Source organism: Heloderma suspectum, chromosome 1 (assembly GCF_057233095.1).
Source record: "Heloderma suspectum isolate Gila_16-S chromosome 1, 16-S_ref, whole genome shotgun sequence".
Taxonomy (NCBI): Eukaryota; Metazoa; Chordata; class Lepidosauria; order Squamata; family Helodermatidae; genus Heloderma; species Heloderma suspectum.
The window spans coordinates 107,941,175-108,063,070 of record NC_139458.1 but is presented as its reverse complement, the minus strand read 5'-3'; the positions used below and the strand labels follow the sequence as shown (position 1 = coordinate 108,063,070).

Below are 121,896 nucleotides of genomic sequence, written 5' to 3'. Positions count from 1 at the left end.
CGGTCTGATCCAGCAGGGCTCGTCTTATATTCTAGGTACCGTTTATAATAGTTAGCATTTATATGACGCTTTAGAATGTTCAAAGTGCTTGCTGTTAATCCTGTACCTGGCTTGTAAGGTGCGTATTATTGACCCACGGGGAGGGGGGGGGGAGAGAGAGAGAGAGGCTTGCCTAAGGCCGCCCAGTCAAGGGTGAGATTCGAATCGGAGGCTTCCTGATTTGCAGCTCAACCGCTTAGCTGTCAGGTGAGTCACACCAGCTCCTTAATATCAAAGCCATACTTTAACAAGACCGGATCCGCTGAACCACCTGGCAGACCTCCAGAGGCTTCACTGAAGGCTGGATTTACCCCGAGGTACAGCGCGGTGAAATCCAGCAAGAGGCACTCGTGGAGGGCAGGTGGCCCTCTTAACGAATCGGAGGTGCAGAGGAACGGAGTGGAGAGTTGTTGTAGACACCTCTTAAAGCTGGACGCGTCCCGAGATCTTAGGCCACAGTCAGAGGCCGTGATTGTCCGTAATCCCGGTGGGCTGCGAGAAGGCGACTCGGCAGTCTCTCCAGAGCTACTCCTCCCCGCCCCCGGCGCCCTTCCACCAAGGGAATCCCCGCGCCACTTGCGGCACATTTCTCTGCTTGCCTGCCCTTCCCAGGCTGGCCCCCTGGAGTCAACCAGCCGGCTAATAATTTGCCTCGGCAGTCTCGAGCCTCTCGAGGGGGCGTTGGGAACGTGTTTCGGTTTGGCGGCTGACTTCACCAGGCGGCCGCGGCGGCTGAGGGAGGGCTTAGGTTTCCCGCTCCCTCACACCGCGGCCCTGGTCTTTCGCCTGAGAGCGAGCGCGTCCCGCGCCCGCCCCCACGCAGCCCGGGCTGCGCTCTCGGCGCTCGCGAAGGCTGTGTCGCTGAGGGAAGCGTGGGGGGGGGGGCGCTCTTGACTCCTCCTCCTCGCCCGCCTCACGCGGGTAGCTCCTCTCAATTAGCTGAGCTTTGGGGACTTGAGGTAAAGCCGCAGCTGAGGTAAGAAGTTCAAGGCGGCTCCTCGGCCGGTCGGCGAGCGGGTGCTCCCTCCCGCCCTCGCAGCTGGCAGTTCCCCGAGCCTCTCCGCCGCGCTCTCCGCCTCGCCTCGCCCTGCGCCTCTCCGCGCTCTGCTGTCCGGCGGGCCCAAGGGCGACCCTGGAGACCAACCTCGCGCTCTCGCTTTTGCCGGCTCCCGCAGCGCTGGAGCCGGGCACCTGCCTGCCCAACCCGGACCCGGCGTCCCCGAAAGGGCTGAGCTCGGCCGCCTGGTGCCTTCAGCCCGAGCCGGGCAGGAGCCAAAGCGCCTGGAACAAGTGCGCCGGCGCCGGCGGAGGCAGCGAGTGGTTCGGGGCGCCCCGGCGCAAAGTGTGCGGCGAGCCCATGGGCTCCGACGTGCGCGACCTCAACGCGCTGCTGCCCCCGTCGGCGCCGCCCCTGCCGGGTAACGGCAGCTGCCCCATGCCGGTGAGCGGCGCGGCGCAGTGGGCGCCGGTGCTGGACTTCCCGCCGGGCGCCTCCTACGGCTCGCTGGCCCCGCCGCACTCGGCCTTCATCAAGCAGGAGCCCAGCTGGAGCGCCACCGAGCCGCACGAGGAGCAGTGCCTCAGCGCCTTCACCGTCCACTTCTCGGGCCAGTTCACCGGCACCGCCGGCGCCTGCCGCTACGGCCCCTTCGCGCCGCCCCCGCCGCCCAGCCAGACGCCCTCCAGCCAAGCGCGGATGTTCCCCAACGGCCCTTACCTGCCCAACTGCTTGGAGAGCCAGCAAGCCATCCGCAATCAAGGTAGGGCCGGCAAAGGCGCGCGCGCCCGCGCGGGTGTGCATGCGTGCGCGAGAGAGTGAGCGATCGCTGGGCACCGCATTTGCCCGGGTCTCTGCCTTACATGGGTCCCCCCCCCCCTTTGCCTTGGGTAGAATCCAACAAAGGTGGACCCATTGAAATGAATGGCTGTCTTAAGCCCCATTCATTTCAATGGATCTACTCTCAGTAGGACTTTAGCTGGATTCTATTTCTATCCCTTGTCACCGCCGGAGCAACTGAACGCAATGCCTGGAACAGCTTCCCTTCGGACTGTGTCTTCACTAGACCACAAATCGCCCTGTGCAGGCTCCCAAGCCTTCCTTGGCACACATGGTCAGTGGCGGCATGCAAACCCCAATCAAAACAAGTCCTGCCACTCGATTCTAATCATCAATCTTTAGAGCTTTCTTTCTTTCTTTTAGCCACAGGCCATTGTAAATTGCTATATAAATGACTGGCATAAATATATTGGCGGAACCTTCAATGTTTGCACTGAAAGTAAATACCGTTCATTTCAAAGGGCTGCACTTCCAAGTGGGCAAGCATGCTCAGAGCTGCAGCCAAAAGCAATCGTACCTACACGTGCAGCAGCCGGAGGCTGTGGATGTTTACTTGAAAGAAAGTTCTGCTGAGTTCAATGGGTTCCGTGTGGATAGGACTGCAGCCTCACTCCCAAGTAAGTGTGTATAGGATTGCAATCATATTGGACTGTGAGTAAACCAGCAGTCCTATATAAGCCTACATGAAATCCATCGGTAGTTAATTTTTTAAATGCACATACATAGGTTTGCTAGAATGTAAAGTCAGACTACTCTAGAATTTTAAGATTCGAATTGCTGTTAAATCAACATATACCATATTAAGTAGGTTGGGGGTGAATGCTTCCAGATGGGCTCTGGATTAAGTGGATGTAGCAGGTTCACCAGTGACACCCACTTCACATGACTTACTGCTATACTGACTTATCTGTGAGTAAGCCCCATTGAACTTAATCGGACTTACTTCTGAATAGACATGGAAAAGATTGGGCTATTAAGAATTTTCTGGACATTTGAAGTGTTTAGGTCATATTGTTAATTTAGCCAGGCAAGTGGCTTGTGAATTATAATTTTATATTTAACATTCAGATAAATGTATGCCGATCAATGAAGCACTTTCACTGGGGACCCCAGATGAGGATACGGATACTTTGGAATAGGATTGAGGATCGCGGGTGCTTCTTATTCAGGTGCAATCCAGAGTCACTAGAGTCAGTGGAATATTTAGCATTGATTTCAGTGGGAAGTGAATTACAGTCAATATTTTATGGCAATTCCCATTTGTAGTATTACGCCTTCTGGTTTTTCAAAAACTGGATGAAGCACAAGCCCGTCCAACATTCTCTTTTCATAGTAGGTGGTTACATTTCCTGCTTTAGAGAGAAAAATCCAGAGATGTTTCAGGAAAGGAAAGAAAGAAAGAAAGAAGAAAGAAGAAAGAAGAAAAAAATAGTTTCCTGACACCAGGATCTAATCCTGAGTTAATGGGAAATTTATTTTAATAACTATATTTAGGGATGTCGTTGTGCATATTTTCTCAAAAGCAAGTTCCATTGAGTTCCATGGGATTAACACTGTAATTAATGTTTACTCAGAGTATGTTTACTCCCAAGTAAGTATGTGTAGGATTGCTGCCTATAACCACTTACCTGGGAGTAAGACCTACTGAATTCTTGAATCCTTACTGCATAGGATTGCGCTGTTGGTGAGTTTCCATGGAAATCAACCCTTAGAGTGTGTGGAGATTACTTTTAATAACTTACTGACATCAGTTTTCATGTCAGCTTGTGTTGATTTAGTTTTAATCCTGTGGAGCCTGGTGTTCGCCAATGTGTAGAATCCATGGGGTGAACACCCGCCCACTTCGTTCCTTTTTAGTGAACAGGTTGTAGTATTGCCTGTCCTTGAAGATATCCTGATAGATACATAAACACCTTAATGATCCTGTGAAATGTTTGGTTAATGTTATAGAAACCTAACCACGGGAATGACATTTATCCACAGGAATTTAGGACTAATTTTGGAACCAAATTCCAGAAACTACTGTGTGCAGCTGGCATACAAGAAACTGTGTCCGTAGAGTAGACATTGGTGGTGGTGAACTAATTATTAATATCTGCCCCCCCCCACAAAAAAAAACATAAAGCGGAAAAAAGATTGTGCTGGATCTGCTTATTTTAAGAAGCTACAACTGCACAGGGGGAATACTTAAAGTTGTGTTGTACCTAATGATTGTAATTTTTATTCCAGCAATGGTAATCTGAACAGGCATTACTTAACCCACACAATAGCTACAGAGGAGTATGTTAGAGATATTGGTTAAAAGAGGCAGTTATTTGAAGAACAAGTTACTAATTGGTGTTTGGCACCCCAATCCTGAACTTTATGTTTTTATTTATTTTTAATCCTTCCTCTAATAACAGGTCTCTGGGTGGACTACTAAACTAAAAGAATAGAATTACAATAGTATTTATATAGTAGTAATGTTGCAATCCTACACACACACACACACACACACACACACACCTGGGAGTAAGTTTCTCAAACTTAGTGGGGCTTATTTCTGAGCAGACATGTATAGGGTTGCACTGCTACTCCTTTGAAATCCCATTTTAAGGTCCATTTAAGCCAAAGTCCTTGGATTTCTATCATGGAACCTCTGAGTCCTGAACAAATTTACTTAGAAATATTAAGGTCCATTGATTTCGGGAGAAGTCGCATCCAAAGAAACATATGCAGACTGCAATCCTATACACATTTACTTGGGAGTAAGCCCAGTTGAGTACAGTGGGACTTACTTTTGAATAAATATGCCTACCACTATTCAAATCCCGTTGACTGCAGGCATTTTGGCTTAACTGGTCTGTGGATAGATGAAAGAGGGTGTTGTTGTTTTTTTGTCCACAGTACTCTCCTTTAGGCTGCTGTCCTTAGGAGTCAGAAGAGAAATGGAACTGGAAACAGCATGTAATAAGTCCTCAACTAAAATGCTAAACTAGTCTAATTTAAACTAGATTCCTATGTGTGAACGAGAAAGGAATGTTTCCTGTAAAATTAATGAAACCTTAGTACAATTGGACTAAACAAAAACAGTAAAAATGAAGAATGTATTCCTTGCAGGTTCCATTTTTTAAAGTAGGGCTTGTGCCGGACAACTTCCAGGTGGGTCATGCCCTAATTGATTTACTGTGGCATGAGTTTTCCTAGGCAATAGCCTACTTGAGTAGATGCATGAAGTGGAAGCACAATATAATTTACAATGACTTCCAGAAGACAATTACTTGTGAATTCCATAGTTACTCCTGCTTACTTTTGTAACTTGAGCTGTTGCAGTACACACTGACAGGTTCCACAGCGTTTTTGAGCAATTGCATCTTTGAAGGAAGCAAAGCAAGGAACCCTTTTGGTTGACTTAATACTAATAGGCCCTTGAAAATACTGTAGTTGAACAATGCAGAGCAGCAGCAAGCATTATTAATTTCCAATAGATATTCCTTTCATTGGGTTAACTCTTTAAACTGTAATCATGGCACACACATTCTTTTTCATTATTTAAAAAAGTTTTACCAAATGAGTCTTATACCTGATAATCCTTCTACTGATAATTGAAGAGGGAGAAAAACCCTTGTTGCACTTGGGCAGGAGGTTTCAACACCCTGAGTTGGGTTATGTTGTGTAAAACATTAGGTTATAGAGCCAATGCCTTTCATTATTTTGGGAAACTACTCCCTTTTATGAATAGGTGTTTTTCTGCCCCTAGTAGCTTCTTGCATCTGGGTTAATAGTAATTATTGAATTCCTACTGGAATTCTGACATTTGACTACTGGTTCCAATGATATCTGAAGCAATTTAGTGTCTTTAGTTAATTTCACACAATACCGCTGATGTGTGTGTGTGTATATATATGTACATATATAATAGTGTGTGTGTATGTATAGATATATATGGGGGGGGGTGTTGGTGTAAAGTGACACAACAGCAAAACAACAAGGAGGCTCTGGATCCACTGTGGATGCAGTCAGTCTTAAGGTAAAATATATAATATAGAAAGACTAACAACAGAGTATTCAAAAAATATATTTAAGTGAAATGTTTCGGCTTCTATCCTCATCAGTAGTTGTGCTGTTAAATAGGTATCAGGAGTGGCAGTTTGGAATGCCTGGAGGTGATCTATCTATCTATCTATCTATCTATCTATCTATCTATCTATCTATCTATCTATCAGTCATGTTTTGATGTTTACTGTGTGTGTGTTCTGATCAGTTTGGCTATCAGAACAGAAATGGGCAATTCCAACCTCCAACTGATTTTAATATGTCAAAATCTCAGGGTACTTTTCTCCCTATATTTATCAGATTGTCTGTGCATAACATTCTCTCTCTCTCTCTCTCTCTCTCTCTCTCTCTCTCTCTCTGTGTGTGTGTGTGTGTGTGTGTCTATCTATCTATCTGTCTATCTATCACTATCCTACTAAAATTCTCTCATATAGCTTTAGCTAGAACTCATTTGCATTATATCTCTTTGTCATTTATGGATTAAGAGTCACTTCTCCTGATACATTTCTTTTTCTGTGACAAAATATCTAACTGTAGTCCTTGATTATTTTCTAGTTGTTGATGAAAATATCTCTAAATTAGCTAAAGGGGATAGATATGCAAAAAGAAGCAAGCAGTTCTCATGACAGAATTATTCATTTATATTAACATTTATATGATAATATAAAAATAATGCTGAAAAATAAACACAATTTCTCCAAAACCAATGCTTTCCCCATAAAAACATTAATCAGCACCAACTTTTCTTATAAAAAATAAAATAAATCAAATTAGTGGTGTTCAAAACCACTAAATAAAAGACCCACTTTTGCCACAAGACAATTCCTTTCAGAATTACTGTTGGGGTCATGTATGTAGCCATAAGTTCTAAATCCGAGACAATTCTGCCCAGTGTTTGAAGTGATGTATTACATTAAATCAGAAGTTGGGAGAAATTTTCTTTGGTAGGTCAGGTATACTTGTAACTTAAGAATTTGAGTCTACCTAATCTTATATACATTCTGCACTTATTCTGGTATGAAGATAAAAGCCCATACTCTTGATTTAAAAAAGGATGACATGAGGAATCTGGGATGCATGGCAGTATTAACCCTGGTGCTGGTGTGACAGGTCCACCTTAGATTCACATTTAGATCCCGCTGCTTATATACTGGGAAGTAAGGAAGAAGAGTAATGCATTTGTTAATTTAAATTTCACGATTGCTGCAGAAGACTAACGGTGAGGAAGACATAAAAAAAAAAAACTCGCGATAAATGAAAATTTTATTATTCTAAAACGAAAACAAACGGCCAGGTTCTTCCTAGCTGAGACACGAACGAAAGGAAGGCGGGAGGGGGAGAGCGATTGCATGACACCAACGCTATCCCACCCCCTTCGGTGGCTGGGAAGAATTTGGGAAAGCTGACAAACAATGTTTGGGGGATGAATATAATGTTCTTGCTTTGAATCAGTCAAGGTTGAAGTTTAGGTTTTTAAGACGGGTTTTCCCACCGTGGGAAAGATGTTACCTTGGTGTTTCTGCCAAGTCTTGGACTGCTTTGAATTTTTTGCCTGCCGGCCTCTCGGCTCCCCTCGCCCCCTCCATTATTTCATGCAGCTGGGTTCCTCCAACAATTGGACCCCTTTCAGAAGATTTGCCTTCTTCACCAGATGTCCAAATTTCAATTATTTTCAGCAGGTTTTAATCAGCCCATCCTCCGATAAAGTACTAATTAAAGAGACCTCGCTATCAGGAGGCTGGTTCAGAACTCAGCCCCCTTATCGCATTCCTGAAGCTTTGGGTCAGGCAACACCGGAAAATGTGGCCAAAACATCATTCTGCCCCGAGCAGAATTTCGAAGGTCACCGAAGCGATTGCCTGTGCGCCAAGAGTAACTATAGATTTGAGGTGTCAATTGTTCCGAGAGAAAGTTGAAAAGCAAAGAGGAGGGATAAAGGGAGGAGGGGGAAGCCTTCGCTTTGTGGGTTAGGAGCTGAGAGAGATAAGGGAGCCCGGAACAGCTGGAGCATGCAAGTGCAAGGGTTGGGCACCAGCCTGTCATCGCTGTTCGTGAGCCGAGGAGACAGGGGACTTTGAGACCAGAACGCGCCAGGCGCACGCAGCAGCCTTGAAGAGGCACGTTCAGCCCCCGGTTCCACCGCTGGCCAGCTGGCTGCCGCCAGGGGAAGAGCCACGCGGTGTGCCTGTCTCCCCTTATGGAAGGAACTCTGCGTGGCTTTCAGGCCCAATGGTTTCTGCACCCAGGGAGTTGGGATAGATGGGGGCAAGGGGAAGAACGCTTCCCAAAGCCGTTTAGGAACCAAGAGACACTAAGGTTAGAAAGCAGCCCAATCCATAACGCGGTGAACCTCGATGCTGTGATTTAAGCCCATTTCCGTCCAGACTCTGGACGCCTTAGAGCCGCACTCCTGTAGACACTTAACTTGGGACCAAGCCCCATGGACCAAAGCGGGTCGCGATTTTCCAGGAAACGTCGCGGAAGGAGGATCGTGGAGAATGGAATCCTTCCAAGTACGGGGCGTTTAGACGCGCCTCAGGATAAATATATTTAGGATCAGCATTGGCTGCGAGTCCTGTTGGCTTCGTTGGAAGTCCTGCTGGCTAAATCCAAATACTTCGCTGTAAAATCTATTTCACTCAGAGGTGCTTCGAGGACTGGACCTCGGGGCTAAGGTCAGCGCTCCCCAAATTACCACCTAGAGAGTGGCAGGTGATCGAGGGAGCGGCAGAGAGGCCTGGCATCAGGAACTGGGGCAGCGTGGGCATTACCCCCCCCCCCCCAAAAAAAAAACCCTGTTATAGTCTGGCTAGTCGGGCATGTACATGGTTACAGAGAAGCATTTTATTTACATTTTTCTGTAACAAAGTGGTACTTATTCCCAGGTAAATGTATTTCGCATCAGGGCAGCAGACGCAAACATTTTATTCCTGTAGTCATGATGGTACTTTGATTTAAGTGAGTTTAAAATGCAAATCTGCACATGTTCGGAGTATTCCCTTAAAAAAAAAAAACTGGGTTAGTGAACAGGTGTTTATCTCTCTCTCTTTCTCTCTCCCCCCCCCCAACTGTTGTAAAACATGGAATGTCGGCTGGTTGTGGTGAAGTGTAATGTTAGTGGTGTGCTTCACAACTGAAGTAATACACAAGGCTAAAGGGGGACTCCATAAGACCATTAAAGCCCAGGATCTAAAAAAATTACCTAGCTGCACCTTTGACATAACTATAAGAGGATGGAATGTGATGATAAGAATAGGATCTACCACAGGCATCTAAAATTGGGTGTAGATACTTAACCCACTTTATGCTGACATCCTAAACCAATGAAACTACAGTACCTTGATCACTTTCTTCTGAAGAAGTGCCATTGGCGTTAATGCGAGACTTGAGTGGGGTCCGGAATCCAACATAACCTGCTCTTTAGGATAGCAGTTTAAAATTATGATCCAAGTATACTTACCTGAAAACAAGTTCCATTAAAATCAGTGGAACTTCTAAGCAAGTATACCCAGCTGCCCTTCAGGTAGTGGGTATTATTTTCACTGAAGCTTAACACCGCAGTTGCCTAATTTCGATCCAATTCAGTTGGCTTTATTTCCAAGCGATGTGCTGCGGATTCAATATGGGCAAAATTCATGAATACAGGTGGTTTATAGATTTCAGCCAATGGATTTCAATGGGTCTTACTTTTAAGGAAGGCTGCAGCAAGTAGACATACTTACTCGGGATTAAGTTTAGTACATGAATTGTGCGTCTGAGTAAACAGGTTTAGGATGTTTACTTCAAAATCAAGGATGGAATTGTAATTCAAGAAGGTACCCCCGCCGCCCGCAGGCCATCATTCAGCAGTAGCGCCCCTGCCAAGAGGTGAGCCAGGCAAACACAAAATAAAACACCGAGGAGAGATGGAGCGTGCTGCAATCTATTTAAAGGGCCTATCATCTATATGAAAATAAAATAAACTGAAAATTAATTTTCTAAACATTTCTAGTGCTTTTTCATAGCCCAGCACAAATACATATTAAATAACTGAGGCCCCGAGTTAATAACTAGGCTGGGTCAACCTCTAAAACAGCGAGGTATGCCGGCCCACCGTGAATTCCGCCCCTGTTCTGGGTACTGTAGATGAATTTAGGAGCAGAGGTCTAAATAGTCTTTTATAAAATTCTTCTGTTTTAAGTAGCTCGTGGATCGAGTTGCATGTGGGTTGTCAGTGAATCATTCACGTGAGTGGTCTGGAAAATTTCCCCTTTCTCTCTCAAGTATCAATTTTGTCATAGTCCGTCTAACATCCATCTTCATCTTCATAATCGGCGATCTACTGTCTATTGAAGAAGCAGCCCTTCCAGCAGTGAAAGTTTAGTCCACCTAATGCGTTCAGTGGAGTAGTAGGCTGTTGCCGTAGGCATGCTCTTGTCACAGCAGAAAAGGGTACTGCAAACGGCACTTTTCGACTTCTTCAGAGCTGTTACTTACGGGGCCCGTGTTGCACAATCTTCCGTGCGTCTGTTTTGCCAGTTCGGTGTTTGGAATGAACAAACCTGTTGTCTAAAGAACTGGCGGACTTACACCACGATCCTGTACAGTTTCTAGGGGGTAGCCGTGTTAGTCTATTGCAACAAAAATAAGGGGTCTTGTGGCACCTTAAAGACTAACCAATTTATTCTGGCAAAACCTTTCATGCCATTAAGTTTCCCCCCCCCCCTCTCCCCACGAAAGTTTATGCCAGAAGAAATTGTTAGGATGTAAGGTGCCACAACTCTTTGTTGCTTTAATCCTATACAGGTCTATTCAGAAGTAAGTCTTATTGAGCTCCATAGACTTATTCCCAGGTAAACCTGTATAGGAAAAGGAGGCAAAGGGATTAGAAATAACTCGCTTTTAAGTATAACTGAGAACTCTAGGAACAAAGCACGGCCTCCATTTATTTATTTATTTAAAATTAACATGTCATGTGTGATTGGGAAAGGCAGGGCAGATCTCATAAGGGCTACACTAAACATTCTTTGGTCTTGGGGTAAATGTTGATGAGCCGAGAAGCCTCAAAGATAATATTACTTCGTAATTACTTTTTAGCTGAAGTTGTTTAACTGGCTCCAAGTAATTAATGAAAGTTGGTGTCTAAACGTCTGATTTACGATTCGGTGTCACCTTGGGGTCACCAGCAGCGATTCTTTTCCATCTGAATTCGCTTCTTCTTCTTCTTCTTTTTTTAAAAATAGGCTGTTTATTATTATTTGAGGGAGCAATTTTCACTTAAAGTAGGAGGTTATTTTTCATTTAACTGCCTGCCATTTTTATTGCAGACTTTTCAGAAAGTTGATCTTATAAAAAAGTGAGAAACTAGAGAGAACGAAATTAAAGGGTAACTTTTACATGTGAAACTTCAGGCGAGTATGTTCAACAGATGGAGACCTTCTCTTAAATATGAGGAACAATTAATGAAAACATCGCTCACTGTGGGAAGTGGCCGGCCCGCCTTTTTCAGAAGCAACCCAAACTTCACACCAATTCCAGGATTCACGTCAGCCTTTGAGCCTCGCCATCCTAACAGCTTGACTGGCACCTTGATTCCTCAACACAAGTCATTTCCAAGTAAACATCCTTAGGATTTGGTTATGACTTGACAGGGAGTCCCACTGAAATTGACATGAAAAGTGCTTAGGCCTGTAGGTTCTCCCTCCGCCCACAGCTTCTGCCTGTGCCTGAGCGCTTCGCACTCTTCTCTTACTCCCAGAGAGAAGCAGTATTACGGTCACTTTACGAAAGGGGAATTGAGGCACAGCACAGATTAAGGGCGCAATCCTATGCGTGTTTAGACAGAAAAAAGTTCTACAACCCCCAGCATTCCCCAGCCAGCCATGCTGGCTGGGAATTGTAGGACTTTTTTTTTTTTTCCTGTCTAAACACACATAAGATAAACACGCATACGATTGCACCCTAAGTAATTTAACTCGTGCCTCAGCTTTGACTCGATCAGTGACACCACGTTGTCCTCTTAATGTGCGCTAGCCTGAGCGAGCGCGGTTTTATGACAAGAAAGAGTTGCCTTCCACCAGGCGCAGTTTGGATGCTGAAGGTAGAAGGGGGGCGGGGGGGAGGAACCGGGGAAAGTTACGCAAGCAGCCCCGAAAGACTGGGGCCGAACTAACACTGTTGCGGCCATAGACACAGAACGATCTATTTTGGTCTTTCCCTTCGGCGGGTTTGTCCGAGGTCATTGCACTGGCGTATCTGTTCTTCCAGAAAGGAGCCACCAGCCTCTCAAAAGGTTTTAGGCTTTTGACGCCTGCCTGCCTGACTGCCTGCCTGGAGACGGGATATACATATATATGCAGGAAGCCGCTCCATGAGAAAGTTCAAGGGCAGGCGCGATTCAACTCCTGACAATGTTGTTCTCTTGGCAGGTTACGGCACAGTGGCGTTTGACGGCACTCCAAGTTATGGCCATACTCCCTCTCACCACGCAGCGCAGTTTACAAACCACTCCTTCAAGCACGAGGACCCCATCGGCCAGCAGACGTCTCTAGGTAACAGCAAGCAGGTTAAGCAAGCAGCTCCTCTGTGCGAGCGAGCGAGCGAGCGAAGACCCCGGGTAGTATCCCATGTTATTCCCATGTAGTGTAGACCCCTTGAAATGAATGGGACTTAAGTCAGCCAATGCTAGGTTAACTCCCATTCATTCCAATGGGTCTCCTCTACGTAGAAATAACAGTGGATACTTACGGCCATCATTACTCGGGAGAGGAAGTGCTCGGCTCACCCAGGAAGAGAACCCCAGGCTAGTGTTGGGAGCATGTCCACAAAAAAGTCCCCAAGAGGAATGGCAGCTACTTGAGGCAAGAGGTTTGGAGTGTGTTTTTAAATGACGGTGGGATCACACGGTGGGATCATTAGGATTGGGTGGGGACCCAACGGAAGTGGTTTGGAGGCAGAAATCAGAAGGGAATAGGAACCATTAGTGGTGAAAATCGACGAAGGTGACACTGCTCTGTCCTTATGTGTACCTATGGTAACTGCACTCTCATTAAAAAAGAGAGAGACCTCCGAGCTTACGCCAATGATAACTAAGCACAAAATTTGAATTTCTGAGCATAACACTACATCTATAGACTGGTTTTTAAGCCAGTGTAGTTCAACTGAAGTTGAGACTTCAACAGCGCAACCCTAGGTATGTCTATTCAGAAGTGTCCCATTGAGTTTAATGGAATTTACTCCCCGGTAACCTATGTGTAAGCGAGTTTACCTGGGAGTAAATTTCACTTCTGAGTGAACGTACGATTGTGCGCTCAGTACGTAGCAATGGGAAAAGTACCATTTGAATCAGTGGGGCTGTTTCAGTGTTTCCACAAAAGCTCTTTGTATGATCGGCATTTTATCGACTAAACTCTAAGTGCTTTACCGCTAAATGTATTGTGCTGGAGTTATCAATTTATTGACTAAATGTTATTGACTAAATACTTAGGTCACAACCCAGCCAAAGTTTAAGCGCCACATTTAGATCCCATTGAAGCCAATTGTGATTAAACTGGAATGAGGTCTTAGCATTTACTTTACGTGGATGGTGGTTTTTGCATTATGGGTTGGATCCAGTCATCGTAAAGTAGACCCAGTGAAATCAATGCGACTCCATTGATTTCAATGGGTCTACTCTAAGTATGACGAAGTCTGGACCGAGCCTTATATAGAGAGAGGCTCAAAGAGTGGAACTAGCACTTAATACTTCCATCCATATTACGAATGGGAGGCTAAGAAATAAGGGCCGGGTCAGTTCGTAGTTGGGGTGAGATCTAAGTCGAGAACTTCTAGTCAGACAGTCCTAAAGCTACCTATATTGTGTAACTGCAAAACCAAGTATCCACCATTTTTTACATTAGATTTCTGTCAAGCAATTAACAGTTTTAAAGTAATGAGGGATTAGCCTTGTCCTCCCCACAGATGAAAATAACTGTCGAAAATGCAACAATTTATTGGTTCTGAAAGTACTGGGTTGCTCCCTGCCCTCATCGGCACTTTAAAGTTCAGCTCCAAGACGACTAGAGAAAGGCTCTTCCCCAGTTTTCACTAGCTATGACATTAATCTCTTTGGAAATGGAAAGCAGCCCTACTGTGGGATACTGAATTCTCTGTGGTTTGTCTGCAGGTGACCAGCAATATTCTGTGCCTCCCCCGGTCTATGGCTGCCACACTCCCACCGACAGTTGTACGGGCAGCCAGGCCCTGCTCTTAAGGAACCCTTACAACAGGTGCGAAGCCTTTATGGTAGTCTCCTCCTCCTCCTCATTCTCCAGTGTCCGTGTCCATTTTGCTTCTCAGTTATTAGGAAAACAGGGGTTTTGGGGGGTTTAAGTGTCTCTGAAATTGAATTGCTCTCTTTCCTTTTCTTCTTCCTTCTCTTCCTCCTGTACCCAACCTCACTTTGTTCATACAAAAATCCCATATTCACCCTCCAAGGACAGGAGGAATATTATGTCTTCTAGGAGGAGAATTAATGACAACTAGACATATAGGCATAAATTATATCTATATCTATATCTATATCTATATCGAGAGAAAATCAACTAGTTCTTAGATTATAATCTGCACTCCTTCTTGGGGGGGGACAGATGTGGTGAAGTTGTAGTAGTTGTTAATACATTTCTAGGCATTGTAGAATTAAAATGAAAGAGTACAGGGCCTGCCTGCAAGCTTATAACCTAATACAATCCAAGTTAATTTAATTTTCAGTATCTGTTAAAGGTATTACCATCACTACACTGACCTTCCTCACTCTAAAAAGCACCACTCTATTTCTAAAATGTATATACACAACTGCTCATTGGCTGAAAGACCTGACAGTAGTTCAAAAGTTTTTGTGATTTTGTAAGCTCTCCTCCTTTCTGTGCAATGGAGCCCCTCTTCATTAAGAAGAACGACCATTTTCAGAGGTGTTAGTCCAATGCAGCATAAACAACAAATAGACGTGTGGCATCTTAAAGACAAATACATTTATTATGGCAGTATGCTTTCATGTCACAACCAGTGCTCTTTGGTGTAAAGATTTGTCACTGGCATAAAATCAGTGTATTGAGCATTAATTTCGTCGGTGTACTTGGGTCCTTATGCACCTATAACTGGTGTATAATAACTGGTGCATAACTGGTGAATAACTGGTGCACCCGTTTACACAGTGCTTGTGTTCAGTGAGGACCCCGATCTTGTCTTCAGCTGGAACTATGTGAAGTTCCAAAGGAAACCTTGATGCCTTTCCTCACAGTCCAGCCTGCAGGATATGGAACACATTAAACCAAATTATTTGGAATTAAGCTCAGACTAGTCTCAAGGGAAGTTAATAATGAGACCAAATCTAGCCTAAAATAAAATTACTGGTCAGTTTATCCTGTGCTGGGGATCTGGTCTGCCAGTGAGATGGAAAATTAAGGATCAAATTAATTTCTTAATTATTAACCTAAGGATTGGACAAATGGGTTAGTTTAGTTCCTTAAATTTTGCCATTCTAGTTAATGGCAAAAGTCTATCTCACTGACAGATAGGGGAAAGGGAGTGACCGGGTGTGTTCCTTTATACCAACACAGAATGACAGGACAAAATAGGAACACTTGAAAATGTCAGGACGACTCTGAGATAGACAACATCCCGGAATTCTCGGGTTTTAAAATTAATCAAAGTAAATGGCCTCTTCCTGGAGATTTATACCAACTGTGAGAAAAAAACCAAACTGGGGTTTTTACTCTGTGTTTCACAGAATCAGATAGGATCATTCTCTTTTGTTTTCGTGGAATACGCAGAGTGGTTTTTAGAAAGTCCTCGTTTTTTTTTAGAAAGTCCTCGTTTGCCCGGATTAAAACAAATGTCGTTTATTTCAGTCGGATGGGGATGCATTCCCTTAAATCGTTCTCACCACAGGATATGTTGGTCATTAGTATTACCCCCCGCCCTTTCCTTTCCCTACCGACGGGGGAACCGAGGCTGAGAATGTGACTTGCTCAAGAAGCCATCCACAACGTGTGCGTGTGTTTTTTAAATCAGTCAAACAAAACTCAGTTCATTTCCATCGCGATTGAGCTTTGTGGTCCGGGCAAGTTAGGTTTCAAAACCAAAACATCTCTTAGTTTGGCTAGGGGCCGGTAGCTGTTGCTGTTTTCTTTGACGTGTTGGTGGAGCGGGCCTGGCAGGCGGAAGGGGGAGCACCTTTGAATTTATTTTGAGTTTGTTTAGGAGCCAGAACAAAATCCTCCTCCCTCTCCCCCACCTATTCTTCAACTTTTGGTGAACTTGGAACCAATCCCTCGTCTCAGGAGCTGCTAAGAAATGTGCACACACAGAAACATCGTACTTTTGCAAAGGGGAGCTATGCTGTTGATTAATCAGCGTTAATGGACAGCAAAAATATCGGGTTGTATCTAATGTTAGTCTAGTTTACGTCCCATTCAATTCAATAAGCCTCCTCTAAGTAGAACTAACATTGTTAGCCCAGTTCCAGAAGTCCCTTTCCTAGTGAACCTGCGCTGACATCAAGGGAAGGATAGATGCGGTACTAAAGGAAGGAAAGGAAGAAAGAACCATAACCCGACTGTGATAAAAGTTGCACTACAATAACCGTGGCGGATAAATCCTTCTTCTAGGATCAGGCGCCTTTGCCAGATATCTAGAAATGTGATTTTGACAGCGCGATATTGCGCCTGATTACTCGGCAGCACGTTCCACCGAATCCAATGGAGGTTTCTCCCGAGCAAGGGTGCATAGGATCGCAGCCTGAATCAGGCTTCAAAGTCTGGGCTAAGGGGAGACCTCTTGCGTCTCTTACAGATGAGAAGAGATAATCTATTAAAGTTATATAATGGGAGTCAAACAGGAGAGAGGCCGAACACCTGAGCAGAAAGCACTTCGGAGGTGTCCCTTTGCAGACTACCTCTCAAACACATCCAGGGCAGGGCCAGGCTTGCTTCATTAAGCTTAATTAGCGAGAGTCGAGACGTGGGGTGCCCGCCATTCCGTAGTGCAACCGAAAAGTATCCTTCAGGCTCCGCTTGTTGCTCACACAGCTCGGTGCCAAAAGCGATGCTGCCCGGAAGGGAGCGGAAAGAGACGCTATGCAGCCACGCGACTCCGGCTCTAGAACGCTGTTCTGTACTCTCTGACCGCTTCACTTTAGGCTGCAATCCTGGACCAACTTACCTGGGAGTAAGCCTCAGTGAACACAGCGGGACTTACCGCTGAGTAAACAGAGGGTTGCGTTCCTAGGGCCCTTCTTTAGTTCCCCAGTAATGCGGTTTACCTGGGGTTGTGTCTAATGTTAGTCCTACTTAAAGTAGACTCATTGAAATGAATGGGACTTAAGTCAGACCAACACTACATAGAGCCCATTGGATAGAACCCATACTTAGCAATGTTCACATATGGTGCGGTTTGCTACTTTGGATAGATCAGATCAAGAAGTTGCTGCCGACTGAAGGTTGCTGCCACTTAACGCCTCATTTGTAGACGTGCTTTTCTGTAAACTATTTTTCTAAGCAGCTAGCTTTGAGCTCTGATTGGTGTCTCACCCCCTGGCCCCCATGCCCATGATCTTATGAGTCAGAATCAAGTCAAATGGATATTTCCACCTAACTATGTTTATGATTATGAATTAACATGCCACTCTGCTGGCTTGTCAATTCATTGGATAATTTGGTTAGATCTCAGGAAGTTATGTAGATAAACAAATCTGGATTTCTATCTAAATACAACTGATTAGAATAAATTCACTGAAGAAGGTTCGGTGAAGCTCCATTGCCTATTAACAATCTAATAGTTGTTTTATCCCTCTTGTTTGCTTTGTGTGCTTGGATTGCAAAAGAAAATGTACTGTGCCATAAATGTCAGAGGTGTGTGTAAAGTTTAGTGGCCTCTTTTTCACAAGTAACACATAAACCAGTTGTGCATTTCTTGGGTCTGTAATTCAGATATAAATCCTCCTTGAGTGGTTTGCTGGGCTTAAAGCATTTCTTGCTTCAGTCCACTTTGTAATGGAAGTGTAAAGCCTCCATCTGGCCATTGTAACTTTAAAATAGTTCTGCTAGTAATCTATGACATTGTTTACAACACCCCCTATACGTCTTCATCTTAATCCTCTCCCTCTCATTAGTTATTCATAACAGATCACCAGTGGTAGGACTAATTCTGCCAAGCTGTAATGCCATGCACACTTATTAGGGAGTAAATCCCACTGAACTCACTGGGTTAAGTGTGGATAGGATTGGGCTACACATCTTTTTCCTAATCTGGTAAACTTCTCTGTCAATCCAAGTGAACAAGGAGCCTCATATGAAAGGAGGAGATGATGATTTCTAGTTTAGCAGCCTGCATCCTGCATCCTGCAAGTAGGCAGAAAGGTGCACTTGGTCCTGGCAGAAGATACTGGACTGATCCAGTTTGAGAGCGTTTGACAATGATTTCTTCCACAGGAGGTGACCAAGTGACAAAAGGAATCACATGAGCAAATGCAGAGGAAGGGCTATGAATTTTAGGGCTAAAAGCAAGGGCAGAGGAGGATCTGTGGTTCCTCACAGGGGCCTGGTGAGTGACTTGTCTTAAAAGATTGTGGAAGGGTAACTGTGCTAGACTGCTGTAGCAAAGTAACAAAGAGTTCTGTGATACCTTAAAGCTTGACAAATGTTCTGTGGCACAAATGTTTATAGGCTGCAAATTATGTTGCCTCCAGTTCTGTAGGTTTAACTTGGACACATGTGTCTCATAAATCTGGTTTACACATATAGTCATTTTAGTACTTGCACAGGTTCCCATTTATTTATTTATTTATTTATTTATTTTCTTGTTTGTTTGTTTTCTGCTCTGTCCCATGGGTTCTGAGCAACTTACAGCAGTTTGTCTAAATGTTAACAGTTCTGTCCCAGAAGGCTCACAATCTAACAGTCAAATCCTCTCACACAGAAGTATCTAATAAATTGTTGTCTTCTATCATCATCATCATCATCATCATCATCATCATCATCATATTAAAATAATAATCTTGGGAACAATTATAGCTCCAGAAAGCTGGGGTAGAAACCCAGTTGCCATACTGTCATACCTATGACAGTGGGAAAGCATGGGGGAACAAACTTGAGAAACTGAAGTGACTATATTCATGTTAGCTCCTCAAGGTCAGCATCTTTGGAAGAATAGTTAATAGTCTTTAATGGCTGGCTGGCTAGGCAGTTCATTCAGTGAGCACGATTCCTCCCAATGATTTCTAAGTCCAAAAGGGCTTGTTTTTCAAAATATTTTGTTCTGCTCCCATTATCTAATGACTGAACAATAGTTAGAATTTTGAGATGGCTTTTTGTTTGTTTGTTTGAGAGGTGGTAGTCATATGAATGAAGCAGGGTAGTAAGCTTTTTGAATTCCACAGAACCCCTATTGAGACAGAGGCAGCCCCTCATCTGGACATCATCCTGGATGTTATTGCCTTGTACAACATTTGAGCAAAATGCTTCAAAAAAGCAATGTGCCTCCATTAACTTACACTATTTCCTAACTCCAGTACTTCCATGGCTTCTGTTTTACAGATGATGGCATAACAGTTATGTGTATGTTTTTCTGAGGATCAGGGAATGGGGATGCCATAGAGTAGTTTGCTGCCTCTACCTCTTGCAGCCCATACCTCTCTTTGGAACAGTTTTTTAAAATCCCAACTCTCTTCAGCCTTTCCCAACTTTGGGTCCCCAGATGATGCTGGACTACAACTCCCATGATCACCAGAAAGCATGGCATCAGGGATCTTGGGAGTTACAGTCCAACAACATCTAGGAACCTAAAATTGGGAAAGAGTGCAAGTATTCCCTGCCCCAGCAGGTGTATGAGGAATCCCACATTTCAAGCCTTATTTATTTATTATATTTTTAATCTGCCCAGCCCAATACTGAAGGGATATTACTTCAGAGACCCCAAATATCTCTATGAATAGATGCAGAATTATTTGTTAGAACTCTCAAAATTTTGCAAGCAGAAAACCAATTTTCTGCAACTTTAATGTTGTTGAAGGACACTTTAATTTATAGCAATTTTTGTAGGGTCAGTGTGAGTGGGTGTGTGAAGTTCTAGGACTGAGGAGAAGGAGCTGTGCAAAATTCTGGTATCATTTTGGTTTCTGAGGTTTAAGATGATACTTCCAGTAACCTTCTTTGCAACTATGGACAAAATATTTTAATGACTATGTTCTGCTAATTCTGACAAAGCATTCAGATTATGTACTAAGCAAATACATTTTGCAGTTTATAGTAAGTAGAGCTATCCAAATCTGCATTTCTCAGTGTTCCTCCATTTTAATGACTTGATCCTTCCATGGCTAAAGAATTTTTTTTTAAAAGAAACAGTGTTATGTTAAAGTATCCAGAGGTAAATGACAAAAACTAGCTGTCCTCCAACATATACATACAAACAGGCCTCAGATGGTGTACTTTTCATTAACTGTTGAAAACCCATAATGCCTAGTCATAGTTAGTACTTCAATCACTAGTACATGATTTATGTTTACTCAATATAATCACTCAATTGATTCAAGCTTTCTGTAGCTATAAAATAAAATCTGTGGCCATTTGTAAATACATATGAACAGACACTGATTTATAAATCCAAATAAAAGGCAAGTCCACAGTCCTTGCTTACTTTGAAGGAAGCCCTACTGAGCTCAGGTATCTTAGTAAACTTGCAGAGGACTGGGCTGTGAGTCTCCAGTACTGCGAACTCTGGTTCTTTATTCCAACATCACCACGAGCACCACCACATACTCCCTTAAGAAAGATCCATGCTCCAGGTTCAGTTCCTCCAGCTGCTCCAGGTCCCATAAGTCAGAAGACCTTAAGCAGAAAAAGTTGCAAAAGAGGATGCCTTGGAACTACTTATCATCAAGGTCAACCTGATGTTCCATAGTTTGACCAGGGTATCAACTGAGTAGGTAGCAATGGGTATATTGGAAAAATATGGCCCTTACTCTCTGTCCCATTTGGCAAAAAAATTCTGGTCTATGCTCTGGTCATCTCTTGTCTACATTACTGCTCTCTGCCCTCTTCTGTTGTTTCACCTTGGTCACATTGTTGTTGTTGTTGTTGTTGTACCTCATGTCTATTCAGCACTCTGCTGCCAAAATCATTTGCCTCTCTTGTTCTTTGGATCACATGACACCCTTCCTTAAATCCCTTCATTGGTTTCCTGTCTTCTCCAGAATCCAGCACTTGTTCCTTGACCATACATTGAAGTGCTCCATGGCCTTGCTTCCCACCATCTCTTCCTGCCCATGATGTTTGCTCCTCCACCACCCTCCACTGCCTTTCTACCTTGCCACCCCATATGCTTGGAACTGTCTCCCAGAATACCTGCATGGTGCCACCTTTCTTTTTTCATTCAAATTCCTTCCTTTTCCTTGAAGTCTTTGGCACAATCCCCTAGTTCCCATGCCCTACTGTGGCTCAACCTGTAACTAAGCCTAACCACTTGCAACTGAAACAACCTCATATTGCTCCCTTGGTCACCTCTGCCTCCAGTTCCCTCCCCTTCCTCTGTTTCTCCTGTGTCAAATTCTAGATTGCAAGCTTTGGGTAGGAATTGTACTCTGTAACAGCTCCAGGCACACTGATGGAATGATGATGATGATGTAATCCAGATGGCTCAATGTGTCTTCTGAAGCAAGACTATTTTTAATAGGACAGGAGTGAGAAAGGGTACGTACCCTCAGGAGATATTGCCCTAACTTTATTTATTTATGTATTAATTTCATTTCATTTCTATAGTGCCCAATAGCCAAAGCTCTCTAGGTGGTTCACAAAAATTAAAACCACAGAGTACGGCATAAAACGATATAAAATATGAAAGCTTAAAACTGCAATATAATAGTGCAACCAGAAGAAAACCTAGCAGCAATGCAGAGATTTAAAATACAGATTTTGAACACCAGAGCTAAAAGATTAGGAAGGTAAAATGCTAAAATACAGGGAGAATAAAAAGGTCTTCACCTGGTGCCAGAAGGAGTACAACGTAGGTGCCAGGCGAACACCTCTAGGGAGCTCATTCCACAGCTGGAGTGCCACAATAGAACTCATCACCTCTAATAATTGGAATAGTCATTTCCCAGCTGTTCTGATTAAATGGGTGATTTGTTCTCTGGGATAAATTGATAGTTCACACAATGAGGTTATGAGCCAGTTCCAAAGAGGTGGCTTGTGGCATGTTGAAGTTACCAAAACAATAAGAATGAATGATCACAGCACCATCAGCAAAGTTCTAGACATCATCAGAGTCTAGAATTTGCTCTGAAGTCCAATGCCCTTTATGTCATGAACTTTTGCATCAAATTCCCAGCAGTTCTTAACAGTGCACTTGAAAATGAGTCCATATTCTATCTACATTATATTGATTTAAGTTAGGAACTTTTAAAACAATTCCTGTCTTAGGTAGGAAGTAGCTCTTCTGCAATAGGAAAGGAAGAATTGTGTTTGCTTTCAAGTGCTGATTTAATTGCAGTCTTAAAAGTCCCTTCCAATATTTTCTTAACTATTCATGCAGTTTCACTTCAAACTCATTTGAAAGTCAGCTCCTTTGAAGCCAATGGGATCTAAGTTTAAGTAAAGATATGTAGGATTGGGATATATGATACTGAAAGGAACAACAGGGAAACATATTTTCCCTCCTCTGTTTCTCTGAACTATAGGCTTCTTTGGTTTCTGCTTTTGAGTGTAGAGAAGAGTAATAATGTGGGAGAAATACAGTGGATGAATAGATGTTATTGCTAATTATTTTTTATTATGGAATGAGTGAGATTTCTTAACTCTCTGCTTCAAGTAAATGGCTTTCCTTGTTGCCAGAACAATTTCTTTGTTTCTTTTAATTTTTTTTTACCCCACTCCAGTTGTCAGGGTAGCCCCTGTATCTTTAAGGCTGCAATCCTAAATGCATACTGGGGTGTAACTCCCATTGAACTGAGTGGATCTGACTAAACATGCTTAGGAGTGTGCTGCATGAATTATATAGAATTATATAGAAGAGGAAATTACATCAGATGCACCTTCTCCTGTCATAGTAGAATTGTGAGGGGGAAAAGCTGGACTTGGTAAAATTCTTCTTTCTATATAACCCTTAAAGGACAGGACTACCTGAAGGACTTGAGATCCTAGCTGACTTGAATACCATAGTTGCAACACTCTGTCTGTCTGTCTGTCTGTCTGTCAAGAATATTATGTATGATGGCCAGGCATTTGTTCATTAATGTTCATTAGATGCCCAGCAGTTGAGATTCTATTAAAATGACATTGTGAACTTTTCTGCATCATGCAGTTTGATGTAGTAAACATGTTTAATGCTGAAAATTTACTATGAGTCACACTTACAAAGACTTTAAGAGTGGAGGAGTTGCAGCTCAGATTATAGCTCTTTCTGCACCAAGGTCAAGAACTCGTAGGCTGCAGTGCAGGCCAAAACAAATTCTCTATGATCTACTACTGGTTTCCTTTTAAGTCCCCCCTCTTTTTTGCTCAGAGTTAACTTCCTTTTATTTCACTCCAACTGACATTAATCCCAACTGTACAAATGTCTCCCCCTTCCCCCTCTTCATTTTAAAAACATCTCTGCAGGAAAGAATGACTTTTGTAGTGGTTTCTTTACAATGATTTGGGAGATTTAGTTAAAAATAATTAGAATCATCTTCTCTCCAATTTAGTTGAAATACATGCCTTAAAGCATGCGTTTCAGAATACAGCTGTTGGTTCCAAGAATACATCCTTTTGCACTGCGAGAGGTAGGCCAATTTAAATAACATTTGGATATGTTATATCATACAAAAGAGTTTATTTTTTTCTGAGAAACCATCATAAGGAGTCACAAGGAATCGTTTCCTGTTCCCTTATAAATTAAAAGGCACAGATCTCTGCTTTTTAAGGTTCTTATTATTGTCATTAATGATGAACAGACATAGAAATAGTATATTCACAGCATGATTCTATGCATGGCAACTTAGAACTAAGTCCCATTGACCTTAGTTGGACTTGGTTCTGAGAAAACTTGTGCATGTTTGCACTGTCAGGGACATATTCTGCCATCCACAGCACATATAATTCTGGTCAGACAAGCCTTTTTTTGAAGCAAAGTTCTTTTCTTGAAGTTGAAAATAAGGCTCTGTCCACACTACCAGATCAGTCATATTTCATTTCATTTTACTTTTGCGCATCAGTGTTCTTTTGCAATTGATTGTTGTGCATTTACCATACAAACACACCTCTTCCACCTCCTGGAATGGCATGCTCAGGGTTTTTTTAAATGCTGAGTTTGCACAACAACATTTTACTTCCAAACTAAAATTTGGATCTTAATGTGCACCCTCTCACATAAGATCCCAGTTAAGAAGATTTTAAAAGATTACTGTGGATTATATGGTTACACAGCCCCCACTTTCCTGAGCAGTGAGAAGTTTCAGGACCAGTTTCCTCTGGACAAGAGAGCACTGGAGAGTGACTTAGGGCGTAATCCTATGAAGATAGGCAGCTGCCTCTGAATTTGGAAGTGACCGCCTATCCAAAGCAATTGGGGGGGGGGAATCATTCCCTCCGCACCTCTCCCGCCCTGCTATTTTCTGCTAGACAGCCATTTTCGGCTGTCTAGCAATGGGAGGGCCAACTGGGAGAGGAGGCTGCTGTACAACACATTGGATGTGTTGTACATGCAGCTCCACTCTCCCCAGCCTGGAATGCCCCCAGCCCCGCCCCCTTTCAATCGCTCCATGCTCCTCTTTTGAGCATGGAGGATGGGGTTTTTCCGTGCTGCCTCTGAGCAGCATGGACATGGGTGGAGGTCAATTTTCCGGGAATTGACCTCGGAGCGTGGGCTCTGAGGTCGGTTCCAGGAAAAAAGCATATCCTATGGTCCTCTAGATGGTGTCTAGTGGCCCTAGGATTGCTCCCTCTGAGTGTCTTTTTAAAAATAAAATACAAGCATATGAAAGCAGAACATAAGTGGAGGCCAAAGGCATTCAAAGCTGCAGATCTGTGTGCCCACATCAGATACCTAGAGAGATACAGGAATCTGCAAGACACTTTGTCTCCAGGCAGCTCATAGTATTCTCACTGTCTGTCTCGCTCCCTCTTTTTATGCGTCTCTACTTGTCACAATTCCATGTCCTAATGGATATCACATTTAAACATACTGATATTCCCCACCAAACCAGAAACCATCTCTTAAACATTAGCCCCCATCAGGTGAACATTCTGGGGTATTAGCTGAATAAAGTGATAGTTAATCAGCAGCCCTAACAATATTTAATTTTTGATAGTCTTAGCTATATCTATAACACACTTCCCTCTGCTAGACACCTTTTCAAGCACTTTAAGAAGGTTTTTAGATTTGTGTTCCCTAGACAGGCTGTGAAATCTAAAGGCTAAAGTCTATAGGCAAAGTTAGTTAGTGGTATTTGTTTCAGTAAGTCCTAGGTGACTGTAGTTCTGTCAAATATAAGCAAATAGCTAGTAGGGAAGGTTTTAACTTCATACCTGTTTGCTTTTGTGCAATTTTGCACTGGGATATACTATGAGTAGTTCATTTTCTATTTTGAGCCTGATACAAAAGATACTTATAATGCAATCTTATGTATGTCTACCCAGAAGTAAGACCCATTGAGTTCAATGGGACTTACTCCCAGGTAACTGTATATAGGATTGCAGCCATAAGCAAGGGTGACTTTTTTCCACCCATAGTCAAGTGTTTACATTGCCACCATACTTCTGCTGGTCTCCTTCATTTCTACTTCTACCACTTAGTCAAGTTCATCCACCTTTCTTTGCACCTGGTTAGCCTTCTCTTCCAATAAGAGGGAAGCAATTTGAAGCTAGTGTTAGCTATTATGAACTGGCTGTCATGTACCCTGGTTCTGAGGGTCTGTATTACCCTAAGGAGGACTTGGATTCAGATGGATCCCAGGTCACTGCATTTCAGGAGGAAACATCAACATCCTCTTCTATACCACCCCAGGCTGAGAATGTAGCTCTCTCGTCATCTGACTCTGAGGGTGACTCCCCTGCAGCTTCTCCTGTCTCTCAGCGATGTAGGTGTATGAGACTGCAGAAACAGACACCGGCCCTTTAAGAACTGCAGTCAGCATCCAGCAGGGTGGAGCTACAGAAAGGCCAGGCTATGCTAGCCTTCTTAAGGCCTCAGTTGACTGCAATCCTTTGCTGGGACAATAGCTATGAGATAATACTCTAGATAGCACTTCCTGCAGTGCGCTATCCAAGGTCTTAACATGACTCAGAACAGACAGTGAGTGTTGTGTTACAGTCCCATTTCCTTGGGCCTCACAACTAGTCATGACACTGGTTTCCTAGAGTGGTTGAACATATGACGCTTCTACTGAGTCAGTCCATTGTCAGTATTTTCTAGTCTCTGACTGGCGGCGGCTCTTTAGGGTCTTGAGCAGAGGCCTTTCCCAGCATCTGCTAAAGGATACATTAGGAGATTCCAGGGATGGCATCTGTGACTTTCTGCATGCCAGGCAGAAGCTCTGCCCTTGAGCTATGGCCCTCCAGGTGATGCCTTATGTCAGGCAACTTGCAGCTGTCCAGATGTTTTGGCCTAAAACTCTTATCAGCCCTAGTCAGCATAGCCAATGATGATGGATGATGGGAACTGTAGGCCAAGGCATCTGGAAGCCACAAATTTCCCATCTCTGCTTTCACTGTGCACATTATGTGCAGGTTCAATCTTGAAAGCACTTCCTTCCTTTCACTGGATTAATGGGCAACAAAATGGCAAACAAGGTTTAATGTCAGTAAGTTTAAACAATGCACCTCGATGCAAAATATCCTAACTTCACATATATACCAATAAGAACTGGATTAGAATTTGGGATGAGGATAGAGAGCTCAATGAAAATGTGAACTTGGTGTGTGAAGCAAATACCATGCTAGGGATCATTACGAAAGGGACTGAGAATAAAACTGTCATTATTGTAATGCTGTTATACAATTCTATGATGTGGCCACATTTGGAGTACTGTGTATATTACTCACCACTGTATCTCAAAAAGGATTTTAGGATTCCCCCCCTTTTCTTTAAGAAAAAAAAATATGGTGCCTACAAATTCACCAATGCACCAAAACGTATGGACTTAGTTTTTGTCTGTGAAGTGCTGTACCTTAACTCATGAACACATACAGCAGCATACAATGCAACCAGCACTTCACATGCAAACACACACAGCAGAACATCTCATGCCAACACAGAGCAGTACATCACACAGAAACATACTCAAATTCACAATACTTCACAATATGCAAACACACACATCAACATTTCACATGGAAACACACAAAACAGCAGTTTTTTGTGTTATAGGAATATAACACACATGCAACGTACATATAGTTTTACATGTTAATAGCAATAGCATGTAAACGTATGTAGCACTGTTTTATATGCAAAACCATCCAGTAGCATAACTCATGAGAACATACATAGCTGCATGTCACATGCAAGTACAAATGCAGCATGTTGCACCCAAATACACACAGAAGCATGCCACGTGCAACCATATGCAAATACATGCAGCAGGACATCACATGGAAACAACTCACACGCATACAGCATTTCACACAAGAACACATGCAACACCATACTTCACATGCAAACACATGCAGTAGCATATCACACACAAATACACATGGACACACAGTGCTTCACACGTGGCAGCATAAGGCAGCACCTCACATTCAAACACACACAGAAGTACTTCATAAACATAGATGTAGCAGCTCCCCTCCCCCATCTCTTGTCTTCCATGGCTGCTGCCTGCTCACTCCAACAACTATTTTTCTTTTGGGAAACAGGCTCCACAAGGGAAGCTTCAGTCTGCCAAAACAACATGTGTCACATTCCTATCCTTAGTTAAATGATTAAAATAAAAAGTTTTAAACCTCATAACTTAAGTAATACACAATGGATTTTCATGAAGGCAGCAAAAGGCATACCCATGCAATATCTAAACTGTCAACAGGGTAAATTTAATATAAACATTTGGGTGGGAACAAAAAGGGTTGCAAACAGCGTGAAGGCTGTAATGCAAAGCCAACTTTTGGAATTCATATATAACTCAGCCATTCTTTATCATCAGGGTTCCCCCCCCCCCCTGAAATTTGGTCAGATTATACTAATAACCAGGTAGATTCTCCATGATGAATTTCATACTGACAGGATAACTTGTTTTGATGCTATGGTGAATGTGCTTTAAAATGCTAGAATACTAGAACATTTACGCACATTATAGAGTCACTGTCATGGATATATAAAATGGCAGAGCTGGGAAAGAAACAGAAAAGTACAACCAAAATGACCAGGGAGTTGAAGCAATTTCCTTATGAGGAAAGGCTAAAGCATTTCAGACCTTCTATTTTAGAAAAAAATACAACTAAGAAAGAATGTGATAAGGTTTCTAAAATTATGAACAGTGCGGTTAAAGTGAATAGAGATTTTCTTCCTCCCCCATTGAGTGACCCCATAGTAGAATTTGAGGTCACTTATGATACTGATTGGCAGCAGGTTGAGTACAAAATAAGTACTTCACAAATGCATAGTTAATTTTTGAATAAGCATATTTATTGTGGTCATTGACCGCTTCACAGAAACTAAAATACACAATATTTAACACTTTCTAGATAAACAGGCAGCTGTAACTAAAACAAATAAATCATCAACATGAAATTGAACTAGGACTGTAGCTAAAAAAAAAGTACATGTTAACTGAAGGTTGTATCCAACTGATGTCCCTCCACTGGTGGAAAGCAACTTGCCCTGGAGGGTGGCTTCCATCAATGGAACAGTGATGGAGGCAATTTTCAGCAATCCCCCTTTCCCCCTGCAGCCCCTGCCCTCATATGCTCCAGAGAGTTGGGGGACCCGTCAGAACAGCAGTGGAGATGATGTGGTGGGCTGGAAAGTGAATTGCCTCAAATCACCTCCCCCTGCCCTATTATGGCTGACAGAAACCTTTGCTGGATCAAACAGCCCTCCATCAATGGAGGGATAGAATCATAGAATCATAGAATAGTAGGGTTGGAAGGGGCCTACAAGGCCATCGAGTCCAACCCCCTGCTCAATGCAGGAATCCAAGTCAGAGCATCCCTGACAGATGGCTGTCCAGTCTCCTCCTGAACGCCTCCAGTGTGGGAGAGCCCACCACCTCCCTAGGGAATTGGTTCCATTGTCGTACTGCTCTAACAGTCAGGAAGTTTTTCCTGATGTTCAGCCAGAATCTGGCTTCCTGTAACTTGAGCCCATTATTCCGTGTCCTGCACTCTGGGATGATCAAGAAGAGATCCTGGCCTTCCTCTTTGTGACAACTTTCAAGTACTTGAAGAGCGCTATCGTATCTCCCCTCAGTCTTCTCAAGGCTAAACATGCCTAGTTCTTTCAGTCTCTCTTCATAGGGCTTTGTTTCCAGTCCCCTAATCATCTTTGTTGCCCTCGTCTGAACCCTCTCCAGTTTGTCTGCATCCTTCTTAAAGTGTGGTGCCCAGAACTGGACACAGTACTCCAGATGAGGCCTAACCAGTGATGAGTAGAGGGGAGCTAGTACTTCCCGTGATTTGGAAGCTATGATTCTATGAATGAAGCCCAAAAGAGCATTTGCCTTTTTTGCAGCCACATCACATTGTTGGCTCATATTCAGCTTGTGATCGACAACAATTCCAAGATCCTTCTCGCTTGTAGTGTGGTTGAGCCACGTATCCCCCATCTTGTAACTGTGCCTTTGGTTTCTTTTTCCTAGGTGCAGAACTTGGCATTTATCCCTATTAAATGTCATTCCGTTGTTTTCTTTTGTTTTCTGCCCAGCACTCCAGTCTATCCAGATCATTTTGAATTTTGTTTCTGTCTTCCAAAGTATTAGCTATCCCTCCCAATTTTGTGTCATCTGCAAATTTGATCAGCATTCCCTGCACCTCCTCCTCCAAGTCATTAATAAAAATGTTGAAGAGCACTGGCCCCAGGACTGAGCCCTGCGGTACCCCACTCGTTACCTCTCCCCAGTTTGAGAAGGTCCCATTGATAAGCACTCTTGGAGTCCAATTCTGTAGCCAACTGTGGATCCACCGGATCATTGTTTCATCTAGCCCACTTTGAGCTAGTTTGCTCATCAGGATATCATGCGGCACTTTGTCGAAAGCTTTGCTGAAGTTGAGGTATATGATGCCTACAGCATTCCCACAGTCCATAAGGGAGGTTGTTGTTGTTGTTCAGTCGTGTCCGACTCTTCGTGACCCCATGGACCATAGCACGCCAGGCCTTCCTGTCCTGTGCTCTCTCCTGGAGTGTGCTCAAGTTCATATTCATTGCATACAAGGGAGGTTACTTGATCAAAAAATGAGATCAGATTCATCTGGCAGGACTTGTTTTTGACAAATCCATGTTGGCTTCGAGTAATCATGGCATTGTTTTCAAGGTGCTTCCAGATGAATTGCTTTATCATCTGCTCCAGAATTTTCCCAGGGATTGATGTCAGACTGACTGGTCTGTAGTTCCCAGGTTCCTCCTTTTTACCCTTTTTGAAGATAGGGACAACATTAGCCCTCCTCCAGTCATCTGGTACTTCCCCCGTCCTCCATGATTTCTCAAAGAGAATAGACAGTGGTTCTGAGAGTTCTTCTGTCAGTTCCTTTATTACTCTAGGATGCAGTTCATCTGACCCTGGACATTTGAACTCATTCAAAGTCATTAGGTGTTCCTTGACGATATGCCTATCGATCTCAAGCTGCAATCCTGCCCGTTCAGCCTGTACTTCGCCTTTGCCAGGGGGGTCATAGACCCTCTTTTGGGAGAAGACTGAGCCAAAGTAGGAATTGAGCACCTCTGCCTTTTCTTTGTCATCTGTTATCGTTTTGCCATCCTTATTTAATAGCTGAACAACCATTTCTTTCCTCTGCCTTTTACTATGCACGTAGCTGAAGAAAGCCTTTTTGTTGTTTTTGGCATCCCTCGCTAACCTCAGCTCGTTCTCAGCTTTAGCCTACCTGACACCATCCCTGCAATTCTGTGCTACCTACCTGTACTCTTCCTTTGTCACTTGGCCTTCTTTCCACTTCCTATATGTGTCCTTTTTTGTTTTCAGGTCATCCCTAAGCTTTTTGTGAAGCCACATTGGCTTCTTCTGTTGTCTTCCACCTTTTCTTCTTATTGGAATTGTTTGTAATTGTGCCTTGAGAATTTCCTTTTTTAAAAGCTCCCACCCATCTTGGACTCCTTTTCTCATTAGAGTCGCTTGCCATGGGACCTTACTTATCATTTTTCTGAGTTTATTAAAATCAGCTTTCCTACAATCCAGGGTACGTGTTTGACTACACTTGGCTTTTGCTTCCCTTAGAACCAAGAACTCAGGTACAACATGGTCGCTTTCCCCCAGAGTTCCTGTAACTGCTACTTTATCCACTAAGTCATCTCTGTTGGTTAGGATCAAGTCAAGGATAGCCGATCCTCTAGTTCCTTCCTCTACTTTCTGTAGGAGGAAGTTATCCACCACACAAGTGAGTAATTTCCTGGCAGGGATATGTTTTGCAGAATTTGTCTCCCAACAAATATCGGGGAAATTGAAGTCCCCCATTACTACTACATCGTGCTTCCTCGATGGCTATTTGCTTTTCAAAAGTTTCATCTTTGTCTTCTCTTAGATTGGGTGGGTGGTAGTAGACTCCGACCACCAGGTTCCTTTTATTCTTTGCTCCATTTATTTTAATCAAGATGCTCTCGATGGGGCTATCAAGCTCATCTTCCTGTATTTCTGTGCAGAGATATGTATTTTTCACATACAGTGCAATCTCACCTCCCTTTCTGTTCCTCCTGTTCTTTTTGAATAAGTTATATCCTTCAATTGCTGTATTCCAGTCATGAGAGTCATCCCACCAAGTCTTAGTTATACCTATCAAGTCATAATTTCCCTCCTGTATTAAGAGTTCAAGTTCGTTGAACTTGTTTGTTTCCCATACTCTGGGCATTAGTATATAGATATCGAAGACCATGTGCTTCATAGTCTGCCTTTCTTCCTACATGTTTGTGAAGACTATTATTGGGCGCTATCAGAGCTGTTCTCTACATTGCAGTGCATGCGCCTACGACCATTGTTACCCCCAACATTACATCTCCCTTCCCTGTAGGATTCAGTTTAAAGCCCTCCTGATGAAGTTCTTCATGCTGTGGCCAAACACATTCTTCCCAGCCTTATTGAGGTGCAACCTGTCCCTTGCCAACAGCCCATCTTCCAGGAAATATAGCCCGTGGTCCCAGAATCCAAATCTCTCTCATCGGCACCACCTTCGTAGCCAGTCATTCACCCAGAGTATTTTTCGTTCCCTTTCTATCCCTCTTCTAACTACTGGAAGGATGGATGAGAAAACTCTCTGGGCCCCAAAATTCTTGAGTTTCCTTCCCAAAGCTTCAAAGTCTGACGTGATTTCTTCGTAGCTCCGCTTGGTGGTATCATTTGTTCCCACATGGATGAGAAGAAAGGGATACCTGTCAGTGGGCTTTATGAGTGCAGGCAACCTTTCAGTCACGTCTCTAATCCATCCTCCCGGGAGACAACATACCTGGCGAGTCCACAGGTCTTCGCGACATACTTGGGTCTCAATCCCACGCAGCGAGGAGCCTCTCACTACTACCACTCTTCTCTTCTTCTTGTTGTAGGCCTGGGTTTCATCACCTCTGTTTGACTGACCTTCAGCCTCTTGCTCACTCTCATGTAGGTTCCCCTGTGATTCTTCCTCTGCAGGCTGTCCTCCAGTCTCATCCTGAAGTATCTGGAATCGGTTCCACAGCTCCACTGCTTCCACTGGTGCAGAGTGGCATCTAGTTCTTCTTCTCCTAACTGTCACCCTTTTCCAAGGAATATCCTCTACTCCATTTTTCTTCACCTCAGCATTTCCCACTGCCTCATCTTGCTGTTGCTCTTCAAGCTTCTGGTCTGCCCTTTGCTGCTGTAGTTCCCCCATTCTGTCCAAGAACTCTTCGTGTTCTCTTATTCCCCGGAGGGTCGACAGTCGCTGCTCCAGTCCACTTACCTTTTCTTCCAGCGGCGTGATCAACTTGCACTTGTTGCAGGTGTAGGCCATGTTGTTCTCAGGCAAGAAAACAAACATTGCACACACCTTGCAGGTCACCACCACTGGAGAGTCTTGTCCTTCCATTGCCTCTTTTCCCTTTTTGTGTCTAGCTTTGTGATTGTTCTAGACTAGCCTGTGGCTGCTCCTCTACTCAGTAGAGGTTAAAAGCAGAGTCCCACTGGTGTAGAAGTTTGTGTTACAAGACAAATAAATGAAAAAAGTTAGTTAAAAAATAAATAAAATTAAATAAAAAAAATAAAAAATGTTAGGGCCTCCCCCTTGACCTCCCCTGCCGAGCTCCCCTGGCCAACTCCTGTTTGCTCCCCCTGTTTGCTCCCCCTGTTTGCTCGCTCTGGTCGCTCGCTCTCTGGGAGCTTGCTTGCTTCTGTAGTCCCTGGACCAGTAGCTTGCTCTGCTGTGCTCAGCTGGGAGGCAGGAAACAGACTGAAGCTTCCCGCCCACTCAGCTGCTGGGAGTACTCAGGCCAGCCCCCCCCCCCCAATTCAGTTGCCAAATGAATACAATCCTGAGCTCTTATCTTAACTGCATTGTGGAAAAGCTTTGCAATCTTCTCAGTAGCAGCAGAGATTTTATCAGTTAAACAGTAAAACACCTAGTTAAGTATGATATGTATCAGGGAACCCTGCAAGAAGAGGTGAAATGAATTATCTCCTACCACACTAAAAACAACATAGGTTCCAGGACATAGTCTGAAGGCACATGAGGCAGCAGATCTGCATCTGGTCAGTGCTTGGAAGGGAGACCACCTAGGAACCACAAGTAGCCACCTTGAGTTCCACAATGGAAGAAAGGTGGGATATAAATGAAATAAATAAATAATAATAAGCAAAACATAACAATACATATAACACAGTTTCTATGCCCCCAGACTAGTTAATTTATGGAATTTACTGCCACATGATGTGGTGATGACCATTAGCTTAGGTGGTTTTAAAAGGGGAGTATAACATACATGGAGGATATGTCTATCAATGGCTGTTAGAACCCCCATGTTCAGGAGCAGTCTGCCACTGCATATCAGCTGCTTGGGAGCAGGGATGGAGGAATCTGTCAATTTTTCTTTCTTTCAGTGTCTCATTTTTTTCAGTCTTAAGTTTGGTTCATCATGAACGTTGACAATTTTTTAAAAAAGTTTGCATGAAAATGCATATGCATTTTTGTGCACGTTTTTCCTGATTCATGCATTTTTGTATACACTGTTGCCTAATATACACAATTTTCATAATATAATCCATTTTAATGTTATTTCCCCTAATATACACATTTCTGTACACATGTTTTGATTGGAGAACTCCACTGAAGAATTCAGAGAAGTCTGTATTTTGAAGGATAACAGAGTTTTGGTTTGTATAGTGGCTCAAAAGTGTGAAATTAGGTAAGTTTGCATTAAAATGAGAACTGAATGAATTTCTCCTGCATCCCAACTTGAGATCAACAGTGAGAGAGTACTATTTCCTTCATGCCCTACTTGTGGGCTTCCCAAGGGGCATCTGGTTAGTCACTGTGGGAAACAGTGTGCTGGACTCGAAAGACCTTTCCTTTGATCCAGGGGTCTTAGATAGTACAACCAGTTCCTGAATTGAAAACTGCCCTGATTACTGATATATTCGTTTTAGCTATGGTGTTCCCCTGCCTCCCAGCTATATACGTAACAGTTGTTTTTGCATAGAAGGGGAAATTACACCAGGCGTGGTTTTGCCTGTTCCTACAGCACTGCACAAGGAAAAAGCTGCCTCCAGGAAAATTATCTATTCTATATAACTCTTAAAAGTTATAGGGAATCCTTTCAGGATCTGGTCCTGGCAACCTGAGTGGCTTCTTGATGGTGACAACATGAGTAAGTGTATTACTTGATGAAAAAGCAAATGAAGAGAAAAAAAGGGTATCTTGTGGAGGAGGCTCTTATAAATGAACTGTCAAATGAAATAAAGTTAAAGGGAAATCTCCTGCTGTAAATGCACAGGTCTGGCACTTCTAATAAAAATCAGGGCCCTGGAGGAATTAATTACACCAGCATTACAGGAAGAATTCATGGAATTGCAAAATGTAGTGGCACAGACCAGCACGAGCTGCTGTTGCAAAAGGGGAAACTGCAGGAGAGTCTTCACAATTTCTGAGTTGATATGCAGGACATTGTAGTCACATAATAGCAGTTCAGACACTCTAATGAATAATAGTATTCAGTGGTAATGACAAATGATATTACACATACTTTGCAACTGAAGTCATTCAACTTTATTTCTTCGGTTATGTGTGAGTGTGTGTTAAAAGTAGAATCTGATTTCTGTAGAGAAAATGATATAAAATATGTTTTAGTGAATTTTATTATAATTAAATATAGAAAAGAAGTTACATGATTTATAGTAATTAGGTTATTCATGCCCTCATGTATGATGGGATATGCAGGCTATCTCGACCACACACCTAGGCTTTTCTCACTAAAATGTCCTCTTAGAACAAAGAACATGGGAAAATTGATACAGGATAGCAGAGCAGGACTATGGGTAGGCTGGAAGAAATCCTTGGAGGCCCTGATGTAGTGATTTTACATTGCCTACCTCTGGTTAGGGATATGGGAGAAATTTGTTAGGTTTGCATTTTAATGTGAATTTACTTAATTTTGCACATATAACCCAATGTGCAAACTGAAATTCAGTTATCCTTAAAACATTCACACTTCTCCAAATTCTGCAATGGAGTTCTCTGAGCAAAAGATACATAGAAAATGTGCATAATAGTGAAAAATAAGATAAAATGCACTATATTAGGTAAATTACTTGCAAAAATGAGTATATTAAGCAATGTTACATAGAAAATGCATGGATTAGAAGAAGTGCATACCAAAATATGTACATATTTTCATGCAGACTTTAAAAAAAAAACCCTCATACGAAAGGAAAATTGAACTCAAGGCTGGAAATTCTCAAAGTTTGGGACAAAACAAATTAAAGATTGGAAAAATGAGAAATGGAGAGAACCCAAAACTGACAAATTCATCCATGCCTACCCCGATGCACACACACATGAGAATCCACTGAAGAAGATAGTGTTTTTCTTCAACAGGAGGGAGGTCTTCCTTTACTCACTTGTAAGTAAGCTGATCTTAGCTCTTTAGTGTACAACAGGACTTTCTTCCTAAAATCTCCAAAGAAATGGGGTATTTTCAGGTGTTAATTTGACCAGCCAAATGATTATAATGCATTCATACTGTGAGCATCTGCCTAGATAATCTGGGCACCGTATGTACCAATGTGGCTAAGATATATTTGTGACTGATGGACTTGTTCAGCTAGGGGTGGAGAAGAACAAGTCATATTTCTAACCTATTGTTATGGGGCAGAAGAATCCAAAAAAATCATGTAAATTGGTTTTGCAACTATTTTCTTCTTATTAAATAATTTTTGCCATTGTCTTAAAAGCAGATGCTACACTAATAAAATTAAGATTATGTTGCTTAAAATGTTTTAATAATAATAAAAAGTAAACAATGAAGAGCCATTTTCAGAAAACATTTGTGTTTGCAGAGTTCATAGCTTGTTCAGACATGGTTGAGCCCAGTGTATATTCAGGCTCTCTCTTTTTTTCTTTTCCTTTGTGTCAAGTTATTTTATGTTGCAACATTAAACACTTATCCCTATAGCTGTTTTAGTTAATTAACTATGTAATACAGACTTCATTAAGGACTTAAAAATCTTCCTCCCAAAGCAATAAGCTGCTGTTATAGGCCTTGAAATAATGAAATTATATATAATATTTTTTTCTCCTGTACAGAAATAATCTTAAGGTTGTATCCAATGTAACACTACTAGAAAAAGTACAAGAAGTGGCATTGTTCTACTAGCACTTGTGCAAGTGTTAGCAGTACAACTAGCACAAGCAACATCTAGTATAATATAATGAAGTCCAAATGACTTGTGAGTACTTGCACAAATGGCACACAATGGCTTGTACAATGGCTTGTGAAAGTGCTGGTATAAGCAGAATCAACATATTGGATTTAATAGTTGTGCAAGGATGAAAACAGGGCTTCCACAAGCAGTAGATGCTTGGACCTAGTGCAATGACATCATTGGATACAACCCTATAAGTGTAATATTTTCTGGACATTTTGAAAACTCTGGGGGGTACTATGTTATATTTTCCTCTATCATTTTCCTCCCTCCCCTTCCACTATTCCTTCTTTCTTAAATTCACCCTTACAAAAAGGTATATGGGTTAGCAAGTAAAAATTTACTTTGGACTGGTTTACATTTGTTTTTGAAATGTTTTTTTAAAAAAAACAAAATAAGAATATTGCTTCTCTATAAAACAAATTATTTGAATTGGGTCACATAACTTTAGTTCTAACTTTAAATATTTTCATAACAGTGACAATTTATACCAAATGACCTCACAACTTGAATGCATGACATGGAATCAAATGAACTTGGGATCCACACTTAAGGGGTAAGGTTTTTGTTTTTTTAAAACCTTTTCAATTTTATACTGTAGAGTTATGAAGTAGTTTATTTTTTTGATTACAGATGAAATAAGGAAGCTGTTATCAAAATATTAAGCTTCATAGCATGTCGATATTTGTCACTGAACATACTGGGCATTTTGAAAACTTAAAATAACACACTATCTGTGTCATATTTTGTAAATGCTCAATAAAGCCAAATTTTGCCCAATATTCTGAGCATTTTAAGCTATTAAAGGGCATAAGAGAGCAATATTTTCTAATTTGTTAGTATTTTTTCCCTTTAAAGTAGTGTATTTTGAGAGTGCAGTCTAAGTGTGGGTTGTATTATTTTTATGTCTGAACAAGCATGCTCTCTCATAAGCCCTTCTAACCATTCTACTTTCACTTACTTTGGTGCAGTCCTGTTGATTTCAAGTGGCCATTGACTTACACTGCAACCTTATGTTCTGAGAAGTAAGTTCAATTGAGATCAATGGAACTTACTCTCAGGTAAGAGTATTAGGATTGCAGCCTGATATTCCCACAAATGCCTTGGTAATGGCATAATTGAAGTTGATGGTGCACTGGTGACACAGTTAGGGTTGCCAACCTTCCAGAAAAACAATGGGACAGCCAATTTTGTGGGGGTGGCTTTCAGGACAGTTACTGGAAAAGAAAAGGGAACTATTCCACCTAACTCCTAGCCAGTTTTTTTTTTAAAGTTGCACATCTTAGGTAAATATACAGCTCTTGTACTGAACAAAAGGAGCAACAGAGGACAGATCAAAAGTTCTTGGTTCTAGCCACAGTGGCTCCAGACAGTGACAATGCTACAGCCTACACTTTTCCTTTTCTTCATCCCTTTCCACATTTCTTATTTTAATCTTCCTCTTATTTCTTTATACACTTTCCACTTCTCACATCCTTTTGTTACCTTGCATTCTCATAGGTCTTACATCCTTTGCCTTTGCTTTTCCGCTGTCCCTCCCATTTTCCTCAGCTTCCTCCCTGCAGACAGTTATTTTCTCCCACCTGTAGGGAGTAGACTTCAGAATGATCACTGCTTGTCCAGAAGTGGTTTCCTGTTACCCTGGAAGCAGGAAGTCCTTCTTGAAGAACTGCTTGCTACTAAAGTAAAGATATTTGATGAAGTTATAGACAGGATACGGGGGCTGTTCTGGACACTGTTCTCCTTTCTTTCCTGAAGCTTGGTCAGAGTGGGAAAATTAAAGTCATGACAACATGGATATCAGAGGAGAGCAAATAGAATGTAATACTGGCTAGCATCCTCAGATGGATCAGAACCTTAGGACTGTGTGAACTAAAATACATTTGTTTATACATAACTAGTTTATCAGTATCTTGTTTATTGATTTGCAGTCTCTCTGAGAGAAAATGCATTCGAAAAATATAAAGATAATCCACTCTGTTTTAAATCACCAACATTATAATTGCTTTTAACTTCTTTTTCCTGGCAAGACTTTTACTTACAACTTCTGAGAGCATAACTGGAGTAATTTGGCTTTTCAAAAATGGATCAATATTATTTGGAGGAATCTGGTATTAGCATGTTAAAAGCAGTTTGAAGAAGGGAAAATTTCCTGACTCTAACTTATGACAATATACAAATATATTTAGACTAAAACCTCACAGTTCAAACATCCAAACCACAACCCAAAGAGTTAGGCATGCTTACTCCTATTAAAACCAATTGTTTTAAGTGCGCACAACTAACTCTCAGTTGGAATTTGTGCCCTCTATCTGTTGTTGTCTTTCTCCATCCCCTCTCATTGAAGTGATCACGTTTTTGTTTATCCTGACTGTACTTTGTGCATTTGTTCAAATCTAGCCCTAACAGAATGACGAAGAAGCATTTGAGTGCTCCCTATCAATGCACATTAAATGATTGTCAGAGGTTCTTTAAAAAACAGTGAGATGGGAGACATTCTAAAGATGAAGAAAAACAAGCCTCAGTTGTTCCCAAATAATCCAGCATATGTAGACATAGGATGTACATGTTACACAAAAGCCCTGAGATGAGTTGGCCAAATACAGGTGATTAGGATTAAATAAAAATAGAATGTAAGTAATGTGAATTTAACATGAACCTAAATGGAATTGGATTAAACTCTAGTGGAAGAGATAACCTAACATATCCCTGGAAATCTTCACCAAAATACAGAATGTCTAATAATAGGTAGCATTATTACTAGATAGTACTTTTAGTGTTCAAAGTGACTCATATACTGTATGGCTTATAACCCCCCCGAAAAGGTACGTTAGTATTATTATCCCCATATTGCAGATAGAAAGTGGAAGAGAAATAACGGTTTGCTAAGGCCACTGAGGTTGTAATCCTATACTCGCTTACCTGAGAGTAAGTCCCATTGAACTCAATGGGACTTACATTTGAGCAAGCATGTATAGGATTGTACTCTTAGTGAATTCAAGGCTGTGGCGATAGTTGAACCAGAGGCTTCCTGATTCACAGCCGAGTCTTAGTGACTACATACAAATCTCCTGGATATGCATTTATTAAAATACTTCTATACCACCTTTCAGACAATGGCCCTCAAGGTGGTGTGCAATACAAAATTTAAAAACAGTCGTAACAATAAACTTAAAAGCAGAACAACAAAATATATGAAAGTGAGGCCAACAATTGGCTCCACATTGATTCACAGTTGCTGAGAAAAACATCTTCACACCTCACAGAAAGGCAAACAGTGAAGGAACTAGTCTGATCCCCCTAGGGAGGGAGTTCCATAAATGTGGTGCCATCAAAGAGAAAGCCCTGTCCTGTGTTCCCATTGATCTAGTAACACTTTGTGCTAGGATGAAGAGCAGAGACTCAGGTGATGATCAAGGTACAGACAGTCTCTTATGGAAGCAGGTAGTTTTCCAGATATCCTGGTCCAAAGGCATTTAGGGCTTTATAGGTATCAATCACCAGTTTGAACTGGGCCTGGAAACAAATTGGTAGCCAGCACAACTGTCACATGTCTGGTGTAATATAGTCCATATAATGCACACCAGGCAACAGCCTGGCTGCTGCATTTAGCACCAGCTGAATTTCAGAGCACTCTTCAAAGGCAGCCACACACAGAGTGATTGCAGCAGACTAACCAGGATGTGACTAGGGATGTACGAAAGTCACTTACCTTTTCGCAGCTTGGCTTCGCGGTGGGGGGGAGGCGCTTCGCTTCTCCCACCGAAGTTCAGGCGAGGGGGGAGAGGCGCCCCGCCCCGCCTCGCCCGGCCGAAATTCAGGCCGGGGAGAAGCGCCCCGTCTCCCCGGCCGCGAAACAAAAAGTAAAAAAAAAAAGACCCTGTGATAGGCTACGTGACGATTTACGTAGCCTATCACGGCTAGATTTCCAAAGTCAGCCGTGATAGGCTACGTAAATCGTCACATAGGCTATCACGGGTGACTTTGGGAAAAAAAAAAAGCGCGTACGCAAATGGTGGCGCCCATGGGGCGCCGCCATTTGCATTCCTTATTTTGGCACGTCTAGTCTACGTAAAGTTTTACGTAGACTATGGCGAAAATAAGGGCAACGCAAATAGCGTGGCCTTATTTTCGCCGTAGTCTATGTAAATCTTTACGTAGACTAGACGTGCCAAAATAAGGAACGCAAATGGCGCCCCATGGGTGCCGCCATTTGCATACGTGCTTTTTTTTTTTCCAAAGTCACCCGTGATAGGCTACATGATGATTTACATAGCCTATCATGACTGACTTTGGAAATCTAGCCGTGATAGGCTACGTAAATCATTACGTAGCCTATCACGGGTGTTTGTTGTTTTTTTTTACTTTAGTTTTTTTGTTTTGCAATGGCGGCGGCGGCACCCGGTCGGGAGACCGGCCGCTGCCCCCGCCCCCACCGAACTGCCGCCGAACTGCCGCTGGGACCCGCCGCCGAGAGGGACATTCGCCGAAGGTAAGTCCCATCCCGGGGGGGGGGGCGGGGGGGCGGTGGAGAATTTCCCAACCAACTTCGGGGGGCCGAATGCGTCGGCGCTTGGCCTCCCGAAGATTCGGGGAGAAATTCTCCGCCATCCCTAGATGTGACTAAGGCAAGCGTCACTGTGGCCAGACCTTCCTTTGCCAGGAAAGCTGTACCAGCTCTAGCTGGGTAAAGGTAGCCCTCCTGGCCACAGGCACCACTTGGCCATCCAGGAGCAATGCTGAGTCCAGAAGCATCCCCAGGCTGCCCACCTGTTCCTCAGAGAGAGTACAACGCAGAACAGGTGATATCACCAAACCTGGGTCAGATTGTCTACTGACCAACAGGACCTCTGTCTTGTCTGGATTGAGTCTTAACTTGTTAATCCACATCCAGTCCATTACATGTTCCCAGACACCCATGAACCCAGATACCTTCAAACAAAAACTTTAATTGAAGAATTTTTAATGCATATACTAGAGATTACTTTTTAAAATTATTTTTAAAAAGCCCTTTCTTTTTCAGTTCACCTTTCTTTTTAGGCAGAATAAAATTATATGCTTGGCAATAAATGTTATTGTGGTTGTTGTTGCTATTATTATTATTAATAATAATAATAATAAAGTGGCTAAACAAGTTCACAAGAGAACTGTATGGTATATGCACTGTTTATGCTGCTTTGGCAGGGCTGAGAAATTGTGTCAGTCATTAATTCAAAAACAAAAGTGGGACCAGCAACAAAGTGTGGTGTGAAGTCCTTCTGTTCACTTTTACTATCAGTCAGCCATGACCTCTTCTGGGATACTCCATTCCATCACTCCCTTTTTCCATTCCCCCCCAATGGCCATTCCGCATTCCATGTCCATTGAACACACTGAGTCTTCACTGGGCTGTTCTTGGGTCCCCCCACTTAGGTTCCCCCCCCAAGTTTTTTTTTTTTTAAGGATTTATATACTGCTCTATATCTGACAAGATTCCTGAGTGGTGAACAATAAAAATAAAACAACATATTTAAAACAGACAATGTTTTCTAAAACTGTGGCTGGTCAGTCAGGGAAGCGCTGTTATTCCATGTCTGCTGATACCACTCTCTTGTGCATGGATGGTTTCATTTTGGTTGGCTAAGCAATGGCACCTGAACATCAGAAATAGAAGGTATGATTACATATAAAGTCATGCTAAGATGACTGAAAATTGAAACACGTGGGTATTTCAGGAATGCATTTTGCAACACGGTAGCAATGAATAGAAGCTAATGGTGTTAATTAATACAGGTAGGTTTAAAGAACTTAAGTCCTATTCCTAGGATATAGCAGAATTTTATATTCTCTGTAGATTGAACACAGATGGGGATAAATAGCACATGCCTACAACAGATTCTAGGACTCTCAGGCTACTGTCTAGAGGAATGATGTGACGCATATAACATGTTTGCGGACTTGCTTTAGTACTCTTACACCTCAGTCAAACCACTGTGTCAGAATAAAGCACATGTTTAAAGGCCAGCAGTAAAATGGTAGTTAACTGAGTCCAACCTTTCAAGGGGTATGTTAGAAATCTGACATGGAACTCACAGGATAGGAGGAAAAAAAGAGGAAAGAATCAATTGTGTAACATGGTTTTGCTTTTTTTTTTCTTTTCTTCATTCAAATACCCCATGTTTTATCTTTGAGGCCATTTCCAACCTTATCCTTCATTGTCTGCAATTTCCTCTTCAAACTCAATCCTTTAAATATATCACCCATTGCAATATTAGACATTGTTTTGTCTCTTATGGAGAAAATAGCCTGCAAAATGAAGAAACATATAAACCTTGGCTGAGATCCAAGAAAGTAAAGCTAGGAAGAGGATATTCTTTAGGGATCTGAGTGAAGTGAGCCCCCCTCTTATTGGATTAAATAGAAATATTGAAAGGGGAATGAAGAAAATAAATGGTCTTTAATGTATCTTAAGTGCTGACTGTTAGCAGTGATGTGACCTGGGATGCTTTGGAGGAAAAAGAAAAGACAAGATGATATCGAGATGAACGATCTATGGTGAAGCAAATTTAAATGTTTTTGGTGTAGGCCAAGATTGTAGATTCTGTGGAAAATCAGAACTAGACATAGTCTCATCGCTGGTAATATGAGCCAAAATAGTTATCTGGCTGAGAGTTACAATACACAGTGCCTTCAGTTTCAGTTTCCATGGACATAAGCTACTCTTCCTAAGATTTACATCTTTAAAATACATGAACTGTTCATAAAGGATTCCCAGGAGTTTAGCATTTCAGATATTTTCCTTCTTCTTGAAATATTTAATGAACATTGGCATTTTGCTTTACCCTGAAATGTGTAGCTTCTTTATTTTTTCCCCAGAGTTGACAGCTTTTATATACTTGCTTTCTTCTTCCTCTGTGATTCAATTAAGATTTCCTTCCCATATTTTAAAGCATTTTTAAGAAGGCTTTCCAAACCGTAGAGATGTAGAATTATGAAGTGCCTTCACTGGTCCACCTAGGAGGCATGACAGCATGGAAATAGGCTTCAGAATGCATGTGGCTGGCCCACACCGATGGATGCTATGCACAAGAGTCCTCTTCCTAGTTAATTGCTGGGGCTGCAAACATATGGCCTTTTCAGAAAACTGGTGGTAGTACTGATCAGCTGCCCATGGTGGTGGATGGGGCTAGATTTAATCCCAGGTCCTGCCAAACAGCTGATTTGTGATTTTCTGGAAGGGTAGCCCCAGAGGCAGGCAACATGGTGCCTGTGTGCATGAATGACACCTTTTTTGGCACCCACCAAGACACCCCCAGACACCTTTTTTGGCACCCACCAAGGTGCCCAACCCCTCCCACTTTTTTTTTTTTTAAATTATCACATTTTCTTATTGGCAGCTATGAAATAGGTTTCTGTTGGTGCTGAAAATTGCGGATTCAAAGGAATTATTTAGTGTGTTGGGGTTTAGACTAGTTCTGCTTTGTACTCAGTCTTTTGGGCAGGTTAATTGTCCTTTGCCAAGCCTCCCATGGCAGCCATTTTCATTGGTTACCAGGACTGTTTCTCAAATTGCCAAAGGTACCCATGGCCCAAAAAGGTTGCCTTCTCTGGGGCTACACAGTTGCTGGGTGCACTTGCACACAGCTGGATCAGAGCCACTCTCTGTCTAAAAGTCCTTTTTACACTGAAGTAAGAACTGGTTCACACAATCAGCTCTGAGTCATCAAGTATTGAGTAAACATGAGCAGAGACTAAGTGACATACATGACATTCTGTAAAATGCTATGTAAATGATAAGAGCCTGTGACCCTAACATTAAATGGAAAATTAAACCAAACCATTAGTTACGTATTAAAAAAATGAATTTACTACTACTACTTTTACTGTATTGATAAAGTGCATATTATTCTAGGCATTATACAAATTAGAAAAACAAGCCCTTGCCAAAGACTTACATTCAATATCAAAGTCAGGTATTCATAAAATAGAAAAGATGAGGGATTAGCAGGCCCATTCAGCCATATGTCTCACACTCTTTCCAAATATGTTGAGTTGAAATATCACATGTTTGCATACCATTTTTCATTTTCTCTGATTTCACTGGCATGGAACTGCGTGCAGGGTTCTGTGTTCACAAAAGGGCTTCCTCATCTCCTTCTCATCCCATTGTAGCCTGTCATGGCCCTTGAAAAACTACTCCTGAGGATTTTTTTTAAAAAAATCCAAGTCAAAATGGAGCGGAATGTGATATCTATATAGCACTGCCAAATTAGATTTGATAATTATTACTACTTATGCATTAGATATACAGTCTAATTAATACAATTTGTCTGACTACTTTCCTTCATCTACTACTTTGTTCATGGTTACAGTGATTCCATTTGGAAAACTAACTTCTTGCAAATCAGTGTCACTGCAATACTACCACAGTTTAAATAATGTCTGAAAAAAACTTCACTATCCAGGATGATTTTTACTTCTTTGTGAGCTAAACTGATAATACTTAAAAAAAAAAAAAAAACATTTTCAGCTGACAGTCTTCAGAACTGGATTAACTGTTATGTTAGCTATGCTGTAGCAGATTACTGAAGGGATCAAACAATATGCCCTCTTTCCCACATTAGAGAGCCTGCTCCATGGCCAGTTGATAAAAAAAAGTGTTTTATCCACCTTCTCCTTACGAATCCTTTTAGGGATATTGTGTTAAAATACTGGACCGGAGCAAATGTCAGGTACCTGCCATAGTGATGTTTTCTGGGAGCTGCCTGGTGACTTTTCCAAGCTTGAACATAATTAGAGTTGTATTTTGGAACCAGACTCCTAAATTTAGTGCCAAAAATTAAAGACTGCTACAATAAACAATGGCTTGGATCCTAAGATGCATGAACAGAACATTGCTCATACAGTGGGGCTTTCCCTTCCTCCCCACTGCAGTCTTCTGCACCCCCAAAGTGCATCTTGTAAGTTGGGGACAGAATGGCACGGAGAGGGGATGGAATGTTGGAGTGGCGGCAGGAGGGGGAATGGAAGGAAGGGGGGGGCAACTTGCATGGGCAGACATGCCTTCGGCTTGTGCAGGATCACCTTTGGATCTAAGCTAATGCATAAAATGTCAGGCATGTTTAAGACTACTGAAATCAATGGGCTTAAGAGTACCTACCTAACCCTATTCTGAATTGTGGACAGCATCTGTAGCACTTAACTTGGCCAAGGAAAATGCCTCAAGAAATACTTCAACTGTTTAAAAATAAAGTTCAGACCTTCTTCATAATGTCTTTGCTTTATAGTAGCCTTATAGCTATAGCAACTGGTAGTGTAATTTTTTTAGTGTTCTGATAACTTTTTAAAAGAACTGGTCATATTAAACTTCCATTCAACTTACAAAAAATGAAAGTGGCATCTTTCATATTTTTGGCTGTCTGCATGCTAAAATTTCAGTTTTTTCCTTGAAATATTATTAAGTTATAGGTTAATGTGGTGTCTGCTCTGTATAATCTTCTCCCCATCCCAGTATAAAAAAAAACATTCAAGACTGATGATGATGAATCACTCAGTGTTCATATTTCATGCTGTTTGCTGACTTGTCTCTGTGTTCTGTAGAAAAAGCTTAGTACATCTTTATTAACTGGGGGTGATAGTTTATGAATCATATGAACGATGCCAATGTAACAAAATAAAAGATGGCGTAAGAAAGTAATTGAAGGTTTCATACTTGTCAGATTAGAATTTAATCATTCTATGAGATTTTCTTTAAACCCCATTGATAGGATTCCTCAGAGCTGTTCTGTTTTTCATCACACATTTTATTCTGTAAGATCTACATTTTACCAGTCTTATACAAACTACACAGAATTATGATTAATAATTTTAAGATATCTTCTGTCCAATTATTAAGGATTTCCTTGGCTTTCAGAAAGATAAATAGATCATGCTTGCTTAACATTTTTCAAGTATCAATTTGTGTTTCTTTGTGGTCTATGCATCTTTTCTAGGGCTTGGACACTAGGGTATCCAAGTTCTTTGAATTGTCTGTTCAAATTCCTCCACCATCAAACACCCTGCCTACTTACTTCCATTATTTTGCACTAAGGCATGTGGATGTTTTTGAACTTGGAAAAGGCAGTGAAATTCTTTTGGATAGATCTATACTTCTTTGTTTATTCTAAAAGGCTGACTAATGATGACAACATTGCTTTTCAGATCAGAGGTTGTCTCTTGTATTCATGCCTTTTCTCCTTCTCCATATTGTTGGTGACTTTGTGCTGGGCCTTCCAACCACATTATCACAATGCAATGGGACAATATAATATAAGATGTGATCTTTGGGGAGGGCTCCTTTGATCATATGATATTTGAAGATAATTTTTTTACAGTAAGAACTAAAGATCAGAATTGGATAGTCATTATACTAGGTACCATAAAAAGAAATTGTTTTAATGTGGGATGTAAATCATATTTTGCTTTTTTTCTATGGGTCTTTGATTATGAGTAAAGAAAAAATATTAACAGTTTAAAGTTTGTGACTAGTCACACTTATTTGAATGTACAATCCCTTAAAATCAGCAATATTTAGTTCCAAAAAGTATGTTTAAGATGGAGGTATTACACTGATTTTACAGCAAATCTGTTTGTGTGTCAAACGTTACTTTCCATGAAGGCATGCCTGACTTTGACCTTTTGCTCTGTCAGTAAGTACTACAGTTAAGAGTAAAGTGGGTTCGAATTTTAATTAATAAAAAGTGCCTCAGCTAGCAGAAGTTTGGGAAACACAGATTATATACAGGGGAAGTTACATATTGTGGAATATACATCAATGACATTCCCAGATTTCTAACCTTGAATTTAAAGCCCTAAGTACGTAAAAAAATTGGTTGGGTGGCATTCTTGCTGCACTGAGACTCAAAAAGACCATTGATTTCCACAGGGTAACGATTTCCCTGTTTGTTGATTTTACTAAAGGTTAATCTTCAGTACATCTTCCAAGCTGATATGTGGGTTAAATAGTTAGGACACTGATTTGTAATCCTATCCTGTGGCTGCACCACTGCTGTTCTTGTAAATGTCATCACTTTCTCAGCCCTATCTGGTTATATCTGAGTCATGAGGTGCTGACAAAACCCCACTGCACTTAATGTGAAACCTGAGGCATTTTGCTCATTCCAAAGATATTAGCAATAGCCAACTTGGCATTTAGCTGATAAATAACTTGCACGTATGCACAGCATTAACTTTTTTTGTTCCTCTGTGTTTTTCTCCATCTTCACTAATTTTCTTCTCTAATCACAACTAGACAAATCTTGTCTCCTTCCTTTGAATCTGGGTTTTAAACAGAACCAGGGTATCTTCCTCTACTATGTTTCACTGGATGTTTGGACTATAGCTGTTTTAGCACTGAATAAAGAAGCATTGCAAAGACTTTCCTGTAGACGTTTGTGAGCCAAGTATACTGAACTTCCAACCTTTGGCTTCTTTCTGTTTTCAGCCATGCAACAGGATATGAAAGTGATAACCATGCAGGCCCTATGTTATACAGCTGTGGGGCCCAATATAGAATACACACCCATGGAGTATTTAGAGGAATACAAGTGAGTATACTGGGAGAAATGTATAATTCTAAATTGATTACCTGGCTGATGTTAATCACTGCTGTTCTTAAGTGGCAGTAATAAATCTAAGTGAAGAACCATTTTATTCCATGGGAGAACAATATAAATTCACTATCATACACAGGGTAAAGAAAAGGAAATGAGAACCACAAATCCCTTTTCATTATATTATATTGAGACTAAATTGCTAACTAGCTACAAGTTTTCTTTAAATGGGAAACTCTAAGTGACCTTGCACATTCCCAGATTTTAATTCCCACAACTGTCACTTGAGGCACAGGTGAACTCAGTGGCACGGAACACCTTTTATTTATAAGCTACGCCCTCATCTGGTCAGAGATAGCCTAGCTACAGTTATCCATGCTCTGATAACTTCTTGTCTGGATTAGTGCAATGCGTTATACGTGGGGCTGCCTTTGAAAACAGTTCGGAAACTTCAGCTGGTCCAAAATAGGGCAGCAAGATTGTTAACAGGGACTGGCCGGTAAGCTCATATTATGCCAGTACTTTTTCAGCTGCACTGGCTGTCAGTCCATTTCCGGGCCTGATTCAAAGTGCTGGCATTAACATTTAAAGCCCTTAATGGCTTGGGGCCAGGTTACCTGAAGGATCGCCTCCTCCCATATGTGCCTGCCCAGACCTTAAGATCATCGTCAGCGGCCCTTCTCCATGAGCCCCTGCCAAAGGAAGTGAGGTGGGTGGCTACTAGGAGGAGGGCTTTTTCTGGTGTGGCACCCTGGCTCTGGAACGAGCTCCCTAGTGAGGTTCGCCTGGCACCTACATTGTATTCATTTCGGCACCAGGTGAAGACCTTTTTATTTTCCCAGGCATTTTAGCATTTTAGCTTTCTAGACTTTTAGCTCTGCTGATTCAAATCTGTATTTTAAACTCCTGCTGCTAGGTTTTATTGTGGTTGTATTGTTATATTGTGGTTTTAATGTTTTATATATTTTAAATTGTTTTATTGTGTGCTGTTTGGTTTTAATTTTTGTGAACTGCCCAGAGAGCTTCGGCTATTGGGTGGTATAGAAATGAAATTAACAAACAAACAAACCCTAGATCTTCAGATGACATGAGGTACCAACTGAAGGCCTGAGCACCTACTGTTGTGAAACGGCAATATATTGCAGATCATTCTGTGGAAGGCAAACATAAATAAATAAAAAGATCAGGATTTGTTACACTATATTTGGCGTGCGTGTGTGTGTGTAGTGGGGTTAAGGTAGCGTGAAAGTGGCAGTTCTTGCATGCACTACAATTCTTCCAGTTATCCAGTTGGTCAAATAATATATTTCATATTGCAAACCCATATTCATTATGCCACTATAGGATGTGCGGCGAGTGCCTGGAGTAGCTCCTACGATTGTTAGATCAGCCAGTGAGACAAATGAGAAACGGCCTTTCATGTGTGTATACCCTGGCTGCAACAAGCGATATTTTAAACTGTCTCATCTGCAGATGCACGGAAGAAAGCACACTGGTAAGTGTCTTCACTGACTGCAAAACTGTCTCTGCCTGATAGTCTGATTATATATCTTGGGGCCTTGCCCTTGTCCTGATAATGGAACCCTTTTGTAGTCCATCCATCATGAGGCATTCTGTGGGTTTTTGGAACGTGAGAGATCAATATACTCCTTCAGTGACCACATATAATAATTAGGATGTGGTGTGTGAGTATCTGTGTATGTTTGTTGGTGGACTGCTTTGCAAGGAGGGCACAACTGGTTGCCCGCTTTATTTTCAAGTCATATTCTCAGAGTTGATGTGGCTTTGTAGGGCTAAATCCAGTGTGATACAAATGGCCTTCTGTTTCCCTTCCCCTCCTCCTCCCTGCAGCCCCCTGTACCATGCCAAATCTACTCTGGAAGATCCCCCAGCTCTCTGGAGCAGATTTGGGGTGTCTGTGGGGGGCTGCAGAGGAGAGGGAAAACTTGATCTACCAGCGGTATCTGTTCTGCTGGCAGAGGTATATCTATAGGGACTAATTATCAGAGGGGTAGTGTGTTAGTCTGCTGCAGCAAAAGCAGAATAATCTTGTTCCTGCAAAAACAATGAAGACTACCAAGTTTATTGTGGCATAGGCTTTTGTGGACCAGAGTGAAGTGGACTGTAGTCCGCAACAGCTTTTCTCATTACATAGACACAGGCAACTGACTCATTACATTTCCTGCAAACTATTCTTTCAGATAGTGTTATTTATCTGTAGAGCTCTGATACACAAAACTGGAATTCATATCAGTGTTTATCAATGTTACAACACAGGTTTTGCTGACATCTCATGCCCACTGTGGTTGCCAGAATAAACTTCTTAGTCTTTAAGGTGCCACAAAATGCTTTGCTGGTTTTCTGTACTGAGTGCCTTCCTAGTGTTAACAATGCCATTACTGAAACAGATATAATCATAAAAGGATACTGTTGTCTAGGAGCATTCCGAAACTTATAAATATATGGGGGGGGGGAAAGTATTAACAATTCTGCAGATACTGTTGTGATAAGATTTGCTGAAGCTTCCATCTAACGTTAACAAGATCCAGCAACAATGATTCATATGTTTGAAGATTTTCTGGAACTTGGGGATTAGTTTTTTACCAGCAAAAAGTGATACTTTGTTCCAATGAAAGTTTTCTTCTCAACAAAACTGTAAACACACTCATCATACTGAACAAACAGTTCTTATAACAGGCTTTCTAGTTTGAAAATTAGAATTTCTTTCAGTGAAAAGATTTACTTTAATGAGTTCATTTGGGAAGTCATGACGCCTCCTCAAGGAAAGGGAAAAGAAGGGAAAATAATTAAAATTCTTCTCCAAAATGTCTTCATATATCACTGTCACAAACCTATTCATTGGAACCTGCTCACCCCGTTTATACAGGACAATGCTGATTCTGACTAGATTTTCCTTCTTCACTTTTTCAGGCAAGGCTGATTCACTGCCACCAATCCCTATAGACTATTTCTACTTGAAAGCAGGGATCACTTTTACAGGGTGTTTTTAGGAGAGTGATTTCAGGGTGCAGGTCTGTTATTCCCACCCTCTCTGAGTGTGCTGCCTTCCTAACTTCACCCAGTACCCATTCTTTTACAGATCACTAATGTTACTCAACACCTGTGGGTATATTAGTGAGCTTAAAGAACTTCACCACTTAAGAGGTATTTTTTATTGGTAAACAAAGGCAGCCTTGGGTCTCCAGATCTTGTTGGACTGCAACTCCCATCATCATATGTCAACATGGCCAGTGGTTGGGAATGATGGGAGTTATAGTCCAACAACATTTGAGAACTCAACAAGTGAGTTAAGTTTGGAACCACTGAGGGGCAAAAGCATCAATACCTACAAGGAGTTCTTGGAAAGGAACTAAACTACAAACCGGATGCTAACTTCTCTACTCTGGCTCTACATTGATGCAAACTGCTGAACTTGCCAAAGCCTTAACAATTTTCTAGGATAAAGTTCAGCATTTCAGTAATGACACCTTGATGTGGAACATGATGGATAGCATCTTCTCAGTATCAGTGATTTCTGTTTCCTTCCACCCCAGGAGGGAAAACCACATTTTCCAAAAAGACACTTTTGAAAGTGGAAGTTTGCTTTATGACTCCTTGCCACTCAGGACTGGGACTGGGGGTTTAGGGTAGCATCCAGTGTCATTCCTACATAAAGTAAACCCACTGAAATGAGTGGGAGTTAAGTGAGTCATGACTAATTTAAGTCTCATTCATTTCAAGGGTGCTATTCTACATAGGAATAGCATTGGATACCACCCTTAATGTCACTTTACATTTGGGACTAGACAATGGAGAGATTAGCTATGAAGCTGAACTTTTCAGGTGTTTTGATACTTACTAAAAGCAATGGAGGCAAGAAAGAACACTGGTGGTAAGGATGGGGATACCCTGGAAGCTTCACATAGCTGGGCACTTAGTCTGTGGCCTCTACAGGCTAGTATGAAGTACATTAGGTTTGAAGAGAAAATGAGTGGGAGACAGGCAGCTCCCTGGGGACGCATCTGTTTCCTGGAATGTATGCACTGAGGTTAATCTTGAGGCCAGTTTAAATTTATAGATTGCTTTTATATTAAAAAAAAAAAGTATCCAAAATGGGGTTTTCTACATAACTACAAAGCAATTAAACAAATAAACAAATACAGTTATTCTTTCTTCCTGTAGAAGTTTCATAGCTGGCTTGAAAGTCTTTCCACAAGTGTTCATTTCTTGCATTTTCAGTAGTAATAGTTTGAGATCTTCTTCCCCCTTTTGGAGTTGGGTGGCAAGAGCTTTGCTGATGTTCATGTCTTAAAAATGATCATGTTATAAGATGGCTCCTGTGCATGAGTGCACAATGGAAACAGTTTCCTGTAGGGGCATATGGTGATTCACCTTCATGAGTACAGACTTCAGTGGGTCAGATGTGACTTTGCTGCTCACCTAGCCCCCTCGCATACTCCTAAGTGAATGCTTTTTATGAGCTTAAAAATGTTGGACCGTGCTTCTAATTTAGGATGGTTTCTGGCATCTCAGTGACAAGCATGTGTCTGAACCAATCCTGATGCCCATTAAAATACATAGGTAATTTATGGGAGAAGCCATAGCACAGTGGTAGAGTACATGCTTTGCATGCTAAAGGTCCCATGCTCCTCCAGGTTGGGCTGGGAAAAACTCCTCTGTGAAACCGCAAAGAGCTGCAGCCAGTCAGTGTAAACAATATTGAGCTAAATGAACCAATGACCCGATTCGGTATGAGGCAGCTTCTTATGTTAATAACTCTTATCCTGGGACATATTTGACTGCAGGCATTAGATTCTAGTGTTGCGCAACTTTTTCTGCTCAGAGAGCCACATATGGTCCTGGTTGGTGGGTTAGGGGCTTCATGCATGTATCCAACACACATGCATCCAGATGTGCATGCATCCGCACACTTACGCACATGCATTCATAGACTCACATACATACAAACACGGACATCCACAGAGAAACACACTAGAACATGACCAGAAACACAGCACGATGCCCTGTGTCATTATTCAGCAAAATAACTCAGGCCTAGCACATTGTTTGCATTAAATTAATATTAAATACTAGTAGCAGTAGCTCAAGTAGAACACACAGAAACATTAACATCTATATGTTAAAAGCCATTCACATGTTACACAAGGCTTGTTATCAGGCATGCACTCTCTGACAATATATCTGTATGGCATCCATGTTTGCATTTTGGGGTGTACACTTGAGACCTCTTAGCTGTGCAAAGTATGTATGAAAAGGCCCTGTTATTGATCAGGTTCACATGATCATGGAGGGGGAAATAAGCCATGGTGGCTAATTTTCCCTGCCAGGCATGATGGTCACGTGCTGGAGCAATTTGCATTAATTTCACTGGCACAGCTTGCCATGTCATGCGAACCTTGTGAAGGATGTCTTTTTGCCGTGGTTAACAAGCCACCCAGAACTCATAGGCTGTTGTAGGGTTCTGGGGTGTCTTGTTAACGATGGCAACCAGCCACCCTTGCTGGGCATGACATAGCAAGCTGTGTAATTAGGCACAGTGGCTTATTTCCCCCTCTGTGATCATGCGAACAGGCCCATTGTAACATCCTTGATTCTAAAAATAGTTTCACATATGATTTAAATCAGGATCTGAATCAAGATCTGATCTGATTTTTCGTCTCCCTCAGTGACTAAGGTTTCTAATCAGGAATGCAGAGATGTGTGGAGACATTAGTGTTCTGAAGAGGGTAAATTACATTCTATTTGAACACATTCCAGTTTATATGAGTGACCGCAGCCTGAGTCTAGCAGATGGTAGCTCTACCTTGACTTGAGAAAGCCATAAAAATTCCAGCATGTCTAACAACAACAAAGGATCTTTGTTTGCAATATAAAAGCAGTGAGAAACATATCACACTATTCTGTTCAAATGCATATGCTTTAGCACTGTATTTTGCATTGCAGTTTGGAGGCTATCATTAGGTCAGTGCATTCTGTTCCACTAACACTCTCCCCTTTAAATCTGCCAAGGCTTAAGCCTTTTTCAGAATCAGTTTCAAGGCACAATCATTCCTGTGGGAGACCTTGTGGTCAGATTTGAAAGGAACCATTTTAAACACATGCGACAAATATAACTTTCTGGATAAATAAATTAAATTGAATAGACATGGAAATAACCCTTTTGGGGGTTTAAGAGCCAGTAAACTCCTTTGGGTGACTGCACAGGAAGTTATAAAGATTCTCTGACAGATATTCAATAGTTACTTTTAGGTTTTGATCTCATTGCACACAATGTATATTCAGAAGAACAGTTAATATTGCTGATACCACCTGCCTTTTGGAAAAGACTTACCAATATATCAAAGTTGTTACTTTATGCCATGTTAACAAGATAACATATTTGTATAAGAATTCAGCCAATTTTTATGACAGATATCTAAATATAATGACACAGAGCTCTCCCACCATAAGGCACAAGACTTATTTCACAGGTGTGGTAGCTACTTTTGCTAAACTCAAGAGGAGGAGGAAAAAGCACCCCAAACATTCAAATTAACTTCTTTAAGGTACTACAAGCAATTTATAAAACATATATTAATAACTAAAGGTGCAATCCTATGCATGTTTAGACAGGAAAAAGTGCTATAACTCCCAGCATTCCCCACCCAGCATGTCTGGCTGGGGAATGCTGGGAGTTGTTGGACTTTTTCCTATCTAAACATGCATAGGATTGTGTCCTAATTTATTTTGCAGATCTTATTTATGATTATTATGATTATTTATTTATTTTATTTGTACCCTGCCTTTCTACCAAAAAATGGCACTCAAGGCAACTCTGTATAGATCTTCTATATAATAGTCATTTTATTTTGATAAGATTCATAAGAATCAAAAGATTCATGCTCATATTTCCCAGGGACATCTTGCACAATCTCTGGTTATTAAATGTTCTGACTATTTTTACCATACCACCAACAGGTTAGTTAAACATAGTACTCTCAACCTGCTATATAAAAGGAAATCCAATTTAATGAGTATGTTCCTTTAAGAATGAATATTATATCCATTTAACAAAAACAGTGTGATATATGAACTGTAGCATGACATTTATTTTGTTATAAGTACATATATTGGGTAACTGCTATATGCATCAGCTGCCCTATCTCTGATACCGGTGACAAAATAAATTATTTTTCTATGCCTCATATGTGATTGTGTACACAGTATTTACTATTTTGAGATTTTCTTGAGAAAATGGCTTGTATAAGGTGTCCTTACCTCATTTATTTCTTACTGAAGCACAAGTTGTGTTGATTTTCCTGAGATGTATTGCCCTCTAATAAAATGTACATTTGACTCGTATATATAAGTGAGAATTGTTCTGAGATTTTAGTATGGGCTTCTTTTTTTAATGCCTTCCAACTTTATTTACCCCTTTCACCTCCCTAAGGTGAAAAACCATACCAGTGTGACTTTAAGGACTGTGAACGAAGATTCTCTCGTTCAGATCAGCTCAAACGACACCAAAGACGACATACAGGTTTGTCGTATGTCTTGGCTTTTGAAATATGTAGCTGTTTGCTGTTTCTCTTGCCTGGAGTGTGTGAGATGGAATTGTAACTTTTTGCTAGCCATTCAGGATTACGTGTGCATATGCCATCAAGTGTTTCGATATATTCAAAATTAAACTACCAAAAAAGCACTACTGAACGTATGTTGTGGTTATTTTTATGCCTCATAAAAATTATAGCATTGTTAGCACTGCTCAGTCATCCCTCATATGGGGACAAGCAAAGAGAATTGTGTCTCTGACACGCATAGTTAGATGCAGAACAATGTAAGTGTGTATAACTGTAGGCAGTGCATAGAACAAGTATGTTGTGCATTGATACAGGTGATCCTGATGAATAATCCTGCATTCTGAAACACTGGGGAGGAGCCCCTCTTCCCGTCCTCCATAAATAATGTCCCTGGAAAAAATAATTCACTATTGATTATACTTCTAATAGTTTAGAAAAGAGTTACCAAACAATGTGGCTGAAAAATATTTGCAAATTTACCTTATAAATTTCTTTTTTGCAAATTTACATGCCAAATTTATAATATACGATTAACACAAACACAATGAACTATATAACTGTGATATCATAGAATAGTAGGGTTGGAAGGGGCCTACAAGAATATCGAGTCCAACCCCCTGCTCAGTGCAGGAATCCAAGTCAGAGCATCCCTGACAGATGGCTATTCAGTCTCATCTTGAATGCCTCCAGTGTGGGAGAGCCCACTACCTCCCTAGGTCATTGGTCCCATTGCCGTATTGCTCGAACAGACAGGAAATTTTTCCTGATGTTCAGCTGGATTCTGGCTTCTTGTAACTTGAGCCCATTATTCCGTGTCCTGCATTCCTGGATGATGGAGAAGAGATGCTGGCCTTCCTCTCTGTGACAGCCTTTCAAGTACTTGAAGAGCGCTATCCTATCCCCCTCAGTCTTCTCTTCTCAAGGCTAAACATGCCTAGTTCTTTCAGTCTCTCTTCATAAGGCTTTGTTTCCAGTCCCCTGATCATCTTTGTTGCCCTCGTCTGAACCCTCTCCAGTTTGTCTGCATCCTTCTTAAAGCGTGTTGCCCAGAACTGGACACAGTGCTCCAGATGAGGCCTAACCAGTGCTGAGTAGAGGGGAACTAGTACTTCCTGGGATTTGGAAGCTGTGCTTCTATGAAGGCAGCCCAAAAGAGCATTTGCCTTTTTTGCAGCCACATCACATTGTTGGCTCATATTCAGCTTGTGATCGACAACAATTCCAAGATCCTTCTCGCTTGTCGTGTTGTTGAGCCACGTATCCCCCATCTTGTAACTGTGCCTTTGGTTTCTTTTTCCTAGGTGCAGAACTTGGCATGTATCCCTATTAAATGTCATTCTGTTGTTTTCTGCCCAGTGCTCCAGTCTATCCAGATCACTTTGAATTTTGTTTCTCTCTTCCAAGGTATTAGCTATCCTGCCCAATTTTGTGTCATCTGCAAATTTAATCAGCATTCCCTGCACCTCCTCCTCCAAGTCATTCATAAAAATGCTGAAGAGCACTGGGCCCAGGACTGAGCCCTGCCATACCCTGCTCATTACCTCTTCCCAGTTTGAGAAGATCCCACTGATAAGCTCTCTTGGAGTCCAATTCTGTAGCCAACTGTGGATCCACCAGATAGTTGTTTCATCTAGCCCACTTTGAGCTAGTTTGCTCATCAGGATATCATGGGGCACTTTGTCGAAAGCTTTGCTGAAGTCGAGGTATATTATGTCCACAGCATTCCCACAGTCTACAAGGGAGGTTACTTGATCAAAAAATGAGATCAGATTCGTCTGGCAGGATTTGTTCTTGACAAATTCATGTTGGCTTCGAGTAATCATGGCATTGTTTTCAAGGTGCTTCCAGATGGATTGCTTTATCATCTGCTCCAGAATTTTCCCAGGGATTGATGTCAGACTGACTGGTCTGTAGTTCCCAGGTTCCTCCTTTTTACCCTTTTTGAAGAGAGGGACAACATTAGCCCTCCTCCAGTCATCTGAAACCCGTCCTCCAGGATTTCTCAAAGAGAATTGACAGTGGTTCTGAGAGCTCTTCTGCCGTTTCCTTTATTGTTCTAGGATGCAGTTCATCTGGCTCTGGAGATTTGAACTCATTCAAAGTAATGAGGTGTTCCTTGACCATATGCCTATTGATCTCAAGCTGCAATCCTGCCCCTTCAGCCTGCACTTTGCCTTTGCCAGCGGGGTCATAGACCCTCTTTTGGGAGAAGACTGAACCAAAGTAGGAATTGAGCACCTCTGCCTTTTCTTTGTCATCTGTTATCATTTTGCCATCCTTATTTAATAGTTGAACCACCATTTCCTTCCTCTTTTACTATGCATGTATCTGAAGAAAGCCTTTTTGTTGCTTTTAGCATCCCTCGCTAACCTCAGCTCATTCTCAGCTTTAGCCTTCCTGACACCATCCCTGCAATTCTGTGCTACCTCCCTGTACTTTTCCTTTGTTACTTGGCCTTCCTTCCACCTTCCTATATGTGTCCTTTTTTGTTTCCAGGTCATCTCTAAGCTTTTTGTGAAGCCACATTAGCTTCTTCTGTTATCTTCCACCTTTTCTTCTTGTTGAAATTGTTTGTAATTGTGCCTTGAGAATTTCCTTTTTAAAAAGCTCCCACCCATCTTGGACTCCTTTTCTCATTAGAGTAGCTTGCAATGGGACCTCACTTATCATTCTTCTGAGTTTATTAAAATCGGCTTTCATAAAATCGAGGTTACGTGTTTGACTACACTTGGCTTTTGCTTCCTTTAGAATCAAGAACTCAAGTATAACATGGGGCCGACCTACAATTACTTTTTTTATGTTTCCAACGAGGTTTCACCCCCCATCTTTTACATTACGCCGTCCCCGCCTTGTATTGGAACCGCAATTTCCCGCTTCTCTGCTACCACTTTCAATACCCTGATATTCCGGTATTTCCCATTCATGTGCTCTGCTCTTCTGTGTTCATCACCATATAAGGTCATAGTCCCCTCCCATGCCTGCCCATATATGGCGGTGTTTGTATTTCCCTCCTGTCCAATCACACCTCTCAACGTCCCCATGCAGTCTTCCGGATACTGATTGCATAGCTTCCTCAGCACTCAGAGTTTCTTCATCAACCAGCAAAGGGCTGGATGTGTGCATGCTTGTCTGATCTCGGAAGCTCAGCAAGGTCAGCCCTGGTTGGTACTTGGATGGGTGACTGCCTGGGAATCAGGCTTCCTGCATTGAGCAGGGGGTTGTTCTCTCCTTTTAAATGACACTAAGTTTTACCTCCTTCTATCCCCTGCTTTGGCTTAAAAAAAAATAAAATAAGGCATTATCTTCAAATCTTCAATTCTTCGAAGAATTGTAGCTTCTCCAGCCTGATTTCTCTGCAAACTTGTCTGGGCAAGCCCAGGCAAGCATAATTTTTTTCACAGTCCCCAACATGCTCGCAGCACGGAAAGAAACACACACACAAATCTAGGCAGGCAGTCATCACTACTCATGGACTAACATCGATAAAAATGTCCGTGGACAATTTTAGCATCATCTCATGAGTGGCGGACAAACACAGGGCAGTCTTCGAAGCTTCAAAGCTTTGAAGACGCTGGCGGCCGCCCCCCCAAACCTGAATGCTGGGTGCTGCCCCTCTTCCTCCCGCCGGCTGTCAAGGGCTGGCACAGGGAATAGAACATTGGGAGACACCCCCCAGCCCCTCACCCTGGCCTCCAGCAGGTGGTGGTGGAGAAGAGGATAGGTGCGTCCTTCTTCCCTCCACCCCCACCTTCTACAGCGGCAGTGGCGAGGGACAAGCTGGTTGTTTCCCCTAAGGCCAGGAGAACTTACAGAGAATGACCAGCCTCTCCCATGCCACTGCCACTGTAGCAAAGATGGGGGGAGGATGAGAGGCGCTGCCTTCTTCCCCTTGTCTTGCTGAGGGAACTAGTGTCCGGGGGGGGGCGAAGTGACAACTTCTCACTGGGCTTTGAGCCCCAACAGGATGCTCGCACCATCCCTACACACACAGGGATAGAGGAAGAGAGGGATGGTGGGCGGGGGATCAGCTAAAACAGGAAGAGTTGCTGCTCCTCCAAGGAGAGCTGCCTTGCTGGAGAGCTAGAAAACAGTGCGGCCCAGAGTGTGAACTGTGCTTGTGCATTTGACGGAGTACTGGAACAGGGAAATGGGGTGAGTGTGGATAAACACATTTTAATGAGATTGCGTTTAACCCAACAGTACGCTGATTTCATTGCGATGGCGGGTGCAATATAGATCGGCCCATGGTTGCTTTCCCCCAGAGTTCCTGTAATTGCTGCTTTATCCACTAAGTCATCTCTGTTGGTTAGGATCAAGTCAAGGATAGCCAATCTTCTAGTTCCTTCCTTTACTTCCTGTAGGAGGAAGTTATCTGCCACACAAGTCAGGAATTTCTTGGAGGGGCCATGTTTTGCAGAATTTGTCTCCCAACAAATATTGGGGAAATTGAAGTCCCCCATTACTACTACATCATGATTCCTTGAAACATTGGCTATTTGCTTTTCAAAAGTTTCATCCTCGCCTTCTCCTTGATTTGGTGGCCGGTAGTTCCTTTTATTCTTTGCTCCATTTATTTTAACCCAGATGCTCTCAATGGGGAGCTCATCCTCCTGTATTTCTGTGCAGAGATGCGTATTTTTAACATATAGTCCACCTCCCTTTCTGTTCCTCCTGTTCTTTTTCAACAAGTTATATTCTTCAATTGCTGTATTTTAGTCATGAGAGCCATCCCTCCAAGTCTCAGTTACACCTATCAAGTCAATTTCCCTCCTGTATTAAGAGTTCAAGTTTGTTCTCTTTGTTTCCCATACTCTGGGCATTAGTATATAGACATCGAAGACCATGTGCTTCATGGTCTGGCTTTCTTCCTACATGTGTCTGAAGATTATTATTGGGCGCTATTAGAGCTGTTCTCTCCATTGCGGTGCATGAGCCTTTGTCCATTGTTACCCCCAACTTTATGTCTCCCTTCCACGTAGGATTCAGGTTAAAGCGCTCCTGATACAGTTCTTCATGCTGTTGTCAGACCCATTCTTCCCAGCCTTTGTGAGGCGCAACCCATCCCTTGCTAACAGTCCATCTTCCAGGAAGTATAGCCCATGGTCCCAGAATCCAAATCTCTCTCGTTGGCACCACCTTCATAGCCAGTCATTCACCCGGAGTATTTTTCTTTCCCTTTCTATCCCTCTTCTAACTACTGGAAGGATGGATGAGAAAACTATCTGGGCCCCAAAGTTCTTGAGTTTCCTTCCCAAAGCTTCAAAGTCTGATGTGATTTCTTCATAGCTCCGCTTGGCAGTATCATTTGTTCCCACATGGATGAGAGGAAAGAGATACCTGTCAGTGGGGTTTATGAGTGCAGGCAACCCTTCAGTCACATCTCTAATCTGTCCTCCCAGGAGACAGCATACCTGGTGAGTCCACGGGTCTTTGTGACATACTTCGTGATATCCATACATGATCTTTCCCTTACTAAATAAGAAATGCCACGCTCCCCCATTTGCATGGCAATTACCATAGTTTATTGATGGGAAAAAGAAATGCAGATGGGGTAGAGATAACGTGTGATTAGGTTACATTTCCTTTATGATATGGAGGCCTTTTTTACATCTACATCTTAGTGCAGCAAAGCTCTTGTGTCTGTTTTAAAAAAATATAAAATATTCCAAACATTCACATATTTTACTGAAATGGAAGTTCAGTAAAATTTCTGTTCTATGGAGCAGAAATCAGAAAAGTTGAAGAATGTGACTAACAGTGCAATCCTATACATGTCTACCCAAACATAAAAACCAGTGGATTAAATGGGGCATACTACCAGGTAAGTGGGTATAAGACTGTAGCCTTAGGGAGCACCTACCTTGTTTTGCAAAAAGTTGCTGTTCTTTTGCTGTTGCGCCACTGAATTTTGGCAGCAAATAGCCACCTTCCCGTGTTGCACTCGTTACATTGCACAAGCACTGGTTTGTACTAGTGCAACATCATTAATGCCAGTGCTGGGACAATGTTGGATACTACCCTTAGCTGGAAAGTAATCCTAACTATGTGTATATGTTTACTTTTTTTTTTTAATGTGTTAGTTATTAAGAAAGAATGAGAAAAACTTTGCTAACAAGTATGGTGTGTGGGCCTCTCCACAATACAAACCAACCCTTTGGGAATCTGTGGAGTTATAATACCTAAACTAGTAGCTTAATGCAAAACATTTTTGCATGCAATAAACCTTCTGTTGCCAGCCTTGAATTTTAGGCTTGGTAATGAAGTATGTGGAATACTGTGCTCCGTTTTATGGATGAGACTGGTTTTTAAAGACCTTTGCTGAGTATAGAGAGTAAATCTCCTAGGTGAAATAGTTCCTTAAGAATCACGTGATTTATAAACTAAAAAAACTAGGAAAATGTGTAGAACACTGAGCTAAAGTAATTTTCAAATTTAAATGTAACAATGCCTAAGATACTACACTGTAAATACAACAATCAGCATCACAGGGTGCTTCTCATTTGCAACTTTTCAAGTTTTGAATCCAATGGTGAGTTAATAGTTGCTTACTTTGCTTACTAAAGGCACTGTGAAAGCTCTAACTGGAGTTAAAGAGGAAAAGAGGGTTGTAAAAGGTTAGATAGCTGAGAAGCCAGATTAATGACCATTGGGATGTGTAGGAGTGTAGCTGGAAAAAGAACCACTATTAAACAACAACAAAAGTCCATAGTTTAGACCCTCAGAAGTAACCAATGTCCCTCACTTCTCTGAAAAGGTATTGGAATATGGGAATAGACTTATTTTATCTATTTAGGTGTGAAACCCTTCCAGTGTAAAACCTGTCAGAGAAAGTTCTCCAGATCTGATCACCTGAAGACCCACACCAGGACTCATACAGGTAAAACAAGTGCGTATACTTTTTTCCCATTTCTATTTTTTAATTTACTTTACCTAAACTGATTTTGCTTTGATGTAAATTCTTAGATTGTTTTATAGGAAATAGTGAATGTGTAACTGGCATCAATCTTTTTTTAGCTATAACACCAGAAAGTATTGCTTAGAGTGAAGGGAAGAGAGAGAGAGAGTTATCATCATCAGCGCTTGGTGGAAGAGTAAAGCTCAAGCAAGGGAGCATAGAAATATTCCCCAAATGTTCACAGCTTTTCTAGGTGATTGAAATCCCAGAACTTTTTCTTATATACATACTAGCCCTAGTTCAGCCCAGGGAAGGCTGGTAGCTCCAATGTCAGTGGGGCAGAGATTCCATTCTGGGTTTTAGTGAGAACCAGCCAGAAGGCTAAAGGAGCTATCCAAGGTGCTTGACCCATTTTGGGGATAGGGTTCAGCACCCTTAATAACTTCTTTAGATTTCTGGCTGGTTCTCACTAAAACCCAGAATGGAATCTCTGCCCCACTGAAATTGGAGCCATCAGTCTCCCCTCATTCAGGCCCTGTACTGTCAAATGTAATAGATGGATGGAAAGATAGCCAGACATGTTCCTTGTTTTAAAATAAAAAAGTGATTTAAAAGGGGACAAAGTGTTAGTTCATTGTATGTGAGACTTCACGTGGCTTCATCTGAACTTTAAATATCTAAAAATAGTGACCACTGAAGTTGGAGATTGTAGGACCATATTTTGATAAAAATATAAGAACCATCTAATGCTTTCATTAACGGATCATCTATGAAAATCCTCAGCAGTTTAGAGTAGCGTTCCTGCTGCACATAATCCATTATATTTTTTTCAGTCTCTCTCTCCCTGAGGGTCAAACAATATGTTACATTAAAGGCATGTTTGAATCCTGCACTTGGAATCCCCCACATCTCTTTCTTTATGAAAACAGCCACAGTGGTGGTGGGGTGGTAGTAATCTGGATCAGGACCACAGCTTGGTGGGAGAAGGGGTTCAGCTTTTCCCCCTGCACCATTTTCCCACTGAAACCTTCCCCCTCCAAAGCTGCTATTTGTCCACAAAGCTGCTATTCACTGCAAATAGCAGCTTCAGGGTTAAATAGCAGCTCCGGATTAGGGCACTTTTAATTAGGGGGTAGATGCTACTTCAACATGTTGTGGTTCTGAGCTGGATTGGGATCTTTGCAGCTTTTTTTTTTTAAGGAAAAGGCAAGGGGGAATCCGAAACATGACACACCTTTAATACAATATGTAGTTTGAGAACTGCAGTCCAGAAAGTACCTGTTTGTATGGCCCTGTCACTTTTGTGTTATCTCCCTTCTTGAGGTTGGTGTATCCTCTCTTTTCAGTGCTGTGATGTTATCATGCTGTGGTGCACCTTGCTGAAAGTGACAGGAATTAGGCAGGAAAAAATAGCTAATAATAGGTTGCCTTCCAGCGTGAAAGGGGCACTATAGCTGATTTAGTTAATAGAAGTTGCCTATCCCTGATTTAATATGATTAACACTGAGTGGCAACAAATATTATTGTTGATTTCATTGTTTTTACAACAATTTTCTGTAAGCAGTCTTGGTGGGGTATAAATCAACACACAAACAAAGTTCAGGCTAAAAGAAGAACAGCATTTCATAAGGCTCAAGAACAATAAAACAAGCTATCACCCAGAGAATTATCTGCTGAAGCCAACTAGGTCAGCCCCTGAGCACTACCTGGGTAGGAGATGCATTGGAAATGCTCTGAACTCTTCAGAGTAAGCATGATATGGTGCAAGCATAATTTTTTAAATAAAAAAATAATAGGAGCCAAGAGCGCCATCCATCTCCTATTGAAATCATTGGCTCGATTCCCATCACTTTAACAAAATACCATATATTCAAAGGTTAGGCACATGCTCCAGCTGAGTCTACATCAGTTTTCCCCAACCTGGCACCCTTCAGGGATTACAACTGCCATCATCCTCAGCCAGAAGGTCTATACTGGATGGGGATGATGGTACTTATACTCCAACACATCTAGAGGGTGCCAGGCTGGGGAAGACTTCCCTACATATTTGCTAAGCGTTCTCAGGGAGGGAACTGGATGATAAGGTTTCAGTCTATGCTAGTTTAATAATTTTGTGTTTTGTTGACAGGTGAAAAGCCATTCAGTTGTCGGTGGCCCAGTTGTCAAAAAAAATTTGCCCGGTCTGATGAATTGGTCCGTCATCATAATATGCACAACAGGAACATGACTAAACTGCAACTTACCCTTTAGATGTTTCACACTATCTGTATAAACCAGATGGGACCCTATGAACTACTGCAAATATTTCAACCATCATCTCTCAACTTTTAAGGAAATCTTCAGATGCCTTCACAATGCAGTTGAGACAAGTTAACTAAACTGTAGGATTCTGTTCAGTTCGGGCCTCTGCTTGGACTTTTGATTCTTCCTATTCAAAAACCTCAAATGGTTTCAATTTGTAAAATTATTATACCATTACAAGTTGAATATGTTATACTATAAATATTACTATAGACTCTAGTTATGTATATTTGTCCTTTTCTTCAGAAGTGTTTGTACTTTTTATTTTTTACTTGAAAATTGCAAGTGCAAGCTAATTACAATACTCAGTTATACTCATACATAATGATTTGTATGTGTGAAAGTCTGTTCATGTATATGATGTGCTTACTGCAAACACTGAGGTTTCCAAATACTGCAGTCCTGTACAAATATTGAGTCAATTTGGGTAACCTTTGTACTACCCAAGGAGGACAGTTTTATACTCTTCTGCTAATCTTCAGCATTGACCATTCCAAATACCTTGCTTGCATTCCTCAGAACTGTGGGTGCTCTGCTTTTCTTATAGGCATATGCAATTCATGGGATACACGTCCTGATATGCATCAGATCCATGCAGTCAGGGTTGGCCCTAACTTGTACTGTTCCCAGACTTTTATACACTGAAGACAGTGCATCTGATGCAACCCCCTTTCAGAAAATCAATGCATACCCCCCCTTGTCTCTCTATATGTGTGTCAATGTGATCATGCATGCTGTCCCCACTGTGATCTATGCATGCTGAATTAAAGGTCTGCAAAGACTACAGAGAATGCCACTATACATATGTAGGACTCTGTGGAATCAGGTCAAGAACTTTCTTTTTTCAGGATGCCTGTTCATGTGGAGAGAGCCCTATGCACATACAGTTGTACACTCCTATGCTATTTGCAGACCTTGAATGTGCTTTGGTCAAGAGTCAGGCTTGCCACCCTGATCCTGCTTTCCCACCATGTGTATTCAGTGAGAAAGGTCTGTAATTTGCCTGATAACAAGACTGGTATTGGAATAGTCATTGATACATTTGCTTCCTTTTCAAGAAATGCTTAATTGGGAGATGCTTCCTGTCCTCATAACCAACCAAATTGCCAAATCACTGTCCACCTATTTAGATGCCAGTGGTCACTGGGCATCTAGATTTTTGCACCCCTATATCTGTGCTTCTACATCTTTCCTGCTATTATGATACTCTGTTTCTCTTCCCTTTTCTCACTCTGATGAAGGGCAACAGAAGGATATGCTGGTGTACCCACAGTCTTTTAAGGAGGCTGACAGTGCAATCCTAAACAAGCACAATTTACTGGATGTAAGCTCAAAACAAGTCCTATTGAGCTCAAATGGGACTTACGCTGAGTAGATATGTATAGGATTGTGCTGTGAAACACTATGTTGCATAAAACCGATAGGTAAGTATGGGATGGAAACCCAAAGTTTCCATAGTTGATAAAGTTAGAGGAGCCAAGGCTTTTCTACACTGAAAATGAGAATCTTACATTGGAGTTGACTTGTTTTTATCAACAGCTTTCATGTAGAGAAACTGCATTTTTTCTGGTATTTTGAAACTGGTTTGAATTTATTCCACTTTGAGACACAGGTCCTTGCACAAAGTAATGTCCATATCAATGTAGATGTTTAACATGCAGCCATGCTGGTTATGTGGCTAGCAAGTTGTATAAAATAAAATTAAAGTTAAACTTAAGAAGAGGCTGGTCCAGAATTTCCATTAACATATAGCTCTTAAGCTAAATAGATGGCTCTTAAGTGACTTGAATGTCTCTCCATTTACAATTATATGTGCAAAAAGAGATGCCCAATGTGAGGAAATATATTATTTCAGGGTTTAGGGTTTATTATTTACTATTAATTGCTTGAAGTGATGTACATATAGCTATAAATATATATCTAATAATGTATTGCTCTTAAACAATTAAAATTAGAAAGTGAATAAACATTAGCTGCAAGCTATTGATGCCACAAAGACTGTAACCTGCATTTCTCACTGAGCTTTCAATTAAAGCCTATTTAAAGAGAAACAAATAAGAGTCCAACAGATGTCTTGTTTCATGGCTGGTATTAGGTTTCAAATTTCTTCTCCAATCGTGTTGACCTCTTTTTGTATATAAAGGTACCACCAGAATGGTTGACCACTAGTTAACCTGTCCAGGTCTTGACCACAATTTATCCTTCTCAGAGGGGAATTGTACTGACAACAGTATCAGATTTCATATTATGTTGTAGAGAGTTGTTTCACTCTGCTTTCTGGACACTTACAGCAGTTTTCCTTTAAGAGAATGACCCACAAGACACCCTTCCCCTGGTCTCGTTGTCTTCAATGAATTACCTCTCCTGCTTTGGAATAGATTCCACTGTCTTCAAATCAAACGTAATGTAGATACACCAGGATAAGGTATATTTTTTTCACTCCCTTTAATATCACAGCTTCACCCCACAATCCCAACATAACTGTGACTGTGTGCATGATTACTACTGCTATTATTAACCACTTTAAAAAAAATCTACACTTCCTCCAATGAGCTCATGATGGCAGGCATAGATGTAAGTTATCCCATTTTATCCTAACATCAATCTTGTGAGGTAGGCTAGTGTTAGATTGAGTGGCCCAAGGTTACCCAGTGAACTTCATGGATGAGCAGTAATCCGAACTACTCTGATTTCCATGAACAAAGACCAGCACTCTAGCTCAGCCTTCCCCAACCTGGTGTCTTTTAGATGAGGAGGTAATCTGTGATAGAACAGATAGGATTAAATTTACAGTTGTGGTGCACATTTCACAAGAGCTATTTCACACAGTACCAAGAAACAAACCATGGTCTGCCACCATGCATATGCTCAACCCGGAATTGCAGTAGTCATGGCTCTCTGATGAGTGTACCTGTATGACACATTCACTTGCAAACTGATATTTGAGGCAGACATTCTTAGATGTGCACTGAAATACTTTAGGAGTGTATCTAAAAATGTAATGTGTGAAGTGGCCTTTTCAACTGACTGAGCACTGCATAGCGAAGCATGAAAGTGAGCATTATCTTTGCAACACAGAGGTTTTTGCCATAGTGACTAATATGTATGCCCTTAATTTTTTTTAATCTTACAATTTCCCTGTATATATATTTTTCTTCAAAGTGTGACTATATCCTTTTATTTTCCCCTTGTTCATTTATATAACAAAATACACTAAATGGAAGTGTCTTATGTTTTCCTTCATTGAGTGCAGCTGCATCTTCTAGGATAACACAACAGTTAATTCTTCAAGTCATTTTACATGGGAATTGAATCACTCTAAATTTCAAGGGAACTGTGTCTCATTTGTGTCAGTCAGCTTTATCTTTTGCTGTCAGAAGATACCATGCCTCTGGTGAAACTCATAACAAGAGTAGCAAACAAAAAGATTTTGGAAAAAAGTGGTGTACCCACAGTGTATATAGTATAGATACACACACACTCTCACTGTGCATGTATACACACACACACACTACCCAGATTATATAACCTGATGATTCCAGTTTAAGATGTTCTCTTGAAGAGTTGAGACTTAATAAGAATGCATAGGTGCTCTTTTCAGCATGATGCAGACTGTTTTTATTTTTATCCCAAGAAGACACCCAGAGCTCAGTTATGCTACAAGCCATGCGATAAAATAGATAAATAAATATCACGAATAAAGTGCCCCTTTTGAAAATATTGTCATAAATACAGTTACAACAAGCTTAAAACTGTTTAAAATAAAAATTTGGGCTATCACCGAATTAAAGAAATCTTACACCATAATCCTATCCATCTCTATTCAAAGTTAAGTCCTATTGAATGCATTCAATGGAGCTTACTTCTGAGTAGACATGGCTAGATTGTACTGTTAATTCTATGAGGTTTAGGCTGCAGTCCTATGCACACTTATCTGGGAGCAAGACTCACTGATCTCAATGAGGTTTACTTCTGAGTAGACATGCATAGGATTGCTCTGTATATTTGCTTGAATATACAATAAATAAAAAAAGAATTCTGAAGAAAAGGCATGCTTTGTTATAAACAATATGTGAATGTGTCATGTAGGCGCTATGTTTGAAGCAGCATTCCCTAATGTCTAAAAGATGAGAAACTAAGGGAAGCAAAAGCCGAGTGTAGTCAAACGCGTACCCTGGATTTTAGGAAAGCTGATTTTAATAAACTCAGAACAATGATAAGTAAGGTCCCATGGCAAGCGACGCTAACGAGAAAAGGAGTCCAAGATGGGTGGGAGCTTTTAAAAAAGGAAATTCTCAAGGCACAATTACAAACAATTCCAATAAGAAGAAAAGGTGGAAGACAACAGAAGAAGCCAATGTGGCTTCACAAAAAGCTTCGGGATGACCTGAAAACAAAAAAGGACACATATAGGAAGTGGAAAGAAGGCCAAGTAACAAAGGAAGAGTACAGGCAGGTAGCACAGAATTGCAGGGATGGTGTCAGGAAGGCTCAAGCTGAGAACAATCTGAGGTTAGCAAGGGATGCTAAAAACAACAAAAAGGCTTTCTTCAGATACATGCATAGTAAAAGGCAGAGGAAAGAAATGGTTGTTCAGCTATTAAATAAGGATGGCAAAACGATAACAGATGACAAAGAAAAGGCAGAGGTGCTCAATTCCTACTTTGGCTCAGTCTTCTCCCAAAAGAGGGTCTATGACCCCCCTGGCAAAGGCGAAGTACAGGCTGAAGGGGCAGGATTGCAGCCTGAGATTGATAGGCATATGGTCAAGGAATACCTAATGACTTTGAATGAGTTCAAATCTCCAGGGCCAGATGAACTGCATCCTAGAGTAATAAAGGAACTGACAGAAGAACTCTCAGAACCACTGTCTATTCTCTTTGAGAAATCATGGAGGACGGGGGAAGTGCCAGATGACTGGAGGAGGGCTAATGCTGTCCCTCTCTTCAAAAAGGGTAAAAAGGAGGAACCTGGGAACTACAGACCAGTCAGTCTGACATCAATCCCTGGGAAAATTCTGGAGCAGATGATAAAGCAATCCATCTGGATGCACCTTGAAAACAATGCAGTGATTACTCGAAGCCAACATGGATTTGTCAAAAACAAATCCTGCCAGACAAATCTGATCTCATTTTTTGATCAAGTAACCTCCCTTGTAGACTGTGGGAATGCTGTGGACATAATATACCTCGACTTCAGCAAAGCTTTCGACAAAGTGCCCCATGATATCCTGATGAGCAAACTAGCTCAAAGTGGGCTAGATGAAACAACTATCAGGTGGATCCACAGTTGGCTACAGAATCGGACTCCAAGAGAGCTTATCAGTGGGACCTTCTCAAACTGGGAAGAGGTAACGAGTGGGGTACCGCAGGGCTCAGTCCTGGGCCCAGTGCTCTTCAACATTTTTATGAATGACTTGGAGGAGGAGTTGCAGGGAATGCTGATTAAATTTGCAGATGACACAAAATTGGGCGGGATAGCTAATACTTTGGAAGACAGAAACAAAATTCAAAGTGATCTGGATAGACTGGAGCGCTGGGCAGAAAACAACAGAATGACATTTAATAGGGATACATGCCAAGTTCTGCACCTAGGAAAAAGAAACCAAAGGCACAGTTACAAGATGGGGGATACGTGGCTCAACAACACGACAAGCGAGAAGGATCTTGGAATTGTTGTCGATCACAAGCTGAATATGAGCCAACAATGTGATGTGGCTGCAAAAAAGGCAAATGCTCTTTTGGGCTGCATTCATAGAAGCACAGCTTCCAAATCCCAGGAAGTACTAGTTCCCCTCTACTCAGCACTGGTTAGGCCTTATCTGGAGTTCTGTGTCCAGTTCTGGGCACCACACTTTAAGAAGGATGCAGACAAACTGGAGAGGGTTCAGATGAGGGCAACAAAGATGATCAGGGGACTGGAAACAAAGCCCTATGAAGAGAGACTGAAAGAACTGGGCATGTTTAGCCTTGAGAAGAGAAGACTGAGGAAAGATACGATAGCACTCTTCAAGTACTTGAAAGGTTGTCACAGAGAAGAAGGCCAGGATCTCTTCTTGATCATCCCAGAGTGCAGGACACGGAATAATGGGCTCAAGTTACAGGAAGCCAGATTCTGACTGAACATCAGGAAAAACTTCCTGACTGTTCAGCAAAACGACAATGGAACCAATTCCCTAGGGAGGTGGTGGGCTCTCCCACACTGGAGGCATTCAAGACGAGGCTGGACAGCCATCTGTCAGGGATGCTCTGACTTGGATTCCTGCATTGAGCAGGGGGTTGGACTCGATGGCTTTGTGGGCCCCTTCCAGCCCTACTATTCTATGATTCTATGAATCCCCTTTCCAAGACAGAGGACTCACTTGTTATTTTTGTACTAATGAAAAAAATCTGCAGGTTAATTAATGGGCAGGGGGGCATCTTTTTAATCAGTCTCACAGTTTTCAATTGATTAATCACAGTGATTAATCAAGGAAACACTGCAATCCCACTTCTTATTTTTATACTGCGACATTATTCTGTGGTTACTGCCTCTTCTCTCTCTGCTAAAGTAATTTAGTTAACCGGACTGGCAAAGCCAAATTACTGGCCACTTGAAGACACAAATTAGGAAATAATTATTGTAATTTAAGTGGAAATGCAATACATGTCACCATAGTGGAGAAGACAGTGGCCAGGTGACCTGTGTGCCTTGTTCAGTCTTCTGTCCATCTGCTAACAAGCATTGAAGGGCAATTTTAAGGCCCCTGCTGTCCCTCCCTAGGGTTTTAAAAATATTTAAACTGGACTTAAACCCAACAACTCCTCGAATAGAAGATGCCTTCAAAATAGAGGACTGACCTCGGTAAAGTAGGATACATGGCTACCCTACTGTCTGCCACTTCCTTTTTGGGTGAAAATGCTTTAAGCTTTATAAACCAGTCTCATCCTTGTTCATATGGGGCTGCATTCAATGGTGTCTGTCTGCTAGTGGAATGGATGCCACCCTGCTCTGTACCCACCACATGCCCACAACATCTATTCCAGAGAGTCAGGGGACTCTCAAGCACCCTTTTTGGGGGGGTTATATGGGGATACACTGGGGAAAAGAGGAAGGACAAGTCCCATTCCGCTAGAGGGAGTTGGCCTGTATGCCGTTGCATGGAGCCCATGCCCCACGGTCCTTACTGCATCAATGACCTCACAGGTAATACTGTGAATTCAGCAGTATTTTTACTCTTCCAACCTACTTTCTCAAGAATAAAAAGTATTAATGGAAATAAATTATCAATGTATACATTTCACATGATAATAAAATAAGCAATACTAAGTAATATAAACATTAATCTGCATGTAACAAGCGGCAGCTGTTTGTATTAGGCATACATAGCCTCATGACAATTTTTAAGTAATGTATGTTTTTTGTTTGATTTCTGTTCCATTACATTTTCCATTATGATTTTTCATTTCATTATGGTTTTTCACCCCATAGGTTTCTGCAAGACCTTTGTGTTGATGTGAAGTTTTCTTCTATTTAGTGGTTCTGTGCTTGTTCTATTGATATTCTGGCTGGATGATGTTACCAAAGACCAGTTCTTTCATTGTGCACACTGTGATATCTTTGCAAAAAATGGGCCTGAATGAGTTTTCTTTAAAGAGTGTTTGGCATAGTCCCAGGATAGTGATATAACCAGACTGAGTCTTCAGTCTGATTTGGTGATGTAAAATAGCAGAAAACCATTGAGGGGTGTGGTCTTTTAGCTCTATCCTTCTTTTAGCTATACCTATTAGCTGTACCCTAGCTGGTAAGTAGTGGGGCCAGCTGGGGTAGCCAGGTGTCATTTTTTACAGAGGACAGTCCACTGTTTGAAGGGTTGCTACAGAATTGTTGTCTATTGGATGACATCTTGTATTTGAAAGGCTATCTCATTCCATGCTGGTTTAAAGATAAAAACCATAAGAACTATTGCCCATCAACAGTGAGCACCTGCACAGCAGGCTGAACAGACAGGCACACAAGTAACCTGGTCACAGCCTTCTACATTATGCTGACATGTACTGCATTTCTAGTAAAATTAAAATAAGTATTTCTAAATCTGCATCTATCCATATAAATTAGCATAAGTAAATTTTATGCAAATTGGCAATCTCTTTTGTCCTTTTTCTTTGGTGATGCATTTCCTCTTTTTTGGCAATTCATAAGTGGCCACTAGGATGGCCTCTAGGATGGCCACTTACACATTGAAAAAAAGAAAAAAGAAAAGATATGCATCACCAAAAAAAAAGGACCCAAATGTGCATATGCTTACACACACACACACACACACACACACACAATATAATTTAAATAGAAATGCAATACTTAAAACAGATAACTCTTCTCCCATAGTGCAGAAAACTGACTAATGCTCTGTGTAGCTATCAGCCTCTGTCCCGGTGCTAAGTATTGATGGGCAACTTCAAGGCTCTTGCTCTTCTCTTTGTAGTTCTTTATCTTTAAACTGGACTTGGACTGGACAGCTCATCAAATAGACAACACCTTCTAATAGAGGACTGTCCCCTGACAGCTCTCCAAAATAGTGGACTGTCCTCTGTAAAGTAGGACACCTGGCCAGCCTAGCTGAGATGGGTGAGTGTTGAGCAGGAAAAAAGCTGGCCATGAAAGGATTTTGCAGCCCTGTTTGCCCATCTGCTGGATCTCTACTCACTCAAGGTTACAGTCTCAGCAATTTGTTTTTCATAGAAAAGAACAAAACAGTTGGGTGGAGAAGTACTCATGTCTGGACATCAATGCACTTTGGGCCTGCACATAGGGTGCATTTCTTTATCAGTGTAATTTGGACCAGTGCATAGGATGCATTTATTTATAGGTGTAAATAAAATACAGTGACAACAAACAGCAAAGAGGAAGAATGCCTGGCAGACTTGGTGGGCCAGCTGGTTTCACAGTCTGGGGAGTGCCTGCCATTTGCAAGGATTTTATAAAGTAGCCGAGAAGAAGGTGATGTGGCTTTCACCCTACATGTCAGCAAAGACATGTGAGGAGCAAAGTAAAATGTCCAAATGATCTGCATCAATGATGTGTCTGACAGATAAGCATCTGTACATTATCATCGACACTGTCCAATGCTGCCGCTTGTAAGGTTGCTAATGAGATGTCTGTGTTTCACTGGCATGAATGAGGAAGGATTCTGGAAAGAGCTCAAAGTGTGCCAAGGGTTAGAGTTGCGTCCCAAAAATCTCAAATCCCGTGGCCAGGAAAATGTAATTCTATAATTTGGAATGCTTCTGCAAATGATGAGTATCTGCATACATTTGTTTTGCATTCTCTTGTATTGACAGCTCCAATGTTCCCTCCTCCCACCCCACCAGTGCAGAATTTGGATTCTCTTCTGCTCTTTTTTGGGGTGCTTTTTACAGGGCTTCTAATCTCACCTGCAGGGCCCACGTGCATACAATTTGAAGAGGGCTAGAGTTTCTGGGCCGGCCCTGATTTGAAGTTTTATTTAGCTGTGAGAACATAGCATCCATATTATTTACATTTTAATTTAATATGGTATTAGTTAACTTGTGTTTGATTAAGTAGGTAAGTGCTGGTATGTTAAACTGGACAGTAAAATGGAACGAAGCCTATGCGTGCAAGGAGTCTTTCTTTGGCTTCATTCCACAAACCATTTTCTCCGTGTAGACCCTCTAAGCCATGAGTGCACAACCTTTTCGGTCCCATGGGCTGTATCGGTTGTCTGCTGGGGTGGTGGGCACCACATATGTGCACATGTGAACACATGTCCATGTCTGAGGATGACTAGTGCTGGGGAATATAGATATTTGCCTCATATATTTGAAAGCCCTAGCATGCATTTAATTTGTGAGAACCAATGCAATACATTCTGAGAATCTAGTGCTAGTATGTATCTTTCTCTAGATGGTGCACTGGATAAAATAAGAGGGATACATTTCTGAAATAATACTGAAACAAATCTTCCTAGTAGCATGTCATGTCCGGAACACAACAGCGTTCTCATTTGGACAGAAAGCTAAAAATGCCCACTTCTTTGATTCTTCATAAATTTCTGACAGTGTAATATTACAGCCATTAGACCAAAGTTGTAAGCATGACTAATTGAGTTACAGTTGCTATATGAAAAAAATAAAATACAGACACAAGACAATATAAGGGTATCAGGTGACATCAGCAACCCATGAAAGCCCCTCCCCTGCACAAAGGCAATTTCCAGGACAGGATAGGTCAAGCCATCATTTCACCAACTGCTTCCTGGTCTTGTCTTCTACTGCCAGGAATTTTGCTACTTCCAAAGGGAAGTCGCAAAACTTGCATCTAACTGAAGATGCAAGACACAAATTGAATACATGCATACATACCTCAGTCTTTCATTTCTGAAGTGCTTGTCCCTGTCAGCTACCTTGAGTTGCCTAATACTTGGGATTGCCAGGTCAACACTCAAAGACAGTTCTACACCTTTCCATGTTCAAGGCATTGAGCAAGGGTTCAGCAGCTGTGCCTTCCGCTCCATTTCTCCATGAGTCTTGTCACCCTGCCATTCCCTGCCTGCTATAAGTGGTACAGTTAGGTAATTTTGGATTCTGGACTTAATGGTCATAGGCCCCTTCCCCTATTTAGATGGCAGTGCGTATTACTTCACTTGCTTAAGAATAGGGTGACCACGAGTCCTACTTTACACAGGACAATCCTATGTTTGAAGGGCTGTCAGAGGACAGTCCTCTATTTGAAGGCATCCTCTGTTTGGAGGGCTATCCAGACAAAGAACCATCAGAAGGAACTGCAGGAAGGGGCCTTGAAATTGGCCATCAAGAGGTAGCAGACTGATCAGGCACACAGGTAACCTAGACACAGTCTTTTCCCACAATGGTGAGATGTAATTTCTATTTAAATTATAAGGTCTAAATTTGCATCTGTACATGTAAGTCAGCATGTGCAAATTGGATGCAAATCTGTGTACTCTTTTGTCCTCTATTTTGGTGATGCCTAAATGGCTGCCCCACGTCAACAGCTCTTAAGCTAGCCCTTGATCCATTTGTGGGCCCTCTTGCTTCTTCTGCTGAATGGACCCCTGGACCCCTGCCCTAAAGGCTTATGCTGACACCACCACTGCCTGCTATGACCAGCAAGACCCCCCCTGCCATCCCAGTGCACAGAATAGATAGGGAAGGAGAGTGAATAATGGGATTAATAGCAGAATAGTTTGAGCATTCCAGTGACAATAGCTTTCTTAATTTGTATAATGCTTTGTGTCTAGAAACTTTACTCATTAACTTAAACACACACACACAAGACAAATAACATCTTGGAGCATTTACAGGGAATGATCCAGTGGAGGCTGGTGCCTCTGATTTCGGTAGGGCTATGAATGCATTCTGGGTTTCAGTTAGAATCAGACAGACCTCTAAAGAAGCTATTCGAGGTTCTGAACGTGAGCCTCAAAATAGGTTCAGCACCTTGGATAGCACCTTTAGAGTTTTGGCTAGTTCTGACAGAAATGTAGAATGGATTCACAACCTCACTAGTTAGGTTGCGTAAGCATTGATTTGTGTGGGCAGCACTTAATTGGTTCTGAAAGTGAAGGGAAGAGAACAAATCAGACACACAGATATAGCTGGGACAATCAGTTAGCCACAGCTTTATTGACTTTCACTTGAATAGGCTTGGTGGTGGCATAGGGCATGGATCCTGTCATTGACTAGCCACCTGCTGTCCAGTTTCCCCTTCCTGGCCCACATGCCAGAAGTGCTGGTGGTGGATGGCAGGGCCAGGGGCACACCATTGCATGGACCAATAATGTGAACCACTTTCCACCTCCCTAGGTGGGTGGGGAAGCCAGTGACTGCAATCCTGCAGCCATGCGGGTGGCCTGCTTTTAGGGGCCTATGTTGCGCAAGCATTGGTTTTCATCAATAGCATGAGTGCTGTGACGCCATTGGATAGAATCATAGAATCATAGAATAGTAGGGTTGGAAGGGGCCTACAAGGCCATCGAGTCCAACCCCCTGCTCAATGCAGGAATCCAGGTCAGAGCATCCCTGACAGATGGCTGTCCAGCCTCATCTTGAATGCCTCCAGTGTGGGAGAGCCCACTACCTCCCTAGGTCATTGGTTCCATTGTCGTATTGCTCTAACAGGTCATTGGTTCCATTGTCGTATTGCTCTAACAGTCAGGAAGTTTTTCCTGATGTTCAGCCGGAAACTGGCTTCCTGTAACTTGAGCCCATTATTCCGTGTCCCACACTCGGGCATGATGGAGAAGGGATACTGGCCTTCCTCTCTGTGACAACCTTCCAAGTTCTTGAAGAGTGCTATCATATCTCCCCTCATTCTTCTCTCCTCAAGGCTAAACATGCCCAGTTCTTTCAGTCTCTCTTCAGAGGGCTTTGATTCCAGTCCTCTGATCATCTTAGTTGCCCTCCTCTGAACTCTCTCCAGTTTGTCTTCATCCTTCTTAAAGTGCTACCCCTTGTGTCTCTGTGCAAGGACACGGCAACACTTTTAGTAATAAAACTTGGCCTGTTGCAACCAACTCTTTAGGTTCGTAAGACCTACCAGTACTGGGGCCACTTGTGAATCACCAGGCAAGAGGGAATGCATCACCAGCAAAGAGGACAAAAGAGGTCACTGATGTGTATTAAATTTGCATACGCCAATTTATGAGCATAGATGCAAATTTAGAAATAATTCTAATACATCTGGAAATAATTATTTTAATTCTCACAGAAAGGTATCTCAGCATAGCATGACCTGGTGGTGACCAATATGCCTGCATGTTCAGTGCTGCTGCCCAGGTGCTAGCTGTTGATGACCAAGTTCTTACCAGTGGAGGCTGGTGGCACAGATTTTTGTGGGGCTGCAAATCCACTCTGGGTTTCAGTCAGAACCAGCCAGAAGTCTAAAGAAACTATCCAAAGTGCTGAACCCCAACCCCAAAATAAATCTAGCACCTTGATTTCTAAGCCAGAATTGAACATGGCAGACTTTCCAATAGAGGACACCATCAAACAGAGGATGATGTTTTAGCAGCCCTTCAAATAGAGGACAGTCCCCTGTAAAAGAGGAGACCTGGCCACCAGACTGGCCTGCATAAGCTGCTATGTAGAGCAAAGACATTAATACAAGTTTGCTTTGGATCCTTTTGAAGGACACTTTAATTCTGTATGGTCTGTGTGCTATTTTTCCGGCAGTGAAGTGAAAGGTTCTTTCAGACAGTGCTTGAATTACAAGGGGCCAAAGGGGGTTTGGCTTCTGTATGTTTTTTGATGCCCCCTTAGTGACTGTGTTTTTAGAGGACTACGGGGGGCAGCAATTGGCTAAAATGGGGAGGGGGAATTATGGAGCAGGGATTGTGGATTTCATTTAGGTTGCCCCTACCTTTCCTCTCCATCATTCAAACACTGCTTTCAGAAGAAACCACTTAATCCTGACTATGTGACAAAAGTAATTTCACACAATAAAGGCACAATCTTATGTATGTTTAGAAAGAAAAAAGTCCTACAACTCCCAGCATTCCCCAGCCAGCCCTGTAGGACTTCTTTTCTGTCTAAACAAGCCTAAGATTGCGCCTTAATGCTCTTTTACCAGTAGATGGCTCACTTCCAAAGGTGTTTTTACTGGACTGTGCCATTTAATCGCTGCTCAGCCAAAAGAAATGGGAGTTTATTTAGTAATGTGAGTAACAAAATGTAAATGCTCTCACAACCAGAGGCTAAGTCTCAAAATGTTTCCATTGAAAAGATGTAATTATGCAGCACCTTTGGACCAAATGGTCTAGTGATGAATTGACAGATAATTCTTAAGAGTGATGGTCACACTTATGGCCTGTATCTGACTTCATGATGCATGACCTACTTGAAAGAGCTTAAAGGACCCAAGTCATTTGTTATGGAAGAGGAATGAAGGGCATTCTTTCACCAGCTCACTTATGTAAAATATTTTAAGCACAATCCCATATATGTTTAAATAAAAAAAAAGTCCTACAACTCCTAGCATGCCCCAGCCAGCATGGACTTTTTTCTGTCTAAACGTGCATATGATTGTGCCTTTAATTACTTTATGGTAGCAGTGGGGAACCTGTGTCCAGCCCAGTACTGTTGGACTCTAATTTGCATCAACTCATGCCAGCATGTCCACGATCATGGATGATGGGAGTTGTAGGACCAACCCTACTTCATGGCTGGCACCCCTTTGTTGTTGTTCAGTCATTCAGTCGTATCCGACTCTTCGTGACCCCATGGACCATAGCACGCCAGGCCTTCCTGTCCTGCGCTCTCTCCCGGAGCATGCTCAAGTTCATATTCATTGCATCCGTGATGCTATCTAGCCATCTCATCCTCTGCCGTCCCCTTCTCCTTTTGCCTTCAGTCTTTCCCAGCATCAGGGTCTTTTCCAGGGAGTTTTCTCTTCGCATTAGGTGGCCAAAATATTGGAGCTTCAGCTTCAGTATCTGGCCTTCCAATGAGCACTCAGGGTTGATTTCCTTTAGGATGGACTGATTTGACCTCCTTGCAGTCCAGGGGACTCGTAAGAGTCTTCTCCAGCACCACAGTTCGAAAGCATCAATTCTTCGGCGCTCAGCCTTCCTTATAGTCCAGCTCTCACAGCCATACATTACTACTGGGAAAACCATAGCTTTGATTAGACGGACCTTTGTCAGCAAGGTGATGTCTCTGCTTCTTACTATGCTGTCTAGGTTGGCCATAGCTTTCCTCCCCAGGAGCAAGCGTCTTTTAATTTCATGGCTACAGTCACCGTCTGCGGTGGTCTTGGAGCCCAAGAAAGTAAAATCTGTCACTGCTTCCATTTCTTCCCCTTCTATATGCCAGGAAGTGATGGGGCCAGATACCATGATCTTCGTTTTTTTAATGTTGAGTTTCAAACCAGCTTTTGCACTCTCCTCTTTCACCCTCAACAAGAGGCTCTTTAGATCCTCTTCGCTTTCTGCCATTAGGGTGGTATCATCTGCATATCGGAGGTTGTTGATAATTCTCCCAGCAATCTTAATTCTGACCTCTGATTCATCCAACCCGGCATTTCTCATGATGTACTCTGCATATAAGTTAAATAAGCAGGGTGACAATATGCAGCCTTGTCGTACTCCTTTCCCAATTTTGAACCAATTGGTTGTTCCATGTCTGGTTCTTACTGTTGCTTCTTGACCCTCGTACAGGTTTCTCAGGAGACAGGTAAGGTGGTCTGGTACTCCCATCACTTTAAGAATTTGCCACAGTTTGTTGTGATCCACACAATCAAAGGCTTTAGCGTAGTCAATGAAGCAGAAATAGACGTTGTTCTGGAATTCTCTTGCTTTCTCCATGATGCAGCGAATGTTGGCGATTTGATCTCTAGTTCCTCTGCCTCTTCTAAACCCAGCTTGTACTTCCGGTAGTTCTCGGTTCGCATACTGCTGAAGCCTAGCTTGTAGGATTTTGAGCATCACCTTGCTGGCATGTGAAATGAGCGCAATTGTACGGTAGTTTGAACACTCTTTGGCGTTGCCCTTCTTTGGAATTGGAATGTAAACTGACCTTTTCCAGTCTTGTGGCCACTGTTGAGTGTTCCAGATTTGTTGGCATATTGAATGCAGCACTTTAACAGCATCATCTTTTAGGATTTTAAATAGCTCGGCTGGAATACTGTCATCTCCGCTAGCTTTGTTGTTACTAATGCTTCCTAAGGCCCACTTGACTTCACTCTCTAGGATGTCCGGCTCAAGTTCAGTGACCGCACTATCATGGCTATCAGGGACATTTAGATCTTTCTTGTATAGTTCTTCTGTGTATTCTTGCCACCTCTTCTTAATCTCATCTGCTTCTGTTAGGTCCCTGCCTTCTTTGTCCTTTATCATGCCCATCTTTGCACAAAACGTTCCCTTGAGATCTCCAATTTTCTTGAAGAGATCTCTAGTCTTTCCCATTCTGTTGTTTTCCTCGATTTCTTTGCATTGTTCATTTAAGAAGGCCTTCTTGTCTCTCCTTGCTATTCTCTGGAACTCTGCATTCAGTTGGGTATATCTTCCCCTTTCTCCCTTGCTTTTCACTTCCCTTCTTTCGTGAGCTACTTGTAAAGCCTCATCAGACAGCCACTTGGCTTTCTTGCATTTCTTTTTCTTTGGGATGGATTGAGTTGCTGCCTTCTGAACAATGTTACGGACCTCCGTCCATAGTTCCTCAGGCACTCTGTCTATCAGGTCTAATCCCTGAAATCTATTCCTCACCTCTACTGTATATTCATCAGGGATATGATTTAGGTCATACCTGAACGGTTTAGTGGTTTTCCCGACGTTCTTCAATTTAAGCCGAAATTTTGCAAGAAACAGCTCATGATCTGAGCCACAGTCAGCTCCAGGTCTTGTTTTTACTGACTGTATGGAGCTTCTCCATCTTTGGCTGCAAAGGACATAATCAATCTGATTTCGATATTGGCCATCTGGTGACGTCCATGTGTAGAGTCGCCTCTTGTGCTGTTGGAAAAGAGTGTTTGCTATGATCAGCATGTTCTCTTGGCAAAACTCTATTAGCTTTTGTCCTGCTTCATTTTGTACACCAAGGCCATGCTTGCCTGTTATCCCGGTGATTTCTTGACTTCCTACTTTAGCATTCCAATCCCCTATGATGAAGAGGACATCTTTTTTTGGTGTTAGTTCTAGAAGGTGTTGTAGGTCTTCATAGAACCAATCAACCTCAGCTTCTTCGGCCTCAGTGGTTGGGGCATAGACTTGAATTACTGTGATGTTGAATGGTTTGCCTTGGATTCGTACTGAGATCATTCTATCATTTTTAAGATTCTACCCCAGTACTGCTTTTCCCACCCTTTTGTTGACTATGAGTGCTACTCCATTTCTTCTAAGGGATTCTTGCTCACAATAGTAGATATGATGGTCACCTGAATTAAATTCGCCCATGCCTGTCCATTTTAGTTCACTGATTCCCAAGATGTCGATGTTCAATCTTGCCATCTCATGTTTGACCACCTCCAGCTTACCTTGATGCATTGATCTGACATTCCAGGTTCCTAAACAATATTGTTCTTTATAGCATCGGATTTTCTTTTCACCACCAGACACATCCACAGCTGAGTGTCCTTTCGGCTTTGGCCCAGCCGCTTCACTCTTTCTGGCGCTACTTGGAAATATCCTCTGCTCTTCCCCAGTAGCATATTGGACACCTTCCGACCTGAGGGGCTCATCTTCCGGCGTCATCTCTTTTAGCCTTGTGATACGTTCCATGGGGTTTTCTTGGCAAGAATACTGGAGTGGGATGCCATTTCCTTCTCCAGTGGACCACATTTTGTCAGAACTCTCTGCCATGACCTGTCCGTCTTGGGTGGCCCTGCACGGCATAGCTTATGGCTTCAATGAGTTACGCAAGCCCCTTCGCCACAACAAGGCAGTGATCCATGAAGGGGCTGGCACCCCTACCTATGTCCATAGGTAGAAACAATTTTACTTTGCATCTATTTGAGTGGATAGGGGTGGGGGATGACCAAAGAGACATTTTACCTCAGGCTGACCATTTATAATCAATGAACAAAAGAAAAAAACAAAAAACAAAGAACACTGGATGAGGACTATCCTGTCAAAACAAACTATTTCCCCACCCTTGCATTATGGCCCGTATTCCTAACCTATGTCCACAGGTAGAAGCCAGCCTACTTTGCATACTTGGGTAGTGACTAAAGATAATTTTTTACCTCAAGTAGACTATTTATAACCAATGAACAAAATAATGAACCCATGAAAGAAAAATCTGGATGAGGAAGACTGTCCTGTCAAAACAAACCATTCAACCTTGCCTTCTCTCTCAAAATTTTGTCCCTGAGCCCAGTGCAGAGGGGTGGTTCTGGCGGCTGGCTTGGTATTAGAGGCAGAGGCCTTTTTGGACCCATTTGTGTTTTGTGAAATCAGCTGCTCTTCATGAGATTACTCTGAGATTTGGGGGGCTGGTTCATACCTGCCTGTCCATCACTTGATTACTCAGCATTTGATGAGTCAGAGCATGACACGTGAACTCTCTACTGAAAAGCATGACATTAAAAACAGGGATCATTAATCCCTTCACATGTGTGTCTGCATGATGGGAAGTCTGCACAGGCAGACCTAAGCCTGAAAGTGTAGATGCAGACTAGTCACTCTAATTCAGCAGGGTGGTGGTGGTGGAACTAAAGTCTTTTGTTGACATTTCAAGGGGAAAGTTATGTAGATTTAATAGAAAGAGCTATTGGTCCAATCATATCTGGCATATGCCTTTGGAAATACATGTAAAAGGCAGAACCAAAGGTAATACATGTGAAGGGATCATGTGATGATATTTGTAATAAGTGGGACACACAACACAATGTTGCAGTCTAGAGTGCTTCTGTTCAGGATCCCAGACACTCCATTCCACCACTACCTGCATTTTCCATTCCACTCTCCAACAGTTAGTCAGCATTCTGTGGCCAGTAAACATGCTAAATGACTAAATCCTCAATGGATTGGTTTTTTGGGGGGTGGGGGTGGTCCTAAAGATTTCTTTTACTTCTGCAGACCTCAAGTTTTCCTTGATTCTTCCAGTGCCTCTGTCTTGTGTGTGGCCGTTGATGTTTTGGCTCCATAAGCACGGGCACTCTCCCCTGAAGATCAAAAACAGGATATAACAGAACATAAGATGTTTCTGATAGTTCTATTCCATGATGTAAGTCAATATTTCAGAATGCTCTGGTTTGGTCACAGCCTAGTCTACTTCCGGACTTATATTAGCCTAGAAAAGATAGAAAGGATGCTAGAAGGAAGACCCAGGAGTCTGATTGCTGTTGCTTGCAGGGGAAGAACCTGAACATTAAAACTCTACATCTCCTACATCTATTCTGGATCCTGATACTTATTTCTAAGACTCCCAGGCACTCAGGCTACTAGTTTCTCTACCAGCATTTCAGAGATGCTGTAAATGGTATTGGCATACTCCCGTCCCGTACAATGATCTGGAAGCAATGGTGATGAAGGTATCCAGTGCCTAATGGTAAACCCACCATGGTGTGGCTGTGTTCCATAACTAGGGTGGCCATAGATCCTACTTTACAGAGGACAGTCCTCCATTTGAAGGTGTCCTCTATTTGATGGTCTGTCCAATCCAAGTCTAATGTAAAGATAAAGCACTATAAGAAGCAGGGGGAGCAGGGTCTTGAAGTTTCCCATCAACAATTAGCAGTTGGACAACAGAGGGAGCAGGCATGCAAATCACCTGGTCACAGTCCAAATAGCACCCCCTCCCCTCACTAGGGCCAAGACTTTAAAAGTCTTGTTGCATTAGTTCTGGGCTTCATCTATCGTCCCTCATGGAACCACCTGAAGCAGTCACTTCACCCTGCTACATGGCAGGGCTGGCCTTGCTTTGAACAGATATGTGACAGCCATTGAAAGACTGAAGAGTTGGCTCAACAGTAAGCCTCAGATTGACTGAAATGGAAGACATCATGATGAACCCTGAGCTCCATTTTTAAAATGAATCTCATCTAATTAGTCTTTGTATGTTGTTCCCAGGAAGAGCAGAGCTTCCTAGTAACTAAGCACACTGCTGATCTCTTGTCCTGTTTTGACTGGGATGCAGGAGTTCATCTCAAGTCTGTTGCTGACTTCTTCTCTTGGAAGACAGTCTGGGGAGCACAAACTCTGGTCTGTGACACAGGAGGTCAACAGGCAGGACAGACAACGTAAGAACCATCTAATATTTTCTAAGCTCTATAAATTCCTGATGTCTGCCCCAGGCAGGATTTGAAATACTTGTGTAAATTCTGTACCATGCGCCAAACAGCCACAAACTACTTGAATAGAAGCATATTTATCTGAACCGCGATGCAAGAATTCGCCAGGACAGTATGTGATCTGGTCTGAAAAAAAAGACTGTGGCGGGGGGGGGGGGAGATTTTCTGGCCAGGGATGAGGAAGTCTAGTCCCTGCTGAACTTTTGCAACTGATAAAGACGACGTCTGCTGGCAGTATTCATTTTTTACTGGGCCATCTGCATCTAGTCAAGGATAACTTGACTTTTGGCAAAAGCCATTCATCAGATTCAGCCCTGCACAACTTTCCCTTGAGGAGTAAAACAACAGAAAAGACACTGAGATGGTTAATATACTTCTCCTGGTGCAGAAGGTCAATGCTGGCATAAACAAACCAGTGTCATAGTAACACACAGAAGCATTGAAGTTCCCCCAAGTGTTTATATGGCTGATGCCCCGTTTCTTTTTATCAGGGGTTGTTATCATTTATTTAGCTCTGCTTTAGCTGCTCCATAAATCTTTATAACAGTGTTTTTTATTTTTGTAATTTTTGGTCATCTCTCTTATCAGCTTTTATCACCTGTTTATGTACACTACATTTGCTGCTACTCTGCTGCCACTGATTAAAGTTGCGTTAACTCTCTTGGTTCCTGTTTCACTCGACCAACATTTGAAATCCCTGGTTCGAGTGAACAATTGGACCTGATCTTTGATATTTTGTGTGGGAGAACTGCTTGAAGAAATACTTTAAATGGGTGTAATGCTGATGAAAGATGTCATCCCCTCCCTGCTAAGAATTCTCTTTACAGAAGAGGTGAGGCTAATAACTGATTTCAAAAATGTTTTTCCTCCATTGTGTGCTGAATGTAATCTGGGCCAGGATTGGAATGTACACATACCATTGTGTGGTCAGTTGTAAGATGTACAGAATTTGCCATGCTCATATGGGAAATTTTAGATAGATGAATTGGCTCTCATTCAAATTTGAACATGATTTACAATTAGGGCCTGCAAAAAAAAAAATGTTGCAATGCAGAGTGGTCATGTTCATGGTTCCATTTGGCCCTACCTCCGTGATACTCCATTCCATTCCATTTTTCCACCCATCCATTTTTCCATTTCCCCCCCTCAGCTGTCAGCATGTCATGGCCACTGAGCAGTCCTCATGAGGCTGTTTTTCAGTGGGCCCTTTGAGGGTTCCATTTCTATTTTTTAAAAATATTGCTTCTGAGGCAATTTGCTTCTGAGGCAATTTGAGGCAATTTGCTTCTGAGGCAATTTGAGGCAATTTGAATGTTGTGTCTGAGGTATTTGAACTGTGATGGCTTGTTCATACATGCAAGTCACCACTGGATGCAGCAGTTATCAAGTACACAAGAGAGCCAGTCTACTGCTATAGAAGAAGAGGAAGGATAAATCATGTCAACAACAGGAAGAATACCATCTCGTGTGTGTGTGTGTGTGTGTGTGTGTGTGTAATTCGTATGCAAAGAAACTACATTGTGTTTCCTAATATCTCTTAATGGTTCAAACCATTTCCCTGCACTGAAAGGATTTCTCTGTTTGTGTGTGTGTTTAATTTGGGGGATAATGTTGATTTGCAGGACAGTTCACAATCTTACCCAGGTTTAATAAGGTAAAGGATATCATTACAAAAGACAAAAGAAAATCCGAGTATCATGCCTTACGTAACATGAACAAAAAATGAAATTTTGGACACTGAGAATGATGTTAAGGGGGGAATACTTGCTATGGACGAAGGTTCAAGAATTGTGGCCCTCCAGATGTTGTTGGACTGCAACTCACACCACCCTTAGTCAGAAGAGCCAGTGGTGAGCGATGATGGAAGTTGCTGTCTAACAACATCTGGAGGCCCACACATTCCCGAAACCTGCTGTAGATCTAGAAATCAAGTTGTTCAAGCCAAATGTGTTTTAGATCTTACATTACACAGCAGATATTTATGTATTTATAACATTTCTATACTGCCCAATAGCCAAAGCTCTCTAGGTGGTTCAGAACAATTAAAACCATAAAACACACCACAATAAAGCATAATACAAACTTTAAAAAAAATTTAAACTACAAGTATAAAACCAAAGTAAAAACCAGCAACAGTATAAAGCTTAAAAACACACAATAACAGATTTTTAAAAAAAATGGAAACTGAGAGACTGAAATGAGCTAGGAGAAGAGTCTGTCTGAGTTACAGTTATAAAAAATAACTTGCGATTAATTGCTAAAATCACACCGAGAATAGAATGTCAAATATGGATAGCAAATGGAAGACATAATGGTATTCTGTGGCTCATAGATAAAGGACAGAAAGATAAATTTTATCAGGAAAAGGTAAGAAGATCAGTGCATAATTAGTAATGGTGATGGATGGGGATTTAGGTTTGGGAAGAAGAGTTAAGAGTCCAAAAAACAAAAGAAAATGCTGGTCCATTACCATAAAACAAACAAAAACATCCAAGATTAAATATTTGATCTGCATTATATTCTACTGATTTTCATAGCAATCCTAGGCACGGTTACTTAGAAGTACCATTGCATTCGATGGAGCAATTGCACACTTGCTCTCTAGTAAGTGGGTTGACAGTTACAGCCATAGAGTTTTAAATTCATAACGTTTCCAATTATCAGTCCTAGGAAAAGAACAAAAATAATTAGTGAGAAGTTTTCTCAGTCAACCAGTTAAAGCATCCTTTATTTTCAATTTAGGAATGAATAATCCTTAACACACACACACACACACACACCTCTATATCAGCTGTTTTAATCCATACAAATTCTGTTGAAATAGAGCCAAAAACCTTCTCAGGTCTTAGTTGTTCAGAACAATTGCTAATTCACACTTGATCAAGATTCTACTGACTTAGCAGCTGTCTGGAGAAGGACAAATTTATGATTCAACTGTCCCCCCCACCTCCCGCCTGCTCATTCTTTGGAACTGCATGATAATTTGTGGGAATTAGCTTCTTGATAAGATAACAAGGGTGGACAATGTGCAAGTAAATCCACCAAGTACAATTTGCAGTATTGTTGAATTTTTTTAGATGTGTTGCAAAGACATGAATGACCATTAAGGGATTAGACCTTTACTGGCTGAGTGGCTGCATAGAACTGAGTCTTACTAAATCACTGGAGTACTAGGTCATTATCACTGTATACTGGAGACAGTCAACATCTGTGTCCAAATGCATAGCCAGTAAATTGAAATGAACAGAAATGGTGCCAGAGAAGGACAAAATTAAACACTGAAGCAATATTCTCCAAGTTTTCAAACTTCCAGGTCGTACTCCAATCTCTCCCCCCCCTCCCCCCGCCACATCCCTTTTTGGCATGGAAAATATTTGCATTGCTCTTAATATCAGCATATTTTGCTCTTTCTAATCTATTTCTAGTCTCTTTCCTGCTTGTAGACTGTATTAACTTTGTACTGACTTGGAAGCCAAGACAGCATTTGCAAACAGATTTTTTGAAAAGAAAGACCCAGTGTGTTAGAAGAAGTTTTTCCTTTCCCATTCTGAAAAACCCATATGCATCTGTCTGTCTGTCTGTCTGTCTGCTTTGAGCGGTTCCTTTTTTCAGAGGGAAAAAGTGGGATAACATTTCTTAAATAATAATGACATCCTAGTTACATCTTTAAAGATGTGCCTACATTTCTTACTCTCTGATTTTCTTTTGTTCTTAGTAAATGACAGTTTAAAAAGTCTGTTTCATATAAATGCTATTGTAAATGTTATTCTTTGGCAAGTGCTCCTTTTCATTAAAGGTGTATTTACATGTGCGTGTGTAGTGGGGTGATTGTGAGGTGGGGGGGAGTGCTGTTCTTGAAGAAAATGAAAAGAGAATTTTAATTCTCCATAAAAACCTTTCTCAGTGTACCCCTTCAATAATGTCACATAGCTTCAACTCTGATTTACTTCTAAGGGTGCAATCCTATGCATGTTTGGACAGAAAAATGGCCTACAACTTAGGACTTTTCAGTTGTAAGACTTTATCTCTGTCTAAACATGTCCACGACTGCACCTTAAAAGTCCTGATGAATGCAAATGACTATAGAATATTCACCTGCTGGTTTCCACTGAAGATAATCTGAGAACTGTTTGGGAACTGACAAAAACCCATAACATCATAATTAGGAATTTTTGCAAAACTGTGAAAAAGCCACCTTTCCTCACAGCATCATGGGACAGACACTGTTGAATGCATATTAAGTTTAGAGAGCAATTTCTGTTCAGAATTACTATTATACAGCAACATAAACCTACTTGTTGCGACATGGATTCTGAGTAAGAACATAGGAAGCTGCCTTATACTGAGTCAGGCCATCAGACTCTCTAGCCCAGTATTGTTGACACTGACTGGCAGTGACTCCCCAGGGTTTCAGGCAGGAGTTTTCCCATCCCTGCCTGGAGATGCTGGGGACTGCACCTGCAACCTTCTGCAGGCAACACAGGTGCTCCCCCACTGAACTGTGGCCTCTCCCAGTGGAGGCTGGTGGCTCCACTTTCAGTGGGGCTGTGCACCCATTCTGAGTTTCAGTCAGAACCAGCCAGAACTATAAAGGAGCTATATGAGGTGCTTAAGCCTATCCCCCAAATAGGTTCAGCACCTTGGATAGCTCCTCTAGCGTTCTATCTGGTTCTGACTGAAACCCAGAATGGATTCACAGCCCACTGAAATTGGAGCCACCAACCTCCACTGGTCCCTCCCCAGAGAAAAGTGAGCTGGTGTGGGGAAAAGTAAAGATGAAAAGAAAGCCATCCTCATCCTCGTCATCACAATGAGAGAACCGTATGCAGATTAGCCTTAGTAGAGTTCTGCTTGTGCTCTTTGCGATCTCTCTTCCCTGCCGGGGGCTGCTCTGGAGGGTCAAGGAGGGACACTTCAGTCCACAACAGCGTGGGAGTGATGCAGGGGGAAGTGGAGATTTGCAAAGATTCCTCCAGCAGGGAGCCTCCACTAGGTTTGCTAGAAGAACATATTTGGGGACACAAAGAAAGGGGAAAATAGAGCAGTCCTGCCCTGCATGCAAAAAGCTCATTCCTGGCTGCAGTGTCATGCTCCGGTTATTACTGCCAGTGATGTTTTGCAGCTGGAAGGAGGGGCAGTAATGTTTAGGGAGGGGGGCACGTGCTGACCCTCCCCCCTTGCAGCACGATCGATGCCAATGCAACAGAATCTTTTGTTCTTTCCTCTCCTTCTCAATCGACCCCAGTCATGTTCGTATTGCAATGGCTCTGCCATTCAGGAAGCCCTCCTGGACTCAAAGATCTCCCCCCCCCCTTATGCCATTATGGCTTGATTATGGGGACTGGCTAGGCAGTAAATTTGGCAGAAAGATGAACATGATACACACACACAGCGCTTCGGTTCTGTGCTATAACATCTGAGAGAGGTTTCCCCCCTCCTCCTTGTTTACACCGTTTCCACTTCTGGAATGAAAAAATGCACCAGCAAGTACCATGCAATGATTTCACCTCTTGACAGAAACCAAAGGGATTGAACTGAGACATGATCCATCTGCTTTACGACTTTTAATTGCCTTTGTGACCCAGTTCATACCAAGCCCTGGTGGAGCAGAGGCCCTCGGTATGCCCCACTGGAATAAATCTCGATCGGAGATGCACCGCTTAAGAAAACACCGCCACCTAAAATAGCAACACTATTTCTTCTGCACATAAATCTTGAGGTGCTTATGGGTGACCTGAGAAAGTGAGATGCTGAGAATTCAGTTGTCTGGTCAATGGCTTGTTAAAGTTTCTGCGGAAAGCAACCCTATTGCTAAAACACAAGATTGCTCCAGCAATCAATCACTTGAGCTTCCATCCTCACACACCTCTGATGGCACGACTCTCATTCAGTTTGGTGGATGACCCCTCCTGTAGCATAAGGACACTGCAGATCGGGTTGCGAATGGTGGCTGTTTATTGCAATCTGCTGGATTTGCACACAGACTGTATAAGTTCTGATAAACGTGGAATTTTAATGTAGCCTCTAGTGGTTTGTTAAACAGAAGAAACTGGATTTCTACCAATAAAGTGCATGTGTCTGTGTATTTCCCAGAATTATACCCATACTGTGTGATATCCAAAGTTCATATATTACATTGTGTTTGGGGTGGTGAAACCTTGCCAAGAGACTGACTTATATTTTGCCAGCACCTAAGGGCACAATCCTATCCATGTTTGCTGGCTGGGGAATGCTGGGAGTTGTAGGCCTTTTCTCTGTCTAAACGTGCATAGGATTGTGCCCTTAATGTATTAAACATTGGTAGCTAATGGGGCAAATTCAGCAGGCAATGAGCTAACTGAGTTTGGGGTCCAAACCATTACAGTATTTCTTTGTGGTCACACAGTAGCCAGGATCCAGTCAAAGAGCTCCTTTTGGTGCATACAAGGCGTGCCCGGCGGAACTTTTTGATGTTCTTTTTCTTTTTAAACAGCAGCCTCCTTCAAGCCATATCACAACCTGCTTTTGAAAATCCCTTCAGTTTGAAAAACAGTTTGGCATTTGGCAAGGGCAGCAGCTGCTCAAGAAACTCAAGTCCAATCTCTGCGTGGACAGGCAGAACTAGATGCATGGTTCTTTGGATGCCAACACTGATCTTAAATGGAACTGCTGCCCCCCACCCCACTCAGATATAGAACTTTATGATCCTTGTCCCAAATCCCTTAAACTGAATCACATTTATCATTCTATTTCAGTGTTGTGCTGGAGGGGCTGCAATTTCTTAGGCCTTAAAAAAAAAATCCTGTGTTGGCTATGGAATATTCCTTTTTAATTTCTAGACAATAACATTTTGCAAGATAAGAGACATCACAGGACTAATCCTAGACTAATCAGATCTAATCCTAGACTAGGCCTTGCTAATTGTGCTTGACAATAACTGGAAAAATCGTACTCACAAAAATCTGGTCCTTTCCCTCCTAAACACTTCCCAATGGTCATGTACTATCTGAGGGTATGGGGCAAGAGAAACTCACATTCCAGATTTGACCCTGAATAAATAATGATGCCTGAGACCTTTTTTGTTTTGTTTTGCTAAAGAGAGCCTATGCGTTGCTTTTCTTGAAAAGGGATCAAGTATTGTACAGCTACTGAATGAATATATATCTGCCTGGATTGTTCAAATTAGGGGTACAGAACCACAGGGCCATGGGCCAAATCTGTCCAACCTGGAGTCTCAATCCAGCTCTCTTGGGTTCCACAGATGGCCGCACTCCTTCCCCATGCCACACCCCCTTTCCCCTTAACACACCCCTTTGCCTTGGGCCCTGCCCACCACTGAAATATGGTTCCCCAAAGCTTCTCCAAACTTGAGTTTGTTTAAAGGCTATTTTTCACACCAGCCTGTACTTTGTTCTTCAGTCTTGTTTTTACATATGCAGTGTATCTGAGCTTATATTTTTCAGTCATGACTCCCTCACCCTTTTTTCTTTTTCATGTACTCAATTGTGCTATATAGTGTGTGCTTGCATTTGCATTGCATTATTGCCCTGCATATAACTCCTTTGAAGTTGGGTGGTCTGTGCTTCTGTTTCCACATGGTTGCTCAATCAGTCGTACATTGAGAAAGCTCCTGGCAGGCTGGTCCATCCCATGTCCATGGAAAGAAAACCAGAAAGGGCTTCTCCACACCAGGCTTTTTATCCTGCAACATTACCGGGGCTTCTGCTTCTGGATTTTTTTGTGGGATTAAGACCAGCTCCTTTACACAGGCGGACACGTGGTTTGAATTGAGGAAAGTCCTTCCTCAGCAAGTTCTTTGTGTTCCTATACATTCATTTCATCTATCACTAGATGGCACTGTGATAACAGCACTTTGCTGTTGTTACACACAGCCGATAGAACGGATTAACATCCCTTGTTGTTTTATCTCCAATCTAAAGTGGGATAAAGGGGGGAAAAGTGAGAGATGTCCAGGGGGTTGATGACATCATGTAAAGGACCCGCAAACTTCCATGAATGACCAATCACGAGAGTGCAGTACATCAGTCGTGTAGAAATGCTCGTGTAGAAATACTCAAAGAAAGCACTGCACTAGCATCAACTCAGGCATTGTTACTAGAAGCCTTTCCGACCAGTCCTAATAACACAGAATTTCAAAATAGTGGATGTAAAACAGAGGAGTTAATGGAAGCACAAAGATCACCCATTGGTGGTTTATTAACAGTCCGGAATAATCAGCTGAAATCCTTTTAACAGGAGCTCATTGTTAGGATTTCGAAACCCCACCCCACACCTTGACCATGGAAAATCTACTTGACCTCCTTGCAGGAGTATATGTGAGAGAGAAAACACTTTTTGTAGCTTGAATTTTATTTATTTATTTATTTATTTAATTTCTATACCGCCCAATAGCCAAAGCTGTCTGGGCGGTTCACAAAAATTAAAACCAAACAGCACACAATAAAACAATTTAAAATATATAGAACATTAAAACCACAATATAACAATACAACCACAATAAAACCTAGCAGCCGTGCAGGAGTTTAAAATACAGATTTAAAACAGCAAAGCTAAAAGTCTAGAAAGCTAAAATGCTAAAATGCCTGGGAAAATAAAAAGGTCTTCACCTGGTGCCGAAAGGAATACAATGTAGGTGCCAGGCGAACCTCACTAGGGAGCTCATTCCAGAGCCAGGGTGCCACAGCAGAAAAAGCCCTCCTCCTAGTAGCCACCCGCCTCACTTCCTTTGGCAGGGGCTCACGGAGAAGGGCCGCTGATGATGATCTTAAGGTCCGGGCAGGCACATATGGGAGGAGGCGATCCTTCAGATAACCTGGCCCCAAGCTGTTAAGGGCTTTAAATGTTAATACCAGCACTTTGAATCGGGCCCGGAAATGGACTGGCAGCCAGTGCAGCTGGAAAAGTACTGGTGTAATATGAGCTCGCAGGCCAGTCCCTGTTAACAATCTTGCTGCCCTATTTTGGACGAGCTGAAGTTTCCGGACCATTTTCAAAGGCAGCCCCACGTATAACGCATTGCAGTAATCCAGACGAGAAGTTATCAGAGCATGGGTAACTGTAGCTAGGCTATCTCTGTCCAGATAAGGGCGTAGTTGGTATACCAGCCTAAGCTGATAAAAAGTGCTCCATGCCACTGAGTTCACCAGTGCCTCAAGTGACAGTTCTGGATCCAAGAGCACCCCCAAACGACGAACATGATCCTTTAGGGGGAGTGCAACCCGCTCCAGAACAGGTTGAATATCACCTACCCAGGCAGACAAACCACCCACTAACAGTACCTCCTTCTTGTCTGGATTGAGTTTCAGTTTATTGGCTCTCATCCAGTCCATTATCATGCCCAGGCCCTGATTCAGAACAGCCACTGCCTCATCTGGTTTTGATGAGAAAGAGAGGTAGAGGTGGGTGTCATCCGCATATTGATGGCACCTCAGCCCACACCTCTGGATAACCTCCCCCAGCAGTTTCATGTAGATGTTAAACAGCACAGGGGATAAAATAGAGCCCTGTGGAACCCCATGGCACAATTGCCATGGCACAGAGCAATAATCCCCCAGCACCACCTTCTGCAATTGGCCATCCAAGTAGGAGCGGAACCACTGTAGTGCAGTGCCTCCAACTCCCAACCCAGACAACCTATCCAGAAGGATACCATGGTTGATGGTATCGAAAGCCGCTGAGAGGTCCAGAAGAATCAACAGGGTTGCACTCCCCCTGTCCCTCTCCTGGCAGAGGTCATCCCACAGGGCGACCAAGGCAGTTTCCGTTCCAAAACCAGGCCTGAAGCCCGATTGAAATGGATCTAGATAATCCGTTTCATTCAAGAGTGCCTGGAGCTGTCCTACAACCACCCGCTCAAGCACCTTGCCCAGGAAGGGGATGTTGGCCACTGGCCTATAATTGTTAACATCCTCTGGGTCCAGGTTAGGCTTTTTCAAGAGTGGTCTAATTACCGCCTCTTTTATAGCAGCAGGCACCACTCCCTCTCTCAAGGAGGAATTTACAACCTCCTGGACCCAGACGGACATCCCCTCCTTGTTTGATTTAATAAGCCATGAAGGGCAAGGGTCAAGCACACAAGTGATCAATTGGACTTGGCCAAGCACCTTGTCCACATCCTCAGGCCTCAGTAACTGAAACTCATCCAATAAAACTGGACCAGACGGTGCTCTGAATGCCTCTACCAATGGAACTGCATTAATCGTGGTGTCCAATTCATGACGAATCTGAGCGACTTTATCTTCAAAGTGCCGTGCAAACTTGTCACAGCATGCCACCGAGGGTTCCACCGTCTCTCTCCCTGGCCCAGAATGTAACAGGCCGCGAACCACTCGGAAAACCTCCGCTGGACGACACTGAGAAGATGCAATGCTGGTGGAAATGAACTGTCTCTTTTCCACCCTCACCGCCACAGAGTAGGCTTGATAGTGGGCTCTTACCTGTGTTCGGTCAGACTCAGCACGAGTTTTCCTCCACCTGCGTTCTAGTCATCTCCCCTCTTGCTTCATTGCCCTCAGCTCAGGTGTATACCAAGGAGCTGGCCGGGCTCTGCTCAGAGGGAGAGGGCGCTTGGGCACGATCGTGTAAACCGCCCGAGTCATCTCTGCATTCCACACAGTGACCTGGCCTTTGACAGGAGCACCAGCCATATCAGCAGGAAAATCCCCCAGAGCCCTCTGGAATCCATCGGAATCCATTAATCTCCGGGGTCGGACCATTTTAATAGGTCCCCCACCCTTGCAGAGGGGGAAGGCTGCCAGGAGTCTAAACCTCAGCAGGAAGTGATCTGACCATGACAAAGGGACAGATGTTAATTCCTCCACTTTCAGATCACCATCCTCCTGCCCAGTTGAGAAAACCAGATCAAGCGTGTGTCCTTTTATATGCGTTGGGCCGATGACACATTGGGACAGCCCCATGGTTGTCATGGCGGCCATGAAGTCCTGAGCCGCCCCGGATACAGCAGCCTCGGCATGGAAGTTGAGATCCCCCAGGACCATCATCCTAGGGGTCCTCAACACCAAGTCCGAGACCACCTCCGTCAGCTCAGGCAGGGAGTCTGATGAGCAGCGAGGTGGGCGGTACACCAACAGAATCCCTAATCTGTCCTGGTTACCCAACACAAGGTACAAACACTCCAGATCTGCACTCGAATGAGCAGGAAGCCTGGAGAGGGAGATTGAATTCCTATAGACCACGGCAACCCCCCCTCCCCGACCCTCAAGTCAGTGTTGGTGCTGCGCCGAGTACCCAGGAGGGCACAGCAAGGAGAGAGTGACCCCTCCCAGTTCCCCCACCCAGGTCTTAGTAATACATACCAGGTCAGTCCCCTCATCCACAATCAAATCATGGATGAGGGAGACTTTATTTTGGACCGAGCTGGCATTCAGCAGCAGCAGCACCGGGCAGACTAGTAAGGCCGCCAGGAACCATCAGGTTGGGGGAAGAACCAGAAGAGGGGACAGCTGTAAAGTGTCTGGCCCCTCTTCTCCACAGCTGGCCTGTTAATCCTCTAATGCCATACCTCCCCCTGCCTGGACCACAGTTATGGTGGCACCTCCCTGACCCCCTAAGTTGCTCAGTAGTCCTCCCAGGCACATATTAAAATGTTAAGATATAAAATATACAACAATATAAAAGAATATAAAAGATAAAAGAGATAAAAGAGAACAGCAGCTAAGAAGGAGCGTATAAAATCTACGTTTGCCCCGTTCTCCCTGGGCTTTAAGCTGCTGCCCTCTGCTGCCGCTATTTGCTGCTGGTATCTGTGGCTGCTGGTGTCTCTGGAGAGGCAGGTGGGTGGGTCTTCAGCTGCTGTTCCGTGCGACTCCAAGTGTGACTCCAAGTACGACACTAAGTGTGCACTTAGCGTTGCACTTGGCACGACGCCGAGCCACTGCCTCTGGCAGCCCCGTCTTAAGTACCTGTTTGGCGGGGGCAGAAGCAGGCTCAGGGTCCACCTGGTGCAGCTGGCTGGTCCTCCTTCCCACAGGCTCCTTCCCAAGCAGTCTCTGGCAGCCCCACCTTAAGTACCTGTTTGGCGGGGGCAGAAGCAGGCTTAGGATCCACCTGGTACAGCTAGCTGGTCCTCCTTCCCAGTTCCCACAGGCTTGAATACACAGAGTCAGAGGAAGCTGGGAGTTTCTTCTGGGGGTTGCACTCGATGGTCTTATAGGCCCCTTCCAAACCTACTATTCTATGATGCTAGGCAGCGTTAGCTGAAATAGTGCAGTCTTGGGAGTAGGGGCAGGCCTTGCCCAAGACATTTTACTTCCTGAGACAAGATTGGACAAGATGAGGCACTTCCTGAGGCACTGGACAAGATTCGCCAGGTATGTTGTCTCCCGGGAGGACGAATTAGAGATGTGACTGAAAGGTTGCCTGCAATCATAAAGCCCACTGACAGGTATCCCTTTCTTCTCATCCATGTGGGAACAAATGATACCGCCAAGCGGAGCTATGAAGAAATCACATCAGACTTTGAAGCTTTGGGAAGGAAACTCAAGAACTTTGGGGCCCAGAGAGTTTTCTCATCCATCCTTCCAGTAGTTAGAAGAGGGATAGAAAGGGAACGAAAAATACTCCGGGTGAATGACTGGCTATGAAGGTGGTGCCGACGAGAGAGATTTGGATTCTGGGACCACAGCCTATACTTCCTGGAAGATGTGTTGGCAAGGGATGGGTTGCACCTCACAAAGGATGGGAAGAATGTGTTTGGCCACAGCATGAAGAACTTCATCAGGAGGGCTTTAAGCTGAGTCCTACGGGGAAGGGAGATGTAATGTTGGGGGTAACAATGGACATAGGCACACGCACTGCAACAGAGAGAACAGCTCTGATAGTGCCCAATAATAGTCTTCAGACACATGTAGGAAGGAAGCCAGACTATGAAGCACATGGTCTTCGATGTCTATATACTAATGCCCAGAGTATGGGAAACAAACAGAACAAACGTGAACTCTTAATACAGGAGGGAAATTATGACTTGTATAACTGAGACTTGGTGGGATGACTCTCATGACTGGAATACAGCAATTGAAGGATATAACTTATTCAAAAAGAACAGGAGGAAAAGAAAGGGAGGTGGGGTTGCACTGTATGTGAAAAATACATATCTCTGCACAGAAATACAGGAGGATGAGCTTGGAAGCCCCATCGAGAGCATCTGGATCAAAATAAATGGAGCAAAGAATAAAAGGAACCTGGTGGTCGGAGTCTACTACCGGCCACCCAATCAAAGAGAAGACAAGGATGAAACTTTTGAAAAGCAAATAGCCAATGTTTTAAGGAAGCACGATGTAGTAGTAATGGGGGACTTCAATTTCCCCGATATTTGTTGGGAGACAAATTCTGCAAAACATGGCCCTGCCAGGAAATTCCTGACTTGTGTGGTGGATAACTTCCTCCTACAGAAAGTAGAGGAAGGAACTAGAGGATCGGCTATCCTTGACTTGATCCTAACCAACAGAGATGACTTAGTGGATCAAGTAGCAGTTACAGGAACTCTGCAGGAAAGCAACCATGTTGTACTCGAGTTCTTGGTTCTAAGGGAAGCAAAAGCCAAGTGTAGTCAAATGCGTACCCTGGATTTTAGGAAAGCTGATTTTAATAAACTCAGAACAATGATCAGAAAGGTCCCATGGCAAGCGACGCTAACGAGAAAAGGAGTCCAAGATGGGTGGGAGCTTTTAAAAAAGGAAATTCTCAAGGCACAATTACAAACAATTCCAACAAGAAGAAAAGGTGGAAGACAACAGAAGAAGTCAATGTGGCTTCACAAAAAGCTTAGGGATGACGTGAAAACAAAAAAGGACACATATAGGAAGTAGAAGAAGGCCAAGTAACAAAGGAAGAGTACAGGCGGCAGGTAGCACAGAATTGCAGGGATGGCGTCAGGAAGGCCTCAGCTGAGAACGAGCTGAGGTTAGTGAGGGATGCCAAAAACAACAAAAAAAGGCTTTCTTCAGCTACGTGCATAGTAAAAGGCAGAGGAAAGAAATGGTTGTTCAGCTATTAAATAAGGATGGCAAAATGATAACAGATGACAAAGAAAAGGCAGAGGTGCTCAATTCCTACTTTGGCTCAGTCTTCTCCCAAAAGAGGGTCTATGAGGGTCTACAGGCTGAAGGGGCAGGATTGCAGCTTGAGATGGACAGGAATATGGTCAAGGAACACATAATGACTTTGAATGAGTTCAAATCTCCAGGGCCAGATGAACTGCATCCTAGAGTAATAAAGGAACTGGCAGAAGAACTCTCAGAACCGCTGTCTATTCTCTTTCAGAAATCATGGAGGACGGGGGAAGTGCCAGATGACTGGAGGAGGGCTAATGTTGTCCCTCTCTTCAAAAAGGGTAAAAAGGAGGAACCTGGGAACTACAGACCAGTCAGTCTGACATCAATCCCTGGGAAAATTCTGGAGCAGATGATAAAGCAATCCATCTGGATGCACCTTGAAAACAATGCTGTGATTACTCGAAGCCAACACGGATTTGTCAAAAACAAGTCCTGCCAGATGAATCTGATCTCATTTTTTGATAAGTCACCTCCCTTGTAGACCGTGGGAATGCTGTAGACATCATATACCTCGACTTCAGCAAAGTAGGGATATACAAAAGTTCCACCACGGATCTTGGGGAGGCCGAATGCCAGCGCATTCGGCCCCCTGAAATTGGTGGCAGAACAGCCCGCCACCCCCCCGCCACCCCGCCGGGACGGGACTTGCCTGGGGCCGATCTTCCTGGCGGCAGCGGCTCCGGTGGCTGCGGTTTGGTGGCGGCCGGTCTTCCAACCGCCTGCTGCCGCCGCCATTTCCAGGTTTTAAAACAAAACAAAACAAAAAAAGTGATAGCCTACGTAAAGATTTACGTAGCCTATCACGGCTAGATTTTAAAAAAACACCGTGATAGGCTACGTAAATGTTTACGTAGCCTATCACAGCTGATTAAAACAAAAAACAAAAAAACACGCTTACGCAAATGGCGGCACCCATGGGCGCCGCCATTTGTGTTCCTTATTTTGGCACGTCTTAGTCTACGTAAACATTTACGTAGACTAAGACGGCGAAAATAAGGGGAACGCAAATAGCATAGACGCCATGGGCGCCGCCATTTGTGTACGCGCGTGTTTTTTTTAATCAGCCGTGATAGGCTACGTAAACATTTACGTAGCCTATCACGGCTGACTGCAGGGACGCAAACGGTGGCAGCTATGGCCACTGCCATTTGCGTCCCTGCTAGCCAGCAGCCAGATGTCCAGCTGCTGACGGAGCCGGTCGGCGGCTCCGCAGAATCGCTGCGGAGCACAGCCGGCCGGCCAGGATTCCGGGGGGGGGGGGAGGAACGGAGCACCTCCCCACCAGGTGAGGATTCCGGGGGGAGGGATGGAACGCCTCCCCCCACACCATCAGCATAATCCCCGAAAGGTAAGTGATTTTCGTACATCCCTACAGCAAAGCTTTCGACAAAGTGCCCCATGATAATATGATGAGCAAACTAGCTCAAAGTGGACTAGATGAAACAACGATCCGGTGGATCCACAGTTGGCTACAGAACTGGACTCAAAGAGTGCTTATCAATGGGACCTTCTCAAACTGGGGAGAGGTAATGAGTGGGGTACCGCAGGGCTCAATCCTGGGCCCAGTACTCTTCAACATTTTTATTAATGACTTGGAGGAGGAGGTGCAGGGAATGCTGATCAAATTTGCAGATGACACAAAATTTGGTGGGATAGCTAATACTTTGGAAGACAGAAACAAAATTCAAAATGATCTGGATAGACTGGAGTGCTGGGCAGAAAACAACAGAATGACATTTAATAGGGATAAATGCCAAGTTCTGCACCTAGGAAAAAGAAACCAAAGGCACAGTTACAAGATGGGGGATACGTGGCTCAACAACATGACAAGCGAGAAAGATCTTGGAACTGTTGTCGATCACAAGCTGAATATGAGCCAACAATGTGATGTGGCTGCAAAAAAGGCAAATGCTCTTTTGGGCTGCATTCATAGAAGCATAGCTTCCAAATCGCAGGAAGTACTAGTTCCCCTCTACTCAGCACTGGTTAGGCCTCATCTGGAGTACTGTGTCCAGTTCTGGGCACCACATTTTAAGAAGGATGCAGACAAACTGGAGAGGGTTCAGAGGAGGGCAACAAAGATGATCAGGGGACTGGAAACAAAGCCCTCTGAAGAGAGACTGAAAGAACTGGTAATGTTCTGGCTGAACATCAGGAAAAACCTCCTGACTGTTGGAGCAATACAACAATGGAACCAATGACCTAGGGAGGTGGTGGGCTCTCCCACACTGGAGGCATTCAAGACGAGGCTGGACAGCCATCTGTCACGCTTGCTCTGACTTGGATTCCTGCATTGAGCAGGGGGTTGGACTCGATGGCCTTGTAGGCCCCTTCCAACCCTACTATTCTATGATTCTATGACACCCCATCTATTCCATATATAGAAGCTGACTGGATGGGCAATTGAATCTTACTTCTACATTGGTGACACGAGGGCAGCAGGCTAGTTTAGGGAGCTCAGAGCAGGCCCTGTGGCCAACACAGCTCTACCCTCCAACACCTTACTGCTTCTCCCCCAAAATCTGCTGCCTGAGGCGGTTACCTCACTCTGTCTGGTCAAGATGCAAAAGTCACTCTGTGAGGATACACTGTCCATTTTTAAGAGTCTAGTTGCTTCCAGTTGGCTTTGCTGGCATATTTGTAAATAAACCAAATAGTAGGAAGACACAACAAGTCTCTCTCCCATGCGCTGTCATCTAAAGGAAAGCAGACCCTGGACTGGAACACTGCTCCTTGAACTCTCTTTGCTCAGAAAAGCGGGTGCAAGAATATACATGCTGCAGTTATTGCGGGGTTCATATAACACACACACACACACACACACACACACACGTATTACCACCTTTATCCAACTATGGGCAGAATCCAATGCTGCCCATCTGCTAGTGGAGCTGGCCACCAACTCTGGTTCGTGCGTGGTCAGCGCTGCCAATTTTGTCCCGGAAGCAGCCCCTTCCACTCGCGGATGATAGTTTAGCACTTCTGGAGGCAAGTCCCCAAATCAGCGGAAACGCTTGTTTCTGAGAGGGGGCAAGTTGGCAGAGCTCCCTTATGCGAGCCCCACCAAGCTGCCCCCTTCCAGAGCTGAGCAATCCCGCTCATTTTTGGCTTGCCTCCAGAAGCACTAAATCGCTGTTGTGTGAGCGGTAGGGGCTGCTTCTGGAATGGAATTGGTGGGGGTGGCCATGCACTCAAGGTTTTGTATTTTACTAAATTACAGAACTAAGATTCCATTGGGCACAGTTTAATCAGGGATGTCAGCCCAGGCTGAGGCTATTCCCGCTTGTTTTTTTAATAACGGGTCAACCAAACACCATCTCCTAGGTTCTGACCAGTTTATATCTTAGTGTTAATTGAAACAAGACCACAGCAAGCACCAGTGTTAACAGGCCATTCAAAAAACCATTGAGGAGCCCTTGTCATAAACAATAGCCTTGCACAGGAAGTGTGTGTGTGTGTGTTTAATGGAGGGCTTTTCAAATGCAATTTTAAATTGCAGTGCAAAGAAGGGATCTACTGGTGGTGGATGTTGCCAACTCTTAGTGTTTAGTGTGAAGCTCTAGAAAGTTCCTTTCATTCCTGCCTCTTAAGAAATGTATACATTTTACAAGATGTCTTTATGAGTCATGGACAGCAAAACAGCAAAACTTTGAGCAGATGGTTTGGAAGAGGAAACAGAAGCACTATCTGTTGTATTACTTCTCTGAGAGAGCAGGGCATGCTTTTGATTATGAAATATTGGGCTGACACGCCTGTAAGGGTTTTGGGTAAAACAGAATGAAACAGAAAAGGTGCTTCTATTTCACTAATAGAAGTTGATCCAATAATAATAGCAGCAGCAGCAGCAGCAGCAACAACAACAACAGACATAACTTTTGCTTTCTACATGACTGGATAATGAAAGCTATTTGAAGTGAGCAGCAAAAGCTAATTACTTTGGCCAAATACGTTTGTGGTTCATATACAGGAATGCCATCTACTGGTACTTTACCTGTTTACCAGAGATATCCTGGAACTTTGTGGTAGGGCTGTGCACAGACTCCCCAACCCACTTTGGATTGGGAAGCGATGGAATAGTAATTGAGAAGGGTGGGGGTGGCGGGTGAGTCAAAGAACAAGCAGTAAACAAAGTATGGAAACAAACTGAAGCCTAGCAAGAAGAGAAAGTGTGTGTGTGTGTGTATTAGGGCTGTGCAGGGAGGGGCCCCCCGATCTGACTTGGAAGCTGCTTTGTGGCTTCCAAGGTGGGCCCAATCTGGCTCGGGCAGATTCGGGGGGGCCCTGACCCGCCTCGGCCCTGAACCCGAAGTGGGGTTCAGATGACAAACCTCACTTTGGGTTCCCTCCGAAGCCCCCGCGTACCCCGCAGCTCCTTACCTGGGCCGTCTCCTCCTCTGCTGCCGCTTTCTCTGCTGCTGCACCTCTGCCTTCTCCGTCACACCTTCGCCGCCTTCACTGCCTTTGCCGCTGTCTTCGCTGCCACCACCCGCTGCTGCTGTCTTCACCACTGCTGCCATCTGAGGCCCAGACGCATGGCGACTCGTCTTCTCCCAGGCAGTCACCATTTTTAAAATGGCAACCTCCTGGCAGTTCCAGGAAGTTGCCATTTTAAAAATGGAGACTCCCTGCAAGAAGAGTTGCCACACATTCAGGCCTCAGGAGCTGGCAGCAGTGGTGGCGGAGACAGAGAAGGCGGTGGCACAGTAGTGGTGGTGAGGAGAAGGCAGTGGTGGTGGAAAAGGTAGTTCAGGTAAGGACCTGGAGGTGCCAGGAGTGGGCTGGGCTGGGGACCAAAGCCCCGAAGCGCACCGAGTGCTTCGGTGAGCCCGACCTGCTCTGGGTCGCTTCGTGCCCCCTCCATTTCACCTCGGAAGGGGCACAAAGTGACCCGAAGCGACCTGCTTCGAATCAAGTCTTGGGCCTTGGGCTGAAGCGGTGCACAGCTCTAATATATATATATATATATATATATATATATATATATGTGTGTGTGTGTGTGTGTGTGTGAGAGAGAGAGAGAGAGAGAGAGAGAGAGAGTCTAGAAGAAGGATTTAAGGAAAAGGCAAGACTAAGAAATGGAACTGAGAAGGGCTGGGTAGGTACCGGGAAATGCTGCACTAGCACAATCAAATAATAAAGAACTCTCCTCCTTCTGCCAACTCTCTCTCACACTGGGAAACGGAAGCAGACTGTTCTGTTATATACAACCCCTTCTCCTCCACCACTGTGATTGGAGATTGCTGGGTTAAAAGTTCAGCCCTATTGGCATCTAGAGATGTCACTTGCCAAGGCTCAGTTCCCCCCTCCCAACTCCTCCTCTCCCCAAACCTAATCTTAAGTAAATTTTTACATTTCCCAGACAGGCTATCTGGTCTTCAGAATCATCTGGCTCAGTCCAAAGCAATCCAAAACAATTCAGATCAATCCAACCCACTTCAGACCACTTTGGACTGATCCAGATCTGGAACTGAAGCAGGGCGCAGCCCTACTGTTTGCACATGTTTTGGGGCAGCGGTGAGCAGACTTCTGGCTTGCAGAATCTACTCCCCCCCCCCTTTTTACTAGAACCCTGAGATCCACCAACTGATAGCAGGTGCCAAAAAGTGGTTCAGAATATATGCTAAGAATTAAGGAACAGAGTACCTCTGAGAACATGTTAACCCTAGGAATTTGTGATCATAGAATCATAGAATAGTAGGGTTGGAAGGGGCCTACAAGGCCATCGCGTCCAACCCCCTGCTCAGTGCAAGAATCTAGGTCAGAGCATCCCTGACAGATGGCTGTCCAGCCTCGTCTTGAAGGCCTCCAGTGTGGGAGAGCCCACCACCTCCCTAGGTAATGGGTTCCATTGTCGTATTGCTCTAACAGTCAGGAAGTATTTCCTGATGTTCAGCCAGAATCTGGCTTCCTGTAACTTGAGCCCATTATTCCGTGTCCTGCACTCTGGGATGATGGAGAAGAGATGCTGGCCTTCCTTTCTGTGACAACCTTTCAAGTACTTGAAGAGTGCTATCCCATCTCCCCTCAATCTTCTCTTCTCAAGGCTAAACATGCCCAGTTCTTTCAGTCTCTCTTCATAGGGCTTTGTTTCCAGGCCTCTGATTTTGTTGCCCTCCTCTGAACCCTCTCCAGTTTGTCTGCATCCTTCTTAAAATGTGGTGCCCAGAACTGGACACAGTACTCCAGATGAGGCCTAACTAGTGCTGAGTAGAGGGGAACTAGTACTTCCTGCGATTTGGAAGCTATGCTTCTATGAATGCAGCCCAAAAGAGCATTTGCCTTTTTTTGCAGCCACATCACATTGTTGGCTCATATTCAGCTTGTGATCGACAACAATTCTAAGATCCTTCTCGCTTGTCATGTTGTTGAGCCACGTATCCCCCATCTTGTAACTGTGCCTTTGGTTTCTTTTTCCTAGGTGCAGAACTTGGCATTTATCCCTATTAAATGTCATTCTCTTGTTTTCTGCCCAGCGCTCCAGTCTATCAAGATCACTTTGAATTTTGTTTCTGTCTTCCTAAGTATTAGCTATCCTGCCCAATTTTGTGTCATCTGCAAATTTGATCAGCATTCCCTGCACCTCCTCTTCCAAGTCATTAATACAAATGTTGAAGAGCACTGGGCCCAGGACTGAGCCCTGTGGTACCCTGCACTTGCCAGTTTGAGAAGATCTCATGTATCAGAACCAAGCTCACAAGTCCTTTCATACAAAAATCCAGCTCCTGATGTCCCCCGTCCCAGCATTCTGTTTCAATTGTTACTCTTCTTAGACAATTGGGGAGCAGAAAAATGTGCTGATCATCCAGAACTCAACCAGTATATCCTGATCTATTATCTTCCTACTCCTGTTTTGAGGAATCAGGGAGAAGAAGAGAATAATATCTAAAACAGGGGAAGGAATCTGTTTTCTGACAGATGTCTTTGCCTAAAAATTGCATTAGATTGACTGAAAATCTTCATTGTGTTTTCAGGAAAACACTCATGTGACAATTATGTGACAATTGCAGAGCTCTTTAAATCAGTGCATGCAGTGTGTTGTGGGAAATGTAGGATGGCACAATGACTATGGAAGGCTACATTTACATATCAAGGAGATTTAAAAGACAAAACAGTACAATTAAAATATTTTGGGGGGGGTGGGGAATCACCTCTTCATATTTAGGAGTATTTATTTCTTTAAAGTATTTATACACCACTCTTCATAATATCTATCCTAAGGTGGTATACAATGTAATTTAAAACAAACCCAGAATAGAATATACAATAATCCAATTAAAAGTCATAGGGAAATTACACAGTCATCATGATACACAGTTAAAATAGCAACTGAAATAGCAAAATAAAAACTTCAGTTCCAATGTTTCAAAATAACGCATCTTCCCAATACTATATTAAAATACAAACCATCCAAATGTCTGAGAGAATAAAAAGAATTTCTTAACCTGATACCGAAAAGATAATGAAGTGGGTGCCAGGGGAGCGTTCTTGGGGAAGGAGTTCCATAACTGGGTCGGGGGGGTGCACTGATGGGAAAGCCCCCTCTTGCCACCAGCCTTCTCACTGATGGTGGGTGGCGATCTGACAAGGGTCCCACCACCAAGGTCTTAGTGCTTGGGCAGGTTGATGTGGGAGAAAGCAGGCCCTAAAGTATTCAACTCTCAAGCCGTGAAAGGCTTTAAAATTAGTACCTTGAATTGGGTTTGGGAGTGAACTGATAACCAGTGCAGATCTCTCAGAACTGGCAACCTATGATCCCCATGAGCTGTCCCCGTCAAAATCCTGGCTGCCGTATTTTGAACTAATGGCACCTTCTGAACGATCTTCAAGGGCAGCCCCACATACAATGCATTACACCCTTTAAATCAGGGTGGGCAACATGGCACCAGTGGGCCACGTGCAGCCTACACCATCCCCTGCTGTGCCCCCCGCTGTCCCCCTCTTGCTGCACCACCAAAATTCCGAGCGGTGTAGGCAAAAGGTCTGCCAGTTTTCTGCTGAACCACTTAGGCAAACTGCTAAGGCAGCCTAAAGGAGCCAAATCTTGCTTGTTTTGAAGCTAGATTTGGTCCTTTTACTATGGAAGCACTACCACTATGGAAGCCTAAAATGGCCAAATGTCAGTTGAAAACAAACAAGATTTGGCTGCTTTAGGCTTCCTTAGCATTTTGCCACCTATTTTTGGTGGCAAACCGGCAGGTTTTTTCCGTACGTCTCGCAGAGTATGGGCCATGGGGGCAGCCCTTCCCCCAAATGGACCCTGCTCTAAATGGTACCTTACCAGAGTGTGGATCACCATCCATAGACTACCCATCTGGAGGGGTTACAGTTGGTGAACGAGCTGAAGCTGGCAAAAGGCAATCCATACTCCCAAGTCCACCTGGGCCCCAGGATATAGAAGCACACCCAAACTGCGAGCCTGATCTTTCAGAAGGAGTGCGAGCCTGTCCAAAACAGGTTGACTCTCTCCTTCCCACACTGGGAAACTATCCACCCACAGTCCTCCATCATTTCACGACTGAGATATATAATGAAAAACCACTAAAAAGTTTTTAAAATAGCATTCAGATTAATCACACTTGTATGTACACATCACGAGCCCCTTCAGCATAAAGTAGTACTGCCAGTAACTGGAATACGAGGTGCAAATTAATACACAGTTATTAAACAGTCCCTATAAAGTGCTGAAGGTCTTCTGTGGTCTTCTTCAGGGAATGTGATACATCACAGAAGTTCCTTCAAATTATCTCACATTTCCACAAATCCTTGATGTTCCTTTGCAGCACCAGGACAACCAGTGATCTTTCAGTGAAGTCATTTAGATCTCTCTCTTTTCATATCCTTGTTTGACTGATGCCATTTTAAAAATTATACAGAATTTCTAAAATAACACCAGTCCGACGAGCCCCCCAACTTTCAATGCAGAGAATTCACACTTCCACACTCTGCAATTTCTCATAATGAATGCTTCCCTAAGTATGGTAAGCTACAGCCACTGCACAATATGACTTTTTGTTCTTCTGATATAGTGTATAAAAAACTCTTTCTACAGCAATATAAATGCAGAAGGACTGAATCTAAAGAGGACAGTCCTGTGAAAATGACCTGTACAATCGTGTCACTTGCAACGTAGTATAACCCAGCCTTCCCCAATCTGGTGCCCTCCAGATGTTTTGGGCTACAACTCCCATCAGCCCCTGCAAGTATGGTCAATGGTTGGGAATGCTGGGAGTTGTAGTCAAAGAGCCAATCTATATTACAACTTTAAACTGGTTTCAAACTGGTTTATCTAAAGGGATCCTGCAGTTTCATGAGGGTACTGAGAATTCTTTGCTAGACACCCCTGTCCCCTGCCCAAGCGGCCCCTCTTCCTAGAGCTACAATTCCCAGAATTCCTGTATTTGGTAGCCGTAATCACTAAAAACAGGTTTGAAACCAGTTTAAAGTTGTAATGTAGATTGCCCCCAAAACATCTGGAGGGCCCCTGGTTGGGGAAGGCTGGTATAACCTGTCCCAAAGTTGACTGAAAGGAACTAAGCTGCAGCCTAAACACACTTACAAGGGAGTAAGCTTTATTGAACACAATGGGACTTACTTCTGAGTAGACATGCATAAGCTTGCATTGTAAGGACAAGAGTCTAACAAATATTCATTAACCTGCACACAGTTTTTGTACAGCATACCTAAGTTTGATTAGGGTCCAGCACTATGACAAAAAGCAGAGAAACACTTCTAATTTTTGTGTCATGGGCGGTGGGAGGGGGGTGTAGGGTTTTTTTTATCCCTTTCCCCCCATTATGGGCCTGATCTGGATCAGGGGCCCCACACCTGCAATTTCTATTGCAAAATAGTGATCATTTGCTTTATGGATCCCTATTTTACAATAAGAAATTGTAGGCATACGCGGGAGGGGGTGTCCATTTGGATCGGACCCATAGAAATGGGGAAAGGATTAACCACCTAACCTCCACACTAAGCTCCTGATCTGGATTGGGCCTCCTGCATCTACTCTAGAGCAGGGGTGGGCAGAGGGTAGATCTCCAGATGTTTTGGAGTTCAGCTCCCAGAAGCCCCTGCTAGCAAGGGCAATGGTCAGGAATGCTGGGAGTTGAAGTCCAAAAGTCTGAAGATCTACCTTCTCCCCACCCCTGCTCCAGAGTAATTTTTTTTAAAAGGACTCAACCACTATGTCTTTAAAGTAATGTCTGCTTTGACCCTTAGAGTAGGCCCATTGAAATCAATACAACATAAATGCCATCTGTGGTTTAACATTCATGGTTTGGGGGCACAGTATTGTACCAGGGCAATGAGGGGTCCTGGTCTTGGCATCCTGTGTAAGATGCTGACAAATGCTGCAACCAGTGGATCACTACAGTAATGCTAAGGGCCCCAGGCATCGTGTTGCAGGGGGTTACTGGGGAAAACAGCTTCTTTTTCATTAGTGGTGCCCTGGCTATGGAGGCCGCCCCGCTCCTCCCCCCTTCCTGGCACCCACCTTAATGTCATTCTGGCACTTTTCATTTCTCCAGCTCTTTTTATTTTAGCTTCAAGGCTGATTTAAAAACAAACAAACTCTGCCATGTGATGTTATGCTGCTTTCATAGAGTTTTAAAATATGAGTTAAATTCAATGGCACACTAGTGCAGGGGTGCCCAACGTGGTGCCCATGTAGAGACAAAGAAATAGAATCACAGGGTTGGAAGGGGCCTACAAGACCACTGAGTCCACCCCCTGCTCAATGCAGGAAGCCTGATTCCCGGGCAGTCTCCCCTCCAGCAGCACCCGTGAAGCTCTCCACTCCCTGCCCGCTTAAAAAATGTATTTTTACTATAAAACTTGAAAAATGTTAGAGTGCCAGGTTCTCCTTCCTGTTTCTGAACCTGCTGCTGATTAACTATTCAGCAGTGGGAAGAGAAGGAAAGAGTTGCTTCCTGGCCCAGCCCAATCTTCTTGTGTCCACACAGACCTTTCTCCTTTGCACACACACACACACACTCTCTCTCTCTCCCTCCCTTCCCAGCCTCTCACTTTGCTCTTTCTCTCTCCTCTACCCTTTTGTCTTCCTATTTCCCCCTCCCCTCCCAGCCCCTAGCCTCACTATTTCTCTCCTTGCCATCTCTTTACCTCCCTGTTTCTCTCCCCCAGCCCTTTCTCTCATTCTTCACACACAGAGCACCTTCCTAGATGAGGACTCTGATGGCAGAGGAGGAGGTAAAAGAACAGGTGGGGAACTCAGTGGCTGAATCTTGGGTCAAGGTATGGAACACTTTTTTTGTCCTTTTGGGGCTAGTGGCATTTTCCTTTCCTTTCGGATTGGGGAAGGTGTGTGTACGTGTGTGTGTGTGTGTGTGTATAGGACAAACAGAGCAAATCCTATATCAGCCTATTCAGAAGTAATTCCCATTGGGTAATCCCCACTGGAACCTAAAATGGGTATTTTGCTCTGCTGCTGTGGGGTCAAATATGTGCATTGGCTTTGGAGTTCAGGCTCTTCTGGTTGTTTTCAGTTTCTTGGGTGAATTACTTGACTTTTGACTAGCCAGGCCCCCATGGCAGCCATTATGTGACTGGCCACATCCTCCATGGGAGCGATTTTTTGGTGGTGCCCACAGCAGTTTCTCAAATTCCCAAACGTGCCCATGGGTCCCAAAAGTTTGGGGACCCGTGAACTAGTGGACGTCTGCGAAAGTATTTGGACTTTCTCCCTCTCTCCTCCTTCCTGCAGCCCTCCGCACCATCCACAAAGCGGCTTTGCTTCTGGCAGCAGAATGGCACAATTGGATCCCACCCTGTGGGCAGTATCCAGAGTGCCATTCCACACAGTCAAATAGCGCTAGTAGAGCCCTGCGGAACCTATCAGTTGCGCAAGTGGTTGTGCAGCTGGAGCACATGGCCCACTCTTGGAAATGGTTGTGTAACCTCTCGCACAAGCAGTTGGATTCTCCGTTTGCACATCGTTTGGAACCTAGTTTCCCCCAGCGCAATGTCCTTTGCACTAGCAGGATGCTGCTGCCCTATGTGTTTGCACTGTACGGGTTTTAGCTTTTTAGAAATGCTTTGACCAGGTGATCTGCCTGGATAATTTGTTGAAGGGCAGGCAATGAACATGCCAAATGAATGAACAAACACATAACTACAGCACTGCCCCCAGGCTCTCTCTGCTGTCTTGTGCCTCTCTGCCAGGTCTGTGGATACGCCATTGCACTCGTACAATTCCACTATTGCAGACCAAGTCCCTTATGTGGATGTAATGCTGAAGCCGCCTGATTGCTGCACTGGCCCAAGGCACAGACAAAGGGTGCTGTTGAGCTGGCCTGCGGGTACCTGGTGTGATTGTCTTCCACGCATGCATTCCTGGATGGAGGATGTGATCGGGCTTTTAAGCCCTTTTCTCTTGCACGCTTCTGAAAATGAACTGTAATTCATATCTTATCTCCAGCTTGAAAATGAACATCCTTCTATTCTTATCATAACGTTTCTGTTTTGTAAAACATTTTTGATCCTTGGCCATATCCCTCTTGGCAATTACAGTGCAGTTGTTCCTGTTCAGTTATGTGTCTCAATGGATTACCTTTGGACTTCTCCCTCTTCCCATGACTACACTGTGGAGGCTTTTCTAATAGCTTGCCTGTAAGTGTAATCCTTTTGTGGGGAGCCCTGCATGCTCTCCTCCAGCTTAACTGGCAAAATTAAGCAAAGCAAAATTTTTGTAAGTTAGCTTTAATAATAAAAGAAAATCAGATTAAGAAGCTCTGTTAGCACTCACAGAGAAACCTAGGAAATGGTGTTGTCTACCCAGCATAAAAGGAAACAAAGGCCAGCCTACAAATTGTGCTGACTAGCCTGATGAGCTCTGGCCAAAGAATACTTGGCTCTATCTTTTAGCAAACTACAAGACAAAATTGGTAGTACATGTTTCTTTAATAAGAAGTCCACCACAGCCAAAGAATATGTTTTACAGCCTGTCTTTACAAGCTGCTGTACCAGGGCTGTAGCTCATAGGATCTGGAAGACAGGCTTCTCGGATGAGTGCCAGCTGGTTTGTTCTGGTGAGAACAGGAGCCAGCCAAGACATCATAGCAAATGCCCCTTTTCAAGTGTGCATGTTCCCTGCAAAATCGTCTGTCTGTCTGTCATCTATCTATCTATCTAAACTATGTGTATGTGTGTGTAAACGTTTTAGGGGTAATATGACTTGAATAACTAATCTGCATAACAACCAGCCATTGTTCGCATTCACCATCCTTCATGGAGCATGGATCAACTATATGTCCATTCAGAGGGAATGATGCACATTTTCCAGTCAATATGCAAACTCTCCAAGAAACATGCCATTAGTTTCTGTCTCTAGTTCAGAGGTGGACAACACACATTGCCTGTAGGTTGTATACAGCCCAATTTTATGAGACCTCTGAACTAGGTATAAAAAGGGTGTGTTTCTAAGAGCATTCATATTGCTTGGACAATATGCATATTTCCCAGAGAATGTACAAAATACTGTTGAGATATGCACATACCCCAACACCTGTTGGACTCTTAGGAAATGTGCATAATTCCCTCCTCATAGACAAATTAAGGACTGTACTACATGAGGCATTTATTATGCACTTGTCGTTCCTAAATCATGGTTGTTTATGGTTCTTTAGACAACATTGTGACTCTCCAGTTTTGTTTCTGATTCTAACAAGCAAACAGCAAGATTTTTTCAGAGCAGGGAAAATGTGTCATTTTATTGTGAAAGCGAAAGAAACCACTTTTTGCAATTGTGTATTTGTGCTACTCCACTATACTACAGTGCCACCTAGAAGTTATGTAGTGGAAAAGCAGGAAAGGAAATCATAGAATCATAGAATAGTAGGGTTGGAAGGGGCCTACAAGGCCATCGAGTCCAACCCCCTGCTCAATGCAGGAATCCAAGTCAGAGCATCCCTGACAAATGGCTGTCCAGCCTCGTCTTGAAGGCCTCCAGTGTTGTAAAAAAAAAGTTATTCTGTCTTGTTATTAGACAGTTATTCCAATATAAGAATAAAAGTTATTCAAGAAAAATGCTCTTGTGTAGTGCACAGATCTCAATTCTGAGACGAAACTAGAAGTAGATGCAGAGGATTAACAGCAAATCAACATCCTCATGTAGAAAAGCTCTATGCGCGCATTCTCCATGAGGCATAGTGAATGTGCACAATGGCTGATAGTTATGTACATTAGGAACTCAACTCAATTACCCCTTAAATACACACACACACACAGAGAGAGAGAGAGAGAGAGATGCACAGAGACATCCATCCAGGCAAACATACATACAAGCACTCAATCAAAATCCTATGTTTAGGATTTCTGCAACTTCTTTAATCTTTATTATAGTTTTGCTAAGAGCTGTGTAGAGTATTGATGTAGCACCACAACAACTAGAAATCTTGCTCAGCACTGACTCCTCACTGTTATAAGGGCTAGAAACCTATATATTTTAAAAAGAAGGCTGAGATTTTTCTGTAAGTGCTCTTTTCCCACTCTTGCAGACTCACAGCATACAGCGGCCCCCCTGTTGGAGTTAAACCTGGGCTCTCTCTGCTGGTAGATGGATGTACTACATCTGTATATTATGAACTTCTCTTATGAATCTCCCATAAAAGCCAGTAGAGTGTGGTACTCGTCATGCCCCAGATAATGGAACCATCAGGAGCAGGGGGCAGGTTTCACTCCTACCTTGTTTCCCAAATTAAAGTCTGGTTGCTTAGTTCTCCATAAACATTCAGTCCTGTCAATCTCACCAGAATCATAATCGACATTTCACTAGTTTATATTTAAACGATGCATAGATAAAATAAGCATTCAGTGGTATACTGTCTCTGAACCTGGAGCTTCCAGTTAGCCATCATGGCTAACAGCCATTGATGGGACTTATCCTCTTTGCAGCCATGGCTCAGTGGTAGAGCACATGCTTTGCATGCAGAAGGTCACAGGTTCAATCCCCAGCATCTCCAGGTAGGGCTAGGAAAGAATCCTGCCTTCATCACTGGAGAGCTGCTGCCAGTCAGTGTCAACAATACTGGGCTAGATGGACCAAAGGTCTGACTCAGTATAAGGCAGCTTCCTATGGTCCTATGTAATCTGTCTAATCCCCTTTTAAACCCATCTCTGCTAGTAGCCATCACCATATTTTCTGGCAGCAAATTCTCCAAATTCATAAAGTCTTCTGTGAAGAATTACTTTCTTCTCTTTCTCCTGAATCTCCTACCAACCTAGTTCATTGGCTGACCACGATTTCTAGTATTTTAAGAAAGGGTATTTACTGTGCTTGACTAGGAAGATGCTGTTTCTCATGTTCCAGGCCTGAGCTCCAGTCTCTGGTTACTTGCAAATATGGGTTTCAGACTTTGAATATTCAGAGTCTGGGCATGTCTAGTTCAGACTGGGACTATGCACTGGAGATAGCCGGTCACGTTAAGTCGAGCTGTGTCCATCTGGCAGTACAAATACTCTGACCTTAGCACTTCAGAGCGATCCTCTACATTTGTTATGATTGCCAAGGGTTGAGGTCAGCATTCTTCATGAAACATGCTTTGTTTATGTTGGACACCAAACACAGAATAACTTGAAATGGGGGGTGAGGATGGGGAATGGAGCCAATTCAAGCAGAAATGTGAGGTTTATCTGAGCTGGATGAAATGAGCTTGCCGGCTTATGAGTGGAAAGTGCAGTTCTTGGCAAGCTGGGGCTTCTCAAGACTTTCCTCCGAACTTTGAACAATAGATAGTTTGGTACTGAAGGTCTTAAATCTTCTGTCCCGCTTCATGAGAGCCATGATGAAAAGAGAGGGAAGAAAAGTCAAAACATTCCATACTGAAGGTGGCTAAAACAAGGCTTGGAGTAAACCAGTGAAGGAAAAGCCAGAATGGAATCAACAGTTTACGACATTGCCCTGGCAGAAAAGAATATGATTCCTTAGGGACAACTTACATAACCTGATGGAAGGCCAGTCTCGGGTTCTCTCTTTATGATTATGCATCCATAATCATGATAGTATGCTGTCCGTATACATAAGCGTCTTTGACAGACACCAGGGTGAACTACCGTATTTGTATTGGACAGATATGCTGGTCTCATCAATTTAGTTCATAAAAATCACTTACAGGGGAATATGGTAGCTCTGCAAGTTTGCATTGGCTTGGATCCTGAGAAATGGGAGTGGGAAGAAGCTGATGAAAGGCTGCCTCCACTTGACTTGGGGTGATTTCTCCTTCCTGTTGCAGCTACCTGCACCCTATGCCATGCTGTTCAGGAGGTTCCCCTAACCCACTGGAGTAGCTTGTAGGGGCATAGGACTGCAGGGGGCAGTGCAGGCTGATGGCTCCAAAGTCAGTGGGGCAGTAAGTCTGCTCCGGGTTTCACTCAGAACCAGTTAGAACTCTAAAGGAGCTATCCAATGAGTGGAGTGCCTTGGATAGCTCCTTTAGCATTCTGACTGGTTCTGACTGAAACCTGGAGCGGATTCACTGCCCCACTGACAGTCTCCACTGGTGGGGGGCAGGGATGAGAAAGTCCCCTTGTATCAACTTCCTTCCACTCATGGTTCTCAGGACCCAAGCCACTGTGTCGTTTGTTAATATTTGGCAACTCTCACAAGTTTGTATATATCACGGTGTTTAATGGAAGACTATGGGCTGTATCCAATGGAGTGCTTATGCCCCCACTGAACCTTTTGCATCCTGCCTAGTCCATTGAGCAAGTGGCTCCCACCATTTGCGCAACAGCAATTTAGCACTTCGGGGGTGGGGAGGACCCCAAATGAGCAGAAATGCTCATTTCTGGAAGGGGGAAGGTCAGCTGAGCTATCATAAAGGAGCTCAACCTGCCCTCTTACAGAAATGAGCATGTCTGTTCATTTTGGGGCTTGCACAGAGACTTTGTCATCCCTGCCCCCCACCAGTGGAGACTGGTGGCTCCAATGTCAGTGGGGCAGTGAATCTGCTCCAGGTTTCAGTCAGAACCAGTCAGAATGCTAAAGGAGCTATCCAAGGCACTCCACAGATTGGATAGCTCCTTTAGAGTTCTAACCAGTTCTGACTGAAACACGGACCTAACATAAAGGAGCTCAACCTGCTCTCTTACAGAAATGAGCATTTCTGCTCATTTTGGGGCTTGCACCCAGAATGCTGATTCACTGTTGTGCAAGCAGTGGGGCTGTTTGCGCAAAGAAATTGGCGTGGCTAGTCGTGCGTGAAACAAAAGCTGGTCATGCATGGTGGCCCTGCATGTGGACAGGCATGTTTGAACATTGCCCTTTTTAGCCTACATGATTATATAATTCGTATGGCACTTTCGATATTTTGTGATTTTACATCTACGTGTGTGCGCGCGTGCACGTGCATTCGCATGCGCATGCGCCATACGTGTATAAGTTTTGCATACATTATTATCCTGTATTATGAATACCAGCCAATTGTAAAAGTTATTACTGTCACAAGCGATTATTGTATTGGTTTATCATCAGTTTTATTGATGTACATGCATACTAAGTTGTTTTACAGTGGTGAGCTCAGGTTTGTTCAGGTTGTTGTTTTGATCACTGTTCCTCCCTTTTTCCTCTTTTCATTTTCCAGTTCATTTTGCAATTAAGCATTGTAATAGAGATGATATTTAAATTTCTCACATCAGTGGGAAATGAACTAGTACAGGTATGCTTAACTAGTTACAAAACCTCTATTTTCTGGAACCCTAGGCAAACCGGAACAACTTCTGTCACATTTAACCAAATCAAGAATAAGTAGTGTAATGGTACAGACAAGCCTCTTCCCATGTTGAAGTGATGTGGTATAGCCCATCATTGAGGGCTGTAGAACTTCAGAAACATAATATGTTACTGGAATTCTATCCAATCTGCTCATGGCTGCCATTTATTAAGGACTGGGCACTTAGATTTTTTGTAGTTGGCCTTTATCTGATGAGATTAATGCATTATATTCATATTGTATAATTACATTAATATATGGAGCCATTTAAATTTACTTTAAATAGCATTTGATTCATCTACAACTGACATTGTATCATTTTAAGAAGGCTTCAATCTAAATGAAAAGACTTCCAGAAGTCTGTGTGTTCTATTAGAGAGCTTTGGCTATTGGATGGCATAGAAATGTAATAAATAAATAAATATTAATTTACATGTTTGTGTGTGTGTTATATGGACTAGTTATTTGGACCAGTACTTAAACCAAAACATTTAGGGAATATTTGGTGGCTTACATTCTTAATTAAAATGAAGAGACTTTTAAGGTTCATTCCAGTTTAAATGACTTTCAACATTTTTCTTCCCAAATATATCTTATGGTTATGATTTCTGGGCTGTTCTCTCCCCTCCTAAAACATCATCTTACCAAAACAGAACTATTCAATTGAGTAGAGTAATCATGGCATCTGTGCTTTTTTAATGACAACCAATAAAATTTACAACCACTTTTGTGAAAGCAATGCCAGTTTCATGTTTCTGAACTGAATGTCTTCTTAGAGTGTCTCTCAAATACCAAATGGAAAATGAAGATAAGGTAAGATGTAGAGGCTGAAGATTAAAATAATGAACACATTAGCATTGTCAAAAGGGAATATGATTTTAGAAATATACTCTCGTAAGAAGTTCTTAAGCAAGGAATAATCATAGGCCTAAACCAGCATGAAGAACTCAGTTTAGGTGTCAGTCCTACTTACCTGAGAGTAAGCCCCATTGAATGCAATGTGACTTACTTCTGAGTAGACCTGTATAGGAGTGCATTGTTAATTAAGAATGAAATCCTAGGCATGCCTACTCAGAAGTAAGTCTCACTGTGTTCAATGGGGCTTACTTCCAGGAAAGTGTTCTAGGACAGCAGCCTAAGGAAATGTTTTTCTAGAATAATTCACACTAATCTTTATGCTGCAATCCTAAGCATATGCACAGAGTCATGATAGTACAAGGCTGTGTACTATTTACCAATGCTTTTACCAATGGCATTTTGTATTTATTCATGACCTGGGTACCACCTTCACACCAGTGGAGGCTGGTGGTTCCAGTTCTGGTGGGGCTGCAAATCCTTTCTGGGTTTCAATCGGGACCAGCCAGAACTCCAAATGAACCATTCAAGATGCTGAACCTATTTTGGGGAGAGGGTTCAGCACTGTGGATAGCTCTTTTAGAATTCTGAGCATTGACATCTTGGTAGTCGGGATACACTCCTTGCTCCACATCTTTCATGGTTTGGTCAGGTGCTCACATTTGAATTGTTGGGCCATTGCTTGACTTGAGCTTAGTTCCAAGGTGTTAGAGCACTACTGGCTACTTAGAAAATAAAATTACTTTGTAGCACTGATGAGGGGTACATCCATTTGAACCTGACTTCATCCAGGCTTTGCGGCCCTCATCTGTGCACTGATCTTACATTTAGCACTGTGCTTAAATTTGTCAGACATATTTCTGAAAATAAAAGAAAAAAAATCTGAGATTTTTCTTTTTCTTCACCACTAGAAAAAGTTGGTCACTTTCCAGAATGTTCTCTGAATGTCTTCACCATTTTGTGTGTGTGTGGTGGTGGTGGCGGCCATTCTTCTCCCTGGTAGGACTAGGGCAATGTGGAAGATGCAAAATGATGGTCAAGCTGCCAGTACAGTTGCTGCTGGTGCCACTTGTAGCAGCAGCAGCATATGGACACAAAAGCGGAGGAAAAAAGAAAGATGTGCTACTGCCAGGGGTGGCTCCAATTCTGGGGGAGCTGTGAATCAATTCTGGGTTTTAGTCAGAACTCTAAAGGAGCTATCCAAGGTGCTGAATCTCACCCTCAAAATAGGCCCAGCACCTTGGATAGCTTCTTTAGAGTTTTGGCTTCTTCTGTTTGAAACCAGACTGGATGCAAACCCCCACTGAAATCGGAGCCACCAGCCTCCACTGGTGTCAGGATTCCTTTAGCCCCCACTATATTTCAAGGCTGAAGACAAACACAGAAGAGAAGCTTCAGTCTACAGCTTTTAATCCATTACTTCACAGGGTCATACAAATGCAAATTCTCAGTGACTCTCAGTCTACAAAGGAATGCCTTCAGGGGAATTCAAAAGGAAGTTACCAGTTGCTTGCCCTGCCCCTTTGAAGAGGAAGGTGGTTTCACTAGCCTAAATTAAGGAGGGGAGGACCCCCCTCCCTCTCTCAGCTTCTGAGCGCAGCTTCTCATGCAAGGCCAATCGGGTAGATCTTCTAAGTTCCGCCCCTCTCTTTGCTCTGCTCCTGTGCCTGGAGTCTATTAAATCAGACTCTCCAAACCCCACCTCCCCCCGTTTGCTGTCTCTCATAGGGGTGTGTGAAGAGGAACCCTCATCCTCAGCCAGCTGGGCGCTTGTAACCTGAGAAGCCGGCCCAGTCATGTCTGGACTAGTCTGGGAAAACACCTCCCCCATGTCTGGTGGTTCTCCTTCAGAATCTGAACTGCTATCCCACTCCCTGCACTCAGAAACAACCCTGACTGCCAATGGTAAGCCCCATCTGTAAGAAACTGTTGGAGAATTGCTCCTGCCCCTGGAGAAATGTGCTGAAATGGTTCTCTCCCCCCCCCCCGCCTTCCACAATTTCTCTACCCACAAATAGGGTGGAGAATATCGAGAGACCATTTGCAGGTCTAGACCATTAGCAGCCTTCTCTAACCTGGTACCCTCCAGATGTTTTGGACTACAGCTCCCAGCATTTGTACCCATTGGCTATGCTGATTGAGACTGATGGCAGTTGAAGTCCAAAACATCTGGAGGGTGCCAGGTTGGAAGAGGCTGCTCTAGAACCATCCTGTCCTGCATATGCAGTCCTGAGATCCTTAGAGCTCACCCAGGGGTGGTGTATGTCTAGCTCTTTGTTTTGCTGGTGTGTGTGAATGAATGCACAACACTTGACCAAAAGAAATGCCTGTCCCTTCGTCTTTGGCTGTCTGCCAACAGAGATGTTCTTTTTCATGCTTTTAGCTTTGCTCAACTTGAGCAAAGGCTGGTGGGTGAACGACAAATACAATTTCAATGGATGTAATATAATGCATTCCTTTTAAAAGTCAGAACAAATTACTGCATCTGTTTGGTGCCTTTACTACTGGAGAGAGAAAAATAAGCGAACAGCTGACGGTCTCTTGCTAAAAGATCCTGGCCTGGAAGTCAAACGCTATTAACTTTAATGAAGCAGCTTTGATGGCTGAGAAGAGACAGTCGATACTATACTTCCCCAATAATAAACCACGCTGACAGATAAAAACAAACATGCACACCACAACATATACCATTTCAGAGAACTGGGCCAATAACGAATGTAAGCTGATGCGATCTTTGCTTCTCTTTAAAACCCATTGCTCCTTATGTTGTGGTAACTTCTAAGATGAGGAAAAATGCAATCCTGCTCTTACAGCAAGGTTGGAGCAGGTTATTACAGGAGAAGATGACCCCAGGGCCAAACATTTGCAGAGCAACTGACAGAAGAATCCTATTGTCAGTGGAGGCTGGTAGCCCCAATGTCAGTGGGGTGGTGAATCCGCTGTGGGTTTCAGTCAGAACTCTAATGGAGCAATCCAAGGTGCAAAGCATGCATTGATTTACAGTAGTGCTAGTGGGAGAGCACTGTTGGATCCAATTTTGGTGGGGCTGTGAATCCATTCTGCATTTCAGTCAAAACCTGCTGGAACTCTAAAGGAGCTATCCAAGGTGCTGAACCTATTTTGGAGATAGGGTTGAGCACTCTGGATAGCTCTTTTTAGAGTTCTGGCTGATTCTGATGGAAACCCAGAATGAATGCACAGCCCCACCGGAATCAGAGCCACCAGCCTCCCCTGCCTATTGTCAAGTTACTTCTGCTGTGTGGGAGACCTAAATCCCTTTGCACCAGGGGAGCAAAATGAGACACCAGCCTATCAGATCTTTGTCAGCAAAATGATACTACAGGTCAAAATACTTATGCTGGTGAGGCATTGCCAGTATAAGGGAGGGAAGTGGATGGAGTTGAGTGGGGTCTGGTAAATGAAGAGCGGGGTTTAGCTGGAATCCTATGACCCAGGACTTGCTTCCACCCACTGTGCCAGCATAATGATATGCCAACAAAATAGGTGGTATAAGCAAGTAAAACATTCCCACCGGAGTGACTGGAGAGCCCCAAACGCCAGCACCCCTACCACTTACATACACACTCCTGACACATCAGAAGATAGGTTTATGACTCCTCCTCTGTACTAGGAAGATGTAAACCTCAGTGAGGGAACACAAACCCCAGGGGGCTGGATTGGGACTCCAGGTGGGCTAAATTTGCCCCATGGGCCTCCGGTTCCACACCCCTGGTGTAGAGCTTCAGAGACTACTAGAGTGAGTGCATCTTCCCTCAGCCAGATTGAGTGCCCAGGTACGTTTGTTTCAGCTATTACTCATTTGCATCATTATCCCCATGTTTTTCTTGTTTCTCCACAGGCAGCCAAGCAGCCATCTAATGTTTACATAGCCACAGTTGTTTCCCCTTGCCCTGTTGGATACTATGAAGATCACAAGTGAAGCCTATTTTATCAGTAGTGATCATGCGGGTCACCACTGTTTCTCTCCAATGGCTCCTTTATGTAGAATATATTATAGTGGGTAATGAAATGAAGATATATAGAGCCAAAAGAACATGGATCGACAGTCACATTTTGGTTTGACTTTACTATTTCAGACTTCAGGTCGAAAACCATATGCTTGAATGCTCTACCGTATTTTTTGTTTAAAAATTCCTATAAATACAAAACTAGCATGTTAGGCAATAAATGATTCTAGCCTAGTCTTTGTCTTGTCTTGCTGCTTTTA

General features: G+C 42.9%; 1 protein-coding gene and 1 long non-coding RNA gene across 8 annotated transcripts; both read left to right on the top strand.

The window, feature by feature from the left end:
- Nucleotides 1-995: 995 nt before the first annotated feature.
- WT1 (WT1 transcription factor) lies at nt 996-67,336 on the top strand. Of its 7 annotated transcripts, none has more exons than XM_084853167.1 (10): nt 996-1,799; nt 2,338-2,493; nt 12,319-12,441; nt 14,055-14,157; nt 37,405-37,482; nt 48,388-48,490; nt 49,841-49,991; nt 55,947-56,036; nt 62,870-62,962; nt 65,100-67,336. In XM_084853167.1, the coding sequence occupies exons 1-10, from the start codon at nt 1,397-1,399 to the stop codon at nt 65,219-65,221; spliced, it is 1,422 nt and encodes a 473-aa protein (XP_084709293.1). In that variant the 5' UTR covers nt 996-1,396; the 3' UTR covers nt 65,222-67,336. The 7 variants fall into 7 exon arrangements, with proteins under 7 accessions (XP_084709293.1, XP_084709302.1, XP_084709324.1 ...); XM_084853176.1 differs by having other exon boundaries at nt 62,870-62,953; nt 65,100-67,314; XM_084853198.1 differs by lacking the exon at nt 2,338-2,493.
- Nucleotides 67,337-110,041: 42,705 nt separating this feature from the next.
- LOC146357659 (uncharacterized) lies at nt 110,042-121,872 on the top strand. The gene is made up of 3 exons (XR_014786789.1): nt 110,042-110,340; nt 119,397-119,573; nt 121,528-121,872. It is a non-coding gene; the product is annotated as an uncharacterized LOC146357659 (long non-coding RNA).
- Nucleotides 121,873-121,896: the final 24 nt, after the last annotated feature.

Coding starts and splice junctions, on each gene's coding strand:
- WT1 (XM_084853167.1), top strand. CDS start 1,397: ATGGGCTCCGACGTGCGCGACCTCAACGCGCTGCTGCCCCCGTCGGCG. Junction 2,494..12,318: donor GACTGCAGCCTCACTCCCAA/GTAAGTGTGTAT, acceptor TTCTCTTGGCAG/GTTACGGCACAGTGGCGTTT. Junction 14,158..37,404: donor TTAAGGAACCCTTACAACAG/GTGCGAAGCCTT, acceptor TTTTCATAACAG/TGACAATTTATACCAAATGA.